The sequence below is a fragment of the Nerophis lumbriciformis genome, linkage group LG14, assembly GCF_033978685.3.
Source record: "Nerophis lumbriciformis linkage group LG14, RoL_Nlum_v2.1, whole genome shotgun sequence".
NCBI classification, from domain to species: Eukaryota; Metazoa; Chordata; class Actinopteri; order Syngnathiformes; family Syngnathidae; genus Nerophis; species Nerophis lumbriciformis.
This window is the reverse complement of record NC_084561.2, coordinates 43,760,806-43,891,323: the sequence shown is the minus strand read 5'-3', so window position 1 is coordinate 43,891,323 and position 130,518 is coordinate 43,760,806. Positions and strand designations below refer to the sequence as shown.

At 39.6% G+C, this 130,518-nt stretch overlaps 4 protein-coding genes across 6 annotated transcripts in view; 1 reads left to right on the top strand and 3 right to left on the bottom strand.

Annotated features, from left to right (window-relative positions):
- Positions 1-8,838: 8,838 nt before the first annotated feature.
- psmd1 (proteasome 26S subunit, non-ATPase 1) lies at positions 8,839-73,148 on the bottom strand. Its single transcript, XM_061975486.2, has 24 exons — positions 72,953-73,148; positions 63,463-63,506; positions 63,309-63,382; positions 62,541-62,710; positions 62,234-62,442; positions 61,994-62,137; positions 61,678-61,904; positions 60,205-60,265; positions 60,000-60,128; positions 55,840-55,928; positions 55,684-55,762; positions 55,399-55,572; positions 53,667-53,778; positions 53,364-53,560; positions 53,126-53,221; positions 51,475-51,539; positions 34,167-34,281; positions 32,350-32,466; positions 24,653-24,755; positions 20,412-20,581; positions 16,739-16,831; positions 16,571-16,657; positions 16,025-16,228; positions 8,839-9,104 (listed from the first exon to the last, which is right to left on the bottom strand). Exons 1-24 carry the CDS (start codon positions 72,966-72,968, stop codon positions 8,958-8,960), a joined length of 2,922 nt encoding a protein of 973 aa, XP_061831470.1. The 5' UTR covers positions 72,969-73,148; the 3' UTR covers positions 8,839-8,957.
- htr2b (5-hydroxytryptamine (serotonin) receptor 2B, G protein-coupled) lies at positions 40,515-45,873 on the top strand. The gene is made up of 3 exons (XM_061976323.1): positions 40,515-41,050; positions 43,857-44,057; positions 44,350-45,873. Exons 1-3 carry the CDS (start codon positions 40,792-40,794, stop codon positions 45,288-45,290), a joined length of 1,401 nt encoding a protein of 466 aa, XP_061832307.1. The 5' UTR covers positions 40,515-40,791; the 3' UTR covers positions 45,291-45,873.
- Positions 73,149-80,004: 6,856 nt separating the features above from the next.
- LOC133616741 (uncharacterized protein C2orf72) lies at positions 80,005-100,059 on the bottom strand. Its single transcript, XM_061976324.2, has 3 exons — positions 99,298-100,059; positions 89,081-89,182; positions 80,005-80,490 (listed from the first exon to the last, which is right to left on the bottom strand). Exons 1-3 carry the CDS (start codon positions 99,941-99,943, stop codon positions 80,408-80,410), a joined length of 831 nt encoding a protein of 276 aa, XP_061832308.1. The 5' UTR covers positions 99,944-100,059; the 3' UTR covers positions 80,005-80,407.
- Positions 100,060-115,225: 15,166 nt separating this feature from the next.
- Positions 115,226-130,518, bottom strand: part of ccdc191 (coiled-coil domain containing 191) — a 50,359-nt gene continuing 35,066 nt past the window's right edge. For 2 of the 3 annotated variants that reach the window (XM_061975488.2, XM_061975490.2), the window contains exons 13-17: positions 129,129-129,218; positions 128,589-128,732; positions 128,109-128,261; positions 122,540-122,694; positions 115,227-116,510 (exon numbers count right to left, since the gene is read on the bottom strand). In XM_061975488.2, coding sequence (XP_061831472.1) covers positions 116,369-116,510; positions 122,540-122,694; positions 128,109-128,261; positions 128,589-128,732; positions 129,129-129,218 — 684 coding nt within the window. In that variant the 3' untranslated portion in view covers positions 115,227-116,368. Of the gene's footprint in view, positions 116,511-122,539; positions 122,695-128,108; positions 128,262-128,588; positions 128,733-129,128; positions 129,219-130,518 lie in introns of all 3 variants that reach the window. The other variant, XM_061975489.2, reaches the window with a different exon arrangement.

Sequence of the window (130,518 nt, the reverse complement as noted above, 5' to 3'; positions counted from 1 at the left end):
GATGATGCATTGCTGTGTGGCACGCACAAAAGTGCTTTCATCAAATGCACTAGATGGCAGTATTGTCCTGTTTAAGAGTGTCATAACATTGCTATTTACGGCAGACGGACTGCTTTACGGTAGACGTTCTTTATATTGTGAGAAAGCGGACTCAGGTCCGCATGGAGCTGGAGGGGGCGTGGCCTCCAGCTCCGCCTGGATTTCGGGAGATTTTCGGGAGAAAATTTGTCCCGGGAGGTTTTCGGGAGAGGCACTGAATTTCGGGAGTCTCCCTGAAAATCCGGGAGGGTTGGCAAGTATGTTCTGAGTTTACATCAGGATACGGCCCGCCAGCGTCCAAAATCGGTTAAAAAAGTTTAAAACATTTTTTTTAATAATAATTGTTTTTTAAAAATCTGTCCTTTCTAATCCATTTTCTACCGCTTGTTACTCTCAGTGTCTCCTAGCCGCTCAGGCAAATCATATTGTCTAAAAATGCATTTTCCCATCGATAACGTGACATCCTCGCAGTGCGCGAGTTTGGGTACATAAGTGTTTGATATTTTCACTCAGATTATTTACTTTTGTGGTTCTTTATCGAACATTCTTTAGTTTTTTATTTACTTGTCGAAAAGCGCGGGACGTACTTACCATGGTGTCGCCGGTCACTACGGGCGGAAGTAGTCCGGCGCTTTCCTCTATTTCATTCCATATTAAATTATTTTTCCTTTTGGAGAACCAACCTGAGTTTTTTCATCATTGTTGCCTCCAATATCTTATTTTATTAAAATTATATTGTGTTGTTTGGGGCCATGGCGACGTGGCGTGACGACGAATGGATACTGGTTCGCCCGCGCGGGCAGAAACAACGACCGCCGCGCGATAAGGTTCCGCCTTCTCTGTTCCCCCCTGAAAAGGGCCACCATTTCGACCAAAATAACCGCTCTATGGGCCAATTTCAATACCCTCCGTGAAGAAAATACGGGGATGTGACTCGGCGAGATCCAACACATCCCTTTGGTAGCCACAATCGCCCTCGTTGGGACGCACGCATACCTGCCAACTTTTGAAATCAGAAAAACCTAGTAGCCAGGGTCCAAGGGCCGCAGGCCCCGGTAGGTCCAGGACAAAGTCCTGGTGGGGGGTTCACTTCGCCCCCCGAAGCAAAATGATTATTAGCATTCAGACAGGTTAAAATGTTGCTAAAACCATCACTTTTCTATCAGTCACAGTGACTTTTCAAAACAAAAATATTACAGCAAAAATCATATGGGTTGATTGACATGTTTATTCTGTAAGCTAACTTCAATAGTTTGAAATGATTTTGACAGTTAATGCCAGTTATCCTGTCAACCTTTCACAAGACTTCAATTTGTTAATTGAAAGTATAAACAGTATAAACACTTTTTACAGTAAACAAATGGTAAAACAGTACTAAACAATTCCATTAAAAAAAAATTGGTGTCATTAACTTTCTGTCCAAGCTTGTATAATCTACTGCCTTGTTCAATTGTAAAAAATATTCTGTGCCTAAAATTCACATTTCTATCACAATTATCATACTGTAAACATGGTAAGCTAACTTCATTAAAATTAATAGTCCTGTCAATAGCATGGAATTACAATTCAAATGTAGTTTTTTTGTAAGCCTTTCAAAAGAATTCAAAATATGAAAAATGAATGAAAATTAATTGAAGCCATCAGACACTTGAAAAGTGGCACATCACATCTCTAATGTAATCATTTGAACTTTTCAACAGAAATAGCACTGCAAAAATATTAAGGACATGCTTCTGTATTTTGGTAGTTATGATGTCAACATTTAACAAGATTTCTTCAACTTGGACTTGAAAGCATAAATAGTATAGACACTTTTAACAGTATAACAGTACTAAACAATTCCAATAGATAACATTGGTGTCATTACCTTTTTGTGGCTAAAATCCAAATTTATTCTATCAGATTGATGTGATCATGCCAGTGCGATTGGAAGTTAATTCTCAATTATTGCCTAAATAAAACTTCGGCATTTATCACATCCAAAGAATCTGTTTGGGCGACGAAAAACGTTGAAAGTTGTCCACTTGTATCGCTAGCAACGGCATTAGACTTGTGTTTTTTTGTCCCAACGTGGTCTTTTACATCGCTAATTCCTCCGTGTCCGATCGAAAAATCTTGTCTGCACAAGGTGCAATTCGCGTAGTTTTCACCCTTTTTGGAACGGATAATTATTCCCGGATAGGCTTTTGAATATTCTTCACGGAATGACTGCAGTTTTCTTTTCGGTTTAAGACTCGTTTGCGATTTTTCTCCGGCTGATTCCATGATCGTTCGCTCGTTTGGAAACAATGGCAACTGGTGCCTCGTGCTTGGCAGCGGTGCTATAAATAGCCTCGCTCATGGCATCCGGAATGGCTCGATAGGAAGTTACGGGAAGCAGTGTCGATTGTCATTGTTACGCGATTTCGTGAATAAAACTTTTAAAAAAATTAAAAATATTGTATTAATGAAAAACCGTATTTTTTATCACTGCAACCGTAACCCGGAATAGGTTGATGAAAACCGTACTAATTACGGGAAAACCGGAGTAGTTGGCAGGTATGCGCACGTCGCCATTATAATTACGTTCGTGTGATGCGCGACAGCGCTCCACAGTGGCGAAACTGTGACACTGCACGCACCAGATACTTTAGACCTCAATTGTTTGAACGTCGGGCCGCCAAAACACTACAATAATTATGACCATGCTCCCTACAACCCTCCTAAGCACAAGAGGGTATGTGGGAAACAAACAAAAAATGAGGGCAACAGGGCAGAGGGACTCCGACATTGTCAGGAATGACAAAGCTGGGCGACCCCCCCCAAGAATACGCCTGCAACAACACAAGACAGCAATTTTAGTCTTAAAGCTAAAATCCTGTACAATAGACATGCACCTGGGGATAGGTTGATTGGCAACACTAAATGGTACCTAGTGTGTGAATGTTGTCTGTTTATCTGTGCTAGCCCTGTGATGAGGTGGCGACTTGTCCAGGGTGTACACCGCCTTCTGCCCGAATGCAGCTGAGATAGGCTCAGAGGTGGGTAGAGTAGCCAGAAATTGTACTCAAGTAAGAGTACTGTTATTTTAGAGATTTATTACTCAAGTAAAAGTAAGGAGGAGTCACCCAAATATTTACTTGAGTAAAAGTAAAAAGTATGTTGTGAAAAAACTACTCAAGTACTGAGTAACTGATGAGTAACATATACACACACACACACACACACACACACACACACACACACACACACACACACACATATATATATATATATATATATACACATACACACACATATATATATGTATATATATATATATATATATATATATATACACACACACATATATATATATATATACATACATACATTGATATATACAGTATATAATTTATATTTATTTATTTTGCCGTTTTTGTTTACATGTTAAAGGTGTTTTAATGAATATACATGCATGTTTAACACATATATATTCCTTTCTTTCATGAAGACAAGAATATAAGTTGGTGTATTACCTGATTCTGATGACTTGCATTGATTGTAATCAGACAGTAGTGCTGATAACGTCCACGTTTTCAAATGGAGGAGAAAAAAAGTTCCTCCTTTCTGTCTAATACCACATGAAAGTGGTTGGTTTTTGTCATCTTATTTGTCCAGCTTCCATATTCGTTTTTATACACTTTACAAGAAATACATTGGCGGCAAACTCCGTAGCTTGCTAGCTTGTTTGCGCTGGCTTTCGGAGACTCTTATTTTGAAAGCACAGGCGCGATGGAGCGGCACTTTTATTGTGAAGACAGGAACTGTGCAGTCAGTCTTTAGGCTTTTGACGGGATGTACGGTTGAAATAAAAAAGGGTCTTTTTTTCCTTCACACTTTTGATTGATTGATTGGAACTTTTATTAGTAGATTGCACAGTACAGTACATATTCCGTACGATTGACCACTAAATGGTAACACCCGAATAAGTTTTTCAACTTGTTTAAGTCAGGTCATGTGACCCCTGGCTCTGTTTGATTGGTCCAACGTCACCAGTGACTGCATCTGATTGGTGGAACGAAGTGAACGTCACCAGTGACTGTATTTGTTGAAACGCAGGCACTATGAAGGTCTGTCTGACAGACCAAAACAAACAAAGCGTGCATTAACAGATCGATAAAAATTAGTAGCGAGTAGCGAGCTGAATGTAGATAAAAGTAGCGGAGTAAAAGTAGCGTTTCTTCTCTATAAATATACTCAAGTAAAAGTAAAAGTATGTTGCATTAAAACTACTCTTAGAAGTACAATTTATCCCAAAAGTTACTAAAGTAGATGTAACAGAGTAAATGTAGCGCGTTACTACCCACCTCTGGATAGGCTCCAGCACCCCCGCGATTCCAAACGGGACAAGCGGTAGAAAATGGATGGATGGATTATTAAAAACACTCCACCCCTTTAAAAAAGTCTCCAAAGACAATCAGCCACTCACCGTCACCAAGATGTTTGGAACTTACCTTGGCTACCATGATCAGGTCTCCAGTCCCAACACGGAGACATTGATCATGGGCGATGCTAAAAATTGGGCTTACACCACAGTGCTCATATTAAGAGATCATTTGAGGCTGACACGCTCAAACAAGCAGGGGCCCAAATAGTCTCGGCCCTTGTGGACAACTGTGTCACCTCTGAGGTGGTGCGCGCTGAGCAACCCCAGCCGCTGTTGGTGCCGCAGATCATCGCTGGCACAACGGTGGCCACCATGACCGACCCTGTCGGCGGGGACCGGTCCCCTGAGGTGGAGCAGGGGGGGGAAGGCCTGTGAGGGCGGGTGACCCCAGTCCCCTTCCTCCGCTTGTCACCCTCTTCTGCAGCCACAAAGCCACCTAGAGCACAAAGGGGGACACGACCACGTGCAGCAAACCTGCGGACGACTCCATCCTGAAGGCTCCCTTAGGTTAGAGGGTTGGGGTTAGGATTTAGAGAAGTCAAAGAAAAAGTAGGAGGGTTGGTTAGGGTTAGGGCGGGGCGATAGAAGGGAAACCAAAGAGAAGAAGTAAGAAGGGTATGTGCTGTCCGGCTCGCACTCACGCCTCCTTGAGGCTCCCTGGATGCCTGGTCCCCAGCCTGGTGATAGGAGCTTTGCAAATGTACGTGGGGCGACGCTCCATGTAAAATTGTCTTCCACTACACATGCTGGCGTGCTGGATGAAATGCTGCACCGGGTGAGTACTCGCGATCTTATGTCAGACGACATTGTACTTGTGTTGGTTGAATCTAGTGGCCACGGCATTGCCCGTTTCGTACATGGTGTGACATTGTCGGCAAGAGATGACGTACACACAATTTTTAGTGTGCTGGTCACTCGGGCAGAGCGGCCGGAACACCTTACCGCTGTGGCCGTTGACGAGCCACGGTTTGTGGCCGAAGAGAGCGCTTTTCCGAGTCGAGGGCGGGTCTCGAAGCGAGCAGACCTGGGCACTGACCAGCAGCTTACCCAGGTTTGGGTTTTTGCGGTAGGTCGACACCAAATAGTGGTCCTGCAGCTTCCCACTACTCTCCACAAAGGTCTGAAAGTAGTTTTTGACCTTTCTGACTCCTGTACGGCCGCGGGAGTGTAGGTGGTGATGAGAGGTATCATGGATGTCCCAGGGGGAGGCCTCTTCTGGTCCAGGAAGACCTTAGTCTGTTTAATGAGGAACGCTTAGCAGTTGGGATTTCACCAACCCCGCAAAGATGTGCTTGGGGTGGAAGATGCTTTTATAGAGGAGGGCATGGGTGTCCGTCTCCTTATAAAACCCCTTGATGTGCAAGTGGTGTGTGGTGGCAAACTCAGGACCCTTGAAGGTGGTGGTGTCCAAGAAGTCGACTGACTTTGGGCTGGTGGTCAACTGGATGGTGAGGTTTGGGTTGGGAGCGTTCAGCGTGTTCAAGAAGACCCCAAACTCCTTTATCGAGTGGGTCCACACACCCCAGATGTCATCCAAAGCCAGGGCAGAGGTCTCCCATTCTGCCATGAAGATGTTCGCGTAGGCCGGAACGAACTTCTTCCCCAATCTGGAGGTAGAAACGCTCATCGAATTCGTTTCTCTTCCAGGGGTTTTTCGGGCCTGCTGACTCTGGAATATGTTTTTCACGGCTTGGATGCCCTCATCAATGTCGATGTTGGTGTATAAACTATCTATGTCGATAGTAAAGACTATAGACTGTTGCTAATGTGAATGGCTTTGATCTTGTCTATGAAGTCATACGTGTCTTTGAGGTAACTGCTACGTTTGACGGAGAATGGTGTCAAGTACTGATCTATAAAGTCTGCCATCCTGTAGGTCTCGCTGCCGCAGTCCTCCCTGGAGGGATCTCGTTGGGCCTGCTCCACGTGAATTTTTGGGCGCATGTAGAATCTGGCGAATCAGACCTGGGTCTGATTCGCCCAAGAGGTAAGTTTCTTGTTTGGCATTAATGAATCTTTTTTGTAATAGATTCTGTATGACTTTTTTAACAATGGGGATGGTTTGGGGGTGAATTGGTTTGTCCAGCTGTGTGTAGTAGGTGGTGACCCTCAACTGTCGAGTACCCTCCCAGATGTACTGTGTCCTGTCCAGAATTACCACTGCGCTGCCCTTGTCAGCTGACTTAAAGACAATGTGTTTATTTTCCATCAGGCTATGGAGGGCCACAACTTCGTCTCGCGTCAGGTTGGCCGCGACAGCAGGTGTGCAACCCGACCCGAGCGAGGGGAGCTCAGCAGCCTGGACCATCGCATGAAAGTTTGGAGGCAGCAGGCCAGGTGAGGTATCCCAGTCGGACTTGGGGGTGAGGGCTCGCGGTTTGAGAGCCTCCTGCTTCTCATTATACACCGCTAATTTGACACACCTGTGGTATTGCTGGAGGTAAGATTTCACCGGATGTTGCCAGTCACGACTGAGGTTGGTGGAAGGGACGAAATTGAGGCCTTTGTCAAGGAGGGAGAGCTGTGAGGGCGTGGGGGTATAGTGTCTGGACAGGTTCACAACATCTTTGTCCCCCCCCATATTACATATTGTTATGAAGGTGCCTGTTACTACATTTTAAATAAATACTTGCAGTGTGTATATTGTACAGATTGCATATTGTTATGAAGGTGTATGTTACTACATTATATATATATATACATATATATATATATATACTTGCAGTGTGTATATTGTACATATTACATATTGTTATGAAGGTGTCTGTTACATTATATATATATATATATATATATATACACAATATATATATACATATACATGTATATATATATATATATATATACTTGCAGTGTGTATATTGTACATATTACATATTGTTATGAAAGTGTCTGTTACTACATTATATATATACTTGCTGTGTGTATGTAAAACATATTACATATTGTTATGAAGGTGTATGTTACTACATAATATATATACTTGCAGTGTGTATATTGTACATATTACATATTGTTATGAAGGTGCCTTTTACTACATTATATGTATACTTGCAGTGTGTATATTGTACATATTATGTATTGTTATGAAGGTGCCTGTTACTACATTTTAAATATATACTTGCAGTGTGTATGTAAAACATATTACATATTGTTATGAAGGTGTATGTTACTACATTATATATATACTTGCAGTGTGTATATTGTATATATTACATATTGTTATGAAGGTGCCTGTTACTACATTTTATATATATATATATATATATATATATATATATATATATATATATATATATATATACACACACATACACACACACTTGCAGTGTGTATATAAAACATTACATATTGTTAGGGTGTCTGTTACTATATTATATATATACTTGCAGTGTGTATATTGTACATATTACATATTGTTATGAAGGTGTATGTTACTACATTATATATATACTTGCAGTGTATATTGTACATATTACATATTGTTATGAAGGTGTTTGTTACTACATTATATATATACTTGCAGTGTGTATATTGTACATATTACATATTGTTATGAAGGTCTGTTACTACATTATATATATACTTGCAGTGTGTATATTGTACATATTACATGTTGTTATGAAGGTCTGTTACTACATTATATATATACTTTCAGTGTGTATATTGTACATATTACATATTGTTATGAAGGTGTATGTTACTACATTATATATATATTTGCAGTGTGTATATTGTACATATTACATATTGTTATGAAGGTGTATGTTACTACATTATATATATACTTGCAGTGTGTATATTGTACATATTACATATTGTTATGAAGGTCTGTTACTACATTATATACATATTTGCAGTGTGTATATTGTACATATTACATATTGTTATGAAGGTGTATGTTACTACATTATATATATACTTGCAGTGTGTATATACAACGTTGATGGAGGGTTTTGAAGTTGTTTTAGAGACTTTGTAGGCTACAACGGTGACTCTCATTAGCCGCATCTTCCAAGCGTTTAAATCATCTTTAAAATCCAAATAAAACTAAACGACGTGTGTTCCTGTCTTTCATAATGATTATGAACGATAGGCAAGTTCAGTTCCACTCTAGGTAAACGCAGTCTTAAAGGAATATAACCTGATAGAATATCCACATTTGGACTCTTGAAAGCTCTTCATGACGTGGTTTGCATGCCAGTTTCACCTGGGTGGTCTGAAGTTTTGGGTTAGGGTTAAGAGTCATGTAACGCTGAGTCAAGAAGAAGACATTTTGTCCAGAGTAAATCTGTAAAGTGTTTAGACTTTACAACTGTGCTGCATGATGAAAATATGTAAACCAGATTCAAGGTAATGGATTAGAGAAGGCCGCTTAAATAAACACTACATTCTGTTATAGATCACTTTTTATTGTATGGACAAGTCGATATTGGGGGAACGGGTGAAAAGGCCAAAGGGGAAAAGCCATGTAGAAAGGTGTGGAAATGGGTGTATTGAAATACCTCTCCTACTCATCAATGTACTCAAAGGGCTCAGGCGCCTCGGGTTCTTGCTCCTCCTCCTCAATTTTGGGGCCATGAGCTGAGACGGGCTCCACTAGCTCCTCCTCTTCCTCGCTGGTGTCCTTCATGATGATGATGCCGCCTGTGTGCAGCTGATCACACACAGAGATGTTCAGTCACACAGTTATACATGCAACGCTTGTCTTCCTGTCACTCACACACTCACCAGTGTCTTTGGACAATTACTACAATAATCTCCCAAAATTCAAACAAAGATTTCTCCAGGCAACAACTCCCCACAGATTTTCTTCCCGTCATTCCCTCACACGCAGAGGTCTGCTTTGGCTTGTGGCCCAAAGAACAAGAGTGCCAAAGCGAGTTCCTGTGTCAAGTCTCTCCCTTAGACCGAGGCTGAGAACATCTGGGAGGAGCCCAGAGTAAAGTCACTGCCAGGTGACGTGGTTTGGTCAGGGTGCCCCCGAGACCCCTGACTGGCCACATACATACAACAGGAAATACTATGTCTCCCATCTAGCGACCCTAACCCATATGATTATTTCTTTCAAGTCTAGAGATTTATACAAGCAATGACTTCTTTATAGGCGAGTCAGAGCTTTTCATACTGCCACCCACACACACACGTGGGCGAGGCTGACTGCATGGAGGAGACAGGAGTTATGATGATTTCAATATATATAATTTTACCAGCTGGTAATTCAGTGCAATTAAAAAATGGATAAGAAAAATACAAAAGGGAAAAGGAGTGGTGGTCTTGTATGGGGGTTTTGACATTACCGACAACAGGAAGTTGTTTAAGGAAAGAAACAGTTGATGAATAGATTAATATTTGTACAACTTTGGAGCTTCCGAAAGTGTAAACCAGTCCAGTTTACTGTTCACAACGAAAATTGTTGGATTCCAGCCAACTTTGAGCAGATTTTATGAAGCTCCTCACTTCCTGTATATGAAACTACAAAGGAGTGTCTCCACATAAGTCCAACACAATCCTGATTGGCTGTTTTTGGGGCGCTGTGCCATTGACTGAGGAAACATTCAGTTTTATAGGTCTCAACTTGGAGAAGCTCTGCAGACCATCTGCTCACATCATTCATATCTTATTGACTCACATCTTCCAGCACACGTGGCCGGAGATGACCACAACGTACCCCATCTTTTGGCTTATTCTCATGCATCCCTACTTGGATCATTAAAGTTGCAATGACATATGTTAGACAAAAACTTATCTCCATGAAAAATGGCAAAAAATGTAGTTTGAAGCCACACAAACCCTCTGAGTTTGAACCATGGTCATATGTGACAAGACTTGGCTTCAACAAAGGCGGACCCTTCCCTTCTCTCTCCCTCTTCTTTCCCTGCTTTGTCCTAACTTTATGGTAGCCTATAGTGTTCTCCAAAGCTAATATGGAATTGATCGACTGGTTTTCACGACGAAAAGCTCGGGTTTGGGGTAAGCTGTCTGTCCTTGGGGAATGTTAACTGCTGGATACACGTGGGGGAAAATGAGGACAGGGAAGTATCTACCTACTGGGAACTATGTATCTGCTGATTGGATTGAGTGTATCGAAAACGTTCAAGGTACCTCCAAGCTGCTAGTCATGCTTGATGGGCTGTGGGCACTCAGACTGGCAATTTCTGAACTGAATTGCAAACAGGATAACATCTCGGAGAAGCATTCTGCCAAAGGCAGAATGCTGATGAATTTGAGGACCACAAAGGGACAAGTATTGGAATGGATCCAAATGCGCTAACCCAAACATCCTAATCTACATTTCCACGCCTCGGACAAAACTCCTCCAGGAGTTTGCTACAGTAAACCACTTCAACATTCATGTCCTATTTCCTCATAGACACATGCTGATTGTTGACTTGTTTGGGACTATTATCACAATAGTCTCCACAACAACCTGCTGTGACACTGCAGAAGTAGGCACCAGACCAAGCGACGTCCCAGGCTTATGGACACACATCCATGGAACCTACTAACACATCCCACACCAGCGCAGCTTTTTGGCCGTGTCTGCGGCTGGCTGCCTGCACTTGATTTAACACAAGTCTTGAGTTTGTATGTCGTAATGTGTGCTTATGTTTGCTTCAGTTTTTTTCATAGTTCCACATCAGTTTGTGAGTGGCCTTTTTCCCTTGTTTTTACTACTAACCATGTGGCCTACTGCCATTATGTTGTTTGTTGGACTGTAAACAAATCTGGATTACAAATAAGATGCTTCTCGTGTTTGATGGTAAAAGACAGACAAGGGTGGTGTGAGGAGAGGAACAATGACCAAAATCAGTCAAACCTGTCGATAACCACCACTAAAAGGAAACACTATACACAGGTTGCCATGACGTAGTCACACGAACAATATAGAAAGTACAATTTACAAGTTTATATTAAAAAGAGTAAATAAATATGTTATTGTTTAATAGTGTTTTTGTCATTCTTATCCGTACATAGTGTGCAATATGTGGATAGCAGAGGTGGGACCAAGTCATTGTTTTGCAAGTCACAAGTAAGTCTCAAGTCTTTGCCCTCAAGTCCGAGTCAAGTCCCGAGTCAAGACAGGCAAGCCCCGAGTCAAGTCCAAAGTCAAGACTGGAAAGTCTCAAGTCAAGTCCTAAGTCCTGCATTTTGAGTTTCGAGTCCTTTCAAGTCCTTTTAACCACAGACTAATATATTAACACAGATTGTGTATGCTTTTCAAACGCTGTATTTATTTATTAAAACAAGTGCATTTTAAATTGCAGGAAAGAAAATTGTGCTGACATTGCACTTTATAATAGCACTATTAACCAGTCATTTTAAACATTAACTCATTCCTTTACAGAACAAACACATTGAAAAATAAAGTGCAAATGTACTTATTTGTACAAAAGTGTTAACATTGAAAAAACATGACATATACGTGAACATAACAAAAAAAGTTGTACTTTTTATATGTCAGGGCCCTATGCTGCATTGCATTTGCAAAAGACCAAATTAGCCAAGAGTCTGTCAGTCATTTGTGCACGATGGGGGCGTAGTATGATGCCACCATGGCTGAAAACTCGCTCCACTGGAGCACTGGAGGCAGGCACTGCCAAGACTCTCATGGCCACTCGGAACAGTGAAGGAAGAGTCTTCATGTTCAATGCCCAGAACAAAAGGGGGGAGAGAGTTGTTTTGGGTTGGTGCACTACTTGTAAGTGTATCTTGTGTTTTTTATGTTGATTTAATTAAAAAAAGAAAAGAAAAAAAAAATTATTTCTTGTGCGGCCCGATACCAATCGATCCACGGACCAGTACCGGGCCGCGGCCCGGTGGTTGGGGACCACTGAGGTAAACAACCAACAGTATGTCAGAAAGCTAGCTAAAACGGTACACATATTCATAATATAGTATACATTTTAACTGACCTTTATTTGACTATTTTTGTCTTTTTTTAGGTGGCTAAAATATGCGGTGCTGCTGACCGCCGTCTAACGTTACGTGTGATATATTGACTAACGTAACCCTGCTTAAAAAAAATCACTGAACAAAAAGTATGAATAAGGTAGTGAACTGCAACAGATTCCCGTGTTTGCAATAACGTTATAACGTTAGCAGTGAGTTTACAGCCTCACTGATTTAACTACACAGCAAATAAAAGTCACGTTACTTAGCCAATAAACGTTATCTTACATTCAAAACTTACCGTTCTTTGTGCAACTTCAAATGCCGGACGAAGTTGGAAGTTGTTGCCTCTCCATCAGTAATTTTCGAACCGCATGTGTTGCATACTGCAAACCGTTTTGTGTTGACCACCTCGTAATTTTTATACCCAAACAAAATTATTTTAGGTATCATTTTTTGTTCACTGGCGTGTGGTTTGGACATGTCTTCTCTGTTGGTTGTCCTGCAATTTGATTGGATGAATGCTGTGTGATGAAAACAAAGTAGATCTAATTTGATTGGCTGTTGTACTGAGACCACACCAGCTGACACACGCAACGCTGATAGACAAGTACACAATGAAAAATACGGGGCGCTCCCGAATAACTTTTTCATCTTTGGGTTTTGGGGAAAGTAGCAAGTCATGTCAAGTCATGTCAATTCAAAAGGCTCAAGTCCAAGTGAAGTCACAAGTCATTGATGTTAAAGTCTAAGTTGAGTTGCAAGTCTTTATACATTTTGTCAAGTCGAGTCTAAAGTCATCAAATTCATGACTCGAGTCTGACTCGAGTCCAAGTCATGTGACTCGAGTCCACACCTCTGGTGGATAGGTGTTATTACTCTTTTAAGTATCCATTGTTATCACTATGTCAAATATAACTGGAAGCAAAGCCGCAGTGCAAACACACTTTGTGGAATTCAGTAGAAAAACTCAATTATAGTAGAACATTTTGTAAAGAGTAAAAAAAAACAACTATTGTGAGTTGCAAAAAAAGTGGCCAATGGCCATGTTTAACAGGTGGGCAGTATAGAGAAGTAGCTGCTAACACTGTAGTTGCAAGTGTGTGTGTGGATTGTTTGGGGGTCTTTGTTTTATGAAAGGTGGCAGTTATTTACCCTGTACAACAGAACATTACATTCAATGTAAGGCTGAAATGACGCGTCGACGTAGTCGACGTCATCGGTTATGTAAATACGTCGACGCCGTTTTGGTGCGTCGACGCGTCGCATATTTACGTCACACTACCGTCATGGCGGAGCGCAAAGCAGACGATGTGAGTGGTGCGAGCGAGGGGAAAAAAGCACGCCAAAAGTCGTCAAAAGTGTGGGAGTATTTCAATAAACGGCCTAATAATGTTGTAGCGGCGAACAGCTGTCTCGTCAGCTGACGCGCGAGCTCGCAACCGTGGCTGCTTAGCAACCAGCCAAACCCCACTTAATAAAATAATATTTTATCTTAGAGCACATCCGTATCCCTATTCACCTAGGCAACCCCAGGAAATGTATATAATTTGGCATTATTTCGGCCAGTCGGCTTATATGATCAGAGCCGATCAGTTTACGTTCACGTGCAGGTATAACGCGGCGCGCTCCCGTCTCATCTGCTGGTGCGCGAGCCCGGTAATTAGACAGCTGTGTCAAATCAAGGAGGACAAAAGACGCCAGCGCAGAGTGGAAAAAGGTTTAGTTCATTACAGAAAACCCAGAGTTGTGCCAAAAGTGTACCAAAACCAAAAGCTGAATGGACAGCCGGTAAGATTGCACTTTAGTTCTCTTTGTGGGTGTGGCGCACCTGTAGCGCTGGTGAGATGGGGGGTGCGGGGGAGTTGTGTGCATGTAGCATGCTTAGTCTGGAGGCTAAATACACACGGTGTTTTGTGTACCGGTAACTGTTGTTTAGTAAGGAAGTGTTGATATTCTCTGCTTAGTTTGATAAATGTTGGAGCAGTTTTCATCAGGAGGGTGAAGTCGCTCAACTTAAAGTGTTGGATTTAACTGTGTTGGATCATTGGCTGCTTGTGAGGGCATAGAAAAAGGGGCATTTTTCTACCAGTAGACAGCGTTTAAGATTGAGTGTTTCACTGCTAAATTAATAATATATTTATATTGAATATGGATTTTAAATATGTATCTAAATAGGTGGTTAATTGGTTAGGTATTTATGTATTTGCATATTGGGTTTTCTGCTGCATTTATCTATTGTGTTTCTGGGTTTAAATGTATTTTATATGTATCTTGGTGCATTTATGTTGAGACAATTTATTTAAAATCTGTTTTAACTTAAAGGGAAAAGATGTGTCCATGTTCTGGCACTTGTTTAATGGTTAAGAATTTGAAAGCCTAATTAATAATTGTAAATTATGGGATTGATAATTGATTGATTTTTTACAGCATGTTAATCTTGTGGTGTTTTGTCCTTAAAGGTAGATAGGTTTATACTATTGCAGAATATTAAGATTTACACTGGATGTTTACTTTTATATTTGCACATTAAAAAGCAAATAAGCTACTTTTAATTTTATTAAATGTTAAGTTTTAAATGTTTACATTGTTACAGAATATTTTGTCATGTTGTTGTCAATGTTGACTGAGTGACCATACTTTTTTTTTTGTAAATAAAAGTCATGCCTTTTGAAAAAACTGGCCTACATTTATTTTTTCATCTTCATTTTGAATAAAATAATCGGTAAAAAAAATAAATAATCTATAGATTAATCGAAAAAATAATCTCTAGATTAACCGATTAATCGAAAAAATAATCTATAGATTAATCGATAGAAAAATAATCGTTAGCTGCAGCCTTAATTCAATGACTTAGTTATGAACGTGTCAATGTTGGCTTACAAGTCAAAGCAGCAACACTACGGCTTGACCAAACAGAAGCACTTGTCATCAAAGTTTTATTGTTTGAAGTAATAACTACTTTTTCCGCCTGTATGGTAATAAGGTGTTATATGTGTGTAAATGTTATATTATGATATGTTTCTACTTTAAAAGACTTCCTTGTGGTCTACTTAACATGTTATGGTGGTTTTTGATCAAAATGTTGCCGAGATGATGTTTTACACACCATCTTCAGGACGCTTTCTGAACATCTCTTCAGGATGCACCCTTTTGTGGACGCTCTTTGCCTCCACTTCCACAGTGTCTTCAGCCATGTTGTAGTTTGTATCTTCCATATGACAGATGTATGCTACTTTGTACGAGAAAGCGGAGGATGCATGTGCATGTACGAGCCAGTCTGTCCCACAACAAGAGAATAGAGAAAAAGGAGCTTATTGACTACAATGGCGGACACGAGCAAGGCATTCATTTATACCATGACAATTTTTCCAAGCGGTGGCATCACGGGTTGTGCAAATTCCAAACAGATCGTCTGAAGGAAGACAGATTGTTTTCAGGACTCATGCAGGTCCCAAATACACAACAACAGGTACTAAAAGTATGTTACCTGACATAACAGTTCATGTTAGAATATTAGCTAAAACGCTTCCTGTACAGTCAATGCAAGTTTCATAATGTGACAGTTTGACTCTGGAACTGATTATTTCTATTTCCATTGTTTTCGAAATAGAACATTGTTTAATTCCAGAGGTTTGAGGTTCTACAGTACAGTTGTTAACATGACCTGTGGACTTTGGTTACCTGCTTAAAGGGCTGGTAGCGACAGCTCTCTGGCATGTTGAGGACTTTGAGTTGGGCTGGCATCACCCTAGCTGGGTTCTCCAGGAGCTGGAAGTTAGGCTCTGACTCCTTCTTCTTTTCTTTCTCCTCATCCTTCTTCTCCTTCTCCTTCTCCTTTTCCTTCTCCTTTTCCTTCTCCTTCTCCTTCTCCGCCTCCTGCACTTCCTGTCATAGCACACACATGTTCAGCCTGGTAACATGGATTTTTGGGACTTGAACATTCCGATTGAAATATTTGGAAATCTCCAGCCAGATTAAGGATGTGATTGCAAATTTGTATTTGTAAAAGTGTCCAGCGAAAAAGTAGGTTCCAACCTCCACAACTCATTTTACAACAAAGTATAAAGAAAGTAGTAGATGATCAAAGAAGAAAGTCCACTAGAAGTGGAATGCAGCCTGTCTAAACAGCAAGGCCTTTATCTTGGACACAGTGGACTGGAACAAGCTGCCAACCAAGACACTGTGACAGGAAGGAGGTGAAACACATGAACTAAATATTTCACTCACCACTTCCATTTTCTCCTCCTCCTTCTCCTTCTTTTCCTTTTCCTTTTTCTTTGCCTTGGCTGTGATGGAGAGAACAGCAGTGGACACCTGGCACGCGCACACAGAGGACAGACATGTATTACAGATGACAACACAATAAGAACTATCTGAGAAAAGAACATTTATCACCTTCTCCTTTTCTTTCTCCTTGGGAACCTCCAGTGCTGGTGGGTATGCGAAGGTAGACGGCTTACAGTTGGAACGATACTGCACCTTGGGCATCTGTGAAGAATATGTCTGGTTAACTGAACAGATCATGGAGAAATAAACATAGCCAGATTGAGTTGGGAGACAACTGGACTTTGTTGCAAATCTGACTCTGTTAAACATCTTTTCTTACTGTGGCTCTCAGATCGTCTGGTCAATTCAAAGGGCCAACTTTTCCTACCTATTGGTATTTGGGATCTGCATAAGTCCCAATCTAAGCGTGGACGGAAATATTTATGACCACCTTGCCTTCCTTCATACTTCCTGCAAACAATCAGTTTGGAATGTAAGGTCACATATTGTGGACATCGTCATATTTGGTAAAAATCTACCCAGACTGCCTTGGGCGCATCCGCCATTTTTAGTTAGTGCGTGCACATTTTTTTTCAATTACAAACTGCCAAGCTACAGCTGGAAAAAAGAAAATGCTTTTATTGGTTGTATTAGCCCACTCAGGACACAATTCAAACCTTGAGTCTCATCTGAAAAAAATAAGAAGTGCCTGGCTAACGTTTTTGTTTCTTGGCAATGTGCCTTCAACTGTGAAGAAGTCACAGTCCTGCTCCACCCACAAACTTTCACAAAAAGATGGATTTTCCAAAAAACTAATTCTAATGGCGGTCTTAATGCCTACTATTTATGGCAATGGAGGAGACAATGAAAGTAGTAGGTTAGAAATGTGCGAATGATACGTTAGTATTGTTATCTCGATTTGTTGTGTAGCTGGCTTTGCCTTCTAATGTAAGACAATAGCATCACCGTCCTCCAGCAAAATAATGAGTTTCCTAAAACCTACTTTTATTGGATCAATGCCTACTGTGTTTGGCAATGGACGAGTATTCATATACCGTATTTTCCGCACTATTAGCCGCACCTAAAAACCACAAATTTACTCAAAAGCTGACAGTGCGGCTTTTAACCCGGTGCGCTTTATATATGGATTAATATTACGATTCATTTTCATAAAGTTTCGATCTCGCAACTTCGGTAAACAGCCGCCATCTTTTTTCCCGGTAGAACAGGAAGCGCTTCTTCTTCTACGCAAGCAACCGCCAAGGTAAGCACCCGCCCCCATAGAACAGGAAGCGCTTCTTCTTCTACTGTAAGCAACCACCCGCCCGCGTAGAAGAAGAAAAAGGGCGCGGATATACCGTACGTTTCATTTCCTTTGTGTGTTTACATCTGTAAAGACCACAAAATGGCTCCTACTAAGCGTCAGGGATCCGGTTCATGAAAAGACGCAATCTCTCCATCCGCACACGGATTACTATTTCACAGCAACTGATATTCCTGTGAACCGCACTGTGGATACAACGGGAGCACGTACGGTGAATATTCGCACCACAGGGAATGAGAAGTCATCCTTCACTGTGGTTCTAGCTTGCCATGCTAATGGCCAGAAACTTCCACCCATGGTGATATTCAAAAGGAAGACCTTGCCAAAAGAGACCTTTCCAGCCGGCGTCATCATAAAAGCTAACTCGAAGGGATGGATGAAGAAAAGATGAGCGAGTGGTTAAGGTAAGTTTAAGTTTACGCGAAGAGGCCGGGTGGCTTTTTTCACGCAGCTCTGTCCATGTTGATATACGTATGTTTGTGATTGCACATTTGCGTACATTTTGGGAGTGAACAGAGTTGTTAGAACGCTGGTTTTTAATATATTATTAAAGTTTGACTGACCTATCTGACTGTTTTTTTGACATTCCTTTAGCGCAGTTAGATGCGGCTTACAACACCGGGCGGCTTATAGGTGGACAAAGTTTTGAAATATGCCGTTCATTGAAGGCGCGGCTTTTAACCCAGGGCGCCTTATGGTGCGGAAAATACGGTAACTTACTTGTCCATTGTTGTCACGTTGACAATGTAGCTCGTAGCATCCTTACAGCCTTAAGCCTCTGTTGTTTGCAACTGGAAGCAGCCGTGTAGCGGAGCTATTTACATGATATAGATTAGAAAAGCTTTTTATTGTCAATATACACATGTACACGTCCAGAATCTAGCATTAGAAAGTTAGACTTGGTAGAAGTTTAACCTTAGACAGCGTGTGTAGATCAAACCGGGTTTCCTTCCTAGCTTTCGTCCGCCCACATCGCGTCGTTCCTTAGTGCCAACAATAAACTACGGTGATTTGTTATGTCATCTGGGATGTTGTGTTGTGGTGAAAGTCACTCAAAACAGATGGCTGCCGGCGGCCACTGATGTCCGCAGTGCACAATAAAAGCAAGAAAGATAAAAACCTACAAAAAAAAGCTGACGGGCGTGAGGAGTTCATGTGCATCTAACAATTCTGCCTCTCAAAACGGGCTGTTTTAAAAGGGAAAAAAAAGTGGCTTGAAAAAGGTATGTAAAACAAACTTTTCATCAAAGAACCACCATTACACATTGAAGTGTTTTAAATGTAGAAAAATAATCATGATATGACCCCTTTAAAAGGCTTGGATGTTTTCACCTTGGCACTGATGTCAGGATTTATGTTTAATTAACATTCATTTATTAAACATTATGAAGTCGGGACACGGGGTGGACCACTCCTATGCATCAGTCGGTGTCTACATGCAAGAGAATCCCCCTGCTGGACTGTACTGGACTCTCACATTATTAACCGCATCCACTTGGCATTCATTGACATTTGCGGTCTCTTCCAAGGTTTGTCATTGTCCCATTGGGTTGAGTTTTTTCTTGCCCTGATGTGGGATCAGAGCCAAATATGTTGTCGTCGTTTGTGCAGCCCTTAAATGCATTTGTGATTAAGGGCTATAGAAATAATTGATTAATTGATTGATTGAATACATTAACAACGAGATTGAAGTAAATCTTCTTCCATCCAAAAAAAGAAAGTGTCAAAAAGAGGGAACTCTGCTGCGGTGCCACTAAAGTTTTTGTTAATGACAGCAATAATTATTTCTTCAAGCTTATTCAAATTTGGCATTGTTCAAATCCAGGCTGAAACACTTATTTTGTTATCTATGTATATGACAACTGAAATGATTGTGTCAATACTCTTTGCATTTCATTCATGATTCTTTTTTATTGTATTTTAGATTCATACTTTGAATTTCCCTGCGCTTGAATGGTACCTATAAATAAACTTGCCTGGCCTATTTGGACATGTGGTGAGTTTGAAGTTGAGGCATATTAAACTTATTTGTTCCTGTGTTGTTCAAAGACTTGTTGCAGTATATTCACCAGGAGATACATAACACCTCACTTCTACAAAATTTTAGGCATCAAAGAGTGTGTGATTTATTGCAGGTTTAATGTTGAAATAGTTCACATGTCCAATAGTTGTTTCCCAGAACTGTGGAAGATAAACAGCCAAACTGGCTGCCAACTAATGAATGCCATCCTTTTCGTCTTGCTTACACTGGAAACCTGTATAATGTGCTCTTTTGTAGGTTTTGTTAGCGTGTCCTAATAAACAGACTTTAAAGACTCAGTCAGTGTCTGACTGTACTGTCCTCTCTACCTGATTACTGCTCTTTAAAGCTCAAATGAAAAAATAATAGAGTTCATTATGTGCGAATCTTGAAATAAACAAGGGTTTTTAACATGGTGCAGGTTAGTCCAGCGGATGGATATAAAGACACCTCCGTACCTTGAGGTCCTTGTTGAGGCCAATTATGGCAGTGGGAGTAAAGGCCAAGGACAAGAAGTGGGAGAGGGGGAACCAGAACCAGAACTGGGTGAAGACGAGCAAGCCCACTACTGATGGCATGTGCGTGTGACCAGTCCTGGACTGCAGGGAGATGGTCACGTTACGTCCACCTAGGACACAGTGAGGACAGTCGGGGTTAGATTCAACACAGACTTGACAGGGAAACACAGATCTACGAGCTTGTTGACCTTATCTAATCAAGCAGTTTATATTGACATAATGACTGACTGCAGACTAGACACAATTGTGTTCTTATTACATTTATAAATAAATGTATTTATTCATATTTAGTATATAGAAACTGGACCGACAGACACTATTTTTGTGATCCACCCGAGCAATAAGGTCCAGTGCAAACATAAAAAAAACGCCCTGAATTCTATCCGTGGCAAACAATAGGGGGGATCCGAGACAAAAGACAGGAAGGGCGGATAGGAGGGAACCAAGATTAATCTGTCATGTCCATAATGATGAACAGAAATGTTTTGTTTAAAAGAGGGACTAGCCCATCCCTCCTCAAATGAAATTAAAAGCAAACAATAGCAGGTAACATCAGATCAATGAAATGATTTAGTACAGGGCCAGGATCTTGATACATGCACCAATGTCCAACAATTCCTGCATGAAGGCAGACCCTACACTTCTCCTTTAGTGGTCCTTAAAAATGTCAGAACAGGTTAAGGACCACTTGACTGGGGAGTTTTATAACAAAGGAGGTTATTCACATTTAAGTGGAAGCTCTCATGTTGAATAAAAGTGTCACAGTTTGGGCTGCTGCTATGCACTAAATACTTCAGCCAACCTCTGTCAAGCTGGGTTTCCCATACATTCATTTTTTTGTGGGTGTCTTGTTAGCCCTGCGATAAGGCGGCCACTTGTTCAGGGTGAACCCCGAGTGCAGCTGAGATAGGTTCTCGCCATCCCCGCGACACAGAGAGGAACAAGCGGTAAAAAATTAATGGATGGTGGCGCGCCACAGAATAATTTCACCCGATGTACATTGATTTAGCGCTATCTTTGAAGAATTCGCTCTGTTTATGCAGACTCTGTGAAATCCTGGAACAGTAGTACCTTCAAGTTACGAGTTCAATTGTTTCCATGACCAAGCTTGTACTCGTATTTCAGATTACTGAATTAAAACACTGCAATTGTAATATGTCTTTCAAAAAGAAAGACTAATTTATAGATAAGAAGTCCATCCATCCATCCATTTTCTACCGTTTGGCCGGGCCAAAACAGATAGACAGCATTCACACAATAGGGACCATTTTAGTGTTTACAATCAACCTATCAGATGTATGTCTTTGGAAGTGGGCAGAAACCGGAGAACGCCGGAGAACGCAGCCACGAGGAGAACGTGCAAACTCCACACAGAAAGACCTATAGGGGATCGAACCCAGGTCCTTCTTATTGTGAGGCACCAGCACTAACCACCAGGTGACACATGGTAATATGTGAACAGTAGTTGAACAATCTTACAGTAAGTGTGTTTTGTAGAGGACGTGTTTAAACAGCAGGTGAAACATGGTAATATGTGAACAGTAGTTGAACAATCTTACAGTAAGTGTGTTTGAAATCCAACATGTAAGGAGTGTGTTTAAACAGCAGGTGAAACATGGTAAATCTATGAACGTTTGCCTTTTGAATGGAGCATGCCTATAGTCTGAAAAGTGATACCTGCAGGCAGGATCTTTGTGGTGTGTTGAAGCCTACGGTAATGCGCCTCATATGATTGAGTTTTGATTCCATTGTCAAGAAGCAAAAGCCACCAATGTGAAATATCTGAGATGGTACACATGGTGCACTGTACATGTAGACTTGGTCTGGCTTCTTGCTGCCTTACACAGAGTATCATTTGCTGCTCCTGCTTGCATGGAGGGGCTTGTGAATACACAAGGCAATGGCTGTGTTCTATGTCAGTGTGAGTGTGGCGCTAGGACCTCACACATATTAAGCCATCCTTTGTGCTTGTGTCCACAAACACCAGAGACGATCAGACAAACATAATCACCGCTGGGACACCAACGGGCCATATGGCTGAGAGCAGAGCGGAGTTGTGCTAAACGCCGGCCGCTAATGAACCTTAATGTGATCTGTTCCAGAGTCACAGCGCACGGGTTGTCAAGCGTAAAGGCCTACTCAGTTTCGCTCAAGGTACCGGTACTCAAATGGAGAGACCACAGCCTGCTTGTTTAACAGTGTCATTTCACGGTCACATCCACTAGAGATGCGCGGTTTGCGGGCACAACCGCGGAGTCCGCGGATTATCCGCGGATCGGGCGGATGAAATTAAAAAAAATTAGATTTTATCCGCGGGTCGGGTCGGGTCGGGTGGTTGAAATAAAAAAAAATTAGATTTTAAATAGATTCAGGCGGGTGGCAGTTAAACCAATTGGGAAATATATATACATAGTTAAATGTTGTTACCCACATACGAAAAACGAACAGGCACCTGCAGCATATGCCACAACAGAAGAAAAAAAAAAAAAGAGATGGACACTTTTACGGAGCGGAGAAGGGACGCCTCGCCGGGGTACGGGACCGAGGCCCCTTCCACCCGAGAGGGCCCCACCGGGAGCCGTAGCTGAGGCGATCCGCGAGAAGGGCCCGACGCACGTCCAGGGTCACCACCGCGCCCACCGCACCGACACCCCGCCTCGTCCGCCTTCGCCGCGGCCGGCGTCACGCGCAGCAGGTAAGCAGCTTACCTGCCCGCCACCCCCGTGGCCGGGGGCTCGTAACAGGGGTCACTCCGCGCGCTCCGCCCGCGCAGCTTACCTGCCCGCCACCCCTGTTGCCGGGGGCGCGTAACAGGGGTCACTCCGCGCGCAGTGCGCTCACGAAAGGGGTGGGGCTCACCTTGGTTGATATAGACAGCAGCTAGGACGGTGGCCATGGAAGTTGGAACCCGCTAAGGAGTGTGTAACAACCCACCTGCCGAATCAACTAGCCCTGAAAATAGATGGCGCTGGAGCGTCGGGCCCATATACCCGGCCGTCGCCGGCAGCGAGACGCGCTTGGAGGTGCGCTCAGCGCGGCTCCCATATGATTGCGCACTGGTGTGCGTCTGGGTCGTGACAGCTTGGCACGCGAATGTTTGTGCTGCATTGGATCAGTCTCCTTTCTTTAACAGGCAAAAGCTTTATAACCTGACTAATGCCTTGCATCGTCTATATTAGATATATAACAACGGGCGGGTGCGGTTCTGATCAAATGTTAGATCGGGTGGATTGCGGATGGTTGACGACTTTCTGATGCGGTTGCGGATGAAATAATTGCCTATCCGCGCATCTCTAACATCCACCATAGAGATGAGAAGGTTGATCTCTTACACACTGCAAGGTTACAAACTATTGAGGGTGGGGATGCGGTGTTGACCCTTGCCAAGATACTTGTGGCGGTGGGGGCATGGTCACCATGATGTCATGTCATAATTTTCTGTGATATGATTTTCTTCAAAAAGGTTCAAAATAAATACAAACATGTACTATTATTTTATATCATTTTACTTAATTTCATTTGTTACTGCTTATTGTGCTTTGTTGAGAATGTTTGTCAAGAAACTTTTCATGTCTTTTTCTGTATTAAAAAGGATTAGCAGCAAATGTATCATCTTCTTCTGGTGTTATTATAGACAGCACTCGAGTCTAGAGACTCTACTTCTGTCCCTCCACGTCGCTGACCAAAGAGGAGAGCTGCAGCGAGTATGACATCACACTTGCTTGGCGCTGCTGCTCCAGTTGGACTTTCTCTCCTTAAAAGCCACTACTCTCCTCCTAATATATGCACATTTTGTAGACGCTGGTATATCTGGCATGTATTAAAGTTAGGTCCACATCGCAGACATGCTGACAACGATCCAGACAATTTCTTGTCAACATGTTAGCCTTCAGAGCTAAATGTTCAAAGGTGTGGGCTGACTTACCGAAAAGACTAAAAACTCGGCTCAATGCATTAATTGGGGGGAAAAAGCATCAACTTGATGAAACACTTGCAACATAATTACGGACTTAAGACTCAAGGACCGCAGCATGTTTGAACCGCCCAGCTTCATATCCCACAATACAATTCTTCGACAATGGTAAGTTAGGTTTGTAGTAGGCTAATAAGTTACTGTTATGTCTCTAATTGAGGCTAGTGTCAGTCCAGTGAAGAGAGTGTCTTAAAATCATGATACTGACCTGCATCAAGGATTCCCTGGGCCAAGATGGCACCAAATTTAGCCATAACATCATCGTGCTTGTCGTTGATCACCTTTGCATAGAGCTGTCTAAACTGGTTTACCTGTTGCAAAAGGTACACAAAGAAAAGGTGGATGAACACATAGATGCTTTGCATGAATGATTGTGCTTTTGCAGACATTCCAATTGGTCAGGCTGCACAATTAGTACAATTTTAAACCTGATCATGGCCAATGACGGCGAACATTGGCCATACAAATATTTAAAAAGCACGCTCCACTGCATATCGAACCAGGCACATTCACAACCAAAAGACACACCAAAATAACGTTTTGACCAAAGACGTGTACAAGGGCTGGGCGATATGGCATTTTATTAATATCTCGATATTTTTAGACCATGTCACGATACACGATATCTGGATATTTTGCCTTAGCCTTGAATGAACACTTGATGCATATAATCACAGCAGTATGATGATTCATTGTGTCTACTTTAAAACATTCTTCTTCATACTGCATTAATATATGCTACTTTTAAACTTTCATGCAGAGAGGGAAATCACAACTAAGTCAATTTACCAAAAGTGTATTTATTAAACAGTTATTAAGCAGTGGCACAAACATTCATGTCATTTCCAAAACAGAAAGTGCAAGATTGTCAGAGACATTTTAAAACAAGCTATTAGTGCACTCTTGTGCATGATGTCACTAGGATGACATATCAAAAAACACTAAACTAAAGTGCACTTTTTGTACAGAATGCCACTACAATAGTTTAAAAACAGATAAAGTGCACTTTTGTGCATGATGTCACACAAGATATTTCAATATGTGTCAAATAAAAATGAGCTGCATAATAGGAAATCAAATAGTGTATGTCCTTCACTATGTGGTAGGTTCCTGTGGACGTTATCTCTTTCTGTTGTTGACTATTTGTTTCATACGGTGTTGATGTGGAAATGGAAGACGCCAGGCTCAATTGGGTCAGTGCTGGTTGCTTGTTGGTTGTGGCACCGGCCAAAGATGTTGACATGCGGAGTTTCAAAAACTCTTCATTCTCTAGCGGGTGACTTTTCAAATGATGCTACAAATTATTAGTGCTGCTACTTTTTGTAGCAACGCTTTTGTCGCATACTTGACATATTACAGTTGTCTGTTCAACATCTTCCCGCTTGAAGCCAAACCACCGCCAGACGATGGACCCCCCGCTGTTTTTTCCTGGGAATTAATTATTCTTCCTCCAGTTGTTACCAGATTAGCACCTTCTTTCTCTCGTATTATACCACTCGCACCGCTCCGCTTGCACTACAGCTAACGTTACCATGCCGCTACCTCTCTGCTCCGCGAGAGCGTATGACGTTGCACGCGCGACAGTATGTGGCGTATGTAAGAAAGTGCGCTTGTTTTATGTGTCTGTGAGAAGGAGACAAGAAAGAGTGAGTGAGAAACGCCTGTAGTGTAATGCCAGCAGCTAAAAGCAACTGCGTGAGAATGTATACTCAAATACTCACGATATAGTCATTTTCCATATCGCAGAGACGAGTATATTCGATATATCGCCCAGCCCTAACGTGTACTATAAATACTGTACACTGTGTTCCTTGTACCGTATTTTCCGCACTATTAGCCGCACCTAAAAACCACAAATTTACTCAAAAGCTGACAGTGCGGCTTTTAACCCGGGGCGCTTTATATATGGATTAATATTACGATTCATTTTCATAAAGTTTCGATCTCGCAACTTCGGTAAACAGCCGCCATCTTTTTTCCCGGTAGAACAGGAAGCGCTTCTTCTTCTACGCAAGCAACCGCCAAGGTAAGCACCCGCCCCCATAGAACAGGAAGCGCTTCTTCTTCTACTGTAAGCAACCACCCGCCCGCGTAGAAGAAGAAAAAGCGCGCGGATATCACCGTACGTTTCATTTCCTTTGTGTGTTTACATCTGTAAAGACCACAAAATGGCTCCTACTAAGCGTCAGGGATCCGGTTCATGAAAAGACGCAATCTCTCCATCCGCACACGGATTACTATTTCACAGCAACTGATATTCCTGTGAACCGCACTGGATACAACGGGAGCACGTACGGTGAATATTCGCACCACAGGGAATGAGAAGTCATCCTTCACTGTGGTTCTAGCTTGCCATGCTAATAATGGCCAGAAACTTCCACCCATGGTGATATTCAAAAGGAAGACCTTGCCAAAAGAGACCTTTCCAGCCGGCGTCATCATAAAAGCTAACTCGAAGGGATGGATGAAGAAAAGATGAGCGAGTGGTTAAGGTAAGTTTAAGTTTACGCGAAGAGGCCGGGTGGTTTTTTTCACGCAGCTCTGTCCATGTTGATATACGTATGTTTGTGATTGCACATTTGCGTACATTTTGGGAGTGAACAGAGTTGTTAGAACGCTGGTTTTTAATATATTATTAAAGTTTGACTGACCTATCTGACTGTTTTTTTGACATTCCTTTAGCGCAGTTAGATGCGGCTTACAACACCGGGCGGCTTATAGGTGGACAAAGTTTTGAAATATGCCGTTCATTGAAGGCGCGGCTTTTAACCCAGGGCGCCTTATGGTGCGGAAAATACGGTACTACCGTATTTGTACATATTATTTTTTTCACTTGTTGCACTTCAAGGAATATTTTATTTTTGTTATCCCTTTGTCTTTTGTAAATTGTATTTTAATACTTATGAATTTTTTTTTAAGTTTAATTTTGAAATGAAAGCCTTGTTCAAGTAAAAATGTTTTACGTAACAGTGTATAATTGTGAATGATAATTGTGGTTTTGGTGTTCATAAAAATAATGGTGGTCCTTGCTTTGCCAAAATGGCGCATCTCTACATCTGGTATATTCCAGTAATCAAGTTATATACGCTAAGAGACATAAAGCTGCAGTCTGTGTACTGCAAAGACTATCCTAAAATAAACAGTCATGGATGTAATGCCTCCAAACATTCCAGTGTTTGGAACAAAAGCCAACCCTTGGACAGTCGTGCATGGACCTTAGCTTACTGCGGTACAGATGAGGAGTCTCTGCAAAGGTGTCTGGCATTTCTTAACTGTCTGTGACAATATATGAGGTGCTGCAAGGGCGAGTGTGTGAAGTTATGCTTGGACTAGTGACTTTCCAGTGCGCCATGAAACATTTCTTTCCTTCCATCTTCATAAAAGCTGCTGCCTTCAAACTTTCAATCAAGTTTCTTTTATTGGAGTCACAGTGCAGTAAAGGGTGGGTTTGCAACTTGCTCAGTTACACTCTTTCAACCAACCATTCAAGTACACTAGATGATGTTACCATTAGTGGTTAACAGAACATACCTTCTTAAATTTGTCACAGTTAAATAAGAATTGTTTGTGGGCCTGAGGAAGAAGTCTAGTGTTTCATACCTGCAGAATGGTGCAGTCCCAAAGAAGCAACGAACAGTCATGTTGTTGCTAAGACAGGCTACACATTAGGGTGGTCCCCATATATTAATCAGTTGATACCAGTAACAAAGTGTATTTCCATACTTTTCAAAATAAATGGGACCACAAAAATTTAATTATTGGCTTAATTTGAACAGAACATCCTATGATATATTAAACATAGGTCCGAGCGAGAGCCAGCTCCAGCTCGTGGTGCCCAAGACCAGACTTAAAACCAGGGGAGACAGGGTCTTCTCTGTGGTCGGCCCTAAGCTCTGGAACACTCTGTGGCCTCTCACTGCTGGCAATGCCAGCGTAGTAGAGAGTCCAGCCCCTATCGAAAGGACTTGTTCCAGGGCCAAGAGCTAGCTTCTGTAGTCGAGGATCAGACCACCAAGGGCTCTGCCATCGGCTGCCGCCCAGCTCACAGAGCACCAGCCTTCTATGCCTATGTCCTATGGGTGGTGAGCCCAATGGAGGGAGAACCCATGTTGCCTCTTCGGGCTTTGCCCAGCCGGGCCCCATGGGGGCAGGCCGGGCGACCAGGGGCACGCAATCGTCACCTTGAAGTTATTGAGTTTGTTTAGCTGATACGAGAGCTAGCTTCCGCATCTAGTAGGTCCATGACGATGACTTCTGTTTGGTTTGATTAGCCGTTTTACTGCCGTGTTACAGACACCGTTTCAAAAACAATTAAGGTATGTATGGGTAACACATGGCACACTGACAAAGCTTAACCTATTGTTACTATAACAATCTACAAGGTTAATATAGGTTGCTTCTCTTTCTTCCCCTCCATTTTTCTGCATTCTTTCGTATCTTTAGTTATCATTACTATTGTTGCATTTGAACAACTGTATTGTTGATAATAGAGGTAAATTATTGGTATTGTTCATTATCAGTAGCGCTATTTCTATTGGTATTTGTATTGCTCCATTTGTAGTGTAACAATGCTCATTGTCATTTCTGTGTTATTATTTATTTCGCTAACTGCTTTTTTGCTATCACTTTTACCATCATATTTGTACATATCCTATTTGCTGATGTTGCTCTGTTGTTGTTGTTGTGTTTGCTGTTGTTGTTTTTGTCTCTCTGTCTAATCCCCCTCTTGTCCCCAGAATTTCACCCTCTGTCTTCTTTTTTTGCTCTTTATATCCCCTCCTGCCCCGGCCCGGCTGCACCGAATGATAACATACATACATTTAATAAAGTCAAATACAAATAAGGCAACAAGAGAATTATCCTACACTTCTCTTTTGTAAAGTAAATGTGAACAGCCGATATGGGCATCTACATCTACTATATGATTTGCCTGAGAAGCTGGACAGGACAAAAACAAAACAAAAAAAAGGTATCTAAATAAACATTTACAAAACCATTCCGTGTAAATAACTCATTTTACAACGTATATACCTGCGGCCTATAGTCCGGTGCGGCTAATATATGGAAACAAAATGTTTTTCTTCTAAAATTTAGTGGGTGCGACTTATATCCTGGTGCACGCTATAGTCCGGAAAATACGGTCATAACTAAAGTTCTTCCGTGTCCAAGGACATATTTCCTGACTTGATAAACAATTAAAAAAGACAAAAGACTTTGTGATGATAAAATATATTGATGGAATCATTGTAGTATCACCTGTATACGGCTCTTGTACTTGGTATCATTACAGTCGATATTTGGATAGATCAAGCCATGTGTTAGCATTTAGGAGCACTAGCTTGCTGTTTGCGGGTGGCTATTGTATCCTGCTACGGTCTGTAGTGAAGCATGTACAGGTAAAAGCCAGTAAATTAGAATATTTTGAAAAACTTGATTTATTTCAGTAATTGCATTCAAAAGGTGTAACTTGTACATTATATTTATTCATTGCACACAGACTGATGCATTCAAATGTTTATTTCATTTAATTTTGATGATTTGAAGTGGCAACAAATGAAAATCCAAAATTCCGTGTGTCACAAAATTAGAATATTACTTAAGGCTAATACAAAAAAGGGATTTTTTAGAAATGTTGGCCAACTGAAAAGTATGAAAATGAAAAATATGAGCATGTACAATACTCAATACTTGGTTGGAGCTCCTTTTGCCTCAATTACTGCGTTAATGCGGCGTGGCATGGAGTCGATGAGTTTTTGGCACTGCTCAGGTGTTATGAGAGCCCAGGTTGCTCTGATAGTGGCCTTCAACTCTTCTGCGTTTTTGGGTCTGGCATTCTGCATCTTCCTTCCACAGATTTTCTATGGGGCTAAGGTCAGGGGAGTTGGCGGGCCAATTTAGAACAGAAATACCATGGTCCGTAAACCAGGCACGGGTAGATTTTGCGCTGTGTGCAGGCGCCAAGTCCTGTTGGAACTTGAAATCTCCATCTCCATAGAGCAGGTCAGCAGCAGGAAGCATGAAGTGCTCTAAAACTTGCTGGTAGACGGCTGCGTTGACCCTGGATCTCAGGAAACAGAGTGGACCGACACCAGCAGATGACATGGCACCCCAAACCATCACTGATGGTGGAAACTTTACACTAGACTTCAGGCAACGTGGATCCTGTGCCTCTCCTGTCTTCCTCCAGACTCTGGGACCTCAATTTCCAAAGGAAATGCAAAATTTGCATGGTTGGGTGATGGTTTGGGGTGCCATGTCATCTGCTGGTGTCGGTCCACTCTGTTTCCTGAGATCCAGGGTCAACGCAGCCGTCTACCAGCAAGTTTTAGAGCACTTCATGCTTCCTGCTGCTGACCTGCTCTATGGAGATGGAGATTTCAAATTCCAACAGGACTTGGCGCCTGCACACAGCGCAAAATCTACCCGTGCCTGGTTTACGGACCATGGTATTTCTGTTCTAAATTGGCCCGCCAACTTCCCTGACCTTAGCCCCATAGAAAATCTGTGGAAGGAAGATGCAGAATGCCAGACCCAAAAACGCAGAAGAGTTGAAGGCCACTATCAGAGCAACCTGGGCTCTCATAACACCTGAGCAGTGCCAGAAACTCATCGACTCCATGCCACGCCGCATTAACGCAGTAATTGAGGCAAAAGGAGCTCCAACCAAGTATTGAGTATTGTACATGCTCATATTTTTCATTTTCATACTTTTCAGTTGGCCAACATTTCTAAAAATCCCTTTTTTGTATTAGCCTTAAGTAATATTCTAATTTTGTGACACACGGAATTTTGGATTTTCATTTGTTGCCACTTCAAATCATCAAAATTAAATGAAATAAACATTTGAATGCATCAGTCTGTGTGCAATGAATAAATATAATGTACAAGTTACACCTTTTGAATGCAATTACTGAAATAAATCAAGTTTTTCAAAATATTCTAATTTACTGGCTTTTACCTGTATAGCTTTTCTTCTTCCTGCAGGGATGATACTTGTGAGAAACTTAATTTGTCTCCATAGAGGCGAGGATTAGTCCATTAAAAGTAGCTAAATCCCTAAGGAGAGACGTAAGCTGCAAACTGTGTTTTAAAGCACTGCTCGCAGCATCCAGTGTTTATAGCTCCAACCTATATTTTTAATCCAACTTTGTCCATTTTCCCTCTTCTGTCTCCTTGCTGTTTCCGTTTGCAAGTACTCAATGCATGTGTTGACTTGCCACATGCACCTCGGGCGCCATAGCATGAAAAAAAATGTCAAAGGCAGTTTTTTATAATTGATTGGTACCGCTGTACTATATTAGAACAGGTATGCCCTACTACACATTCAATGATACATTAGCAAGCTAAACTTTGCCAAACCACTAGCATTATCTGAAAACAAACATAACTACTGCATGTGTTACTTGGGGCGTGCGGGATATAATGCTTACAACACTTTGGAAAGTTAATCGCCCTCTCGGCAGCCACTTAAGGTTGCAAACAGCAACTTTAACGTGTGACTTTGTTTAATTTGAACGTATGAAAAACAAAAGAAATATGTTAAGAAATACAAATTAACCTTATTGTGTTACTTCTTGCAGTTTTGTTAAGTCAAATATGATTTAAGATGCTTTTAGATGAGGGAAGGGCCCACAGCAGTAGCAGAATGAAGCTTTCAGGTCAGTCTCCAATAGGACAAGAAGTCACTGGAATTGTCGCCTTTTTGAAAGCTATCTAGAGGGGTTTGATTACTGCTAAAGACTACAGAGAGTTATCTAACATGCCTCGGGGTGTAATACTCATGCTTAGATGTTTGTTTGTGTTGCATTGAGATAACTTCTGCTCTCTGGGTTTTAGGGTTAGCCTTCAGTGGTGACAATACATCTACTAATAAATACTCTGATAGTTAATAACAAAGACACAAACCTTGGGGCAGGTTACTTCCGTTTGCTGGATCATGATGAGGGCAGAGGAAATGAGAGCACCTTGTCTCACATAGTTGACTGGGTCATTGGTCATGGGCTCCAGCAGATTGATGGCCTCCTGCAGACAACTATTGTTAACACCTTGACTGTCTTCTAACTTATTTTCAAGCTGAAGTTCAATTGCAGCTGTAACCAACCTAGCACCTCCTGCTATGTTAAAGAAATGTTTCATTGTTATGTGTTTGCCATTTGCAACTGCAACAGTAGTATAACATGTGCTCAGGAAAATAATTATCCACGGAGGAAACAAGTCCACACTAATTAATGAGATTAGTGGCCTCCATATCTGGTTGCCCTGGACAACGGTGTAATAGTTCAATCCAGCACCGTCTTCAGTGATTTTTCTATTTCTCACTGTGTTGCGTCAATGGTGGTGGCCCACAAGGACACATGGTGCGAGGTGAGAAACAAGGATGTTCACAGGGCCCTCTTATACACCATGTATTGATTGGAAATAGTGGTATATAATAGTAGAATTAATCAACAGGAAAAAGAAATAGTCATTTTTGGTTAGTTCTGATTCTGATTATCAAGTGTAAAGTGAAAATTGAGATTACCGTATTTTCCGCACTATTAGCCGCACCTAAAAACCACAAATTTACTCAAAAGCTGACAGTGCGGCTTATAACCCGGTGCGCTTTATATATGGATTAATATTAAGATTCATTTTCATAAAGTTTCGGTCTCGCAACTACGGTAAACAGCCGCCATCTTTTTTCCCCGTAGAAGAGGAAGTGCTTCTTCTTCTACGCAAGCAACCGCCAAGGTAAGCACCCGCCCGCCCCCATAGAAGAGGAAGCGCTTCTTCTTCTACTGTAAGCAACCACCCGCCCCCGTAGAAGAAGAAGAAGCGCGCGGATATTACGTTTCATTTCCTTTGTGTGTTTACATCTGTAAAGACCACAATATGGCTCCTACTAAGCGACAGGTTTCCGGTTCATGAAAAGACGCAATCTCTCCATCCGCACACGGACTACTATTTCACAGCAACTGCCTAAAGACTTTCAAGAAAAGCTGGCTACTTTCCGTGCATATTGTAAAAACAAGATAGCTGAAAAAAAGATCCGGCCAGAGAACATTATCAACATGGACGAGGTTCCACTGACTTTTGATATTCCTGTGAACCGCACTGTGGATACAACAGGAGCACGTACGGTGAATATTCGCACCACAGGGAATGAGAAGTCATCCTTCACTGTGGTTCTAGCTTGCCATGCTAATGGCCAGAAACTTCCACCCATGGTGATATTCAAAAGGAAGACCTTGCCAAAAGAGACCTTTCCAGCCGGCGTCATCATAAAAGCTAACTCGAAGGGATGGATGGATGAAGAAAAGATGAGCGAGTGGTTAAGGTAAGTTTACGCGAAGAGGCCGGGTGGCTTTTTTCACGCAACTCCGTCCATGTTGATATACGACTCCATGCGCGCCCACATCACGCTGGTTTTTAATATATTATTAAAGTTTGACTGACCTATCTGACTGTTTTTTTGACATTCCTTTAGCGCAGTTAGATGCGGCTTATAACACGGGGCGGCTTATAGGTGGACAAAGTTTTGAAATATGCCGTTCATTGAAGGCGCGGCTTATAACCCAGGGCGCCTTATGGTGCGGAAAATACGGTATTCATTTTGAAAATTAACTTGCTTCAAAGAAGCAAGATAATGGATGTTGAATTAAATGGAGTAAAATCCTAACTAATGTTTTCATTTAGTACAAATGCATGTTAATGGTAAATACGAAACACTGTGGTTAAGTCACCTTGTTGCCAGTTCCGGCACAGCAGATGCCCAAAGCCATGGCGGCGCCACAACGAACGTGAGGGTTGTAGCTCTCTGACAAAAGGGACACCACACTGGGACACTGCTCAGGGGTTCTAAAAAGACAAGAAAATTATAAATTACATTAAGGCACTCTTCCTTGTAATGGCCTATTCAACTGGCGGCCCACAGGCCACATCCGGCCCGCCAAAACTTTTCATTTGGCCTGCTGAACATCTCCCAAATTGGCTTGATGAAACCATTCAAACTATGCAGTGCTCCCGCCAACCCACAAGGGGAGACAGCCAGGCACACAATATGTGTCACAATGAAGTCGCAGTGGGGCGAGTAAAAAAACATGACTCATTCTACCCTGAAAAAGGGGTTATGGAAATAAACTGCTAAAATCAGACTTTTAACAACTTAGCTTTAATTGTGATAAGTCAAAAATACACCGTGGGCAATGTTTCAAGTGAATTTGTGTGAATGTATTAACACAAAACCTATTTTATTCATGTGAAATATACAATAGACATGATGTGAAATACACAACAGATGTTAAACTTTTGTTATGTTTATGTTTTCAGTCTTACAAAGGAAAGGCAAAACTGAGGAAGGAAAATACTTTAAAAGAAGTAACATCCATCCTCAACAATACGTCTGGAGCTTTTCTTTCGTCATTCTGTTAACTATCTGCACACAATGGAAATGAGTAGCGAAGGCAGAATATTTAATTTATTGACAGTGCATTGTGAAAGTCGATGTGCTTACTTTACAATTAAGTAAACACAATCTAAAATGTGACGAAACATCCACATTTAGATGTGCGGCCCCTGAGCCCTTGGACTCCGGAATCTGCGACCCTCTTCATGATGTAGTTGAATAGCCCTGCCCTAATTCTTGCTCAGAAAATGGAAATGCACTTTTGTCCATCATTCACAATCCTTATGTGAGACAAATAAATATGTATTTCTTTGTCTTATGCATTATAATGTGTATTATACATCAAGTACCAGGTGGCTAACAATGGAGGTAATAGGATTTGCTACATTCCACCAACAGTCCATTGACATTTGATGTACATAACCAGCACATTCATAATAGCATGTTATATTTACATATTTTGCTCATTTTAAGCAGTTTTTTGTTGTAGATGATTTGAAATTTAAAAAAATTTATTTCTTTCTGCTTTTGCGCTTCCATAGTTTGCATCGTCCCCTTACTTCCTCAGCGGCTCACGTAGGTAAATGTGGCTAATGCTAACGAGAGTGAGACGTTTGTTTAAAAGAAAATAAATTTGTTGTTGTGGCAACAGGCGTGGAACAAATGACTGCAAAAAGGCATTCGCACAACAAACTTGTTCCAGCATCTGAAACCCAAGCCTCCAGCCAAGTGCGAGAAATACAAATCTTCACGAGGCGAACAAGACGCAAAAACAAGGAAACTACGGGCTAAAAGTCTCCAAACTAATCATTTACACACGGTGCGTTTAATGATACCACGTACAATGCAGTTGCTCTGCACACCACCAAGATGTGTGAATGAAAAAGGCTGCATTTACTTTATCCACTTACTGAAACAAGTTGTAGTCCAATATTTATTTGAATACAATGTCTAATACCACATTTTTATTTACAGAGTATTTTATTCAAGACAGACGTTTGCAGTTTATTAATTTCAATGATGGAGATTGTGCAATGCTACATTGTTGGTAACATAGTTATTATTTTCAAGCAGAAGTATTGCTTTCCAAGGGAAGCGCTTAGTTTAATTCTTGGAAAATTATTCCATAAAAAGTACAATTTATATAGAGAACAACATTATACAAATCAGAATTTTGCGAAGAGTATGTTGCAGTGTATGCAGCGTCATTTCAAACTACTGGTTTTTGATCAAATAAAAGAAACATTTGTTTTGAATTATCTCTGTCATTTGTATTCAATGGTTTCTTTAAAAAGTAGGGGGAAAACATAATTAATTTCACAGACGAATCACAACTTTCGCTTTTTCCTTCAACAATAACAACAACCACAACACTATTAATCATGGCAGACTTTTTGAGAGACAACTACCGTACTACTACTTTGGAACAAATGATGATCAGAAACTTCTGTTTTGATCCTCAATATAAGGAGAATGATCTACAAGTTTTAGAAGCTGGGTAATAAACAATCCAGCAAGTAGCATTAATGCAAACTATCAACATAATAAAACAATCAACAGTGTACAGTGTCCGCTGTCACTGGGATTAAAACTGAAGGGATGTTTTTTGTTCTTGTTTTAATGAAGAATTAATCATAATCCTCATACAGGTGTAAAAAGGAAAAATGTCTTGAAAACGAGCATCTTTTCATGTCTTTCTCTAATTGGTTGCCAAATTTGACCAACTTGTGGGTTATGTCCACAACCTTCTACTATGAAGGTGAGAGACATGATTTATCATCTATAATTAACTTTTACCAACTCGGGGGCGATGCAGCAGCTCAATATGGCAGCATAAGATAGTTAGCTCTCTGTGATCACGGCAGTGCTAAAAAATAATTAGCTAAATAATTGCCAATACTTGTTAATATTCAGGTCACGACATGTGAATTGACTATTGATGTTTTTAAAGGGTTTTATGAGTGCAATAGATGAGGCCTATTAGCTACATTGTTAGCCACCTCGTATTTGCCATAAATTACACATTAGAATGAATTAAAAAGAAAACACGAGTTGTCTTACATAAGGCTTGTGAGTGAAAATTATTTTAAAAAATTGCAGTTCCTCTTTAACCTTGCATCGTGTCAATTAGGGCTGCAGCTAACGATTATTTTTCTGTCGATTAATCTATAGATTATTTTTTTCGATTAATCGGTTAATCTATAGATTATTTTTTCGATTAATCTATAGATTATTTTTCCTTATACCGATTTTTTTTTTAATTTAAAATGAAGAGGAAAAAATAAATGTAGGCCAGTTTTTTCAAAAGGCATGGCTTTTATTTACAAAAAAAAAAGTATGGCCACTTGTCAGTCAACATTGACAACAACATGACAAAATATTCTGTAACAATGTAAACATTTAAAACTTTTAACATTTAACAAAATTAAAAGTAGCTTATTTGCTTTTTAATGTGCAAATATAAAAGTAAACATCCAGTGCAAATCTTAATATTCTGGAATAGTATAAGCATTTCAAAAGTAAAAGTATTGCTTATTTTGCTTTAAAATGTGCAAAAATAAAGATAAACATCCAATACAAAAAAGTGCAAAACGGAAATATTCTGTAACAAGTGTAAACATTTCAACAAAAGTAAAAGTATTGCTTATTTGCTAAAATGTGCAAAAATAAAGCTAAACATCCAGTACAAAAAAGTGTACAGTGTAAACATTTCAACAAAAGTAAAAGTATTGCTTATTTTGCTTAATAACACAACAATGATAGTATGATTAAAGTGAAAGTTAATTGTTCGTTTGTACATAGTATATGTAACTGTTAATGTTGTAAAAGGTATTTGCACAACTAATTAACGTTAGCGTTTGTGACACGTCTTGTGCCGTGGGGTTCTTTCAGGACCGACTGAACGCCAGACGGCTTTGCCAGGTTTACAATCTTTTAATTTTACACAAAGTCTTTTCTCTTCCAACTGCGCGGATCGCGCACCTGGGCACGATTGCGGCGTCGCTCCCGGCGCGCCCCGCCTCGCCGCTCGCTCGCCGCCGCCGCCTCTCCACAGCGTTAAAGAGGAGCGCGTCTTTGTAAACACTGAACAGGCACGCCAAACGCGCCTCTCAGAGCGAAACGGTGCTTTAGTTTATGAATTTACAACGCAGATACAAATGACACATTCATGTTTTTGTGTAATAGTGACAACGTATACGCACGCGGACGATTGACTTGTTGATGGTGATGGCAAGAACGCTGTCGGGGGTTTTCTTTTCAAATGTTCGTTCATAGCCGTTGTGCTGCTATGATAGGCCATTTCCACTCGACACAGTGTGCATACAACAACATTATTAGGCCGTTTATTGAAATACTCCCACACTTTTGACGACTTTTGGCGTGCTTTTTTCCCCTCGCTCGCATCGTCTGCTTTGCGCTCCGCCATGACAGTAGAGTAGTGTGGCGTAAATATGCGACGCGCCGACGCACAAAAACGGCGTCGACGTATTTACGTAACCGATGACGTCGACTACGTTGACGCGTCGTTTCAGCCTTAGTGTCAATGCCATTCTGAAGAAAGGATCAACACTGCTGTCTTTTACAGGCTGTAACAGCACACGGGGGAAGCACTAGGCACATCACCATTTTAAACCGTACCATGGCAAGTTCAAGTTGAACTCAATGGTAGTTTTAAAGTGAGGCAAAGAGCACACCAAAAAGAGAAAACGGAGTGTAAACTTCCCTATCAAAATGTATGTTGCAAGCTTTTGCACAATGAATAATTATGTCCTTTCAAAAAATGCACTTCAGGCATTAAACAAATGAGTCACATGGAATAAAGTCACCAGAGGCAGACTGTAGATCTGACAGCGTAAGGGATTTGGCTGTTTGGGCCATTTATTAAAGAGGGAATTTGTTTCTGCATACTACAGAAGAAAAATTAAATGTGGTTGATGTTGAGAAGGACACAACAAAGTGTTCTGCAAATCCTTATACACTTATATTTAACAGCCAAAATGTAGTTTCCATCATCTCAGATATTGAACACACATTTAACAGGACTGCCTAACTGTATAGAATGTTAAACAACTACATAAACTGAGGATGGGTTGGACCAAGTAGAACATTCTGGATAGCAGAGTGCATTTGAAGAGCCAATACAAAGTTACAAGGTTATATTTAAAAGCCAAGGCTTTTAAGCCCTGCATTAACGTAAATGAGTTAACCAGTGGTTTGGACTTAAAAGATCAGCTCAATCACACAAAGATATCCAGATTCACATGACAACCATTGTCAAATATAGATAGCCTTTCAATTTCATCTACAGGGATAAAGTATTCTATTCTGGTAGTCAGACGATGCCCTCTGAGTCCAACATCAACTGTGCTGTCCACTGGGGGCACAGTATCATTTGACTGTTTAACGCCTCAAACTTTTATGAGTGGCAGAAGCTGATACATATCCCAGATCTTTGAGGCAACATATGCACTACATGAAAGTGACAGGAAAACAGCTGCGCTAAACGGATTATAGGAGTATTTGTGCTAATAGCTAAGAGATAAGATCGTTTAGCAAGCTTCCTGACTGTTCAAGCTGAATTCAAGCTGAACATACCTGGACAGTGTTGTACTGAACCAGTCGAGATGTGGTACGACTTTAACAGGCAAGCTTTGTAAAATGAACCGTGTCTAATGCATACTGGCAAACTTGACACACAAGGAAAATATTCCAATGGAGTGTAGACTACCCTATACAAGGAGATATAAGAAAACACATGGACTTACTGGCAACATTTGTCACGTTCTCATGTTTGGAAAATAAATCTTTCACCCTGTGGTTACTGTAAGCGGCAAGGAATGTTAACTTATGTCTTAATATCTTACACCTGCTTTAATCCACTGAACCAATGCCATTCAAAGTTTGAATACTTTTTCAAGAGTGTAAAAGAAATTATACAAAATGTTAACTATAAGTTAAAACAGGTATTAACACTTCTTATTGCTATGACTGCTAACTTAAACTGGAGAAAATGACCCCCCTGCCCCAGAACTACTCTGGCACGTGGCTAACAAAGACAATCATATGTGTGTGACTCTGAAAGACAGAGGGAAAGGAGGAGGTGCGAGAGAGGGGGAAAAGACAGAGAGATCGCAAGCTCCTTAAAGCGGGAAGAGAGGACGGCAGAAGCTGCAACATCTGAAAGTTCTAAAGCTGTGATCATTGGAGGGGATGCATAGGAAAACAAATCTCTCATCATGAACATGGAGAGAATTGTCTCATGTTCTCATTTGGGAGGGCTACGAATATAACGCTGGAGTGTTGGGCTGCGCTCTTCAGTCTTTTTGGAAGGATATCATTTTTTTGTTACAATCACAAGCAGGTAAGGAACCACAAATCCTAAAGAACATTTTCATGTAATCTATTCAGCGTGTCATCGGAGACACTTTCTTTGAAAATGATTCCCTATGTAGTCAATAGTTGTCAAATCTTTTGATCACTTTATTTAACCCATACTTGCTTTTAATGTGTTGAAAGCCTTAAGTATAACACTTCATATTAGAAATGAAGGTTGATTTATTTTGTGTATTTAGTGACACAGTACAATAATAACAATTTCCTTCTGATCCTTATTTGGACAATTTTATATGTAATACAATTCATTTCACAAGTAAGAGTTGCCATGTTTGTCCTCACAGGTGGAAGTGAGGACTCTTGCTTGTGCCTCCCTGTGGAAATACTTCACATGTATGGATTAACATCACTGGAAATTGGGCACCTACATCTGATGTTCTACCTTATAGTGCTCATCCAGATATTGTCAGCTCTTCTTTTTACAAGGAGATGTGGCATCCAATGCACTGCCCCTAAGCTTCATTCCTCTCTAATCTGTGGCTACCAGTGACAATGCTGACCGAGTCTGCAAAACCACAAAGATCAGATCCCAGACCCACAATAAGGCCTGCTGGAACATCTCCAGCATTATGTCCCAGTCAGTTGTGTCACCACTGGGGGCTGACAGCTCGCTATCAGAAGCCTCTGGGTTTCAGCTAAGGTGGGCAGCCTTGCTTATTGTCATGGTCATCATTCCCACCATTGGGGGAAACATCTTGGTCATTCTTGCTGTGTCACTTGAGAGAAAACTACAGAATGCCACCAACTACTTCCTGATGTCACTTGCCGTGGCTGATTTACTGGTGGGAGTCCTGGTGATGCCGATCGCTCTGGTCACTGTTCTCTACAGTAAGTCAAGCATGAGGGGCGTGGGTTCTGAAGTTCAGATACAACTTCAGCAATCAATGAAATCCCAAATAGTATTTGACATCTTGGTCTGACATTCATTTCAGGAGACAATACAAAATTACTATTACTTCCAGGGTACTCAATGGCCAAGCACCTGCTTTCTTGGTAGAACTGCTGACCTGTTAGCTCACCCTATGCTAGCTGTGCCTCATACAGAAGTAAAAAGTCAAGGAGATAGAGTCAATTTCCACTAAATGGAGGAATGCACTCCCTTATGAGCTGAGAGCTAACCTTTTTGTTGATATTTTTAAAAGGCAGTTAAAAACATACGAGTGTGCATTCCAGAAATATTGCATTTTCAGTTTTCATATATTATTTTTAAAATCACATATATTATTTTATTTGCAATGTCTTTTGTTGCATCATACTTATATGCTTATTTTGATTGTACAGTATATTAACTAGGGCTGTGAATCTTTGGGTGTCCCACGATTCGATTGAATATCGATTCTTGGGGTCACGATTCTATTCAAAATCGATTTTTTTTTCAATTCAACATGATTCTCGATTCAAAAACGATTTTTTCCCGATTCAAAACGATTCTCTATTCATTCAATACATAGGATTTCAGCAGGATCTACCCCAGTCTGCTGACATGCAAGCAGAGTAGTAGATTTTTGTAAAAAGCTTTTATAATTGTAAAGGACAATATTTTATCAACTGATTGCAATAATGTCAATTTGTTTTAACTATTAAATGAACCAAAAATATGACTTATTTTATCTTTGTGAAAATATTGGACACAGTGTGTTGTCAAGCTTATGAGATGCGATGCAAGTGTAAGCCACTGTGACACTATTGTTCTTTTTTTATAAATGTCTAATGAGAATGTCAATGAGGGATTTTTAATCACTGCTATGTTGAAATTGTAACTAATATTGATACTGTTGTTGATAATATTCATTTTTGTTTCACTACTTTTGGTTTGTTCTGTGTCGTGTTTGTGTCTCCTCTCAATTGCTCTGTTTATTGCAGTTCTGAGTGTTGCCAGGTCGGGTTTGCTTTTGGAATTAGATTGCTTTGTTATGGTATTGCTGTGTATTGTTTTGTTGGATTGATTAATTTAAAATAAATAAATAAATAAAATAAAATTAAAAATAAATAAATAAATAAAAAATTGATTAAAAAAAAAAAGGGAATCGATTCTGAATCGCACAACGTGAGAATCGCGATTCGAATTCGAACCGATTTTTTCCCACACCCCTAATATTAACCATGTGAAGCACTTTGTGTGTGCTGTATAAAAAACATTGACTTATCTAAAGTGATTAGAGTAAAAGGTACAGGATGTAACTGCGTTGGTTAGGATATTATTGCACCACGAATGCAACTATGTGACATGCAGCAGATGCTTTAGTAGCATCACACTAGCCTAAAATATCTATTTGCTAATTTATTGTTAATATCTAATTACTTTCGGTTGTTAAAACACTTATTCTGTTGTTTGCATACGTTAAATTCATTTTGGGTGATACTATAATTTGGCTACTTGGCAATGCCAAGTATTACAGGGGCTGTATTGATCCTTTTTTTAATCCTTAAAACCCTCCTCTGTCCAGGGATTTATTTGCTGAGTTTGAAAACAATAACAAAAACAAAAAATTTTGATCAGAAAATAAATATCAACCAAATAATAATAATATACTTGGTATCGTTACTGTTGATATTTGTATAGCTCTACCCCACCTTTGTTTACATTCCAAGAGTTGTAGCTTGCAGTTAGCATATCTTCCTACCGCATGTACTGTATGTTTAGCTATTCCTCATCTTCCAGGGATGGGACGCAATTAAAAATTTTATTTTCAGCAATGGAGGCGAGGATTTCGGACTTAAAAACGGACAATAGCCGCTAACTGGAATGCTACATTGCGTTGAGGACATGTTTGTTCGCTTGTTGCAGTCAAATTTGTAGGACACAGCTAGAATGTGTCACCAACATGCATTATCACGATGGTATTAAAAGCACTATCGTCGGACAAATGTTTATCATTGACATCGTCTACATCAAGCTTGTTCTGCAAGGAACTAATACAAATGTAATGTACAGTATATGTATTGAAGTCGTCGTTCAAAAGAATGTAAGCATTGTTACACAAATGTTACGTAGCATACAGAAAAAAACTATTACTTGACAATCGTATGTGGGAAGAAAAGATTTATGTCAATGTCATTACCAGCAGATTAGGAGCAAAATGTAAGAGGAAGAACTTTACACATTGAAGTCAAATTTAACTGTAAGATAATTGTCTGTACATTTAAGCGCCCTCAATGTAGTAGTTTTAACAGGATATTAGTAACCGCAAGTATTTATTTTCTTTGATGTGCAAAAAACTCAACTTGGGAGGGACATCTTTTGAGAACAAGAAAGTACAAACTTGTTTGGGAACAATGAAATGAAAAGCAGCCTAAAAAATAACCCAACTGTCTTCTACAAAGTAAATAAGTGATGGAATAAGAGTGTATGTGCCAATTGAATGCCTGGAATTGAAAATAAACACTAGTGTAAGTCTCCAGGACATTTTACATGATGCGTGTTGAGCTCCGTCAACAGTCTATGAAGCCTCTTTTTTCCCCAGAAGTCATCTCTCATATATAAACAAACACAGATCTTTGAGTGCTACTTCTTTTCCCTTGCTGGGGTTGTACATGTCCTCCTAATGTAGGACCAGACCATCACACTCTTACAACAAAAACAGGGAGACAATAATTGTCAGTCTTCATTGATGTTGTCCATCTTATTTTATAGATGCAGACTGGCCACTACCAGACTTCATCTGCCCTATTTGGCTCTTCCTGGATGTGCTGTTTTCAACTGCGTCCATCATGCACCTGTGTGCCATCTCGCTGGATCGCTACATTGCCATCAAGAAGCCAATACAGCACAGCCAGTACAAATCCAGAGCCAAGGCGATGGTCAAGATAGCACTGGTGTGGCTTATATCCATTTGTAAGCATAGAACTTCAGATTTTCTTTCAGTTTCCCATACATTGCCACGGATCTCAGTAGCAATCTTTACGATGACAAACAAAACGCTGGCCGTTTTGAAATACATTTCTCCACAAAAGATCCATGGCAGACCTGGTTAATAGGCTCATAAACACAGGCCGGATGGAATAAAAGCAGATGCAGTATAAACAGTTTTTCTTCCTTGACTGCAAAGAAACAGAGAGAACGCTTCATGACCGGAGCGTCCAAACATATTGTATAAGACTAACGCTTTTTTCTTATCTTTTTCCAGGTATAGCAATCCCCATTCCAATCAAAGGGCTCCAAAACTACCATCCAAAAAACAACATCACATTCAACAGCAACCATACATGCTTGCTAAAAACTGATACATTTTGGGGGTTCATCATGTTTGGCTCCATGGCAGCATTCTTCATTCCTTTGGTCATAATGATGATCATCTACCTTATGACTGTCCACGTTTTGCGCAAAAAGGTCCATTTACTCAGGTCAAAGGTGATTCAGCGCTTCAGCAACTCCACCACAGTGTCTGCAGTTTTTCAAAGGGAACATCCATTGACCATGCATCAAGTTGATCCGCTTAATGTGCTGGACAGACAACTATCCAAGATGCAAGAAACACCCAATGTGGGCACAACAAACCTTTCTCCAGGTGCTGAAATGCCATTTCGCAGAATGTCCACCATGGGAAAAAAGTCAATGCAGACTCTAAGCAACGAGCAACGCGCCTCAAAGGTGCTAGGCATAGTGTTCCTCTTGTTTGTCGTCATGTGGTGCCCTTTCTTTATTACTAATGTCACCTCTGTGCTATGTACCAGCTGTGATGCCAACATCATCTCCCGGCTGATGGAGATCTTTGTGTGGGTGGGCTATGTGTCATCAGGGATCAACCCACTGGTTTACACACTCTTCAACAAGACCTTCAGAGAGGCATTCACACGCTACATTACCTGTAACTATAAGACCTGTGCAAGTCATCGGCCGTCCAGCAATCCAAAGGTCTCAGACACTAATAAGACCCTTTCCTTCAAATCATCAATGGCAGAAAACTCCAAACTGTTCATGAAGCGAGGCATGAAGAATGGCATTGGAGCAGTGAGCTACCAAAGCCAGCGGAGAGACCAACAGTCATCCAGTGGTGTTGTGTTGGACACAGTCAACTTAGCTGAAAACTACCAGGCCAAACAGGACGAACTTGTGAGCCGTGTATGAAACAACCCAATTAAAATGAAAGCTTTAGGAAATGGGCCTGGTGATTACATTTTGTTCTCTTTAAAAAAACGATAAATGATTCGCCGCCACCAATTATAAAAGCTTGATTGATTGGATTGTGTCTCTTGATACATTTGTTGTTTGCAAAGCATGTTCCTTGAGCAACAATATACAGTTTTATGCTATCACAAGCGATGGACATTGTGTACATCCATTTACCAGTTCACCAGAAGAAGACACAAAAAGCTTATCACCTACTGCAATAAGTCCATGAAACGTCTACTTGTTATGAAACCCTTTAAACAAGAATGGGCTGTAATGCTCAAATCCGCTTGTCCCTGTTGGGGTCGAGGGGGGGCTGGAGCTTATCCCAGCTGCACTTGGGACTTAGGGGGAGGCGAGGTACACCCTGGACAAGTGGCCACCTAGTCGCAGGGCCAACACAGATAGACAAATCAAACAGGAACATTGAATAAGACCAGTAATATCCTTGTTTACATTCTGTAAAGTCTGTTTACATGCAGTTAATTGGCATATAAAGACGCACCTTGTCAGGACAATCACATCTACATTTTCAATTCAACAAATCACTCTGGAATGATGCTTTTTGTACTACCTGATATTTTTCTCAAGTGTTTGCTTGACAGCCATGTAGTGATGCTGAAAGACATTTCTGTACAAAAAGACTCAATAAAAAAAAGGAAGTAATAAGAACCAAGACTTTTTGTACCGTATTTTCCGCACTATTAGCCGCACCTAAAAACCACAAATTTACTCAAAAGCTGAAAGTGTGGCTTATAACCCGGTGCGCTTTATATATGGATTAATATTAAGATTCATTTTCATAAAGTTTCGGTCTCGCAACTACGGTAAACAGCCGCCATCTTTTTTCCCCGTAGAAGAGGAAGTGCTTCTTCTTCTACGCAAGCAACCACCAAGGTAAGCACCCGCCCCCATAGAAGAGGAAGCGCTTCTTCTTCTACTGTAAGCAACCACCCGCCCCCGTAGAAGAAGAAGACGCGCGCGGATATTACGTTTCATTTCCTTTGTGTGTTTACATCTGTAAAGACCACAAAATGGCTCCTACTAAGCGACAGGTTTCCGGTTCATGAAAAGACGCAATCTCTCCATCCGCACACGGACTACTATTTCACAGCAACTGCCTAAAGACTTTCAAGAAAAGCTGGCTACTTTCCGTGCATATTGTAAAAACAAGATAGCTGAAAAAAAGATCCGGCCAGAGAACATTATCAACATGGACGAGGTTCCACTGACTTTTGATATTCCTGTGAACCGCACTGTGGATACAACGGGAGCACGTACGGTGAATATTCGCACCACAGGGAAGTCATCCTTCACTGTGGTTCTAGCTTGCCATGCTAATGGCCAGAAACTTCCACCCATGGTGATATTCAAAAGGAAGACCTTGCCAAAAGAGACCTTTCCAGCCGGCGTCATCATAAAAGCTAACTCGAAGGGATGGATGGATGAAGAAAAGATGAGCGAGTGGTTAAGGTAAGTTTACGCGAAGAGGCCGGGTGGCTTTTTTCACGCAGCTCCGTCCATGTTGATATACGACTCCATGCGCGCCCACATCACGCTGGTTTTTAATATATTATTAAAGTTTGACTGACCTATCTGACTGTTTTTTTGACATTCCTTTAGCGCAGTTAGATGCGGCTTATAACACGGGGCGGCTTATAGGTGGACAAAGTTTTGAAATATGCCGTTCATTGAAGGCGCGGCTTATAACCCAGGGCGGCTTATGGTGCGGAAAATACGGTAATATCCTTGTTTACATTCTGTAAAGTCTGTTTACATGCAGTTAATTGGCATATAAAGACGCACCTTGTCAGGACAATCACATCTACATTTTCAATTCTACAAATCACTCTGGAATGATGCATTTTGTACTACCTGATATTTTTCTCAAGTGTTTGCTTGACAGCCATGTAGTGATGCTGAAAGACATTTCCGTACAAAAAGACTCAATAAAAAAAGGAAGTAATAAGAACCAAGACTTTTTGTAATTGTGTGAATTTGAAAGAAAGGTGTCTCTATTCCACTGACTGTCAATGTCCAGTTTATACTTGACTCAATGAACACGTTTTTATACCATTTCTCAAAAAAACTTGTGAAAAACTATCCAAATTATTAAATCCAACACACATGCATTGCAACTTTGGGTTAAAATTACATCTGATCTTAAAAGCAAACTAGTTGTGTATTATGTGGAACATTGATGTCAAACTCTGGCCCGCGGGCCAAATTTGGCCCGCCGTGTAATTTCATTTGGCCCTTGAGGCAATATCAAATTAACATTAGAGCTGGCCCGCCGGTATTATACAGGACATCTATATTGGGGGCGTGCCTTAAAGGCATTGCCTTTAGCGTCCTCTACAACCTGTCGTCTCGTCCACTTTTCCCCCATACAAACAGTGTGCCAGCCCAGTCACATAATATATGCGGCTTTTACACACACGTTAGTGGATGCAAGACATACTTGGTCAACAGCCATACAGGTCACACTGATGGTGGCCGTATAAAAAACTTTAACACTGTTACAAATATGCGCCACAGTGTGAACCCACACCAAACAAGAATGACAAACACATTTCGGGAGAACATCCGCACCGTAACACAACATAAACACAACAGAACAAATACCCAGAACGCTTTGCAGCACTAACTCTTCCGGGACGCTACAATATTATTTTTTTCATTTTTTCCTGTCCAGCTTCTCAGGCAAATCATATAGTAGATGTAGATGCCCATATCGGCTGTTCAGATTTACTTTACAAAAGAGAAGTGTAGGATACTTCTCTTGTTGCCTTATTTGTATTTGACTTTATTTAATGTATTTATATTATCATTTGGTGCAGCCGGGCCGGAGCAGGAGGCGATAGAAAGAGAAAAAAAAGAAGACAGAGGGGGAAATTGTGGGGACAAGAGGGGGATAAGACAGAGAGACAAAAACAACAACAGCAAACAACAACAACAATAGAGCAACATCAGCAAATACGACATGTACAAATATGATGGTAAAAGTGATAGCAAATAAGCAGTTAGCGAAAATAAAAAATAATACAGAAATGACAATGAGCATTATTACACTACAAATGGATCAATACAAATACCAATAGAAATAGCGCTATTGATAATGAACAATACCAATAATTTACCTGTATCATCAACAATACAGTTGCTCAAATGCAACAATACATATACGTAATGATAACTTGAGATATGAAAAAATGCAGAAAAATGGAGGGGAAGAAAGAGAAGCAACCTACATTAACCTTGTAGATTGTTATAGTAACAATAGGTTAAGCTTTGTCAGTGTGCCATGTGTTACACCCAGTTTACCCTAGGGCAACAACGTTAATATATGTTTGATGAAACGTGATTATGTGCATGAGTGTATGTATGCATATGTACTTGTATATGTACAGAATGTGTATATGTGTTTGTACAGTGAATGTATATGTACAGTATGTGTATGTTTGTAAAATGGATGTACATGTGGATGTACGAACTTTGAGTATGTAAATATGTACTGTATTTATGTATGTATGTGGGAGCGTAGGTACCTATGTATGTATGTATGTATGTATGTATGTATGTGAGTATATGTGAATTTGTATGAACAATATATTCGACTCCCAGTGTGCGTGGGAGCCAGAGTACGGCCCCAGCCTCTCCGAGAGCCCAACCCACAAACAGTAGGTGTGGTGCCCAGGGAACCAGGGACCACCGCCCCCACGCAGCCAAGCCAGCCAGCGACAGGAACCCCAGAGCCCGGCATACCGCGCTGCCCACAAGGGTCAGCATCAGGCCGCAGACAGACGCACCCGGTAGAGGACAAGGCACGAGAAAAGCCAGGGACAGCCAGACCCCAAGCCAGCGAGAGACCACACCCCACACGGGCAGAAAGGCAGGACGCTCCGCCCGGGGAGCCCAGATACTTCCCGCAACCGGACGGGAAGACCGCCCCCGCCCCACCGGCAACCGGCAGCCCACCCCCCCTGCAGCTACAGGAGCGGGGCCGCATCATCACAGATATGTACTAGTCAGTGAGAGCTTTTAAAACTAAACTCTGTCTGTGGGAGAATCAGCTGCTGCAAGGAAACCTTGGCCATTTCCCCTGCTGCCAAACCATAAAAACGCAGATCTCTACCGCCGTGTGCGCAGATTTTGCTGAAAAACTCAGTGTACTCGGCGCTGAGTTTACCCGGCGATTTGGCGACTTTGATGGTCAGAAATGTAGATTTGAACTGCTTAGTAATCCCTTCGCAGTTGATGTGGAAAAAGCAGCAACTAACCTCCAAATGGAGCTGATTGAACTCCAGTGTGATGACACGCTGAAGTCAAAGTATGATGCTGTTGGCGCCACAATTCATCCCTGACACAATGCCTCAGCTCCGCACCCAAGCTGCTCAATTGCTCTCCATGTTCGCCAGCACTTATCTATGTGAGCAACTTTTCTCCTCAATGAAGATGAGGAAAACGTCTCACAGGATACGTCTGACTGATACACCTTCGTTGGATAATGAAGGTTGCCTCAGCTCAAAGCCTGAGCCCCGACATTAATGAACTAGCATCCAAGAAAAGATGCCAGGTATCTGGCTTGGGCACATCAGATTAGATCAGTGTGTTGCAAACTGAGCAGTAAAAAGGTCTGAATGGTTGATTTATTCATTGTTATTTTATTTTCAAATTTATTAGCCTGTGGAAAAAGTTAGTGTTGACATTTACCTCAGAAGGCTGCAAATCGAAAAGAGGCATTACATTTTTTATTTAAATTGTATTTCATATGCCATTGATGCTTTTTCATTTGTTTTTTGAAAGTTGATTTTGCACTATTACCGTAAGTTGCATAAGCGTTGCTTGTTCCATATTCAGTGTTAAAGCAAATCAGTGTGGAGGTATAGGATAGGCAAATATAAGCTTTGGCTTCAGCCTATTCCTTTTTCGGTCATTCTTTTTCTTTTCTTTTCTTTTTGTGTGTAAATGTGTATGATTGTTAAATATGTCTAATCTGTACTGTTAAACTGGTCACACAAAATGGTTAATGGTTGATGGTTGATTATATGACCGAAATAAACTTATTTCATTCATTGCTTGTTCCATATTCAGTGTTAAAGCAAATCAGTGTAGAAAAACTGAGCAATAATTAACGTTTTATTCATGCACTTTCTCTTGCTACTTCAAGGCTTAAATGTTTGATTCATTCATTATTGTTATTTTATTATTAGCCTGTGGAAAAAGTTTATTTTGATATTTAACTCAGAAGGCTGCACATAGAAAAGAGGCATTCAATTTTTATTTAAATTTTATTTGATGTGCCATTGATATTTTTTAATTATTATAATTATTTGAAACTCGATATTGCATGTCACTATAAAGTTACGTATATAAGCCTTGCTTGTTCAATATTCAATGCAAAATTTGTTTGGGTCACTATTAAAAGGTTAATTTGTTCAACCTTGGCCCGCGGCTTTGTTCAGTTTTGAATTTTGGCCCACTTTGTATTTGAGTTTGACACCCCTGATGTGGAACATAAAATACCAGACGACCATTACTGATCAGAGGAGTGTTTTCACAGAAAAATATAAATAGAATAAAACAAAAGTACCGTAGCATGAATTGCAAGTCTTTTGTGATCAAAAGAGAAGTTTGTATGTTTTTGCAAATGTATTTCCAATCAGAAGCCGATTAATATTATCTGCTCTTCGATCTTTAAAAAGCATAGACATGTATGCACATTCTGCGATGAGGTGGCGACTTGTCCAGGGTGTACCCCGCCTTCCGCCCGATTGTAGCTGAGATAGGCTCCAGCGCCCCCCGCGACCCCAAAGGGAATAAGCGGTAGAAAATGGATGGATGGATGGATGGATGGATGCACATTTTATGCAAAAAAAACCCCCAACATGATCCCATACAATTTACATGATAACCAAACAATGAAGATTGCAGTGGTTAATATATGTAATCTCTACTATTGTGGTAAAAAAAATAATCTAAAAACGGGATACATTGCTGTGACAGAGGACATTTTTTGTTGCTATCCCATACTTATTAAGAAGTGTCAGCCTTGATGGCCGAGGAATCACAATTTATTTCATGAGGATGAGTATAATAGAGAGATCTTAAGATATCCTAAGTTTGTCAGTCTAGTCCTTACCTGAACAAGATGAAACCAATGGACTCGACAGCGGCCCTCCTGACATCATCATTGACGTCACTCACCTTAATTAAGACAAAGAAAGGAGTGAGAATGTGGCAACTCTTTAAACCTTGCAAATAATCTGCCTGTCATCCAATGGCAACAACCAGTGTGTAGAAGGTGCCATCTGGAGGACAAACTTTTAATGCAGGTAAAGCTTGCCAAAATGACTGCATTTTAACATTTCATTCCATTTAAATGTTATTTATATATTAGTGATGCATCAAAATGCTTGTCCGAAATCGAAAATGAGGAAACCAAAGCGGAAAACAGTATTCATGCCAAATATTACCACTGCATTTATGGCTATGACAAACTTCATTAAAATTACAGCGCTGCAATTGCACACATTAATACTGTATGTATTCCACAGAGACTAAAACAACCACAACCATCAACATATTCATTTAACCCGGGTAAAATATATTTTAATAATAATAAACCCAACAACAATAATAGAACAATAGTAATATTGAATGGCGCTAGAGAGGGATTGGATGTACGGCGGGTATTTATATGATCGTGATGGATGATGGTGTTTAATTTCAGTTGGATCACGGTGATCAGCATTTATGGCAGAAAGTTAAAAAAGTGAAAGTCCCAACGATTGTGGTGAAATTATACTCTGCCTTTTTACCCCAACAAAATGTACTGAAAAAGAAGCAACACCGTGGCCCTAAAACCAGGTACAGACCGTAGCGTGGGTTACCTGTACTGTTGCACTTCTAGTAAACACAATCATAGATACTGTATGAACAAAACATCAAACATAGTTACAAAATACTGTAGTAGTAAAGAGTAGGGATGCTACGGTACTGGCTATAATCCTGGGACAATCAGATTTTAATTTAAAAATTTGATATTCGAGATCAGATGATATGAAAAAAATAATCGTGATCATTTGCCCGGCCCGAAATGGATGTGCTCCAAAGAATCTACAAGAAGCCCAGAGTGGGTTGTTCCACTTCAGCAAAACTAGACAGTCATTGGTTAAATACTTGGCTTCGTCCCACCCATCAGAAGCTTGGCATCTCTGGGAGTCTAATGAAAACTGTACTCTTGACTTACACTATATTGCCAAAAGTATTTGGCCACCCATCCAAATGATGAGAATCAGGTGTCCTAATCACTTGGCACAGGTGTATAAAATAAATCCAGTCGTGAAATTTCCTCACTCTTAAATATTCCAAAGTCAACTGTTGGCTTTATTATAAGAAAATGGAAGCGTTTGGGAACAACAGCAACTCAGCCACCAAGTGGTAGGCAACGTAAACTGACAGAGAGGTCAGCATAGTGCAAAGACTTTCTGCACAGTCAGTTGCTACAGAGCTCTAAACTTCATGTGACCTTCCAATTAACCCACGTGCAGTACGCAGAGAGCTTCGTGGAATGGGTTTCCATGGCCGAGCAACTGCATCTAAGCCAAACATCACCAAGTCCAATACAAAGCGTGGGATGCAGTGGTGTAAAGCAGTGGTCCCCAACCTTTTTGTAACTGCGGACCGGTCAACGCTCGAAAATGTGTCCCGCGGACAAAATCTTATCATCGCTATGATATATGACATTAAACACAAAGGTTTGTGAAGTGGACCAACCAATAAACACTTACAGCGACGTGGAGCAGGCGTCGGATAGCCTTGTTGTTCCCAGAGCCGCAATAGGCCATGCCTACGGTGTACATTCCAGAACGCCGCAGAATGGGGTCCTAAAAGTTGGAGGAAAAGCAGTCTTCTCAGAATGTTTGTCACGTTTTGCAGTTTGTACACTCAACATTAGCAATTTGGAGAGACGTAGTGTGCATATAAAACTTTTCTCCCGTTCTTACGTTTACACAAGTCTAGCTTTACCTTGTCTCTGCAGAGACTCTCAATGAGGGTATCGGCCTCCTCCATGCGTCCATACATGACCATAGCAATTCCCACTGCCAGGCCACGCAAGATCTTCTCGTGCTGTGTCTCTTGCGCGTAACCCACCATGTCCTCAATGGCCTGAGCTGATTTGGAGCCCAACATGACCAGACCCAGGGCCAAGCCAGCAGCTTCACCTGAAAGAACACGACAGGATTAATCATTCCTGCTATGTATTTGGACTTGAGTTTACATTTGGAAGGTTTTTTTCAGAACATTAGAACTTGTCCTGGGTCTACACACCAGTGACAGCATCATCCTGGTAGAGATTGGACTTGAGAAGGTCATACACATCCTGTCTAGCAGTTCCCAATGCGGCTAGACCCAGGCCAAGACCCCCACCATGGCGAACAATCTGGTAAAGTCGGAGATGGAAGCACAGCATTAGGTATGCAACAAGCAGAAACAAGCAGCGAGCAGAAATGCACAAAGAAAAGTACACACTGATTGTCAAGGTCTGCCCACAAGACAAGACACGTCAGCTCTCCCGCAAGATCAAAGCCATTTGTCGTTTCATCAATGGAGCAAACCGTGTCCCAAATGCAGCCAGCAGCTAGCTGGCCGCCGATGCAGAGAACCTTCCGTCCCCCGACAGAGGCAGACCACATTGGAAAGCCAACAATAAACAACTACAACTTTACACAGAAATTGCCAAATGGGTGTCAACACCCGCAATTCTGCCATTGATCATAATTGTGGCATAAGAGAGGCGCGCCAAATACAGTCGCATGCCCCGACTGTCATGTAGACTGAGACCCCGCCGACACACACACCAAAGTGTCAGAAGTAGTAAGCATAAGTGAAAGGATGTGTGTGTATCTGTAAAATAGTTATTGTGTATTTCGTATTACAGGCATGTATAAAAAACAAATATTTGTATAAAGCAGTCCCATGTTGATTGGAATAAAAACTTGAAAACGATCCGTCAGAAGTACCGTATTTTCCGCACTATAAGGCGCACCTAAAAACCACACATTTTCTCAAAAGCTGACAGTGCGCCTTATAACCCGGTGCGCTTTATATATGGATAAATATTAAGATTCATTTTCATAAAGTTTCGGTCTCGTAACTACGGTAAACAGCCGCCATCTTTTTTCCCGGTAGAACAGGAAGCGCTTCTTCTTCTACGCAAGCAACCGCCAAGGTAAGCACCCGCCCCCATAGAACAGGAAGCGCTTCTTCTTCTACTGTAAGCAACCACCCGCCCGCGTAGAAGAAGAAAAAGCGCGCGGATATTACCGTACGTTTCATTTCCTTTGTGTGTTTACATCTGTAAAGACCACAAAATGGCTCCTACTAAACGACAGGGATCCGGTTCATGAAAAGACGCAATCTCTCCATCCGCACACGGATTACTATTTCACAGCAACTGATATTCCTGTGAACCGCACTGTGGATACAACGGGAGCACGTACGGTGAATATTCGCACCACAGGGAATGAGAAGTCATCCTTCACTGTGGTTCTAGCTTGCCATGCTAATGGCCAGAAACTTCCACCCATGGTGATATTCAAAAGGAAGACCTTGCCAAAAGAGACCTTTCCAGCCGGCGTCATCATAAAAGCCAACTCGAAGGGATGGATGAAGAAAAGATGAGCGAGTGGTTAAGGTAAGTTTAAGTTTACGCGAAGAGGCCGGGTGGCTTTTTTCACGCAGCTTCGTCCATGTTGATATACGATTCCATGCCACATCACGCTGGTTTTAATATATTATTAAAGTTTGACTGACCTATTTGACTGTTTTTTTGACATTCCTTTAGCGCAGTTAGATGCGGCTTACAACACGGGGCGGCTTATAGGTGGACAAAGTTTTGAAATATGCCGTTCATTGAAGGCGCGGCTTATAACCCAGGGCGCCTTATGGTGCGGAAAATACGGTACCTAATTAAAAAAACGTATATGCTATTTAACGTGATTACTGACAAGTTAAATACGGACACAATGTGATTTAATCGCAATAAGTACCATCAACTTACATCATTGCTGGCATTTTTCAGCTGACTGAGCAGGTAGTCAATGATGTCTCCACCATGATTAGCATGGATGAGGCCAAGCGCATATAGACCTCCACCCTCCTGGTAGGCAGAGCCAGGCGACGTGTCCTTTGGCAGGTACGTAGCCATTAACTGAAGCGCCTCTTTTTCATGGCCCTAAGAAAGAAATAAGATGAAAGAATTAACAGCATGTAATGTAGCTTTTTTAAATTTCTACTGATCACACATATATTGATATACTGAGAAGCTTGTGTCGCTGTGACAGACCTTGTGAATGACACCTAGACTTGCTGTGGCTGTGAATTTTGCCCAGTTGGTGGCTCTTGCAAGCCATTCAAGGTTCTCTCTGGAAATCAAAGACACATTATCTCAAATAGGCACTAGTGGTAGGCATTTTTATCAGGGTACATATAAAATGCTCACCTGAGGAACTGGTCACTTGTGGTGCCTGTGTGCATGAAAGAGTTGGCTATGACTGTCGCCGTGTGGCACACTGAATTTCGGACCGCATCCTGAAATGAGTGCAGATTTTTGTACATGACAAAGTTAGATTATGTACAAGTGCATTCTTGTATGCATGTTGGCTTGTAAATTGCTTCACTGCACTGAAAACAGCATTTGGAGAATTCTGAGGCATATTGCAGGGTTTCCCCTAAACTGCCAAGATACCTGTGGCGGCGGGGGCGTGGTCACTATGACGTCAGAGTAATTTGCTATGATGATGATTTTCTTTCAAACGGCTCAAAAAATGTATTCATACATTAAAAACAAATCTGTTATTAATTAGTATTGACATATCTTTCATGTTTTGCCATATTGTCAATTGTTGCTGCTTTTTTGACATTTTTTCAAGTGTCTATAGGCTTTTAATAACTTTTTTGATTAAAAACAACAAGCAAAAATTCTAGCATTTTCTTCTGGTGTTATTACAAAATATAGTCTTGTTTAGAGACTCTTAACTTCGAAAGAAGAGGGCTGCAGCGAGTATGACATCACACTTGCTTGGCGCTGTTGCTCCATCTTCACTTTCTCTTCTTAAAAGCCACCACTGTCCTCTCAATATATGCACATGTTGTAGATGGCTGTATACGCGGGTATATCGGCAATATATACATATAATGGCGTGCGTTTTGTTTACATCCGGTTTCAGTAGCACGGTTTTCAGTGATCAAAGTATTTTTTCGGTGGTCAAGTTTTCAGTACATCACTCAATAGGCTATGCATGTATCAATTCATACTGCAACAACCAGCTAATGTTAATGTTTTATGTTTGTGTGGTTTGGATTTGTTGTCAGTTTTTCCCGTGTTTGCAAACACACCGTCCGTAACTGAATGGTGATTACCTGAGAATGAGGAAGTGTGGACTCACGTAGATAAAACGTGTAGGAATCGTGCCGTTTTTATCGTAAGATTGGTAATAAAAGTTAAAATTGGCATCAGACTTTGTGTAATTTCTTCAGGGGGCTACAATATATTATATTACCGTATTTTCCGCACTATAAGGCGCACCTAAAAACCACAAATTTTCTCAAAAGCTGACAGTGCGCCTTATAACCCGGTGCGCTTTATATATGAATTAATATTAAGATTCATTTTCATAAAGTTTCGGTCTCGCAACTACGGTAAACAGCCGCCATCTTTTTTCCCCGTAGAAGAGGAAGTGCTTCTTCTTCTACGCAAGCAACCGCCCCCATAGAACAGGAAGCGCTTCTTCTTCTACTGTAAGCAACCACCCGCCCGCGTAGAAGAAGAAGAAGCGCGCGGATATTACGTTTCATTTCCATTGTGTGTTTACATCTGTAAAGACCACAAAATGGCTCCTACTAAGCGACAGGTTTCTGGTTCATGAAAAGACGCAATCTCTACATCCGCACACGGACTACTATTTCACAGCAACTGCCTAAAGACTTTCAAGAAAAGCTGGCTACTTTCCGTGCATATTGTAAAAACAAGATAGCTGAAAAAAAGATCCGGCCAGAGAACATTATCAACATGGACGAGGTTCCACTGACTTTTGATATTCCTGTGAACCGCACTGTGGATACAACGGGAGCACGTACGGTGAATATTCGCACCACAGGGAATGAGAAGTCATCCTTCACTGTGGTTCTAGCTTGCCATGCTAATGGCCAGAAACTTCCACCCATGGTGATATTCAAAAGGAAGACCTTGCCAAAAGAGACCTTTCCAGCCGGCGTCATCATAAAAGCTAACTCGAAAGGATGGATGGATGAAGAAAAGATGAGCGAGTGGTTAAGTTAAGTTTATGCGAAGAGGCCGGGTGGCTTTTTTCACGCAGCTCCGTCCATGTTGATATACGACTCCATGCGCGCCCACATCACGCTGGTTTTTAATATATTATTAAAGTTTGACTGACCTATCTGACTGTTTTTTTGACATTCCTTTAGCGCAGTTAGATGCGGCTTATAACACGGGGCGGCTTATAGGTGGACAAAGTTTTGAAATATGCCGTTCATTGAAGGCGCGGCTTATAACCCAGGGCGCCTTATGGTGCGGAAAATACGGTACATACATTAAAAACAAATCTGTTATTAATTAGTATTGACATATATTTCATGTTTTTCCATATTGTCAATTGTTGCTGCTTTTTTGACATTTTTTCAAGTGTCTATAGGCTTTTAATAACTTTTTTGATTAAAAACAACAAGCAAAAATTCTAGCATTTTCTTCTGGTGTTATTACAAAATATAGTCTTGTTTAGAGACTCTTAACTTCGAAAGAAGAGGGCTGCAGCGAGTATGACATCACACTTGCTTGGCGCTGTTGATCCATCTTCACTTTCTCTTCTTAAAAGCCACCACTGTCCTCTCAATATATGCACATGTTGTAGATGGCTGTATACGCGGGTATATCGGCAATATATACATATAATGGCGTGCGTTTTGTTTACATCCGGTTTCAGTAGCACGGTTTTCAGTGATCAAAGTATTTTTTCGGTGGTCAAGTTTTCAGTACATCACTCAATAGGCTATGTATGTATCAATTCATACTGCAACAACCAGCTAATGTTAATGTTTTATGTTTGTGTGGTTTGGATTTGTTGTCAGTTTTTCCCGTGTTTGCAAACACACCGTCCGTACCTGAATGGTGATTACCTGAGAATGAGGAAGTGTGGACTCACGTAGATAAAACGTGTAGGAATTGTGCCGTTTTTATCGTAAGATTGGTAATAAAAGTTGAAATTGGCATCAGACTTTGTGTAATTTCTTCAGGGGGCTACAATATATTACATTACTTTAATTTGTTTTTAAATAAAAACAAAACAAACCTTAATTTCAAGGTGTGGCGGTAATAACAATGCTCTGGCGAAGCGTAACATTCACATTAAAGGGAAACCCTATACCGTATTTTCCGCACTATAAGGCGCACCTAAAAACCACAAATTTTCTCAAAAGCTGACAGTGCGCCTTATAACCCGGTGCGCTTTATATATGGATAAATATTAAGATTCATTTTCATAAAGTTTCGGTCTCGTAACTACGGTAAACAGCCGCCATCTTTTTTCCCGGTAGAACAGGAAGCGCTTCTTCTTCTACGCAAGCAACCGCCAAGGTAAGCACCCGCCCCCATAGAACAGGAAGCGCTTCTTCTTCTACTGTAAGCAACCACCCGCCCGCGTAGAAGAAGAAAAAGCGCGCGGATATTACCGTACGTTTCATTTCCTTTGTGTGTTTACATCTGTAAAGACCACAAAATGGCTCCTACTAAGCGACAGGGATCCGGTTCATGAAAAGACGCAATCTCTCCATCCGCACACGGATTACTATTTCACAGCAACTGATATTCCTGTGAACCGCACTGTGGATACAACGGGAGCACGTACGGTGAATATTCGCACCACAGGGAATGAGAAGTCATCCTTCACTGTGGTTCTAGCTTGCCATGCTAATGGCCAGAAACTTCCACCCATGGTGATATTCAAAAGGAAGACCTTGCCAAAAGAGACCTTTCCAGCCGGCGTCATCATAAAAGCTAACTCGAAGGGATGGATGAAGAAAAGATGAGCGAGTGGTTAAGGTAAGTTTAAGTTTACGCGAAGAGGCCGGGTGGCTTTTTTCACGCAGCTCTGTCCATGTTGATATACGATTCCATGCGCGCCCACATCACGCTGGTTTTAATATATTATTAAAGTTTGACTGACCTATCTGACTGTTTTTTTGACATTCCTTTAGCGCAGTTAGATGCGGCTTACAACACAGGGCGGCTTATAGGTGGACAAAGTTTTGAAATATGCCGTTCATTGAAGGCGCGGCTTATAACCCAGGGCGCCTTATGGTGCGGAAAATACGGTATATATATATATATATATATATATATATATATATGTGTGTGTGTGTGTGTGTGTGCGCAAGTGCTGCTTATTTAGTCTATTTACAAACAAATGTCAAACTCCTCTCCCTCCCCACCACTGAAAAACAGAAGCATCAGATGTGCAACATAAAAAATGCTTGTTTTTCTATCGTGGCCATGGCAGTGCACCATGATCAATTACTTGTAGGCAAACCATTGGAGTTTTGAAAACCATTCAGACGGACCTTTATCAATTCATTGAGCCGAAATACCTTTGTGTTTTTGAGGATCATAAGGTCAGTGTTGTTGTTTCGAATGAGGAACTGCAAGTGCAGCTCAATGGCCATCTCCCCGCTGAGGATTTTGATCATCTTGGCGTTCTGGTCTTTGGGCTCTTCTTTCTGAGAAAGCAAAGAGAAGCCAAATGATGCTTCTATGGGCAAACCACATTTTCACAAGAATGGCAGAAGACTTTACCGTATCTGCTTGTTTTCCTGCAGGGGAGCTGCCAGCTTTGTCGTCGGTCTCCATTGCATCACTGAGAAAACACCAAGCATTTCCACAGGAAGGTTCAGTTACCGTATTTTCCGCACTATTAGCCGCACCTAAAAACCACAAATTTACTCAAAAGCTGACAGTGCGGCTTATAACCCGGTGCGCTTTATATATGGATTAATATTAAGATTCATTTTCATAAAGTTTAGGTCTCGCAACTACGGTAAACAGCCGCCATCTTTTTTCCCCGTAGAAGAGGAAGTGCTTCTTCTTCTACGGTAAGCAACCGCCAAGGTAAGCACCCGCCCCCATAGAAGAAGAAGCGCGCGGGTATTACGTTTCATTTCCTTTGTGTGTTTACATCTGTAAAGACCACAAAATGGCTCCTACTAAGCGACACACTGTGGTTCTAGCTTGCCATGCTAATGGCCAGAAACTTCCACCCATGGTGATATTCAAAAGGAAGACCTTGCCAAAAGAGAACTTTCCAGCCGGCGTCATCATAAAAGCTAACTCGAAGGGATGGATGGATGAAGAAAAGATGAGCGAGTGGTTAAGGGAAGTTTACGCGAAGAGGCCGGGTGGCTTTTTTCACGCAGCTCCGTCCATGTTGATATACGACTCCATGCGCGCCCACATCACAGATGGTGTCAAAAAACAAGTGAAGCACACAAATACAACACTCGCCGTCATTCCGGGTGGATTAACCAAAGAACTCCAACCGCTCGATATTGGTGTCAACAAGGCATTTAAAGCATGACTGCGAACGGCGTGGGAACAATGGATGACCGAAGGCGAACACACATTCACTAAGACAGGGAGACAGCGCCGGACGACATACGCCAACATCTGCCAGTGGATCGTAAATGCCTGGGCGGATATTTCGGTCTCAACTGTGGTCCGAGCTTTCCGGAAGGCAGGATTCACGGAACTGCTGGAAAAACAACAGCGACACTGACTCTGATGACTTCGACGAGACGGAGCCGGCCATTTTGGAACCGTATTCGCCCAACTTTTTAATTCGGACACCGTAGGAGAAGAATTCGAGGGATTTATGAATGAAGAATAACTTCAGAAAGTGAGTGTTATGTTTATTTTGTGTGTTGTGACATTAACGTTCGAGCAACATTAAGTTATTGCTATTGCTCTGCACTATTTTGAATTTTACTATGTTTGTGATTGCACATTTGCACATTACCGTACATTTTGGGAGTGAACAGAGTTGTTAGAACGCTGGTTTTTAATATATTAATAAAGTTTTAACTGACCTATCTGACTGTTTTTTTGACATTCCCTGTAGCGCAGTTAGATGCGGCTTATAACACGGGGCGGCTTATAGGTGGACAAAGTTTTGAAATATGCCATTCATTGAAGGCGCGGCTTATAACACGGGGCGGCTTATGGTGCGGAAAATACGGTACTATACACCATGACTGTGTATTTGCCAGTGCTCACCTTTCTTTGTCTGGAGCAGAAACAGTGCCTGTATTTGTGGAGCCAGGAACTGCTGGGATAGGTGTTCCTACAGTTCTCAGGTTTTGTATGACAGAGGAGAGGAACTGCTGGCTGGCACTTTCATACAAGTCGAAGCAGATCTGGTAGGCCATCAGTAGGTTGTCCTCCTTAACCAACTTCTCCAAGATGTCACTCACAGCTTGAGGATCATCCAGGAATATCAGGCACTAGAGTAGTGAGGAAAGAAAATGCAAAGATTCTCTACAATTGCCTTTAAGGCATGTCTAGTGTTCTGGTGAGAAGGGTTACTGGTTACCTGACAGACATTGATGAAATCAGGCTTCTCCAAGTTCATGTAGAGTTTGACCAGAACCCGCAGTACCTCATTGCGGAACTTCTTGTTCTGCATGAGGGACATGCACACCTTCAGGCTGTAAGCAAGAAGGCCACTGACGTCATTCTGCATACAAGGACACCGGGAAGAAAACAAAAGTTCAACATCACAACTTTCAAGAAAATACTTCAAATCTGAGCTGTGAGGGACGACAAATGTTACCGATTCCAAGATGGTCTTCTCAAACATGTCCAGGCGTCGAGTTTCCAAGGCAATGCCGATGGCCTGCTTGTACTTGTGGTCGTTTAGGCAACGTAAAAACATCTTATTGACAATACCCTCAAGGCGAGGATCGATACTTTTCCTTTCTTCATCCTCTGGCAGCTCAGCATTCTCCACACGCAACTTGGTGTAATGATCAATGCATTTGGCTGGCGAGACACACAAAAAGTGCATCAAGACCAATAAACGCAATACGCCAATAAACCTGTCACCACACATTTGCAATAAAAGAACTGCCATCACTTACCAATGATGGTTTCCACATATTCGGAGTCATCCGTGACATTGAAGAGATCTCCAGCACCAAGCGCGTAGTTCAGAGATTCCTCAAAGGCACCAAGATGATAGAAAACCTTAGAGGCCACCAGAGCGGCAAATTCTCTGTTCCGGAACGTCTCATCTTCATACAAAACCTCGCTGCAGGGCACAAAGAGAGCACATGAAACAAATGTGCAAAGCCAATTTTTCATACCTATTAGGACCTGTTTGTGTTTATTTGGGATCCCGAGAAGTCCCAAAAATGTCAAATCAAACCACTGAGGAAAGGCGAAGATATTTATAAAACAATTTTACCTTCTTCCAAACTAGTTTAGAATTTGAGACAATTGTGACATATTTTGTTTAAGTTACATCAGCGGATACATCCATAAATGGGGGTGGTTTCCCCGACGAGAAAGTTGTAGTCAATAACTTCCTTATTTGCTTCTATCTGCTTGTTGTGGGAAGACTGGCTCGTACATGCACATGCATGGTAAATTCCTCCGCTGTAGCGCATGTTAGAATATAGTGTACAGTTCTAACTTATATCTGTTAGTAGACTTGATATGAAAGCGCTAAAAACTACTAAACTGCCCACAATAAGGCGCTCCCTGAAGAGACTGAAGATGGTCTGAAAAACATAATCCATGCAACATTTTGACCAAAGAAACACCATTACAGGTTCTGTAGACCACAATCAAGTGTTTTAATGACCCCTTAAAGAATTAAGGTGTACAAACATAACAGTGTTACGTACATTTTGTCAACAGATCCTGAAATTTCAGCCCAGAAGTCATTGACAAGGTAGTCCAGCTTCTGTAGCGCGAACACCTTCAAATACAAATAACATTTGTCACGTTGATATTTTTGACAGGACTTTTCATTAAGGCACCTGAGCTCCAATGGCTTACCTTGAGCTGCGGTTCCTCCTCATCAAGAAGGGAAATAATTCCAGCTAGAAAAAAAGGTATATTTAAAGTGAAATTAAATAAATGTTTCCGGCACTTTTTAAAAAGCTGTATCAACACATGCTTTTCAATATTATGAAACAGTGCTTACATTTAGGTGTCAAATTCACAAATGTCTTTAGGACTATTACGTAAACAACATTATTAAGTGAACATAAGTTGATGCAAATATTTTTTTTAATTGACTATTATACATCCAAGAAATAAGAAACATGAACAAATGCAGTTACGGATATTTTCCTCTATGGACCAGTTCGAGGATTCAGCGGGCTCGTTCTCGCGAGACTCTTTTTTTTGACGGGTCAAAGGTCAAGAGGGATAAACAAACATAGAAAATTGCTTCCTTATTAGCGAGTGGTGCTGATTTGGAAGTCAATGTCGACATTGAATATTTTATGCGACGGAGTGTTGACTCACTGAAAGACCATTTGCGTCGTTGTGGACGAAAGGCATCCGGAAATAATAATGTACCTTGGTGTTACAAATAGGGCTGAAACGACGCGTCGACGTAGTCGTCATCGGTTACGTAAATACGTCGACGCCGTTTTTGTGCTTCGACGCGTCGCATATTTACGTCACACTACCGTCATGGCGGAGCGCAAAGCAGACGATGCGAGCGGTGCGAGCGAGGGGAAAAAAGCAAGCCAAAAGTCGTTAAAAGTGTGGGAGTATTTCAATAAACGGCCTAAGAAGAAACGCTACTTTTACTCCGCTACTTTTATCTACATTCAGCTCGCTACTCGCTACTAATTTTTATCGATCTGTTAATGCACGCTTTGTTTGTTTTGGTCTGTCAGACAGACCTTCAAAGTGCCTGCCTTACTGGTGACGTGTCACTCCGTTCCACCAATCAGATGCAGTCACTGGTGACGTTGGACCAATCAAACAGAGCCAGGCGGTCACATGACCTGACTTAAACAAGTTGAAAAACGTATTGGGGTGTTGCCATTTAGTGGTCAATTGTACGGAATATGTACTGTATTGTGCAATCTACTAATAAAAGTTTCAATCAATCAATCAAAAGTGTGAAGGAAAAAAGACTACTTTTTAACCAACCGTACATCTCGTCAAAAGCCTAAAGACTGACTGCACAGTTCCTGTCTTCACAATAAAAGTGCCGCTCCATCGCGCCGCGCTTTCAAAATAAGAGTCTCCGAAAGCCAGCGCAAACAAGCTAGCAAGCTACGGAGTTTGCCGCCAATTTATTTCTTGTAAAGTGTATAAAAACAAATATGGAAGCTGGACAAATAAGATACCAAAAACCAACCACTTTCATGTGGTATTAGACAGAAAGGAGGAACTTTTTTTCTCCTCCATTTGAAAACGTGGACGTTATAAGCAATACTGTCTGTTTACAATCAATGCAAGTCATCAGAATCAGGTAATACACCAACTTATATTCTTGTCTTCATGAAAGAAAGGAATCTATATGTGTTAAACATGCATGTATATTCATTAAAACACCTTTAACATGTAAACAAAAACGGCAAAATAAATAAACATAAATTATATACTGTATATATCAATGTATGTATATATATGTGTATATATATATATATATATATATGTGTGTATGTTACTCATCAGTTACTCAGTACTTGAGTATATTTTTCACAATATACTTTTTACTTTTACTCAAGTAAATATTTGGGTGACTACTCCTTACTTTTACTTGAGTAATAAATCTCTAAAGTAACAGTACTCTTACTTGAGTACAATTTTTGGCTACTCTACCCACCTCTGCTAATAATGTTGTTGTATGCACAACGGCTATAAACGAACATTTGAAAAGAAAACACCCGACAGCGTTCTTGCCATCACCATCAACTAGTCAATCGTCCGCGTGAGTATACGTTGTCATCATTACACAAAAAGATGAATGTGTCATTTGTATCTGCGTTGTAAATTCATAAACTAAAACACTGTTTCGCTCTGAGAGGCGCGTTTGGCGTGCCTGTTCAGTGTTTACAAAGATGCGCTCCTCTTTAACACTAACGTTAATTAGTTGTGCAAATACCTTTTACAACATTAACAGTTACATATACTATGTACAAACCAACAATTAACTTTCACTTTAATCATACTATCATTGTTGTGTTATTAAGCAAAATAAGCAATACTTTTACTTTTGTTGAAATGTTTACACTGTTACAGAATATTTCGTTTTGCACTTTTTTGTATTGGATGTTTATCTTTATTTTTGCACATTTTAGCAAATAAGCAATACTTTTACTTTTGAAATGCTTATACTTTGCAGAATATTAAGATTGCACTGGATGTTTACTTTTATATTTGCACATTAAAAAGCAAATAAGCTACTTTTAATTTTGTTAAATGTTAAAAGTTTTAAATGTTTACATTGTTACAGAATATTTTGTCATGTTGTCAATGTTGACTGAGTGGCCATACTTTTTTTTTTTGTAAATAAAAGCCATGCCTTTTGAAAAAACTGGCCTACATTTATTTTTTCATCTTCATTTTAAATTAAAAAAATAATCGGTAAAAGGAAAAATAATCTATAGATTAATCGAAAAAAATAATCTATAGATTAACCGATTAATCGAAAAAAATAATCTATAGATTAATCGATAGAAAAATAATCGTTAGCTGCAGCCTTAGTTACAAACATGTACTTTGATACAGGCATGTACCTTGGTCTTACAAACATGTACTTTGATACAGGCATGTACCTTGGAGTTACAAACATGGACACAAGAATGCTTCAAAGTTACAAAGAAGGCAAGGGTTACAGTTATTTCACAACAGGTCAGATTTCCTTAATGTTTGTATTTTGATGATACCATATGGTGAGATCACCACATTTTAGCTACATGAATGTTTGTTTGTTTTTTCACCAATATCTAGCTGTCACATACCTGGTCATTTTATTTAGCAATATTTAATATAATAAGTTTCCGACACAATTTTGCATGTATCTAAAATACTTGGCACACTCAAACAATGGCAATAAAAACTATTCTGATTCTGACATCATTTATTTTGATGCGATAGCTAAAAATAATTATAGTTGCAGTAGTTTTGTTTTATTTTTTTTAACAGACTGCTTAAAGAATAATTATTGGTAAATTAAATGTTGTTTTATTTTCAACAGACTGCTCAAAGAATATACACGACATGGAACAAACGAAAAAATCAGAAATATATATCCTACTATTCACTATACTATGCGACTTTAAGGTTTTACTACTTACGTACAAAATACTAAAGGGTCTAGCTCCATCTTATCTTGCTGATTGTATTGTACCATATGTCCCGGACAGAAATCTTTGTTCAAGAACTCCGGCTTATTTAGTGATTCCCAGGGCCCCAAAAAAAGTCAGCGGGTTATATAGCGTTTTCTGTTCGGGCTCCAGTACTCTGGAATGCCCTCCTGGTAACAGTTAGAGATGCTACCTCAGTAGAAGCTTTCAAGTCCTATCTTAAAACTAATTTGTATCCTCTAACCTGTAAATTGACCCCCCTTTTATACCAGTTGATCTGCCGTCTCTTTTCTGCTTTGCCCCCCTCTCCTGCGTGGAAAGGTTATTAGGTGACCACAGATGAGGCGCCAGCTGTTCAAAGTCGGGACCCGGGGTGGACCACTCATCTATCTGTGCATCAGTTGATGACGTCTCTGCGCTGCTGACCTGTCTCCACTCAAGATTATCTCCTGCTGGCCCCACTAAGGACTGGACTCTCACACTATTATGTTAGATCCACTATGGACTGGACTCTCACAATATTATGTTAGATCCACTATGGACTGGACTCTCACAATATTATGTTAAATCCACTATGGACTGGACTCTCACAATATTATGTTAGATCCACTATGGACTGGACTCTCACTATTATGCTAAATCCACTATGGACTGGACTCTCACTATTATGTTAGATCCACTATGGACTGGACTCTCACTATTATGTTAGATCCACTATGGACTGGACTCTCACACTATTATGTTAGATCCACTATGGACTGGACTCTTACATTATTATGTTAGATCCACTATGGACTGGACTCTCACTATTATGTTAGATCCACTATGGACTGGACTCTCACACTATTATGTTAGATCCACTATGGACTGGACTCTTACACTATTATGTTAGATCCACTATGGACTTGACTCTCACTATCATGTTAGATCCACTATGGACTGGACTCTTACACTATTATGTTAGATCCACTTATGGACTGGACTCTCACTATTATGTTAGATCCACTATGGACTGGACTCTTACACCATTAACTAGATCCACTCCACATCCATTGCACCGGTCGCCCAGGGGGTCGTCCCCCACAGCTACTGCCTTTGTTTATCCCTCCCGAATTTTGACCTCGACAAATTGGACAGGCGTAGAAGCCAACTTCGAACTGGTGCATTCTATAATCAACTAACACGACTTTTGCCCTAACGCAGTGTTTTTCAACCTTTTTTGAGCCAAGGCACATTTTTAGCGTTGAAAAAATGCAGAGGCACACCACCAGCAGAAATCATTAAAAAAACGAAACTCAGTTGACAGTAAAAAGTTGTTGTCGCAATTGTTGGGTAGGACTTTAAAGCATAACCAAGCATGCATCACTATAGCTCTCGTCTCAAAGTAGGTGTACTGTCACCACCTGTCACATCACACCCTGACTTATTTGGACTTGTTTGCTGTTTTCCTGAGTGTAGTGTTTTAGTTCTTGTCTTGCGCTCCTATTTTGGTGGCTTTTTCTCTTTTTTTTTGGTATTTTCCTGTAGCAGTTTCATGTCTTCCTTTGAGCGATATTTCCCACATCTACTTTGTTTTAGCAATCGAGAATATTTCAGTTGTTTTAATCCTTCTTTGTGGGGAAATTGTTGATTGTCATGTCATGTTTGGATGTACATTGTGGAAGCCATCTTTGCTCCACAGTAAGTCTTTGCTGTCGTCCAGCATTCTGTTTTTGTTTATACTGGGACGGCGTGGCGCAGTGGGAGAATGGCCGTGCGCGACCCGAGGGTCCCTGGTTCAATCCCCACCTAGTACCAACCTCGTCATGTCCGTTGTGTCCTGAGCAAGACACTTCACCCTTGCTCCTGATGGGTGCTGGTTAGCGCCTTGCATGGCAGCTCCCTCCATCAGTGTGTGAATGTGTGTGTGAATGGGTAAATGTGGAAGTAGTGTCAAAGCGCTTTGAGTACCTTGAAGGTAGAAAAGCGCTATACAAGTACAACCCATTATTTATTTACTGTGTAGCCAGTTCAGTTGTAGTTTCGTTCTGCATAGCCTTCCCTAAACTTCAATGCCTTTTCTTAGGGGGCACTCACCTTTTGTTTATTTGTGGTTTGAGCATTAAACACCTTTTTACCTGCACACTGCCTCCCGCTGTTTCCGACATCTAAAAAGCAATTAGCTACACGGTTACTCTGCTGAACTCTAGACAGCACCGACACTCAACAACAACACATCAATTGCAGACTATAATTACTGGTTTGCAAAAAATATTTTCAACCCAAATCGGTGAAATTAAATAATCTCCCACGGCACACAAGACTGTATCTCAAGACACACTAGTGTGCCGCGGCAATTTTACCTTTGCAACCTCATTATACTATTGGCTAAGTTTTATAGTCATAAATGTAATTTTCTCAATACCCGACCTGTTTTTAGTGTCTTTAAAAAAGAATTAGAACTCTACGTTAAAACACTCTCTACCTCTAACACAGTGGTTCTTAACCTTTTTGGAGGTACCGAACCCCACCAGTTTCTTATGCGCCTTCACCAAACCCTTCTTTAGTGAAAAATTAAAAATAATTATTTTTTTTCAAATTCAAGAAAAAGTGATATGTTTTTTTACTGGTGCATGAACATCACCTTGTTCAAACAATAAAACCAACACAGTGCATAAACTCACAACAAATGACACACCTTACACACATTACCATGAATTGTTTAACGTGGACCCCGACTTAAAACAAGTTGAAAAACGTATTCGGGTCTTACCATTTAGTGGTCAATGGTACGGAATATGTACTGTATACTGTGTAACCTGTACTGTTTCATATAATGTATTCTCTTCCTTTGCAATCTGCTCGTAAAAGTTTAAATCGATCAATCAAACAACCTGCAAATCAGATGGAAAATTAGGGGGGACATTGTTGGGTCCATAATACGCTGATAGGGAGAAGTTTTTATTTACACGATAAGTCGGATGTATCTTAACCTCCGTGGCAGAGGCTCCGCCGACCCCCTGAGGCCGCCTCACCGAACCCCTAGGGTTCGATCAAACCCAGGTTAAGAACCACTGCTCTAACAACCAGAAAGCTGTGAAAACAATGATGCTGTTTTCCAAATTTAAGTTATTTACTGAAATTGAGTGAGCCTATGGCTTTGCACTTTGTTATATATATATATATATATATATATATATATATATATATATATATATATATATATATATACAGTGGGGCAAAAAAGTATTTAGTCAGCCACCGATTGTGCAAGTTCTCCCACTTAAAATGATGACAGAGGTCTGTAATTTTCATCATAGGTACACTTCAACTGTGAAAGACAGAATGTGGGGAAAAAATCCAGGAATTCACATTGTAGGATTTTTAAAGAATTTATTTGTAAATTATGGTGGAAAATAAGTATTTGGTCAATAACAAAAATTCAACTCAATACTTTGTAATATAACCTTTGTTGGCAATAACAGAGGTCAAACGATTACTATAGATCTTTACCAGGTTTGCACACACAGTAGCTGGTATTTTGGCCCATTCCTCCATGCAGATCTTTTCGAGAGCAGTGATGTTTTGGGGCTGTCGCCGAGCAACACGGACTTTCAACTCCCTCCACAGATTTTCTATGGGGTTGAGGTCTGGAGACTGGCTAGGCCACTCCAGGACTTTCAAATGCTTCTTACGGAGCCACTCCTTCGTTGCCCGGGCGGTGTGTTTGGGATCATTGTCATGCTGGAAGACCCAGCCACGTTTCATCTTCAAAGCTCTCACTGATGGAAGGAGGTTTTGGCTCAAAATCTCACGATACATGGCCCCATTCATTCTTTCCTTACACGGATCAGTCGGCCTGTCCTCTTAGCAGAAAAACAGCCCCAAAGCATGATGTTTCCACCCCCATGCTTTACAGTAGGTATGGTGTTCTTGGGATGCAACTCAGTATTCTTCTTCCTCCAAACACGACGAGTTGAGTTTATACCAAAAAGTTCTATTTTGGTTTCATCTGACCACATGACATTCTCCCAATCCTCTGCTGTATCATCCACGTGCTCTCTGGCAAACTTCAGACGGGCCTGGACATGCACTGGCTTAAGCAGGGGGACACGTCTGGCCCTGCAGGATTTGATTCCCTGTCGGCGTAGTGTGTTACTGATGGTAACCTTTGTTACTTTGGTCCCAGCTCTCTGCAGGTCATTCACCAGGTCCCCCCGTGTGGTTCTGGGATTTTTACTCACCGTTCTCATGATCATTTTGACCCCACGGGATGAGATCTTGCGTGGAGCCCCAGATCGAGGGAGATTATCAGTGGTCTTGTATGTCTTCCATTTTCTGATAATTGCTCCCACAGTTGATTTTTTCACACCAAGCTGCTTGCCTATTGTAGATTTACTCTTCACAGTCTGGTGCAGATCTACAATTATTTTCCTGGTGTCCTTCGACAGCTCTTTGGTCTTGGCCATAGTGGAGTTTGGAGTCTGACTGTTTGAGGTTGTGGACAGGTGTCTTTTATACAGATAACAAGTTCAAAAAGGTACCATTACTACAGGTAACGAGTGGAGGACAGAAGAGCTTCTTAAAGAAGAAGTTACAGGTCTGTGAGAGCCAGAGATTTTCCTTGTTTGAAGTGACCAAATACTTATTTTCCACCATAATTTACAAATAAATTCTTTAAAATTCCTACAATGTGAATTCCTGGATTTTTTTTTCACATTCTGTCTCTCACAGTTGAAGTGTACCTTTGATGAAAATTATAGACATCTGTCATCATTTTAAATGGGAGAACTTGCACAATCGGTGGCTGACTAAATACTTTTTTGCCCCACTGTATATATATATATATATATATATATATATATATATATATATATATATATATATATATATATATATTTTGCATTCTATTTTAGTTACTTTGAATTTACAACCCCCTGGCGCTGTTTTGTACTGCTTTTGTTAGGGATGTCCGATAATGGCTTTTTGCCGATATCCCGATATTGTCTAACTCTTTAATTACCGATACCGATATCAACCGATACCGATATATAGAGTCGTGGAATGAACACATTATTATGCCTAATTTGGACAACCAGGTATGGTTAAAAAATAATAAAATAAAAGATAAATAAATTAAAAACATTTTCTTGAATAAAAAAATAAAGTAAAACAATATAAAAACAGTTACATAGAAACTAGTAATTAATGAAAATGAGTAAAATTATCTGTTAAAGGTTAGTACTATTAGTGGACCAGCAGCACGCACAATCATGTGTGCTTACGGACTGTATCCCTTGCAGACTGTATTGATTAGGGCTGTGAATCTTTGGGTGTCCCACGATTCGATTCAATATCGATTCTTGGGGTCACGATTCGATTGAAAATCGATTTTTTTTTCTCAATTCAACACGATTCTCGATCCAAAACGATTTTTTCCCGATTCAAAAGGATTCTCTATTCATTCAATACATAGGATTTCAGCAGGATCTACCCCAGTCTGCTGACATGCAAGCAGAGTAGTAGATTTTTGTAAAAAGCTTTTATAATTGTAAAGGACAATGTTTTATCAACTGATTGCAATAATGTAAATTTGTTTAACTATTAAATGAACCCTGCGATGAGTTGGCGACTTGTCCAGGGTGTACGCCGCCTTCCGCCCGATTGTAGCTGAGTTGGGTTGGTGCACTAATTGTAGGTGTATCTTGTGTTTATTATGTTGATTTAATTAAAAAAAAAAAAATACAAATAAAACCGATACCGATAATATTAAAAAAACGATACCGATCATTTCCGATATTACATATCTAAAGCATTTATCGGCCGATGATATCGGCACATCTCTAGTTTTTGTACTTACTTTGATTATTATTTCTCAACTGTTTTGTAAATGTTGAAATTTATAAATAAAGGTTTGTAAAAATAAAATAAATAAATAAAAATTAAAATAAAAAAAACAAGTGTGCCGCGGCACAGTGGTTGAAAAACACTGCTAACGTATATGCCATCGTTCTACAGTGACGCATTTTGTACACATGTAAGGCTTTACAAGACATATTTACGTTAACAGCTGAGTGTATTTAAAGCTTTAAAACTATATACGCTAAATGTTAAACTGTATTTAACGTGTACGCTAAATGCTAACTGCCAGTGGTCGTCTGTGACTCAGCTAAATCAATGGGAGCTAGCTCGGTACTAGCAGCTATACAATAACGTTGCTTCCGACCACTTACCAGCAGACGTTATCATAGTTGACCTGCTGCTTCCTCCTCTATTCCGACTTGAAGGTTCCAAGGATGGAACTCGGTGAGAAAGTTTATACTGTAGTAAAAAGATGTATTCGGAAATGCACTACAGTGACGTAGCTAACCTGCTGCTAACTTCTCTCTGACAAAGCCGGAGGTCCCCTCCCACATTGCTGCCCTTCCTTGAGCCTGTCCAAAAACGACGAACGCGATAAATCAAATAAATGTTATATGATGTATACTAATTTTACATATACTCACTTGATTATAAAATGTTGAAAAGTAACACAAACTATGGAAATATGCCTAATAAATTAATCAGGCGTTTCCACAAGTACCCTCTCGTAAATCAGCTTCGTTCGCTCTCCGCTTGAGGTCAGTGCAATACTTTTGAATAATTGTAGTTGGAAAAAACGTTATAAAGTACATTTCGTCTCATGCACTTTCTAGTCCGGTGGTCAGCAACCCGGCGGTTTGGTGGCTCTCTGGAGCATTTTTAAAAAATGATTTAAAATGGAAAAAGATGGGGGACATTTTAGTTTTAGTATGTTTTTTGTTTGAGGACAAAACATGACACAAACCTTCCCAATCGTTAGAACTACCAAATGCAAAGTAAAGCCTATATAATAGAAATATTATTTTTTACAACATTACGCCCCCCCCCGCGCACTGTGTGCCCCCTCCCTTCCCGTATCATGACTCTTTTTGGACGTCACCACATCAAAAAATCAACACAAGATGTCAAAACGGCCAAAACTGTCAGGTGCCAAGGGAAGAAATAAGAGAAAAGAAGAGGAGGAGAAACGAGAAAAGACAGAGGTAGCAGGTAGGTAACGTTAGCCTACATGAAATTATTTGTCTGTTACAGAATGTGATAGTAACCTGGCTTTTTAGCATTAAGCTAATGTTACATGATTCGGCAATTGCTAATCAATAAATAGCTAGTTCTGTTTTAACGTCGGGTTAATATTGTGGAGGGGGCTAAATTGTTGTGGAAAATAATAATGTAACGTTAGGTAATTACAGTACTCCCACCTTACATTCCCCAGGGACATTTGTATTAGATCTTTTAAGCAGGTGTTTTTTGTTTACATTGTTATTGCCTTCTGGTTAGCTAATGTTTGCCCTGCAGGTAATAGTCACTTTTCCACCCCTTTATATATTAGGTATAGTTGTAAGCCTAGTTGTTAAAGTGCACATCATTAATGTTAATTAAGCAATATGTATGTAAAAAATATTGTATTTCATATATTCATTTTTTATTTTTTGCATTCATTTATTTATTCATATTTTTGTTTATCTTGTTAACTATTCTGATTGTTAATTTGCTTTCTTTAAGTAAAAAAAAAAGGTCAAAGACAAAGCTATTCGGTTTCTTGTGAGTATATACACTTCACTGCCGATGTGGGGGGGCACCACCTAAAATCTTGCCTAGGGCGCCAGATTGGTTAGGGCCGGGCCTGACGTTAGCCTACATGAAATTATTTGTCTGTTACAGAATGTGATAGTAACCTGGCTTTTTAGCATTAAGCTAATGTTACATGATTCGGCAATTGCTAATCAATAAATAGCTAGTTCTGTTTTAACGTCGGGTTAATATTGTGGAGGGGGCTAAATTGTTGTGGAAAATAATAATGTAACGTTAGGTAATTACAGTACTCCCACCTTACATTCCCCAGGGACATTTGTATTAGATCTTTTAAGCAGGTGTTTTTTGTTTACATTGTTATTGCCTTCTGGTTAGCTAATGTTTGCCCTGCAGGTAATAGTCACTTTTCCACCCCTTTATATATTAGGTATAGTTGTAAGCCTAGTTGTTAAAGTGCACATCATTAATGTTAATTAAGCAATATGTATGTAAAAAGTATTGTATTTCATATATTCATTTTTTATTTTTTGCATTCATTTATTTATTCATATTTTTGTTTATCTTGTTAACTATTCTGATTGTTAATTTGCTTTCTTTAAGTAAAAAAAAAGGTCAAAGACATAGCTATTCGGTTTCTTGTGAGTATATACACTTCACTGCCGATGTGGGGGGGCACCACCTAAAATCTTGCCTAGGGCGCCAGATTGGTTAGGGCCGGGCCTGACGTTAGCCTACATGAAATTATTTGTCTGTTACAGAATGTGATAGTAACCTGGCTTTTTAGCATTAAGCTAATGTTACATGATTCGGCAATTGCTAATCAATAAATAGCTAGTTCTGTTTTAACGTCGGGTTAATATTGTGGAGGGGGCTAAATTGTTGTGGAAAATAATATAATGTAACGTTAGGTAATTACAGTACTCCCACCTTACATTCCCCAGGGACATTTGTATTAGATCTTTTAAGCAGGTGTTTTTTGTTTACATTGTTATTGCCTTCTGGTTAGCTAATGTTTGCCCTGCAGGTAATAGTCACTTTTCCACCCCTTTATATATTAGGTATAGTTGTAAGCCTAGTTGTTAAAGTGCACATCATTAATGTTAATTAAGCAATATGTATGTAAAAAAATATTGTATTTCATATATTCATTTTTTATTTTTTGCATTCATTTATTTATTCATATTTTTGTTTATCTTGTTAACTATTCTGATTGTTCATTTGCTTTCTTTAAGTAAAAAAAAAGGTCAAAGACAAAGCTATTCGGTTTCTTGTGAGTATATACACTTCACTGCCGATGTGGGGGGGCACCACCTAAAATCTTGCCTAGGGCGCCAGATTGGTTAGGGCCGGGCCTGACTACCACTGTTTAATATGTTTGTGTGTATGCTTCACTGATGAGAGTATTTGGTGAACATCGTTTTGTCCTACTCATTTTGGCGGTTCTTGAACTCACCACAGTGTGGACTGTGACTCAACAGTTTGTTTACATGTAAAATGTTCCACTCCTTTGTCTCATTTTGTCCACCAAACGTTTTATTAGCCTTAGACAAACTTTAATGATCCACAAGGGAAATTGTTCCACACAGTAGCTCTGCTACAAAGGATGGAAAGTGTAAGGATGGAAAGGACAATGCAGGTATAAAATAGACTAAACATGTATCGTAGTAGCAATATAAAATATAACATATATGTAATATGTACATACTATATGTACAGTATATGATATATACTGATATATTATATCATATATACAATATATAACAATTACCATGTACAGTCGTGCTCATAAGTTTACATACCCTGGGAGAATTTATGATTTCTTGGCCATTCTTCAGAGAATATGAATGATAACACAAAAACCTTTCTTCCACTCATGCTTAATGGTTGTGTGAAGCTAGTTATTGGCAAACAACTGTGTTTACTCTTTTTAAATCAAAATGACAAAAGAAAGTACCCAAATGACCCTGATCAAAAGTTTACATATCCCAGTGATTTTGATCTGATAACATGCACAAAAGTGGACACAAACAGGTTTGAATGGCTAATCAAGGTTCCAATCCTCACCTGTGACCTGTTTGTTTGTAATTAATGTGTGTGTATAAAAGGTGAGTGAGTTTCTGGGCTTCTGACAGACCATTGCATCTTTCATCCAGTGCTGCACAGATGTTTCTGGATTCTGAGTCATGGGGAAGGCAAAATAATTGTCAAAGGATCTGCGAGAAAAGGTAATTGAACTGCATAAAACAGAAAAGGGGTATAAAAAGATATCCAAGGAATTGAGAATGCCAATCAGCAGTGTTCAAACGCTGATTAAGAAGTGGAAAATGAATGGATTCAGGTAGACCAGCAAAGATTTCAGCCACAACTGCCAGGAAAATTGTTCGAGATGCAAAGAAAAATCCACAAATAACTTCAGCTGAAATGCAGGACTCTCTGAAAAATTGTGGTGTGGCTGTTTCAAGATGCACGATAAGGAGGCACTTGAAGAAAAATGGGCTGCATGGTCGAGTGGCCAAAAAGTTTAATTTTGGTCTCATCACTCCAAATTACTTTGTTCCAGAAGTTTTGAGGCTTGTCTCTGTGCTGTTTGGCGTAATGTAAGTGGGATACTTTGTGACATTTGCGCAGAAATGGCTTTCTTCTGGCGACTCGACCATGCAGCCCATTTTTCTTCATTGATGGTCATTCTCTTCTTGAAGTCGAAATGCACAAAGGTGAGCTTTGTTGATGTTATTGACTTGTGTGGAGTGCTAATCAGACATATTTGACCAGTGCACGACTGCAAGCTAATCAATGCTAACATGCTATTTATGCTAGCTGTATGTACATATTGCATCATTATACCTCATTTGTAGGTATATTTGCGCTAATTTAATATGCTTTACTTTTATCCTTTGTATATAATTTAGCTTTGCATGTCTCATGACACATTATCTGTATGTTATATTGGCAGCATTTCAGATAGTTGTTTGTGTGTCATGTTGTTCCAGACGACAGCAAATTACCTAGCTTGCCAAAGATTGTAATAAATCTATTAAAAGAAGACAGTCTGCCGTTTCCTTTAACTTGGACACACACATCTATACCTTTGGCCATTAAAAGCCAGTCATTTCAAGGAGTTGTCTCACCTGAGTAGCCTCTGGTTTATTAATGTTTTCTAATGTTGTAAAAATGCCATCCATCCATCCATCTTCTTCCGCTTATCCGAGATCGGGTCGCGGGGGCAGCAGCCTAAGCAGGGAAGCCCAGACTTCCCTCTCCCCAGCCACTTCGTCCAGCTCTTCCTGTGGGACCCCGAGGCATTCCCAGGCCAGCCGGGAGACATAGTCTTCCCAACGTGTCCTGGGTCTTCCCCGCGGCCTCCTACCGGTCGGACATGCCCTAAACACCTCCCTAGGGAGGCGTTCGGGTGGCATCCTGACCAGATGCCCGAACCACCTCATCTGGCTCCTCTCGAAGTGGAGGAGCAGCGGCTTTACTTTGAGCTCCCCCCGGATGGCAGAGCTTCTCACCCTATCTCTAAGGGAGAGCCCCGCCACCCGGTGGAGGAAACTCATTTCGGCCGCTTGTACTCGTGATCTTGTCCTTTCGGTCATAACTCAAAGCTCATGACCATAGGTGAGGATGGGAACGTAGATCGACCAGTAAATTGAGAGCTTTGCCTTCCGGCTCAGCTCCTTCTTCACCACAACGGATCGATACAGCGTCCGCATTACTGAAGACGCCGCACCGATCCGCCTGTCGATCTCACGATCCAGTCTTCCCTCACTCGTGAACAAGACTCCGAGGTACTTGAACTTCTCCACTTGGGGCAAGATCTCCTCCCCAACCCGGAGATGGCACTCCACCCTTTTCCGGGCGAGAACCATGGACTCGGACTTGGAGGTGCTGATTCTCATCCCAGTCGCTTCACACTCGGCTGCGAACCGATCCAGTGAGAGCTGAAGATCCTGGCCAGATGAAGCCATCAGGACCACATCATCTGCAAAAAGCAGAGACCTAATCCTGCAGCCACCAAACCAGATCCCCTCAACGCCTTGACTGCGCCTAGAAATTCTGTCCATAAAAGTTATGAACAGAATGGGTGACAAAGGGCAGCCTTGGCGGAGTCCAACCCTCACTGGAAACGTGCTTGACTTACTGCCGGCAATGCGGACCAAGCTCTGGCACTGAGCATACAGGGAGCGGACTGCCACAATCAGACAGTCCGATACCCCGTACTCTCTGAGCACTCCCCACAGGACTTCCCGAGGGACACGGTCGAATGCCTTGTTGTAAAAATGTGTAGAATAAATATTACATTTCAACATTTCTGTCAACGAAGATTTGCTTCAGCTTGCAACAGTCATGTTGATAGTAGGCTATTATAGCCACTTACGTCATGTGTTGCCTTCATTATAAGACTTATAAACAAATTTTCATTTTTTGTGGCTCCAGACAGATTTGTTTTTTTGTATTTTTGGTCCAATATGGCTCTTTCAATGTTTTGGGTTGCCGACCCTTATTCTAGTCAAAAACAGCTGTCAAAAGCACAAATCTAAGGCACAATATCTGGTTATTGTTTTTCTTATGATATAGGAAAAGAAGAAATGCGTGTAACCGCCAGTCGATATTGTTTTTGGAGGGCATATTATTCAAATAAGTATTCAAATGAAATACCTCAGAGGCATAAGTTACAGTACTTTGACTCAATTGGTGATAAAATCATGTACAACAATTTTCTCTGCCTTCAATACAATAATCCCGGACAGACTCTGCAATAAACTGGACACTCTTGGCCTCCCCCCTCTCACAAACGCCTGGATAAGGGACTTCCTAACGGACCGACCCCAGAATGTGAGACTTGGCCCGCACCTCTCATCCTCCCGCACGCTGAGCATCGGCTCCCCACAGGGCTGTGTGCTGAGCCCCCTCCTCTACTGCCTTTACACCCATGACTGCAGTCCGGCCCACAGTGACAACCTTACCGTCAAGTTTGCCGACGATACCACAGTGGTCGGGCTCATCTCCAGGGGTGACGAGGCTGCCTACAGAGAGGAGGTCCTGAAGCTGACGGCCTGGTCTTCGGAGAACAACCTCTCTCTCAACACCAGCAAGACCAGAGAGATCATCGTCGACTTCAGGAGGAGCAGCACCGACCCTGCCCCCCTCTACATCAACGGCGAGCGTGTAGAGAGGGTCCACACCTTCAGGTACCTTGGAGTCCACATCTCTAATGACTTCTCCTGGACAGTCAACACCACATCAATCATCAAGAAGGCTCAGCAGCGGCTACACTTCCTTAGAGTCCTCGGGAAGTACAACCTGAAGCCTGACCTACTGCTGACCTTCTACCGCTCGTCCATCGAGAGCCTGCTGACCTACTGTATTACGGTATGGTACGGCAGCTGCACTGCAGCAGACAGGGAGAGGCTGCAAAGAGTGGTCAAGACGGCTCAGAAGATCATCGGCCGCCCTCTCCCCTCTCTGACGGACATCTACACCTCCCGCTGCCTCAACAGAGCCAGTGCCATCATCAAAGACAGCACCCACCCCGGCTCTGACCTGTTCCACCTGCTGCCCTCTGGGAAGCGCTACAGGTGCATTAAAACCAAAACAAACAGGCTAAAGAACAGCTTCTTCCCCAGGGCCATAACCATCCTGAACGGACTGCCCCATTGTCCCTCATAACTGCCTTCTCTTCGGTGCAATAACCCATTCCACCAACCACCCTGTTTTTGTTTTGTTTTTTCATGTATATATTCATTTCACACCATATTCATTGCACTTCTACATTTTTTAAATTTTTATATATTTGCACATTGTTTTTCTAGCATGCACACATCGCACTGTATGGAATGGCCTCAATCTCGTTACCTTGCGTAATGACAATAAAGCTGATTCTGATTCTGATTCTTCTATAACAAAGAATGAAGTCCTTGGCGCTACCAAATTGTACTTTATTTACCAAAGTGACACTAAATGTCATAAAAAGGCATATCTTGTGCTGTATTTCGAAGCAGAGCTTCCCTACAAAGTCAAAAACGTTATTGTCCACAGTGTTGGGGCCTTATAGTCACGTGACATCAGTGACCTCATCCAGCAGATTCCTCGTTTGGCCCAGCGGACGTGGAATTGTTTTTCAAAGGAATGCTTTCCTCCACGTTGCCACCGTTGCCTGAAACAAATCAAGTCCAAAGCTGTGATTGATGTGATGACGGTTCAGACTACATTTTTACTGCAGTTCTTAAAAACCACAGTCAAACCCGTCGGACTGGCTGAATGTGTCAACATATGACTGTGGATGTGGACACACTCCAAACCGACACTAGCTATTACTTGCACATTTTCTTGTGACATACTGCTTAAGGATAATGAGGATGAGGGAAACTACTAAGGCTGAAACGACGCGTCGACGTAGTCGACGTCATCGGTTACGTAAATACGTCGACGCCGTTTTTGTGCGTCGGCGCGTCGCATATTTACGTCACACTACTGTCATGGCGGAGCGCAAAGCAGACGATGCGAGCGAGGGGAAAAAAGCACGCCAAAAGTCGTCAAAAGTGTCGGAGTATTTCAATAAACGGCCTAATAATGTTGTTGTATGCACACTGTGTCGAGCGGAAATGGCCTATCATAGCAGCACAACGGCTATGAACGAACATTTGAAAAGAAAACCCCCGACAGCGTTCTTGCCATCACCATCAACTAGTCAATCGTCCGCGTGCGTATACGTTGTCATTATTACACAAAAACATGAATGTGTCATTTGTATCTGCGTTGTAAATTCATAAACTAAAGCACCGTTTGCTCTGAGAGGCGCGTTTGGGGTGCCTGTTCAGTGTTTACAAAGACGCGCTCCTCTTTAACGCTGTGGAGAGGCGGCGGCGGCGAGCGAGCGGCGAGGCGGGGCGCGCCGGGAGCGACGCCGCAAGAGACAGGGGACGACGAACGAGCGAGGAAGAGGAGCTGAAAAGCGAGGAAAGAAAGAGAAAAGAGTTGGAAGAGAAAAGACTGTGTAAAATTAAAAGATTGTAAACCTGGCAAAGCCGTCTGGCGTTCAGTCTGTCGGTCCTGAAAGAACCCCACGGCACAAGACGTGTCACAAACGCTAACGTTAATTAGTTGTACAAATACCTTTTACAACATTAATAGTTACATATACTATGTACAAACCAACAATTAACTTTCACTTTAATCATACTATCATTGTTGTGTTATTAAGCAAAATAAGCAATACTTTTACTTTTGTTGAAATGTTTACACTGTACACTTTTTTGTATTGGATGTTTAGCTTTATTTTTGCACATTTTAGCAAATAAGCAATACTTTTACTTTTGTTGAAATGTTTACACTTGTTACAGAATATTTCCGTTTTGCACTTTTTTGTATTGGATGTTTATCTTTATTTTTGCACATTTTAAAGCAAAATAAGCAATACTTTTACTTTTTAAATGCTTATACTATTCCAGAATATTAAGATTTGCACTGGATGTTTACTTTTATATTTGCACATTAAAAAGCAAATAAGCTACTTTTAATTTTGTTAAATGTTAAAAGTTTTAAATGTTTACATTGTTACAGAATATTTTGTCATGTTGTTGTCAATGTTGACTGAGTGGCCATACTTTTTTTTTTGTAAATAAAAGCCATGCCTTTTGAAAAAACTGGCCTACATTTATTTTTTCCTCTTCATTTTAAATAAAAAAAATAATCGGTAAAAGGAAAAATAATCTATAGATTAATCGAAAAAATAATCTATAGATTAACCGATTAATCGAAAAAATAATCTATAGATTAATCGATAGAAAAATAATCGTTAGCTGCAGCCCTAGAAACTACCAACACAAAAACAGACTTATATTTCACAGAAATGTCCCTTTTGTGCAGCACGTTTTACGTACACATTATACAGAACCCAAAAGCAGTGAAGTTGTCACGTTGTGTTAATGGTAAATAAAAAGAGAATACTGTTGGAATAATTGTTTGTAAGTTATCACAAAAGAAACGTTGTATTATGAATGCTGTCTTTCGAGGCCTAACAAGAGGAAGAAGGCTCGTGAAACGCCACTGTGATTTCAACACGGACAGATGGCAGGATCTGCTCAGCTTCCAGAGGAACTCTCTTTGAAATGTTAAACGAACTCTCTTTGAAGTATTTCACAAACTCTCTTCCAACTGTTTGGTGACCGAGGTCAACGCTATTTACGACCCGCTGCCCTCTTGAAGTCCCTGTGGTCAGGAGACGGGAGGGGTTATCCATTGTCCTCCAACACCTGCCCCAGCTGGATCCAGGAAGAGCCCAAGCCCGAGAAATCCTCTTCTTGGACTTCAAAGCGACCGAAAACAATGACTGTTTTACATACTCCCCATTCCTGCTGTGCGTTCTTCTTGGTCATCGCCGCTGCCGCCGTCACCCCCCGCCCCCTGACCACGCCACCACAAATAGATGCCTGTCCTGTGGGAAACACTGCATGGCCTTTCCTTTTAACAACACTCAGTAAACGTTTGGGAGCCGAGGAGACACATTTTTGAAGCTTTTCAGGTAGAATTCTTTCCCATTCTTGCTTGATGTACAGCAGCTTAAGTTGTTCAACAGTCCGGGGGTCCCTTTGTGCTATTTTAACCTTCATATTGCACCAAACATTTTCAATGGGAGACAGGTCTGGACTACAGGCAGTCCAGTCTAGTACCCGCACTCTTTTACTACGAAGCCACGCTGTTGCAACACGTGGCTTGGCATTGTCTTGCTGAAATAAGCAGGGGCGTCCATGATAACGTTGCTTGGATGGCAACATATGTTGCTCCAAAACCTGTATGTACCTTTCAGCATTAATGGTGCCTTCACAGATGTGTAAGTTACCCATGTCTTGGGCACTAATACACCCCCATACCATCACACATGCTGCCTTTTACACTTTGTGCCGAGAACAATCCGGATGGTTCTTTTCCTCTTTGGTCCGGAGGACACGACGTCCACAGTTTCCAAAAACAAATTGAAGTGTGGACTCGTCAGACCACAGAACACTTTTCCACTTTGTATCAGTCCATCTTGAATGAGCTCGGGTCCAGCGAAGCCGGCGGCGTTTCTGGGTGTTGTTGATAAATGGCTTTTGCTTTGCATAGTAGAGTTTTAACTTGAACTTACAGATGTAGCGACCAACTGTGGTTACTGACAGTGGTTTTCTGAAGTGTTCCACACTGATGTCACTTTTTGATGCAGTACCGCCTGAGGGTACTGCAATTTCCCAACTCATATGGAAACGGGGTTTGTAATACTAAATGCAAGTAATTATTTCGATTTTGACAGGAAAAAATGCGTATCTTCTAAATGTTATTGTGTGAACGCTCCAAACATTAACACATATAGTTTTCTACACCAAAATGCATCTATTTATTAAAAATGTCTTCTTCTCCAGATTTTTCACCCGATTTAAACCGTTCCAACTTCAAACTGTTCAGACTATACGGTAATCGCGGGCTTTCCCTTGACAAATTCCAAAAATTCTCAGATTTCCCAGAATTCCAGGTTTTATGGGACATTTTCTGGGACAAGAATTGGGCATTTTTCAAACTTCCACCATTTCCACATTTTTCAACCGATTCAAACCATTCCACCTTCAACACATTCCGCTCATCCTGAACATTCTCTATTATTTTTCCAAGTGAAAAAAAATTCCAGGAATTCCCCTTTTTTGACACTTTTTTACTCCTTCCACATTTTTCACCGTCCAAACATTCCTCTTAATCAGGACAAAAAAACTAAGTTGTTTTTCGAACTGGAAAAATTCCCGGTTTTTCCAAAATTCCAGGAATTCCTTAATATAATTTCACAATTAAAAATGCTACTACTTCAACATTTCTCGACCGATTTGAAAAATTCCAACACCAACCATTTCAACTCGTTCAGACCATTCAAGTTTTTTTTTTTACCATTTTCAAGAAAATTCCCGCATTTCCCGAAATTTCCCAATTTTTGGGTAATTCCCAATTAAATCAATAGGACAAAGTCCCACAACAAAGTTCCACAACGCCCACATTTTACATCTGATTCAAACTGTTCCAACTTCAAACTGTTCAGCCTATTCGGGAATCGCGGGATTTCCCTTGACAAATTCCAAAAATTCCCAGATTTCCTGGGACATTTTCCCCATTTAAAAAGAATTGGGCATTTTTCAAACTTTCCACCATTTCCACATTTTTCAACCGATTAGAACCATTCCACATTCAACATATTCCACTCATCCTGGACATTCAAACTATTATTTTTCCAAGTTAAAAAAAATTCCAGGAATTCCCCTTTTTTCAAACCCTTTTTTGACACTTTTTTTACTCCTTCCACATTTTTCACCGTCCAAACATTCCTCTTAATCAGGACAAGAAAACAAAGTTGTTTTTCGAACTGGAAAAATTCCCGGTTTTTCCAAAATTCCAGGAATTCCTTAATATAATTTCACAATTAAAAATGCTACTACTTCAACATTTCTCGACCGATTTGAAAAATCCCAACACCAACTATTTCAACTCGTTCAGACCATTCAGGTTGTTTTTTTTTACCATTTGCAAGAAAATCCTCACATTTCCCAAAATTTCCCAATTTTTGGGTAATTCCCAATTAAATCAATGGGACAAAGTCCCACAACAAAGTTCCACAACGCCCACATTTTACATCTGATTCAAACTGTTCCAACTTCAAACTGTTCAGCCTATTCGGGAATCGCGGGATTTCCCTTGACAAATTCCAAAAATTCCCAGATTTCCTGGGACATTTTCCCCATTTAAAAAGAATTGGGCATTTTTCAAACTTTCCACCATTTCCACATTTTTCAACCGATTCAAACCATTCCACCTTCAACACATTCCGCTCATCCTGAACATTCTCTATTATTTTTCCAAGTTAAAAAAATTCCAGGAATTCCCCTTTTTTCAAACCCTTTTTTGACACTTTTTTACTCCTTCCACATTTTTCACTGTCCAAACATTCCTCTTAATCAAGACAAAAAAACGAAGTTGTTTTTCGAACTGGAAAAATTCCCGGTTTTTCCAAAATCCCAGGAATTCTTTAATATAATTTCACAATTAAAAATGCTACTACTTCAACATTTCTCGACCGATTTGAAAAATTCCAACACCAACCATTTCAACTCGTTCAGACCATTCAATTTTTTTTTTTAGCATTTTCAAGAAAATTCCCGCATTTCCCGAAATTTCCCAATTTTTGGGTAATTCCCAATTAAATCAATAGGACAAAGTCCCACAACAAAGTTCCACAACGCCCACATTTTACATCTGATTCAAACTGTTCAGCCTATTCGGGAATCGCGGGATTTCCCTTGACAAATTCCAAAAATTCCCAGATTTCCTGGGACATTTTCCCCATTTAAAAGGAATTGGGCATTTTTCAAACTTTCCACCATTTCCACATTTTTCAACCGATTCAAACCATTCCACCTTCAACATATTCCACTCATCCTGGACATTCAAAGTATTATTTTTCCAAGTTCAAAAAAATTCCAGGAATTCCCGTTTTTTCAAACACTTTTTGGACACTTTGTTACTCCTTCCACATTTTTCACCGTCCAAACATTCCTCTTAATCAGGACAAAAAAACAAAGTTGTTTTTCGAACTGGAAAAATGCCCGTTTTTTCCAAAATTCCAGGAATTCCTTAATATAATTTCACAATTAAAAATGCTACTACTTCAACATTTCTCGACCGATTTGAAAAATTCCAACACCAACCATTTCAACTCGTTCAGACCATTCAAGTTTTTTTTTTACCATTTTCAAGAAAATTCCCGCATTTCCCGAAATTTCCCAATTTTTGGGTAATTCCCAATTAAATCAATAGGACAAAGTCCCACAACAAAGTTCCACAACGCCCACATTTTACATCTGATTCAAACTGTTCCAACTTCAAACTGTTCAGCCTATTCGGGAATCGCGGGATTTCCCTTGACAAATTCCAAAAATTCCCAGATTTCCTGGGACATTTTCCCCATTTAAAAAGAATTGGGCATTTTTCAAACTTTCCACCATTTCCACATTTTTCAACCGATTAGAACCATTCCACCTTCAACATATTCCACTCATCCTGGACATTCAAACTATTATTTTTCCAAGTGAAAAAAAATTCCAGGAATTCCCCTTTTTTCAAACACTTTTTTGACACTTTTTTTACTCCTTCCACATTTTTCACCGTCCAAACATTCCTCTTAATCAGGACACAAAACAAAGTTGTTTTTCGAACTGGAAAAATTCCCGGTTTTCCCGAAATTCCAGGAGTTCCTTAATATCATTTCTCAATTAAAAATGCTACTACTTCAACATTTCTCGACCGATTTGAAAAATTCCAGCACCAACCATTTCAACTCATTGTAGACCATGGGTGTCAAACTCTGGCCCGCCGTGTAATTTCACTTGGCCCTTGAGGCGATATCAAATTAACACTAGAGCTGGCCCGCCGATTATATACAACGGCGGTGCCGCGGTAACACCGCATTCACCGCTAATTCTCATACTTGCTAACCCTCCTGGGAGACTCTCTAATTTCAGTGCCCCTCCCAAAAATTGTCAGGTCCGCTTTTCACCCAGTCCAGTGAATGCTGGCCCAGTCACATAATATGTGCGGCTTCAGCAAGTGAATGCATGCATACTTGATCAACAGGTTACACTGAGGGTGTTCGTATAGATAACTTTACCACTGTTAGAAATATACGCCACACTGTGAACCCACACCAAACAAGAATGACAAACACATTTTGGGAGAACATCTGCACCGTAACACAACATAAACACAACAGAACAAATACCCGGAATCCCATGCAGCCCTAACTCTTTCGGGCTGCAATATACACCCCTGCTACCAACCCCCCCCCCCCCCCCCCCCCCCCTCAAAGGACAGTTGGAAGTGTAAATTCCCCTTGTTATTTTATTTTCAAATTTATTAGCCTGTAGAAAAAGTTAATTTACCTCAGAAGGCTGCAAATAGAAAAGAGGCATTCAATTTGTATTTAAATTATATTTGATATGCCATTGATATTTTTGAATTATTAGGGCCCGCATGGCCCATTGTAGAAGGACTCTAAAACTTGCTGGTAGACGGCTGCGTTGACCCTGGATCTCAGGAAACAGAGTGGACCGACACCAGCAGATGACATGGCACCCCAAACCATCACCCAACCATGCACATTTTGCATTTCCTTTGGAAATCGAGGTCCCAGAGTCTGGAGGAAGACAGGAGAGGCACAGGATCCACGTTGCCTGAAGTCTAGTGTAAAGTTTCCACCATCAGTGATGGTTTGGGGTGCCATGTCATCTGCTGGTGTCGGTCCACTCTGTTTCCTGAGATTCAGGGTCAACGCAGCCGTCTACCAGCAAGTTTTAGAGCACTTCATGCTTCCTGCTGCTGACCTGCTCTATGGAGATGGAGATTTCAAGTTCCAACAGGACTTGGCGCCTGCACACAGCGCAAAATCTACCCGTGCCTGGTTTACGGACCATGGTATTTCTGTTCTAAATTGGCCCGCCAACTCCCCTGACCTTAGCCCCATAGAAAATCTGTGGGGTATTGTGAAAAGGAAGATGCAGAATGCCAGACCCAAAAACGCAGAAGAGTTGAAGGCCACTATCAGAGCAACCTGGGCTCTCATAACACCTGAGCAGTGCCAGAAACTCATCGACTCCATGCCACGCCGCATTAACGCAGTAATTGAGGCAAAAGGAGCTCCAACCAAGTATTGAGTATTGTACATGCTCATATTTTTCATTTTCATACTTTTCAGTTGGCCAACATTTCTAAAAATCCCTTTTTTGTATTAGCCTTAAGTAATATTCTAATTTTGTGACACACGGAATTTTGGATTTTCATTTGTTGCCACTTCAAATCATCAAAATTAAATGAAATAAACATTTGAATGCATCAGTCTGTGTGCAATGAATAAATATAATGTACAAGTTACACATTTTGAATGCAATTACTGAAATAAATCAAGTTTTTCAAAATATTCTAATTTACTGGCTTTTACCTGTGTGTGTATATTTGATTTTTGAGTAATTACAGGTTAAAAACACCAGTTTACAAACAAACGACCTGTTTCTTTACTTCCACATTATTCCAAATCCTTGAAATATTATCTATCCTGTTTCACTCAGGATTGAATACAAACTCTTCCTACTAACTCACCAGTGCCTAACCTCCTCCAACCTCCGAGGACAAAGCTCCGCACGATGGGAGACCAGGCTTTCGGCTCCGCCGCTCCCAGTCTGTGGAACGCTCTCCCTGACCACCTGAGGCCACCACAGACTGTGGATGCTTTTAAGAAAGGCTTAAAAACCCCTCTTTAAAAAAAAGCCTTCTGTTAGATTTTTGTGTGCTCGTTCTAGCTTTTAGGCTGTTCTAGTTTTTATTTTATTTTACTATTTATCTTACTCGGTGAGGGCAGCTATTTGTTGTTCTAGCTTTGTTTTTGTTTTTTTTCACTTTGAGATTGTTTGTTCAATGTAAAGTGCTTTTACAAATAAAATCCATTATTATTATTATAGACTTGAGGCTGGAATTGATGCTGTGTGTGTGTGTGTGTGTGTGTGTGTGTGTGTGTGTGTGTGTGTGTGTGTGTGTGTGTGTGTGTGTGTGTGTGTGTGTGTGTGTGTGTGTGTGTGTGTGTGTGTGTGTGTGTGTGTGTGTGTGTGTGTGTGTGTGTGTGTTGTGTGTTACACGATGTGCAAGTGGTTGTTGAGTTGAAGTCATTGGGACTTGTAATGGCTAACCTCTCTGCGTGTTGCTTGAAGACGTGTTGTGTGCTCCTCCACTGGGCCTGAACCAACACAGGAAGGGTTGTAGAAGTGGGTTCCTGCTCCTGCTGGAAACATCTGGAAGGCAAGAAAAGGAGTTTGAACCACGAGTTTGAAACAAGTTGGTATCTAAACACGAGTTTGAAACAAATTGTCAGCTAATCACGAGTTGTCAGCTAATCACGAGTTTGAAACAAGTTGGCAGCTAATCCAGAGTTTGAAACAAATTGGCAGCTAATCCAGAGTTTGAAACAAATTGGCAGCTAATCCAGAGTTTGAAACAAGTTGTCAACTAATCACGAGTTGTCAGCTAATCACGAGTTTGAAACAAATTGGCGGCTAATCACGAGTTTGAAACAAATTGGCAGCTAATCCAGAGTTTGAAACAAGTTGGTATCTAATCACGAGTTTGAAAAAAGTTGGCAGATAATCACGAGTTTATAACAAGTTGGCAGCTAATCACGAGTTTGAATCAAATTGGCAGCTAGTCCTGAGTTTAAAACAAGTTGGCAGCTAATCCAGAGTTTAAAACAAGTTAGCAGCTAATCACGAGCTTGAAACAAATTGGCAGCTAATCCAGAGTTTGAAACAAATTGGCAGCTAATCCAGAGTTTGAAACAAATTGGCAGCTAATCACGAGTTTGAAACAAATTGGCGGCTAATCACGAGTTTGAAACAAATTGGCAGCTAATCCAGAGTTTGAAACAAATTGGTATCTAATCACGAGTTTGAAACAAGTTGGCATCTAATCACGAGTTTAAAACAAGTTGGCAGCTAATCACGAGTTTGAAACAAATTGGCAGCTAATCCCGAGTTTAAAACAAGTTGGCAGCTAATCCAGAGTTTGAAACAAGTTGGCAGCTAATCACAAGCTTGAAACAAGTTAGCAGCTAATCACGAGTTTGAAACAAATTAGCAGCTAATCACGAGCTTGAAACAAATTGGCAGCTAATCCAGAGTTTGAAACAAATTGGCAGCTAATCCAGAGTTTGAAACAAGTTGTAAGCTAATCACGAGTTTAAAACAAATTGGCAGATAATCACGAGATTGAAACAAGTTGGCAGATAATCACGAGATTGAACAAGTTGGCAGCTAATCACGAGTTTGAAACAAGTTGGCAGCTAATCCAGAGTTTGAAACAAATCGGCAGCTAATCCAGAGTTTGAAACAAATCGGCAGCTAATCCAGAGTTTCAAACAAATTGGCAGCTAATCCAGAGTTTGAAACAAGTTGTCAGCTAATCACGAGTTTGAAACAAGTTAGCAGCTAATCACGAGTTTGAAACAAGTTGGTAGCTAATCACGAGTTTGAAACAAATTGGCAGCTAATCCAGAGTTTGAAACAAGTTGGTATCTAATCACGAGTTTGAAACAAGTTGGCATCTAATCACGAGTTTAAAACAAGTTGGCAGCTAATCACGAGTTTGAAACAAATTGGCAGCTAATCCCGAATTTAAAACAAGTTGGCAGCTAATCCAGAGTTTGAAACAAGTTGGCAGCTAATCACGATCTTGAAACAAGTTAGCAGCTAATCACGACCTTGAAACAAACTGGCAGCTAATCCAGAGTTTGAAACAAATTGGCAGCTAATCCAGAGTTTGAAACAAGTTGTCAGCTAATCACGAGTTTAAAACAAATTGGCAGATAATCACGAGATTGAAACAAGTTGGCAGATAATCACGAGATTGAACAAGTTGGCAGCTAATCACGAGTTTGAAACAAGTTGGCAGCTAATCCAGAGTTTGAAACAAATCGGCAGCTAATCCAGAGTTTGAAACAAGTCGGCAGCTAATCCAGAGTTTGAAACAAATCGGCAGCTAATCCAGAGTTTGAAACAAATTGGCAGCTAATCCAGAGTTTGAAACAAATTGTCAACTAATCACAAATTGTCAGATAATCACGAGTTTGAAACAAGTTAGCAGCTTATCCAGAGTTTGAAACAAGTTGGCAGCTAATCCAGAGTTTGAAACAAATTGTCAACTAATCACAAATTGTCAGATAATCACGAGTTTGAAACAAGTTGGCAGCTAATCCAGAGTTTGAAACAAGTTGGCAGCTAATCCAGAGTTTGAAACAAATTGGCAGCTAATCCCGAGTTTGAAACAAATTGGCGGCTAATCCAGAGTTTGAAACAAATTGGCAGCTAATCCAGAGTTTGAAACAAGTTGTCAAATAATCACAAATTGTCAGCTAATCACGAGTTTGAAACAAGTTGGCAGCTAATCACGAGTTTGAAACAAATTGGCAGCTAATCCAGAGTTTGAAACAAGTTGGCATCTAATCACGGGTTTAAAACAAGTTGGCAGCTAATCACGAGTTTGAAACAAGTTGGCAGCTAATCCAGAGTTTGAAACAAATTGGCAGCTAATCCCGAGTTTAAAACAAGTTGGCAGCTAATCCAGAGTTTGAAACAAGTTGGCAGCTAATCATGAGCTTGAAACAAGTTAGCAGCTAATCACGAGCTTGAAACAAATTGGCAGCTAATCCAGAGTTTGAAACAAATTGGCAGCTAATCCAGAGTTTGAAACAAGTTGTCAGCTAATCACGAGTTTAAAACAAATTGGCAGATAATCACGAGATTGAAACAAGTTGGCAGATAATCACGAGATTGAACAAGTTGGCAGCTAATCACAAGTTTGAAACAAGTTGGCAGCTAATCCAGAGTTTGAAACAAGTCGGCAGCTAATCCAGAGTTTGAAACAAATCGGCAGCTAATCCAGAGTTTCAAACAAATTGGCAGCTAATCACGAGTTTCAAACAAGTTGGCAGCTTCTTCTTTCGTCTGAGACAGCTAGGCGATTTCGCTCAGCCGCTGCATCCAACTCACTGTGTCAGGGCTCAGATTATCGAGGTCCAGGTCATTGGGTGGGGGAAAAGGTGGGGCACTCGTGGATGATGTGGTGGCCGGTCTGTTCCTCGGCTCTGCATGGGCAGGCTGCTGATGGGCGCAGACCCCAGTGGTGCATGTTGGCGTTGAATCGGCCAACGCCCGTCCGTATCCGGTTTAGTGTTGACCAGTTCTTACGAGGAAGGTCAGCGCCCGGTGTTAGGTTTGTATTTGGGTTGACTGAGAGTTGAGGGGGTCGGGGGGTCTCCTCCCAGCTGGTTCTCCATGCTTCAAGTGTGTTGAATTTGGGTCCACCAAGAGTTGCTGGGTGGCAGGAGGACGGGCGACCAACGTCTTGGGAGTCTGCTACAAGTTTGTGCAGGAGATGGGTTGGATCCTGCGAGGCCTTCCTTACAAGTCTCTGTGTGTGGTTTTCTCTGCGTAGGGCAGCTAGTGCAATGCCAGATAGTACCAGGAGGAACTCCATTGGGGTGGGTTTCAGGTAGTCGGTGACAATCCTCATGGTCTCGTTGAGGGTGATGTCGAGTTTCTTGGCATGTGCGCTGAGGCACCATGCAGGGGAGGCATATTCTGCCATGCTGTACACCAGGGCAAGGGTGCCGGTTCTTAAGGTGGAGGCACTTTCTCCCCAAGACGATTCTGCTAGTCGGTGTATGAGGTTATTCCTGGAGGAGACTTTGGCACGCAATGATTGAAAGTGTTGTTTGTACGTCAGCTGCCTATCCAGTTTCACTCCGAGGTATGTAGGACTTGGGTTGTGCGGCAGGGGTGACCCGTTGACGTTAACTGTGAGTTGGCGGCGGCGGGCCTCCTTGGTTTTGAGGTGGAAAGCTGTGGAGGTTGTTTTTGCAACACTCAGTTTAAGTCTCCATGTTTTCAGGTACCCTGCTATTTGTGACATGTCTGAGGTTAGGGTCTCCTCTACTGTTGACCAGTTTCAGTCTGAATTGAAGAGGCCGAGGTCATCCGCGTTTTGGGTCTGCCTTGATGTTGTGGGGGGGCAGATCGCTGATGTATAGGTTGAAGAGCAATGGGGCCAGTACTGATCCCTAAGGAACTCAATTTTTGAGGCGCCGTGGGCGGCTTGCCTGTCCATCGCTTGTCTTCAGTATGAAGTTGCGGTTGGAGAGGATAGTACATATGAACCGTATTAGATGGCGGTTTGGAACACTCCGGAGGAGTTTCAAGATAAGGCCCCGGTGCCAAACGGTGGCATAAGCCACGGTGAGGTCCACCAGAACAACGCCCGCTTTGTGACGTTTTTCGAAGCTGTCTTCGATGTCGTTCATCGGCTTTACCATCTGGTGGACGGTGCTGCATCCGCGGCGGAATCCTGCTTGTTGGTCGGGTAGTTGGGGGTCTATGGTGGGGTCCAGGCGGGCCAGTAGGAGTCGCTCCAGGACCTCGGATGGGATGCAGAGAAGTGAGATCGGGCGATAGTTCTTGGGGTGGTCTGTTGGTTTGTTGGGTTTGGGTAGGGCAATGATTGTTGCCCTTCGCCAGATCTTTGGTATTGCTAGCCTGTTGAGGCAGGAAGAATAAAACTCCTTGAGCCAGTTCTGACATTTTCGGCCACAGTGTAGCAAGAATTCTGGTGAGATGTTGTCTGGGCTTTCCCGCTTTACAGTTGTCCGATGGCAGTGGAAAGTGCTTCAGATGTGAAGGATGTCAACATGTGGCCGGCTGCTCCTGGGGCTTGCCAGAGCTTTGTGGTTTCTTGCTTGACGGAAGGAGTGTTGCCTTTTGCAGTGTCCGTGAATCGGCCATTTCCAAGAAGTTGTTCAGCAATTGAATTGGCTGATACAGGGCATTGTGCTGGTCTGGAGCTTCTGCCTGTGAGTTGGCAGCTAATCACAAGTTTGTAATAAGTTGGGAGCTAATCACGAGCTTGAAACAAGTTGGCAGCTAATCCAGAGTTTGAAACAAGTTGACAGCTACCGTATTTTCCGCACTATTAGCCGCACCTAAAAACCACAAATTTACTCAAAAGCTGACAGTGCGGCTTATAACCCGGTGCGCTTTATATATGGATTAATATTAAGATTCATTTTCATAAAGTTTAGGTCTCGCAACTACGGTAAACAGCCGCCATCTTTTTTCCCCGTAGAAGCGGAAGCGCTTCTTCTTCTACGGCAAGCAACCGCCAAGGTAAGCACCCGCCCCCATAGAAGAGGAAGCGCTTCTTCTTCTACTGTAAGCAACCACCCGCCCCCGTAGAAGAAGAAGAAGCGCGCGGATATTGCGTTTCATTTCCTTTGTGTGTTTACATCTGTAAAGACCACAAAATGGCTCCTACTAAGCGACAGGTTTCCGGTTCATGAAAAGACGCAATCTCTCCATCCGCACACGGACTACTATTTCACAGCAACTGCCTAAAGACTTTCAAGAAAAGCTGGCTACTTTCCGTGCATATTGTAAAAACAAGATAGCTGAAAAAAAGATCCGGCCAGAGAACATTATCAACATGGACGAGGTTCCACTGACTTTTGATATTCCTGTGAACCGCACTGTGGATACAACGGGAGCACGTACGGTGAATATTCGCACCACAGGGAATGAGAAGTCATCCTTCACTGTGGTTCTAGCTTGCCATGCTAATGGCCAGAAACTTCCACCCATGGTGATATTCAAAAGGAAGACCTTGCCAAAAGAGACCTTTCCAGCCGGCGTCATCATAAAAGCTAACTCGAAGGGATGGATGAAGAAAAGATGAGCGAGTGGTTAAGGGAAGTTTACGCGAAGAGGCCGGGTGGCTTTTTTCACGCAGCTCCGTCCATGTTGATATACGACTCCATGCGCGCCCACATCACGCTGGTTTTTAATATATTATTAAAGTTTGACTGACCTATCTGACTGTTTTTTTGACATTCCCTTTAGCGCAGTTAGATGCGGCTTATAACACGGGGCGGCTTATAGGTGGACGAAGTTTTGAAATATGCCGTTCATTGAAGGCGCGGCTTATAACCCAGGGCGCCTTATGGTGCGGAAAATACGGTAATCACGAGTTTGAAACAAGTTGGCAGCTACTCCAGAGTTTGAAACAAGTTGGCAGCTAATCACGAGTTTGAAACAGGTCGGCAGCTACTCCAGAGTTTGAAAAAAGTTGGCAGCTAATCCAGAGTTTGAAACAAGTTGGCAGCTAAGCACGAGTTTGAAACAAGTTGGCAGCTAACCACGAGTGCTTTCTTGTTTCATGAATGCTCCTTTTGTCAGGCAGCCAGGATAAAAATAATCTTTTGTCTTGTGAAGGTCATGCACTGACCTCCTTTCTTCTAATCACACACTAATTAGCAACTTCTTCTTCACTGCATGCCAGCAGCTCAACACTTCTCACCAAAGATCTGTGTGAAATGTGTCTTTCTCTTATATATTCCAAAGATCTTAACTTAAGTGTTTAGACAACCATTATAAAAGTTGTTTTTAAGATAATTTAGTAAAAACCAACATAATGTGTTTTGACAACTATTAAAAAGTTGTATCTAAGATAATTTAGTAAAAAAACACTTAAGTGTTTATAGAACTATTATATAAGTTGTATCTAAGATCATTTAGTAAAAAAGCACTTAAGTGTTTAGAGAACTATAATAAAAGTTGTTTTTAAGATAATTTAGTTAAAGCAACATAATGTGTTTGGACAACTATTATAAAAGTTGTATTTAAGATCATTTAGTTAAAAGCACTTAAGTGCTTATACAACTATTATAAAAGTTGTTTTTAAGATCATTTAGTTAAAAGCAAACCCGAGGACGAGCTCCTAAAATCAAATAAACTACTAATAAAATCCAATAAACTACTAATAAAATCTAATAAACTACTAAAACAATCAAACTACTAATAAAATCAAATAAAGTACTAATAAAAATCAAACAAACTACTAATAAAAGCAAATAAACTACTAATAAAATAAAACTACAAAAAGAAACTACAAATAAAATCAAACTACAGGTAAAATCAAACATGCTACTAATAAAATCAGATAAACTACAAAAAATCCAATAAACTACTAATACAATCCAATAAACTACCAATAAAATCCAATAAACTACAAATGAAATCAAACAAACTACTAGTACAATCAAATAAACAACTAATAAAAATCAAACAAACTACTAATAAAAGCAAATAAACTACTAATAAAATAAAACTACAAAAAGAAACTACAAATAAAATCAAACTACAGGTAAAATCAAACATACTACTAATAAAATCAGATAAACTACAAAAAAATCCAATAAACTACTAATACAATCCAATAAACTACCAATAAAATCCAATAAACTACAAATGAAATCAAACAAACTACTAATACAATCAAATAAACAACTAATAATAACTACTGTAACTACTAATAAAATCCAATCAATTTTCTAATACAAACCAATAAACTACTAATACAATCAAATAAAGTACTAATAAAATCCAATAAACTACTCATAAAATCCAATACACTACTACTAAAATCCAATAAACTACTAATAAAATCAAACAAACTACTATTAAAAAATGTAAATACAATACTAATAAAATCAAACAAACTTATAATAAAATCGAATAATGCACTAATAAAATCGAATAAAGTACTAATAAAATACAATAAAGTACTACTTAAGTGTTCAGACAACTATTATAAACGTTGTTTTTAAGATCATTTAGTTTAAAGCAAACCCCAGGACGAGCTCCTAAAATCAAATAAACTACTAATAAAATCTAATAAACTACTAAAACACTCAAACTACTAATAAAAATCAAACAAACTACTAATAAAATCAAATAAAGTACTATTACAATCAAATAAACTATCGATACAAACTACTAATAAAAATCAAACTACTAATAAAAGCAAATAAACTACTAATAAAATAAAACTACAAAAAGAAACTAAAAATAAAAACAAACTACGAGTAAAATCAAACAAACTACTAATAAAATCAGATAAATTACAAAAAATCCAATAAACTACTAATACAATCCAATAAATTAAAAGTTGTTTATAAGATCATTTAGTTAAAAGCAAACCCGAGGACAAGCTCCTAAAATCAAATAAACTACTAATAAAATCTAACAAACTACTAAAACAATCAAACTACTAATAAAAATCAAACAAACTACTAATAAAATCAAATAAAGTACTAATACAATCAAATAAACTATCGATACAAACTACTAATAAAAATCAAACAAACCACTAATAAAAGCAAATAAACTACTAATAAAACAAAACTACAAAATTAAACTACAAATAAAATCAAACTACGAGTAAAATCAAACAAACTACTAATAAAATCAGATAAACTACAAAAAATCCAATAAACTACTAATACAATCCAATAAACTACCAATAAAATCCAATAAACTACTAATACAATCAAATAAACAACTAATAATAACTACTGTAACTACTAATAAAATCCAATCAATTTTCTAATACAAACCAATAAACTACTAATACAATCAAATAAAGTACTAATAAAATCCAATAAACTACTCATAAAATCCAATACACTACTACTAAAATCCAATAAACTACTAATAAAATCAAACAAACTACTATTAAAAAATGTAAATACAATACTAATAAAATCAAACAAACTTATAATAAAATCGAATAATGCACTAATAAAATCGAATAAAGTACTAATAAAATACAATGAAGTACTACTTAAGTGTTCAGACAACTATTATAAAAGTTGTTTATAAGATCATTTAGTTAAAAGCAAACCCGAGGACAAGCTCCTAAAATCAAATAAACTACTAATAAAATCTAACAAACTACTAAAACAATCAAACTATTAATAAAAATCAAACAAACTACTAATAAAATCAAATAAAGTACTAATACAATCAAATAAACTATCGATACAAACTACTAATAAAAGCAAATAAACTACTAATAAAATAAATCTACAAAAAGAAACTACAAATAAAATCAAACTACAGGTAAAATCAAACATACTACTAATAAAATCAGATAAACTACAAAAAATCCAATAAACTACTAATACAATCCAATAAACTACCAATAAAATCCAATAGACTACAAATGAAATCAAACAAACTACTAATACAATCAAATAAACAACTAATAATAACTACTGTAACTACTAATAAAATCCAATCAATTTTCTAATACAAACCAATAAACTACTAATACAATCAAATAAAGTACTAATAAAACCCAATAAACTACTCATAAAATCCAATAAACTACTACTAAAATCCAATAAACTACTAATAAAATCAAACAAACTACTATTAAAATCAAATACAATACTAATAAAATCAAACAAACTTATAATAAAATTGAATAATGCACTAATAAAATCGAATAAAGTACTAATAAAATACAATAAAGTACTACTTAAGTGTTCAGACAACTATTATAAAAGTTGTTTATAAGATCATTTAGTTAAAAGCAAACCCGAGGACAAGCTCCTAAAATCAAATAAACTACTAATAAAATCTAACAAACTACTAAAACAATCAAACTACTAATAAAAATCAAACAAACTACTAATAAAATCAAATAAAGTACTAATACAATCAAATAAACTATCGATACAAACTACTAATAAAAATCAAACAAACTACTAATAAAAGCAAATAAACTACTAATAAAATAAAACTACAAATAAAATCAAACTACGAGTAAAATCAAACAAACTACTAATAAAATCAGATAAACTACAAAAAATCCAATAAACTACTAATACAATCCAATAAACTACCAATAAAATCCAATAAACTACTAATACAATCAAATAAACAACTAATAATAACTACTGTAACTACTAATAAAATCCAATCAATTTTCTAATACAAACCAATAAACTACTAATACAATCAAATAAAGTACTAATAAAATCCAATAAACTACTCATAAAATCCAATACACTACTACTAAAATCCAATAAACTACTAATAAAATCAAACAAACTACTATTAAAAAATGTAAATACAATACTAATAAAATCAAACAAACTTATAATAAAATCGAATAATGCACTAATAAAACCGAATAAAGTACTAATAAAATACAATAAAGTACTACTAAAATCCAATAAACTACTAATAAAATCAAACAAACTACTATTAAAATCAAATACAATACTAATAAAATCAAACAAACGTATAATAAAATTGAATAAAGTGCTAATAAAATCGAATAAAGTACTAATAAAATCCAATAAAGTACTAATACAATCAAATAAACTTATAATAAAATCCAATAAAGTACTATTAAATCCAATAAAGAGCAACCCCGAGAATCAGCTCCTAGGAGCGGCCCTGCACATGTGGGGGGGGAGCAACCCCGAGGACGAGCTCCTAGGAGCGGCCCTGGCTCGCACCTGCTGCGGGAGAAGCGCGGACGACAGCGCAGAAGTGGCTCTTGATGAGGCGGAGGCTGCTGGGCGCGCTGGGGACGAAGGAGCCGGCCCAGATAGTCTCGGGTGCGTGTTTGCGGAACACGCTGCGGATGAGCAAGTCCAGGAGCTCCACACACTTTTGGGTCTCGGCGCTCGGCGCTGTGGTGCGCACTAATCCGATGAGAGCCGGCAATGCGCTCCCGGCTCGTTTGGTGCGTGCGCGGACATCCTTGAGGATCTCCTTCAAGTGCACCTGCTTCCGGTCACAGCTGATGAACGACTGCCGGAAGAGGAACATGATGGTCGGGAAGTCGATGGTCCTGCTCAGGCTGGAGCTGCTCGCCCGTCTCCGAGCCGTCTTTCCCCGCCTCTTAGCTCCCTCATCCCCGGGCTCGTCTTGCCGACCGTCGCTGCCGCTGTTAGCGGCGCAGAGGTGCCGTCCGTCGGCCTCGGCGAGGCACTTTCCTCCCTGGAACAACCCGCGGATGAACTCCTGCAGGACGTCCTCGTCCTTGTCGCCCGCTTCCGCCCGGCTCGGGATGACGTCACTCACCAGATAAATCCCATTCCTGCCGCCAATCAGAGCGAGCGTCTTCTCAAAGTCGCTTTCCGTCTCGGCTTCCGTCATGGCTGCCAGGATACTTCTTCCAAAGCGCCAAATAAAAGTCCCCAAGCGCCAAATAAAAGTCCCAAAGTGCCAAACAAAAGTCGCCAGGCCGACACGTTCACGGTTGTCAGTGGCAGGCACTGTGGGCGGGGCTAAGGCGCCGTGGGGGTTCGGGGTCCTTTTTAATTGGCCACTTCTCTTGGTAGGCGTGGCCAACATCACAGCATTTCAAGGGGGGGCGGCGACAAATCATAGAAGACTTTTAAAGAAATGCTCTTTATCTCTATCTATTGAATTACTTGTAATATTATTATTATTATTATTATTATTATTATTATGTTGAAAAAAAAAAAAAGTCTTCCTATGAGGAAGCAGTGCCTGGGGAGTCTGTGGTGGGTTCTCCTATTTCTGGGGCTGAGGTTGCCGAGGTAGTTAAAAAGCTCCTCGGTGGCAAGGCCCCGGGGGTAGATGAGATCCGCCCGGAGTTCCTTAAGGCTCTGGATGCTGTGGGGCTGTCTTGGTTGACAAGACTCTGCAGCATCACGTGGACATCGGGGGCGGTGCCACTGGATTGGCAGACCGGGGTGGTGGTTCCTCTCTTTAAGAAGGGGAACCGGAGGGTGTGTTCTAACTATCGTGGGATCACACTCCTCAGCCTTCCCGGTAAGGTCTATTCAGGTGTACTGGAGAGGAGGCTACGCCGGATAGTCCAACCTCGGATTCAGGAGGAACAGTGTGGTTTTCGTCCTGGTCGTGGAACTGTGGACCAGCTCTATACTCTCCGCAGGGTCCTTGAGGGTGCATGGGAGTTTGCCCAACCAGTCTACATGTGTTTTGTGGACTTGGAGAAGGCATTCGACCGTGTCCCTCGGGAAGTCCTGTGGGGAGTGCTCAGAGAGTACGGGGTATCGGACTGTCTGATTGTGGCAGTCCGCTCCCTGTATTATCAGTGCCAGAGCTTGGTCCGCATGGCCGGTAGTAAGTCGGACACGTTTCCAGTGAGGGTTGGACTCCGCCAAGGCTGCCCTTTGTCACCCATTCTGTTCATAACCTTTATGGACAGAATTTCTAGGCGCAGTCAAGGCGTTGAGGGGATCTGGTTTGGTGGCTGCAGGATTAGGTCTCTGCTTTTTGCAGATGATGTGGTCCTGATGGCTTCATCTGGCCAGGATCTTCAGCTCTCACTGGATCGGTTCACAGCTGAGTGTGAAGCGACTGGGATGAGAATCAGCACCTCCAAGTCCGAGTCCATGGTTCTCGCCCGGAAAAGGGTGGAGTGCCATCTCCGGGTTGGGGAGGAGATCTTGCCCCAAGTGGAGGAGTTCAAGTACCTCGGAGTCTTGTTCACGAGTGAGGGAAGAGTGGATGGTGAGATCGACAGGCGGATCGGTGCGGCGTCTTCAGTAATGCGGACGCTGTATCGATCCGTTGTGGTGAAGAAGGAGCTGAGCCGGAAGGCAAAGCTCTCAATTTACCGGTCGATCTACGTTCCCATCCTCACCTATGGTCATGAGCTTTGGGTTATGACCGAAAGGACAAGATCACGGGTACAAGCAGCCGAAATGAGTTTCCTCCGCCGGGTGGCGGGGCTCTCCCTTAGAGATAGGGTGAGAAGCTCTGCCATCCGGGAGGAGCTCAAAGTAAAGCCGCTGCTCCTCCACATGGAGAGGAGCCAGATGAGGTGGTTCGGGCATCTGGTCAGGATGCCACCCGAACGCCTCCCTAGGGAGGTGTTTAGGGCACCTCCGACCGGTAGGAGGCCGCGGGGAAGACCCAGGACACGTTGGGAAGACTATGTCTCCCGGCTGGCCTGGGAACGCCTCGGGGTCCCACAGGAAGAGCTGGACGAAGTGGCTGGGGAGAGGGAAGTCTGGGCTTCCCTGCTTAGGCTGCTGCCCCCGCGACCCGACCTCGGATAAGCGGAAGAAGATGGATGGATGGATGGATGTTGAAAAAAGTACTTTTGTACATCTGTTGGGGCAGGGGTCCCCAACCTTTTTTTTTTCCATGTATGCATTATTTTTCACGGACCTGCTTTCCACGAGTGGGAGAAAAAAAACAGTAAAAAAAAAAAAAGAGAATGAAAAATCCACTCACCATAATGCTGGAGTAGTGGGCGTGTTTCTTTGCGAACAAATGGTCCCCAACACGTTGATGGCATGTACTATATAGCAGGGTTTCTTAACCATAGAGCGCCCCCTAGAATGTAATTTATGTTTTTCAGCTGTGGTTCGTAGCGGTACTTAGTTGTGATGCACTTTTCCACCAATTGTGGCAGTAACGACGATATAAAACAAACACTGGTGCTAATGTCATAGAGAAATTTCTTAAGCGCAAAAAATACGACTAAAGTGGTGCAGCAGTTTTTTCATTTGCACTTCAATTGTATTGACAGTGTAGTTAAGAAACATTTATTATTAATTTATTTTAGCACAACATAATACATATTGTATCTAAATATTTTTTTTTCTAATCAGCCTGACCTAAGACTAAGGTTATTTGTTAAATTAATAATACAATCAAATACTTTTATATCATTTTACAAAGGTAGTAAACTGTAATTAGTGTAGATATTTAATTTAATTAATTAACACTAATTCAGTGTTAATATTGGAGTGGTTCCCGGATCCCTCTGCAGTGGAAAAGTTGGATCCTGAGGTCAAACCGGTTAAGAACCCCTGCTCTATACAATCATCCTGCAGATGGAAATTAGCCTTTGGCTACAATCTGGCACATTTACATTTTACATGTTCATTAATGTGCATTAATGTGTCAAGACCTGGTTTTTGCTTACTGCGGGGTCGTTCTCCCAGGAAGACAAACGGACGACTCCGGACAGGACTTGCAGGTAGGAACATGATTTAATTTTAAGAAACACTCAACGAGGTACAAAACAGAAAACAACCCGAAGGCCTACGTGCCTATCGCACGCGGAAGCTAAGGCAAAAACTTAGGACATGAAACTATAGACATGAACCTCACGAAACTGTGGCATGAAACAAACACGAAACTGTGGCATGAAACAACTAGCCTTAACTATGGCATAGAACCAGGGCCGGCCCATGGCATAGGCCGTATAGGCAAATGCTAAGGGCGCCGTCCATCAGGGGGCGCCATGCCAGTGCCACAAATGTTGGAGAAAAAAAAAGAAGAAAAAAAGTTGTTACTATTATTTCTAAATACAAAAAATAATCTCACGTTAATTAAAATGCAAAGTAAAGCCTATTTAATAGAAATATTATTTGTTACAACATTACGCCCCCCCTCCTCCCCCCGCACGGTGCGCCCCCTCCCTTCCCGTATCATGACTCTTTTTGGACGTCACCACATCAAAAAATCAACACAAGATGTCAAAACGGCCAAAACTGTCAGGTGCCCAGGGAAGAAAAAAGAGAAAAGAAGAGGAGGAGAAACGAGAAAAGACAGAGGTAGCAGGTAGGTAACGTTAGCCTACATGAAATTATTTGTCTGTTACAGAATGTGATAGTAACCTGACTTTTTAGCATTAAGCTAATGTTACATGACTCGGCAATTGCTAATCAATAAATAGCTAGTTCTGTTTTAACGTCGGGTTAATATTGCGGAGGGGGCTAAATTGTTATGGAAAATAATAATGTAACGTTAGGTAATTACAGTACTCCCACCTTACATTCCTCAGGGACATTTGTATTAGATCTTTTAAGCAGGTGTTTTTTGTTTACATTATTGTCTTCTGGTTAGCTAATGTTTTCCCTGCAGGTAATAGTCACTTTTCCACCCCTTTATATATTAGGTATAGTTGTAAGTAAAAAAAAAAGGTCAAAGACAAAGCTATTCGGGTTCTTGTGAGTATATACACTTCACTGCCGATGTGGGGGGGGCGCCACCTAAAATCTTGCCTAGGGCGCCAGATTGATTAGGGCCGGGCCTGCATAGAACAAACACGAAACTGTGGCATGAAACAAACACGAAACTGTGGCATGAAACAACTAGTCTTAACTATGGCATAGAACAAACACGAAACTGTGGCATGAAACAACTAGTCTTAACTATGGCTTAGAACAAACACGAAACTGTGGCATAGAACAAACACGGAACTGTGGCATGAAACAACAAAGATTTACGTAGTCCAGGCATGAGGCAAACAACTAATGACGTCAGGACGACTGACTGGCAAAGGCAGGCTTAAATAGTCCTCTGATTAGAAGCAGGTGCGCGTCCCGAACACCAGAGGCAGGTGAAAATCATAAGTAGCCATGGTAACTAAAACAAACTCAGGTGTCTAATATAGTAATATGCATCTATTAAGAAGTGAATGCTGTGTTTAGTGGGACAGGTGAAAGTTAAGTTGGAGAAAATGCGGTAGTTTATAAATGAATGAATGTTTCTGTGGGGCCCAGTAGCAAATCCGTCACGGACCGGTACTGGTCCCCGGACCGGTGGTTGGGTACAAATAAATATTTCTTAGTTTGACATTTTCAGTATTATTGAACGTTTTTGTGATTTCTGCCTTAAATGAATTGATCCTGATTATATGATGAATTCCTACAATCAATATAGGAAGGACACTGCAGCAAGATCAATAAATATTTCCTTTATCACTTACAGGAAAAGGAAGTCAACAGTGCCAAATAACAACATCAAGAGCTACCAACACTTGATCTTTGTGTCCTCCTGTGTCAAAACAATTGATCATGTAAACAAAAAATCAATAATCATTAGTATCGATAATATTGATATGAGGGCCTCCCCTACTTGTACACACCAGCCTTGCAAAGCGAAAAGAAAAAGTCAAGAAGGCGAAGTTGAGAAGAAACCTCCTGCTGACTTCCTGAGAGTTCCATCTTTCCATCGCACAAACCTTCTGGAACACAAAGTCTAAGTTGGCACGTTGGCGCACGTTCACCTTTGACCTTTGGAGCAGCTTGATTAGTTTAGTGAGCCGTGTTTGTTTCCAAAGTCTGTGTTGGCTTTGGACCTGTTCTTCACTGACCTGCTCTGTAGAACTCACACAATCAAAGTCTGTGTTGGCTTTGGACTTCACTGACCTCACACACACACTACATAAACACCAAGTTGATCCTAATAATGCAACACAGGACAGGACGAATACAATCCAATAAACTACTAATAAAATCAAATAAACTACTAATTAAAACAAATAAACTTCTAATAAAATCCAATGAACTACTAATAAAATAAATTACTAATTAAAATCAAATAAACTACTAATTCAAAAAAGTACTCATAAAATCAAATAAACTACTAATCAAATCAAATAAAGTACTAATACAATTAAATAAACTAGTAATTAAATGGAATAAACTACTAACATAATCTAATAAACTACTAATAAAATCAAATAAACTACTAATGAAATCTAATAAACTACTAATATAATCCAATAAACTACTAATAAAATCTAATAAACTACTAATAAAATCCAATAAACTACAAATCAAATCAAATAAACTACTAATAAAATCAAATAAAGTACTAATAAATCAAATTGATTACTAATACAATCCAATAAACTAATAAACTATTAATACAATTAAATAAACTAGTAATTAAATTAAATAAACTACTAAGGAAATAAAATAATCTACTAATAAAATCCAATAAACTACTATAACAATCGAATGAACTACTAATAAAATAAAACAAACTACTAATAAAATCAAATAAACTACTAATTAAAACAAATAAACTACTAATAAAATCCAATGAACTACTAATAAAATAAATTACTAATTAAAATCAAATAAACTACTAATCCAAAAAAGTACTCATAAAATCAAATGAACTACTAATCAAATCAAATAAAGTACTAATACAATTAAATAAACTAGTAATTAAATGGAATAAACTACTAACATAATCTAATAAACTACTAATAAAATCTAATAAACTACTAATGAAATCAAATAAACTACTATTAAATCCAATAAACTACTAATATAATCCAATAAACTACTAATAAAATCTAATAAACTACTAATAAAATCCAATAAACTACAAAAAAAATACAAATCAAATCAAATAAACTACTAATAAAATCAAATAAAGTACCAATAAAGCAAATGAATTACTAATACAATCCAATAAACTGATAAACTACTAATACAATTAAATAAACTAGTAATTAAATTGAATAAACTGCTAATGCAATAAAATAATCTACTAATAAAATCCAATAAACTACTATAACAATCGAATTAACTACTAATAAAATAAAACAAACTACTAATAAAATCAAATAAAGTACTAATAAAATCAAATAAAGTACTATTGAAATCAAATCAAGTACTATCAAAATCAAATAAAGTGCTATTAAAATCAAATAAACTACTAATGAAATCTAATAAACTACTATTAAAATCCAATAAACTACTAATATATTCCAATAAACTACTAATAAAATCTACTAAACTACTAATACAATCCAATAAACTACAAAAAAATACAAATCAAATCAAATAAACTACTAATAAAATCATATAAAGTACTAATAAATCAAATGAACTACTAATACAATCCAATAAACTACTATACCAATCGAATAAACTACTAATAAAACAAAACAAACTACTAATAAAATAAAATAAAGTACTAATAAATCAAATGAACTACTAATACAATCCAATAAACTAATAAAATCAAATAAACTACTAATAAAATTAAATAAACTAGTAAGTAAATTAAATAAACTACTAATGAAATAAAATAATCTACTAATAAAATCCAATAAACTACTATAACAATCGAATAAACTACTAATAAAATAAAACAAACTACTAAAAAAATCAAATAAAGTACTAATAAAATCAAATAAAGTACTATTAAAATCAAATAAAGTACTAATAAAATCAAATAAAGTACTATTAAAATCAAATCAAGTACTATTAAAATCAAATAAAGTACTATTAAAATCAAATAAAGTACTATTAAAATCAAATCAAGTACTATTGAAATCAAATAAAGTACTAATAATCTCTCCCAAGTCACACCTTCACTTATTGCACACAAAACAGTTTGGACTTAGTTCGGTATTTTCCTGTCTTTTGTATCACTTCCTGCCCAGCGCTCTTTTTTTCATTCCACTTCCTGTTTTCCTCCACGTACCTCCACTTATCCTCTTTTGAGCGTACAGGTGCCCTCACCTGGAAACACACCTGTTCCTGTTTGCCAATCAGGAGGCTTCTTATGCCAGTAAGGTTGATCACAGTGCAACCTCTATTGCTCTTAATGCAAACTATTTCATTTACAAACCCCTTTCTTTATTTCCAAGGACTGTGTTGCACTCCCGGACTCTCTAATGTGCTCGAGGACTGTGCCTAGTCTTAGACTTAGATTGGTCACATCTAGTCTTAGACTTAGATTGGTCACATCTAGTCTTAGACTTAGATTGGTCACATCTAGTCTTAGACTTAGATTGGTCACATCTCGTCTTAGACTTAGATCGGTCACATCTAGTCTTAGACGTAGATTGGTCACATCTAGAATAGAATTAGATTGGTCACATCTAGTCTTAGACTTAGATTGATCACATCTAGTCTTAGACTTAGATTGGTCACATCTAGTCTTAGACTTAGATTGGTCACATCTAGTCTTAGACTTAGATTGGTCACATCTAGTCTTAGACTTAGATTGGTCACATCTCGTCTTAGACTTAGATCGGTCACATCTAGTCTTAGACATAGATTGGTCACATCTAGAATAGAATTAGATTGGTCACATCTAGTCTTAGACTTAGATTGGTCACATCTAGTCTGAGACTTAGATTGGTCACATTTAGTCTTGGACTTAGATTGGTCACATCTAGTCTTAGACTTAGATTGGTCACATCTAGTCTTAGAATTAGGTTGGTCACATCTAGTCTTAGACTTAGATTGGTCACATCTAGTCTTAGACTTAGATTGGTCACATCTAGTCTTAGACTTAGATTGATCAGATCTAGTCTTAGACTTACATTGGTCACATCTAGTCTTAGACTTAGATTAGTCACATCTAGTCTTAGACTTAGATTGTTCAAATGTAGTCTTATACTTAGATTGTTCAGATGTAGTCTTAGACTTAGATTGGTCACATCTAGTCTTAAACTTAGATTGGTCACATCTAGTCTTAGACTTAGATTAGTCACATCTAGTCTTAGACTTAGATTGGTCTCATCTAATCTTAGACTTTGATTGTTCAGATGTAGTCTTATACTTAGATTGGTCACATCTAGTCTTAAACTTAGATTGGTCACATCTAGTCTTAGACTTAGATTAGTCACATATAGTATTAGACTTAGATTGGTCACATCTAGTCTTAGACTTAGATTGGTCACATCTAGCCTTGGACTTACATTGGTCACATATAGTCTTAAACTTAGATTGGTCACATCTAGTCTTAGCCTTAGATTAGTTACATCTAGTCTTAGACTTAGATTGTTCAGATGTAGTCTTATACTTAAATTGTTCAGATGTAGTCTTAGACTTAGATTGGTCACATCTAGTCTTAAACTTAGATTGGTCACATCTAGTCTTAGACTTAGATTGGTCACATCTAGTCTTAGACTTTGATTGTTCAGATGTAGTCGTATACTTAGATTGTTCAGATGTAGTCTTAGACTTAGATTGGTCATTTCTAGTCTTAAACTTAGATTGGTCACATCTAGTCTTAGACTTAGATTAGTCACATCTAGTCTTAGACTTAGATTGGTCACATCTAGTCTTAGACTTAGATTGGTCACATCTAGTCTTATACTTAGATTGGTCACATCTAGTCTTAAACTTAGATTGGTCACATCTAGTCTTAGACTTAGATTAGTCACATATAGTCTTAGACTTAGATTGGTCACATCTAGCCTTGGACTTACATTGGTCACATATAGTCTTAAACTTAGATTGGTCACATCTAGTCTTAGCCTTAGATTAGTTACATCTAGTCTTAGACTTAGATTGTTCAGATGTAGTCTTATACTTAGATTGTTCAGATGTAGTCTTAGACTTAGATTGGTCACATCTAGTCTTAAACTTAGATTGGTCACATCTCGTCTTAGACTTACATTGGTCACATCTAGTCTTAGACTTAGATTGGTCACATCTAGTCTTAGACTTAGATTGTTCAGATGTAGTCTTATACTTAGATTGTTCAGATGTAGTCTTAGACTTAGATTGGTCACATCTAGTCTTAAACTTAGATTGGTCACATCTAGTCTTAGACTTAGATTAGTCACATCTAGTCTTAGACTTTGATTGTTCAGATGTAGTCGTATACTTAGATTGTTCAGATGTAGTCTTAGACTTAGATTGGTAATTTCTAGTCTTAAACTTAGATTGGTCACATCTAGTCTTAGACTTAGATTGGTCACATCCAGTCTTAGACTTAGATTGGTCAGATCTAGTCTTGTACTTAGATTGGTCACATCTAGACTTAGACTTAGATTGGTCACATCTAGACTTAGACTTAAATTGGTCACATCTAGTCTTAGTCTTAGACTAGTCACATCTAGTCTTAGACTTAGATTAGTCACATCTAGTCTTAGACTTAGATTAGTCACATCTAGTCTTAGACTTAGATTGGTCTCATCTAGTCTTAGACTTAGATTAGTCACATCTCGTCCAGCGGTTAGTGCCAAAACCCCAAATATTCATACTCCAAAACCAGGAGGGTGTGCCTGGGAAAGAATGGTTTCGCCCTATGCAAGTGAGAAAAACAACTGTTGAGATGCAAACAAACAATCCTATTGTCAAAGCCAAGGACAGTTGAAAGTGTAAATTCCCCTTGTTAGCATTGAGGTATTGTTTGGCAGAACCATCACTGTAGATGGACTACTATCAGTCCAAAATAGTCAGAATCCCCCACGTAAACATTCCATTGCAGAGTTTTTTAGGACTGGTTGAAAGGACAGTGTTCTATGTGGAAGACAGACCACCTCCTCCGTTCAGGGATGGGTTTTCAACCTTGACATAGATGGCTCCCACGGATCATTTTCTGTTGGTAATTAGGACTATTTAAGTTGAGATTGAAACACCATTCTTATTTCTTTCCATGCTGAGGTCAAGAACGGATGTACTTTGTGGACGCCGTCTGCTCCACATTCTTCGTGACTTTTTGTTTGCTGCATTCCGTTTTTGTTTCCTTCCTAGTCTGTCAACTTCTTCTAGTCTCTCATGGACGCACACCTGTAGTTCTTGACTTTTGTTGGACTGTGCTACGGTGTTTGTGAGAGCACCAAGGTCGCGGAACAGAGACACACTGCAGGCTTACACACAAATATATGCAACCATGAAAAAACACCCACACACACACACACACACACACACACACACACACACACACACACACACACACACACACACACACACACACACACACACACACACACACACACACACACACACACGCACGCACACACACACACACCAGGAAGTGTTTTGCACATATTGAATTCCCTGCAAGCCGACAGTTGACGTTTGAAGTGAAAACAAAGTAAAGACCGGAGTCCTACATTCCATCTCCCAACTCATTTATTCAAAATGAAAATGCCGACTTGTTCACCTGAAACAGGATCCTAAATATGGAACTGTAGACCAGCTTCACACACTCTTTGTCCCAGGTTCTGTTCACAAGTTTTATGAACACAGTCAGGAATCCGGTTTGGTGGCTGCAGGATGAGGTCTCTGCTTTTTGCAGATATTGTGGTCCTGCTAGCTGTAACTGGATCTTCAGCTCTCACTGGATGGCTGAATGACTGGGATGCAAACCAGCACCTCCAAGTCCGAGTCTGCGCTTGTCGCCAGGGAAAGGGTGGAGTGCAATCTCCCCAAGTGGAGAAGTCCAAGTACCTCAGAGTCTTGTTCACAAGTGAAGGATAGTGGATGTAGATCAGTACTGCAGGACCCTGTATCGGTCCGTCGTGGTGAAGAAGGAGCTGAGCCGGAAGACAAAGCTCTCAATTTAAAACAAGCTCTCAAACTAGTAGTACCTCTGTGATCCCCTAGGGGTCTCTTCTTGAAGAACCTCTGATCTATAAATGAGGATCTATTTTTGAAGAACCTCTGATCTATGAATGAGGGTCTCTTCCTGAAGAACCTCTGATCGATGAACGAAGATCTATTCTTGAAGAACCTCTGATTTATGAATGAGGATCTATTTTTGAAGAACCTCTGATCTATGAATGAGGGTCTCTTCTTGAAGAACCTCTGATCTATGAATGAGGATCTATTCTTAAAGAACCTCTGAACTATGAATGAGGATCTATTCTTAAATAACCTCTGATCTATGAATGAAGGTCTCTTCTTGAAGAACCTCAGATCTATGAATGAGGATCTATTCTTGAAGAACCTCTGATCTATGAACGAGGAACCAAGGGATGGGTCAAATACAGAGAGTAATTTCACCACACCTATTGTGTGTGTGACTATCAGTAGCACTTTAACTTTAACTTTATTCTTGAAGAACTTTTGATCTATGAATGAGGATCTATTTTTGAAGAACCTCTGATCAATGAATGAGGGTCTGTTCCTGAAGAACCTCTGATCTATGAACGAGGATCTCTTCTCGAAGAACCTCTGAACTATGAATGAGGATCTATTCTTAAAGAACCTCTGATCTATGAATGAGGAACAAGGGGATGGGTCAAATGCAGAGGGTAATTTCACCACATTCAGTGTGTGTGTGTGTGTGTGTGTGTGTGACTATCAGTAGTACTTTAACTTTAACTTTATTCTTAAAGAACCTCTGATCTATGAATGAGGATCTATTTTTGTAGAACCTCTGATCAATGAATGAGGGTCTCTTCCTGAAGAACCTCTGATCTATGAACGAGGATCTCTTCTTGAAGAACCTCTGATCTATAAACAATGATCTCTTCTTGAAGAACCTCTGATCTATGAATGAGGGTCTCTTCTAGAAGAACCTCTGATCTATAAATGAGGGTCTCTTCTTGAAGAACCTCTGATCTATAAATGAGGGTCTCTTCTTGAAGAACTTCTGATCTATGAATGAGGGTCTCTTCTAGAAGAACCTCTGATCTATAAATGAGGGTCTCTTCTTGAAGAACCTCTGATCTATAAATGAGGGTCTCTTCTTGAAGAACTTCTGATCTATGAACGAGGATCTCTTCTTGAAGGACCTCTGATCTATGAATGAGGAACAAGGGGATGGGTCAAATGCAGAGGGTAATTTCACCACACCTAGTGTGTGTGTGACTATCAGTAGTAGTTTAACTTTAACTTTATTCTTGAAGAACCTCTGATCTATGAATGAGGGTCTCTTCCTGTAGAACCTCTGATCTATGAACGAGGATCTATTCTTGAAGAACCTCTGATTTATGAATGAGGATCTATTATTCAAGAACCTCTGATCTATGAATGAGGATCTATTTCTGAAGAACCCCTGATCTATGAATGAGGGTCTCTTCTTGAAGAACCTCTGATCTATGAATGAGGATCGATTCTTAAAGAACCTCTGATCTATGAATGAGGAACAAGGGTATGGGTCAAATGCAGAGGGTAATTTCACCACACCTAGTGTGTGTGTGACTATCAGTAGTACTTTAACTTTAACTTTATTCTTGAAGAACCTCTGATCTATGAATGAGGATCTATTCTTGAAGAACCTCTGATCTATGAACGAGGAACAAGGGGGTGGGTCAAATACAGAGAGTAATTTCACCACACCTATTGTGTGTGTGACTATCAGTAGCACTTTAACTTTAACTTTATTCTTGAAGAACTTTTGATCTATGAATGAGGATCTATTTTTGAAGAACCTCTGATCAATGAATGAGGGTCTGTTCCTGAAGAACCTCTGATCTATGAACGAGGATCTCTTCTCGAAGAACCTCTGATCTATGAATGAGGATCTATTCTTAAAGAACCTCTGATCTATGAATGAGGAACAAGGGGATGGGTCAAATGCAGAGGGTAATTTCACCACATTTAGTGTGTGTGTGTGTGTGTGTGTGTGTGTGTGTGTGTGTGTGTGTGTGTGTGTGTGTGTGTGTGTGTGTGTGTGTGACTATCAGTAGTACTTTAACTTTAACTTTATTCTTAAAGAACCTCTGATCTATGAATGAGGATCTATTTTTGTAGAACCTCTGATCAATGAATGAGGGTCTCTTCCTGAAGAACCTCTGATCTATGAACGAGGATCTCTTCTTGAAGAACCTCTGATCTATGAATGAGGGTCTCTTCTAGAAGAACCTCTGATCTATAAATGAGGGTCTCTTCTTGAAGAACCTCTGATCTATAAATGAGGGTCTCTTCTTGAAGAACTTCTGATCTATGAACGAGGATCTCTTCTTGAAGGACCTCTGATCTATGAATGAGGAACAAGGGGATGGGTCAAATGCAGAGGGTAATTTCACCACACCTAGTGTGTGTGTGACTATCAGTAGTACTTTAACTTTAACTTTATTCTTGAAGAACCTCTGATCTATGAATGAGGATCTATTTTTAAAGAACCTCTGATCTATGAATGAGGGTCTTTTCCTGAAGAACTTCTGATCTATGAATGAGGGTCTCTTCTTGAAGAACCTCTGATCTATGAATGAGGATCTCTTCTTGAAGAACCTCTGATCTATGAATGAAGATCTATTTTAGAAGAACCTCTGATCAATGAATGAGGATCTCTTCTTGAAGAACCTTTGATCTATAAATGAGGGTCTCTTCTTGAAGAACCTCTGATCTATGAATGAGGATCTCTTCTTGAAGAACCTTTGATCTATAAATGAGGGTCTGTTCTTGAAGAACCTCTGATCAATGAATGAGGGTTTCTTCCTGAAGAACCTCTGATCCATAAACGATGATCTCTTCTTGAAGAACCTCTGATCTATGAATGAGGGTCTCTTCTTGAAGAACCTCTGATCTATGAATGAGGGTCTCTTCTTGAAGAACCTCTGATCTATGAATGAAGATCTATTTTAGAAGAACCTCTGATCAATGAATGAAGATCTATTTTTGAAAAACCTCTGATCAATGAATGAGGGTCTCTTCCTGAAGAACCTCTGATCTATGAACGGGGATCTCTTCTTGAAGGACCTCTGATCTATAAATGTGTGTAGGGAGACACCTTCAGAACATGTGCCGAAAGCAGTAGACAGAACGAGGGAGAAGACAATTCCAGAGGGTTAGAACGCAGCTCTGTTTTCCGCCGCTGCGGATTGGAAAGGCCTCTGATGTTCCTCCTTCCCAACAGACGGAACCCTGTGTGTTTTCGTGGAATGATCTTATGACGGAGATCATAAGGGCAGCCCATCTTTGCAAGCAGCTTGAAGAAACCATCTCTGCTGACAAGGTGGAATGCTTTAGTGAGATGGACAAAGGCGAGATACAAGGCTCTCCTCTGTTCTCTGTTCTCCTGCAGCTGCCGAAGGGTGAAAGTCTTGTCCACTGTGGATCTTGCTGCCCTAAAGCCACATTGTGACTCAGGGTAGACACGTTCTGCAAGGAGGTGGAGTCTAGCAAGGGCGACACGAGCGAAGATTTCCCCCACGATGTTAAGCAGGGAGATACCGCTTATACAGGTAAAAGCCAGTAAATTAGAATATTTTGAAAAACTTGATTTATTTCAGTAATTGCATTCAAAAGGTGTAACTTGTACATTATATTTATTCATTGCACACAGACTGATGCATTCAAATGTTTATTTCATTTAATTTTGATGATTTGAAGTGGCAACAAATGAAAATCCAAAATTCCGTGTGTCACAAAATTAGAATATTACTTAAGGCTAATACAAAAAAGGGATTTTTAGAAATGTTGGCCAACTGAAAAGTATGAAAATGAAAAATATGAGCATGTACAATACTCAATACTTGGTTTGGAGCTCCTTTTGCCTCAATTACTGCGTTAATGCGGCGTGGCATGGAGTCGATGAGTTTCTGGCACTGCTCAGGTGTTATGAGAGCCCAGGTTGCTCTGATAGTGGCCTTCAACTCTTCTGCGTTTTTGGGTCTGGCATTCTGCATCTTCCTTTTCACAATACCCCACAGATTTTCTATGGGGCTAAGGTCAGGGGAGTTGGCGGGCCAATTTAGAACAGAAATACCATGGTCCGTAAACCAGGCACGGGTAGATTTTGCGCTGTGTGCAGGCGCCAAGTCCTGTTGGAACTTGAAATCTCCATCTCCATAGAGCAGGTCAGCAGCAGGAAGCATGAAGTGCTCTAAAACTTGCTGGTAGACGGCTGCGTTGACCCTGGATCTCAGGAAACAGAGTGGACCGACACCAGCAGATGACATGGCACCCCAAACCATCACCCAACCATGCAAATTTTGCATTTCCTTTGGAAATCGAGGTCCCAGAGTCTGGAGGAAGACAGGAGAGGCACAGGATCCACGTTGCCTGAAGTCTAGTGTAAAGTTTCCACCATCAGTGATGGTTTGGGGTGCCATGTCATCTGCTGGACTTAGATTGGTCACTTCTAGTCTTAGACTTAGATTGGTCACATCTAATCTTAGACTTAGATTGGTCACATCTAGTCTGAGACTTAGCTTGGTCACATCTAGTCTTAGACTTAGATTGGTCACATCTAGTCTTAGACTTAGATTAGTCACATCTAGTCTTACACTTAGATTGGTCACATCTAGTCTTAGACCTAGATTGGTCACATCTAGTTTTAGACATAGATTGTTCAGATGTAGTCTGACATTAAGATTGGTCAGATGTAGTCTTAGACTTAGATTGGTCACATCTAGTCTTAGACTTAGATTGGTCACATCTAGTCTTAAGACTTTGATTAGTCACATCTAGTCTTAGACTTAGATAGGCCACATCTAGTCTTAGACTTTGATTAGTCACATCTAGTCTTAGACTTAGATTGGTCCCATCTAGTCTTAGACTTAGATTGGTCCCATCTAGTCTTAGACTTAGATTGGTCCCATCTAGGCTTAGACTTAGATTGGTCCCATCTAGGCTTAAACTTAGATGGGTCACATCTCGTCCAGCGGTTAGTGCCAAAACCCCAAATATTTTATACTCCAAAACCAGGAGGGTGTGCCTGGGAAAGGATAGTTTCACCCTATGGTAGTGAGAAAAACAACTGTTGAGATGCAAACAAACAAAATATCACCTGCCATAGTTGTATTACGTTTTAAAGAAAACCAGCGTTATTTCCCTCACTATCTTGGTTAGTTCTGGACCACTTGCTCCGTCTTCTTGAGTCTGATCCTCTTCTCCTCGCCGGTGAACAAGTGTCATTAGTTTTTGTCTGGCTGATCATTCCTGACTAACATGTTCTACACCTGCGGGCCCAACCGAGTTAGGTTGCAGGTAGCTGGTCGTTGGCTTGGGGGCTGGCTGTCTCTGCTTCTCCCGTGCCTTGTTCTCTGCCGGGCACGTCTGTCTGTGGCCTGCTGCTTGCTGTGCCGGTGGGCCCGGGGTCTGGGGTTCCTGTCGATGGCCGGCCTGGCTGGTGGTTCTCTTGTGATAATGTGTTATGTCACTGAGGAGTTTGTGTGGCACCACGGAGCCTTCACTGAGGACGAGACCAGAAGTCGGGCAGAACCTCGATCACTTTGCGACCCAGTCTCTCCCGCCGCTGCTCCCTCTCTCGCTCCTTGCGCTGCACGTGCGGGAGCCGCTTCCAGGCCTGGAAAGCTCGCCATAGCGCCGCTCTGACGTCGGCGGGCAGATGGAGGGACGGACATGGAAAAAGACAAGAGAGGCGTAAGAAATCATTTTGGAGCTGTTGGCACCTAATGAGGTTTCAGGTCATGGAGTCCAGTGCTCATGGGCAGTGGCAGCTGCATGACTGGAGGGAATAGACCCACAGTCTTGGGACACTTAGGCGCTTCACCTGGGAATGTGACCTTTATTGGAGCTGCGTGTGGAGCAGCTCCAATCAGCATTTCTGATTCTGATAGTAATAATAATAGTACATGTTTTCTACTGAAGCTACATAATAATAATAATAATAATCCATCCATCCATCTATCCATTTTCTACCGCTTGTCCCTTTTGTAGTCGCGGGGGTCACACACGGTAGCATGTCCCACAGATTGCTCCTAGATGAAGTTAGAGGTAACATGGATTCTAAAGTCTAGATGAAGTTAGAGACAACAAGGATTCTAAGGTCTTGGTGAAGTTACAGGTAACGTGGATTCTAAAGTCTAGATAAAGTTTCAGGTAACATGGATTCTAAAGTCTAGATGAAGTTAGAGACAACAAGGATTCTAAGGTCTTGATGAAGTTACAGGTAACGTGGATTCTAAAGTCTAGATAAAGTTTCAGGTAACATGGATTCTAAAGTCTAGATGAAGTTAGAGGCAACATGGATTCTAAAGTCTAGATGAAGTTAGAGGTAACATGGATTCTAAAGTCTAGATGAAGTTAGAGGCAACATGGATTCTAAGGTCTTGATGAAGTTACAGGTAACGTGGATTCTAAAGTTTAGATAAAGTTACAGGTAATGTGGATTTTAAAGTCTAGATGAAGTTAGAGGCAACATGGATTCTAAAGTCTAGATGAAGTTAGAGGTAACATGGATTCTAAAGTCTAGATGAAGTTAGAGGTAACATGGATTCTAAAGTCTAGATGAAGTTAGAGGCAACATGGATTCTAAAGTCTAGATGAAGTTAGAGGTAACATGGATTCTAAAGTCTAGATGAAGTTAGAGGCAACATGGATTCTAAAGTCTAGATGAAGTTAGAGGTAACATGGATTCTAAAGTCTAGATGAAGTTAGAGGCAACATGGATTCTAAAGTCTAGATGAAGTTAAAGGTAACATGGATTCTAAGGTCTTGATGAAGTTACAGGTAACGTGGATTCTAAAGTTTAGATAAAGTTACAGGTAATGTGGATTTTAAAGTCTAGATGAAGTTAGAGACAATATGGATTCTAAAGTCCAGATGAAGTTACAGGTAACACGGATTCTAAAGTCTAGATGAAGTTACAGGTAATGTGGATTCTAAAGTCTAGATGAAGTTAGAGGCAACATGGATTCTAAGGTCTTGATGAAGTTACAGGTAACGTGGGTTCTAAAGTCTAGATAAAGTTTCAGGTAATGTGGATTCTAAAGTCTAGATGAAGTTAGAGGTAACATGGATTCTAAAGTCCAGATGAAGTTACAGGTAACATGGATTCTAAAGTCGAGATGAAGTTAGAGGCACCATGGAATCTAAAGTCTAGATGAAGTTACAGGTAACATGGATTCTAAAGTCTAGATGAAGTTAGAGGCAACAAGGATTCTAAAGTCTAGATGAAGTTAGAGGCAACATGGATTCTAAAGTCTAGATGAAGTTAGAGGTAACATGGATTCTAAAGTCTAGATGAAGTTAGAGGCAACATGGATTCTAAAGTCTAGATGAAGTTAAAGGTAACATGGATTCTAAAGTCCAGATGAAGTTACAGGTAACACGGATTCTAAAGTCTAGATGAAGTTACAGGTAATGTAGATTCTAAAGTCTAGATGAAGTTAGAGGCAACATGGATTCTAAGGTCTTGATGAAGTTACAGGTAACGTGGGTTCTAAAGTCTAGATAAAGTTTCAGGTAATGTGGATTCTAAAGTCTAGATGAAGTTAGAGGTAACATGGATTCTAAAGTCCAGATGAAGTTACAGGTAACATGGATTCTAAAGTCGAGATGAAGTTAGAGGCACCATGGAATCTAAAGTCTAGATGAAGTTACAGGTAACATGGATTCTAAAGTCTAGATGAAGTTAGAGGCAACAAGGATTCTAAAGTCTAGATGAAGTTAGAGGCAACATGGATTCTAAAGTCTAGATGAAGTTAGAGGTAACATGGATTCTAAAGTCTAGATGAAGTTAGAGGCAACATGGATTCTAAAGTCGAGATGAAGTTAGAGGCACCATGGAATTTAAAGTCTAGATGAAGTTACAGGTAACATGGATTCTAAAGTCTAGATGAAGTTACAGGTAACATGGATTCTAAAGTCTAGATGAAGTTAGAGGCAACATGGATTCTAAAGTCTAGATGATGTTACAGGTAATGTGGATTCTAAAGTCTAGATGAAGTTACAGGTAATGTGGATTCTAAAGTCTAGATGAAGTTACAGGTAACATGGATTCTAAAGTCTAGATGAAGTTAGAGACAACATGGATTCTAAAGTCTAGATGAAGTTAGAGGCAACATGGATTCTAAAGTCTAGATGAAGTTAGAGGCAACATAGATTCTAAAGTCTAGATGAAGTTACAGGTAACATGGATTCTAAAGTCTAGATGAAGTTAGAGGCAACAAGGATTCTAAAGTCTAGATGAAGTTAGAGGCAACATGGATTCTAAGGTCTTGATGAAGTTACAGGTAACGTGGATTCTAAAGTCTAGATAAAGTTTCAGGTAATGTGGATTCTAAAGTCTAGATGAAGTTAGAGGCAACATGGATTCTAAAGTCTAGATGAAGTTACAGGTAACATGGATTCTAAAGTCCAGATGAAGTTACAGGTAACATGGATTCTAAAGTCGAGATGAAGTTAAAGGCACCATGGAATCTAAAGTCTAGATGAAGTTAGAGGTAACATGGATTCTAAAGTCTAGATGAAGTTACAGGTAACGTGGATTCTAAAGTCTAGATAAAGTTACAGGTAATGTGGATTCTAAAGTCTAGATGAAGTTACAGATAACATGGATTCTAAAGTCTAGATTAAGTTAAAGACAACATGGATTCTAAAGTCTAGATGAAGTTAGGGGTAACATGGATTCTAAAGTCTAGATGAAGTTAGAGGTAACATGGATTCTAAAGTCTAGATGAAGTTAGAGGTAACATGGATTCTAAAGTCTAGATGAAGTTAGAGGCAACAAGGATTCTACGGTCTTGATGAAGTTACAGGTAACGTGGATTCTAAAGTCTAGATAAAGTTACAGGTAATGTGGATTCTAAAGTCTAGATGAAGTTACAGGTAACATGGATTCTAAAGTCTAGATGAAGTTAGAGGCAACAAGGATTCTAAAGTCTAGATGAAGTTAGAGGCAACATGGATTCTAAAGTCTAGATGAAGTTAGAGGCAACATAAATTCTCAAGTCTAGATGAAGTTAGAGGCAACAAGGATTCTAAAGTCTAGATGAAGTTAGAGGCAACAAGGATTCTAAAGTCTAGATGAAGTTAGAGGCAACATGGATTCTAAAGTCTAGATGAAGTTACAGGTAATGTGGATTCTAAAGTCTAGATGAAGTTACAGGTAATGTGGATTCTAAAGTCTAGATGAAGTTACAGGTAATGTGGATTCTAAAGTCTAGATGAAGTTACAGGTAACATGGATTCTAAAGTCTAGATGAAGTTAGAGGTAACATGGATTCTAAAGTCTAGATGAAGTTAGAGGTAACATGGATTCTAAAGTCTAGATGAAGTTAGAGGCAACATGGATTCTAAAGTCTAGATGAAGTTAGAGGCAACATGGATTCTAAAGTCTAGATGAAGTTAGAGGTAACATGGATTCTAAAGTCTAGATGAAGTTAGAGGCAACATGGATTCTAAGGTCTTGATGAAGTTACAGGTAATGTGGATTCTAAAGTCTAGATGAAGTTACAGATAATGTGGATTCTAAAGTCTAGATGAAGTTACAGGTAACATGGATTCTAAAGTCTAGATTAAGTTAGAGACAACATGGATTCTAAAGTCTAGATGAAGTTAGAGGCAACATGGATTCTAAAGTCTAGATGAAATTAGAGGTAACATGGATTCTAAAGTCTAGATGAAGTTAGAGGCAACATGGATTCTAAGGTCTTGATGAAGTTACAGGTAACGTGGATTCTAAAGTCTAGATAAAGTTTCAGGTAATGTGGATTCTAAAGTCTAGATGAAGTTAGAGGCAACATGGATTCTAAAGTCTAGATGATGTTACAGGTAATGTGGATTCTAAAGTCTAGATGAAGTTACAGGTAATGTGGATTCTAAAGTCTAGATGAAGTTAGAGGCAACATGGATTCTAAAGTCTAGATGATGTTACAGGTAACATGGATTCTAAAGTCCAGATGAAGTTACAGGTAACATGGATTATAAAGTCTAGATGAAGTTACAGGTAACATGGATTCTAAAGTCTAGATGAAGTTACAGGTAATGTGGATTCTAAAGTCTAGATGAAGTTACAGGTAACATGGATTCTAAAGTCTAGATGAAGTTAGAGGTAACATGGATTCTAAAGTCTAGATGAAGTTAGAGGCAACAAGGATTCTAAGGTCTTGATGAAGTTACAGGTAATGTGGATTCTAAAGTCTAGATTAAGTTAGAGACAACATGGATTCTAAAGTCTAGATGAAGTTAGAGGCAACATGGAATCTAAAGTCTAGATGAAGTTACAGGTAACATGGATTCTAAAGTCTAGATGAAGTTACAGGTAACATGGATTCTAAAGTCTAGAGGAAGTTAGAGGCAACATGGATTCTAAAGTCTAGATGAAGTTACAGGTAACGTGGATTCTAAAGTCTAGATAAAGTTACAGGTAACATGGATTCTAAAGTCTAGATGAAGTTACAGGTAACATGGATTCTAAAGTCTAGAGGAAGTTACAGGTAATGTGGATTCTAAAGTATAGATGAAGTTACAGGTAGCATGGATTCTAAAGTCTAGATGAAGTTAGAGACAACATGGATTCTAAAGTCTAGATGAAGTTAGAAACAACATGGATTCTAAAGTCTAGATGAAGTTAGAGGCAACATGGATTCTAAAGTCTAGATGAAGTTACAGGTAACATGGATTCTTAAAGTCCAGATGAAGTTAGAGGTAACATGGATTCTAAAGTCTAGATGAAGTTAGAGGCAACAAGGATTCTAAAGTCTAGATGAAGTTAGAGGCAACAAGGATTCTAAAGTCTAGATGAAGTTAGAGGCAACATGGATTCTAAAGTCTAGATGAAGTTACAGGTAACATGGATTCTAAAGTCTAGATGAAGTTACAGGTAATGTGGATTCTAAAGTCTAGATGAAGTTACAGGTAACATGGATTCTAAAGTCTAGATGATGTTACCGGTAATGTGGATTCTAAAGTCTAGATGAAGTTACAGGTAACATGGATTCTAAAGTCTAGATGAAGTTACAGGTAATGTGGATTCTAAAGTCTAGATGAAGTTACAGGTAATGTGGATTCTAAAGTCTAGATGAAGTTACAGGTAACATGGATTCTAAAGTCTAGATGAAGTTACAGGTAATGTGGATTCTAAAGTCTAGATGACGTTACAGGTAATGTGGATTCTAAAGTCTAGATGAAGTTACAGGTAGCATGGATTCTAAAGTCTAGATGAAGTTAGAGGCAACATGGATTCTAAAGTCTCGATGAAGTTAGAGGCAACATGGATTCTAAAGTCTAGATGAAGTTACAGGTAATGTGGATTCTAAAGTCCAGATGAAGTTAGAGGCAACAAGGATTCTAAAGTCTAGATGAAGTTAGAGGCAACATGGATTCTAAAGTCTAGATGAAGTTAGAGGCAACATGGATTCTAAAGTCTAGATGAAGTTACAGGTAACATGGATTCTAAAGTCTAGATGAAGTTAGAGGCAACATGGATTCTAAAGTCTAGATAAAGTTACAGGTAACATGGATTCTAAAGTCTAGAGGAAGTTAGAGGCAACATGGATTCTAAAGTCTAGATGATGTTACAGGTAATGTGGATTCTAAAGTCTTGATATAGTTAGAGGTAAAGTCTAGATGAACGTGGATTCCAACTCTGGAGTTAGAAGTTGGGCAAGCAGACCTTGTGTCGTGCTCCTTGGCCATGTCTTGACGTTCCTGCTCCAGCAACTTCTCCTGGGCCACCTGGTCCAGCAAGGCGTGCAGGAACCTCCTGAGAGTGTGGGCGCGGTAGAAAGAGTCGGACTTCTGCTCCTGCAGCAAGCGCTGGTCCTGCAGCTGAGGAGAAGTGTGCATGCTAAATGTTGTCACACCTGCACAGGTACATGCTGGCTTTCATGTGCTCATTGCTGTGTTATTACAGCATGTTATGACAATACTTGATCATAATAATAATCAAACAATACTTGATAATAATAATAATAATTAAAGCTGCAAGCAGCGATGGACGGGACCGACTTTGAGGGCTCATAAAATCCTAACCGGAGCAGTAATTAAAACTCTTTCATCAACTTTTAATCAGAAGGGTTCAAGCTCTCTCCTGTGCTAGTTTGAAGCCGTCAGGACAAACGCGCTCAGAGGAGATAATGTTTGAAGAAAGGTGACTGTTTTTACACAATTTTTGTTTTGAAGGGGGAATTGAGGTTTTTGTTTCATGTCTCTACAACATTCCTACTGGGAGTTACAGGCAGTTTTGTCTGTGTTTTCTTCCTAGGGGGCGCTAGAGCGCAATTTTGAGTTTTGGGGTTTGGTTTTTTGATTAGATCACAATTTTCGCCAGTCCTGATGTGTGTGTCCAGTTTGGTGAGTTTTGAAGCATGTTAAGGGGGTCAAATTACAGCTCAAAGAGGCGGCGGTATAATAATAAAACACTATAAATTCAATAGGGTCCTCTGTCCCAAAAGGACTTGGTCCCTAATTATCAATCTCACTCAACATGAAACTTTTACACAAACTCTTTTAACAATTTCCTCACCAGGCATCCTACTTTTATCCTCTTAAATGTTTTAATTATACAACATATGTTATATTATACTTTATTTTAATTATACAACATATGTTATATTATACTTTATTTAACATACATATTATACTTTATTTTAATTACACAACATATGTTATATTATACTTTATTTAACATACATGATATTATACTTTATTTTAATTACACAACATCTGTTGTATTATACTTTATTTAACACACATTATATTATACTTTATTTTAATTATACAACTTATGTTATATTATACTTTATTTAACATACATGATATTATACTTTATTTTAATTACACAACATATGTTGTATTATACTTTATTTAACACACATTATATTATACTTTATTTTAATTATACAACTTATGTTATATTATACTTTATTTTAATTATACAACATATGTTATATTATACTTTATTTAACATATATGATATTATACTTTATTTTAATTATACAACATATGTTATATTATACTTTATTTAACATACATATTATACTTTATTTTAATTATACAACATATGTTATTTATACTTTATTTTAATCACACAACATATGTTATATTATACTTTATTTTAATTATACAACATATGTTATATTATGCTTTATTTAACATACATGATATTATACTTTATTTTAACCATACAACATACATGATATTATTGTCATGAAATGATTATTATGATTCAGTATTATCATGATTAATGTCATGAAATTATTATTATGATGCAGTGTTATCATCATTATTGTCATGAAATGATTATTATGATGCTGTGTTATCATGATTATTGTCATGAAATGATTATTATAGTGCAGTGTTATCATGATTGTCATGAAATGATTACTATGATGCAGTGTTATCATGATTATTGTCATGAAATGATTATTATGATGCGGCGTTATCATGATTATTGTCATGAAATGATTATGAGTCAGTATTATCATGATTATTATCATGAAATTATTATTATGATGGTGTGTTATCATGATTATTGTCATGAAATTATTATTATAGTGCAGTGTTATCATGATTATTATGATGCAATGTTATCATGATTATTGTCATGAAATGATTATTATGATGCGGTGTTATCATGATTATTGTCATGAAATGATTATTATGATGCGGCGTTATCATGATTATTGTCATGAAATGATTATGAGTCAGTATTATCATGATTATTATCATGAAATTATTATTATGATGGTGTGTTATCATGATTATTGTCATGAAATTATTATTATAGTGCAGTGTTATCATGATTATTATGATGCAATGTTATCATGATTATTGTCATGAAATGATTTTTATGATGCGGTGTTATCATGATTATTGTCATGAAATGATTATGAGTCAGTATTATCATGATTATTATCATGAAATGATTATTATGATGCTGTGTTATCATGATTATTGGCATAAAATTATTATTATTATAGTGCAGTGTTATCATGATTATTATGATGCAGTGTTATCATGTTTATTGTCATGAAATTATTATTACGATTCAGTATTATCATGATTAATGTCATGAAATGATTATTATGATGCAGTGTTATCATGACTATTGTCATGAAATGATTATTATGATGCTTTGTTATCATGATTATTGTCATGAAATTATTATTATAGTGCAGTGTTATCATGATTATTATGATGCAGTGTTATCATGATTAATGTCATGAAATGATTATTATGATGCAGTGTTATCATGATTATTGTCATGAAATGATTATGAGTCAGTATTATCATGATTATTATCATGAAATAATTATGAGTCAGTATTATCATGATTATTATCATGAAATGATTATTATGATGCTGTGTTATCATGATTATTGTCATGAAATTATTATTATTATAGTGCAGTGTTATCATGATTATTATGATGCAGTGTTATCATGATTATTGTCATGAAATGATTATTATGATGCAATGTTATCATGATTATTGTCATGAAATGATTATTATGATGCTGTGTTATCATGTTTATTGTCATGAAATTATTATCATAGTGCAGTGTTATCACGATTATTATGATGCAGTATTGTCATGAAATTATTATTATGATGCAGTGTTATCATGATTATTGTCATGAAAGGATTATTATGATGCAGTGTTATCATGATTATTGTCATGAAATGATTATTATGATGCAGTGTTATCATGATTATTGTCATGAAATTATGATTATGATGCAGTGTTATCATGATTATTGTCATGAAATGATTATTATGATGCAGTGTTATCATGACTATTATCATGAAATGATTATTATGATGCAGTGTTATCATGATTATTGTCATGAAATTATTATTATTATAGTGCAGTGTTATCATGATTATTATGATGCAGAGTTATCATGATTATTGTCATGAAATGATTATTATGATGCGGGGTTATCATGATTATTGTCATGAAATTATTATTATAGTGCAGTGTTATCACGATTATTATGATGCAGTATTGTCATGAAATGATTATTATGATGCAGTGTTATCATGATTATTGTCATGAAAGGATTATTATGATGCAGTGTTATCATGATTATTGTCATGAAATGATTATTATGATTCAGTGTTATGATTATTGTCATGAAATTATTATTATAGTGCAGTGTTATCATGATTATTATGATGCAGTGTTATCATGATTATTGTCATGAAATTATTATTATGATGCGGTGTTATCATGTTTAATGTCATGAAATTATCATTATTATGATGCAGTGTTATCATGATTATTGTGATGAAATGATTATTATGATGCAGTGTTGTCATGATTGTAATGAAATGATTATTATGATGCGGTGTTATCATTATTATTGTCATGAAATTATTATTATGATGCAGTGTTGTCATGATTATTGTCATGAAATTACTATGATTCAGAATTATCATGATTATTATCATGAAATGATTATTATGATGCAGTGTTATCATGTTTATTGTCATGACATGATTATTATGATGCAGTGTTATCATGATTATTATCATAAAATGATTATTATGATGCAGTTTTATCATGATTATTGTCATTAAATGATTATTATGATGCAGTGTTATCATGTTTATTGTCATGAAATTATTATTATGATGCAGTTTTATCATGTTTATTGTCATGAAATGATTATTATGATGCAGTGTTATCATGATTATTGTCATGAAATTATTATTATAGTGCAGTGTTATCACAATTATTATGATGCAGTATTGTCATTAAATGATTATTATGATGCAGTGTTATCATGATTATTGTCATGAAAGGATTATTATGATGCAGTGTTATCATGATTATTGTCATGAAATGATTATGATTCAGTGTTATCATGATTATTGTCATGAAATTATTATTATAGTGCAGTGTTATCATGATTTTTATGATGCAGTGTCATCATGATTATTGTCATGAAATGATTATTATGATGCAGTGTTATCATGATTGTAATTAAATGATTATTATGATGCGGTGTTATCATGATTATTATGATGCAGTGTTATCATGATTATTGTCATGAAATTATTATTATGATGCGGTATTATCATGTTTAATGTCATTAAATTATCATTATTATGATGCAGTGTTATCATGATTATTGTCATGAAATGATTATCATGATGCAGTGTTATCATGATTGTAATTAAATGATTATTATGATGCGGTGTTATCATTATTATTATGGTGCAGTGTTATCATGATTATTATGATGCAGTGTTATCATGATTATTGTCATGAAATTATTATTATGATGCGGTATTATCATGTTTAATGTCATTAAATTATCATTATTATGATGCAGTGTTATCATGATTATTGTCATGAAATGATTATTATGATGCGGTGTTATCATTATTATTGTCATGAAATGATTATTATGATGCAGTGTTATCATGATTATTGTCATGAAATTATGATTATGATGCAGTGTTATCATGATTATTGTCATGAAATTATTATTATGATGCAGTGTTATCATGATTATTATCATGAAATGATTATTATGATGCAGTGTTATCATGATTATTCAATCAATCAATCAATCTTTATTTATATAGCCCTAAATCACAAGTGTCTCAAAGGGCTGCACAAGCCACAACGACATCCTCGGTACAAAGCCCACATACGGGCAAGGAAAAACTCACCCCTATATCATGAATAATCATGAAATGATTATTATGATGCAGTGTTATCATGATTATTGTCATGAAATTATCATGATTCAGAATTATCATGATTATTATCATGAAATGATTATTATGATGCAGTGTTATCATGTTTATTGTCATGAAATGATTATTATGATGCGGTGCTATCATTATTATTGTCATGAAATGATTATTATGATGCGGGGTTATCATGATTATTGTCATGAAATGATTATTATGATGCAGTGTTATTATGATTATTATCATGAAATGATTATTATGATGCAGTGTTATCATGATTATTGTCATGAAATTATGATTATGATGCAGTGTTGTCATGATTATTGTCATGAAATAATTATTATGATGCAGTGTTATCATGATTATTATCATGAAATGATTATTAAGATGCAAGAGAGTTCCAAGCAGGAAAAGGTTGAAGTAAGTGTGTGTGTGTGTGTGTGTGTGTGTGTGTGTGTGTGTGTGTGTGTGTGTGTGTGTGTGTGTGTGTGTGTGTGTGTGTGTCTGTGTGTGTGTGTGTGCGTGCAGACTGACTTTTTTCCAGCAGGTGAAGCTCCTCCGAAGCAGGATCCTCTGATGGAGTTGTTGGGCGTCAGCTTCTTTCTGGGCCTGCGAGTCTGCGGCTGATTGCATCCACGCCAGCACGCATCGCCTCAGGAGGGCGGCGGCGTGATGAGTCCACGCCAGCTGGAGGGCGGAGAAGAAGATGCACGCTGATGAAGGAGCTCAGGGTCACATGACAAGATGGCAGCAGTGTGTGTACGTAGGTACAGTCCAGATTTGGTTCTTGCTGTTTCCTAATTTGCTTTCACTTTCCCGCCCACTTTCCTGGTGGGCGTGGCCACATGACGTCACACACAGGTGATGCGACTCATGCCTGGTGGGCGTGGCCACATGACGTTACACACAGGTGATGTGTTGACATTCCACAGTAATGATGATATCAACCTCAAAGAGAAAGCAGCCTGCCGCTGAAGAGAAGTTCTGAGTCAGTCCCAGGTAAAGATGGTCTACCTCTGAGTTGGCCTGCCTGAGCTCCATGAGGCGTTTCCATGGCGCCAGACCTCGGTGGCCTAACAAGCGGGTGTTGTAGTGTTGGCGGGCGTGCTCTACCGCTTGCTGCTGCTTCCTGCTCTGCCGCCGCTTCTCCTCCTCCTTCTGGGGGGTGACAAAGACTTTTAGGGGTAACATTGATGACTTTTACAGACAGGAAGAAAAGGTCAACATAATGAACATGAGTCATAAATATGATGGCACATTCACACATATGATAAATATGCACATATGATAAATATGATGGCACATTCACACATATGATAAATATACACATATGATAAATATTCACATGATAAATATGCACATATGATAAATATGCACATATGATAAATATACACATGATAAATATGCACATATGATAAATATGCACATATGATAAATATGATGGCACATTCAATGATGACACTTGGTAAATAATACAACAACACAGCAGATGACAGTCAACACATATCACATGCTTCTCGTCTTTACAGACTGAAGGTGCAGAAAGTCTCTTACAATTATGGCCAACTTTTTCTCCTCCTTCTTCTTCACTTTCTCCATCTCCTCCTCCCTCAACTTCTGCTCCTTTGCAGCCTGCAGCTCCGCCTGAACAAAACACAAACACAAAACCAGTCACACATATTCCATATTGTCCAAACTACTGACACTTATTCCATATTGTCCAAACTACTCACACTTATTCCATATTGTCCAAACTAGTGACACATATTCCATATTGTCCAAACTAGTGACACATATTCCATATTGTCCAAACTACTGACACTTATTCCATATTGTCCAAACTAGTGACACATATTCCATATTGTCCAAACTAGTGACACATATTCCATATTGTCCAAACTAGTGACACATATTCCATATTGTCCAAACTAGTGACACATATTCCATATTGTCCAAACTAGTGACACATATTCCATATTGTCCAAACTACTGACACATATTCCATATTGTCCAAACTAGTGATACATATTCCATATTGTCCAAACTAGTGACACATATTCCATATTGTCCAAACTAGTCACACATATTCCATATTGTCCAAACTACTGACACTTATTCCATATTGTCTAAATTAGTGACACATATTTCATACTATCCAAACTACTGACACTTATTCCATATTGTCCAAACTAGTGACACTTATTCCATATTGTCCAAACTAGTGACACATATTCCATATTGTCCAAACTAGTGACACATATTCCATATTGTCCAAACTAGTGACACTTATTCCATATTGTCCAAACTACTGACACTTATTCCATATTGTCCAAACTAGTGACACATATTCCATATTGTCCAAACTAGTGACACATATTCCATATTGTCCAAACTAGTGACACTTATTCCATATTGTCCAAACTACTGACACTTATTCCATATTGTCTAAATTAGTGACACATATTTCATACTATCCAAACTACTGACACTTATTCCATATTGTCCAAACTAGTGACACATATTCCATGTTGTCCAAACTACTGACACTTATTCCATATTGTCCAAACTAGTGACACATATTCCATATTGTCCAAACTAGTGACACATATTCCATATTGTCCAAACTAGTGACACATATTCCATATTGTCCAAACAAACGACATATATTCCATAATGTACAAACTACATTTATTCCATATAGTCCAAACAAACAATATATATTCCATATAGTCCAAACAAACAACATATATTCCATATAGTACAAACAAACAACATATATTCCATATAGTACAAACAAACAACATATATTCCATGTAGTAAAAAAACAAACAACACATATTCCATAATGTCCAAACAAACAACATATATTCCATATAGTCCAAACAAACAATATATATTCCATATAGTACAAACAAACAACATATATTCCACATTGTCCAAACAA

Excerpts from the sequence above, each read along its gene's own strand:
- htr2b (XM_061976323.1), top strand. The coding sequence starts at position 40,792 with ATGTCCCAGTCAGTTGTGTCACCACTGGGGGCTGACAGCTCGCTATCA. Across the intron at positions 41,051-43,856 it reads TCTGGTCACTGTTCTCTACA|ATGCAGACTGGCCACTACCA; the intron begins GTAAGTCAAGCA and ends CTTATTTTATAG. Across the intron at positions 44,058-44,349 it reads GGTGTGGCTTATATCCATTT|GTATAGCAATCCCCATTCCA; the intron begins GTAAGCATAGAA and ends ATCTTTTTCCAG.
- psmd1 (XM_061975486.2), bottom strand. Across the intron at positions 62,711-63,308 it reads TCAGGATCTGTTGACAAAAT|CGAGGTTTTGTATGAAGATG; the intron begins GTACGTAACACT and ends TGTGCCCTGCAG. Across the intron at positions 55,929-59,999 it reads TGATCCTCAAAAACACAAAG|GATGCGGTCCGAAATTCAGT; the intron begins GTATTTCGGCTC and ends CACTCATTTCAG.
- LOC133616741 (XM_061976324.2), bottom strand. The coding sequence starts at position 99,943 with ATGACGGAAGCCGAGACGGAAAGCGACTTTGAGAAGACGCTCGCTCTG. Across the intron at positions 89,183-99,297 it reads CCGCGCTTCTCCCGCAGCAG|ATGTTTCCAGCAGGAGCAGG; the intron begins GTGCGAGCCAGG and ends CTTGCCTTCCAG. Across the intron at positions 80,491-89,080 it reads TTCAAGCAACACGCAGAGAG|GCAACGGTGGCAACGTGGAG; the intron begins GTTAGCCATTAC and ends GATTTGTTTCAG.